Source organism: Gavia stellata, chromosome 12, assembly GCF_030936135.1.
Source record: "Gavia stellata isolate bGavSte3 chromosome 12, bGavSte3.hap2, whole genome shotgun sequence".
In the NCBI taxonomy this organism is placed as follows: domain Eukaryota; kingdom Metazoa; phylum Chordata; class Aves; order Gaviiformes; family Gaviidae; genus Gavia; species Gavia stellata.
The window spans coordinates 12857694-13000665 of record NC_082605.1 but is presented as its reverse complement, the minus strand read 5'-3'; the positions used below and the strand labels follow the sequence as shown (position 1 = coordinate 13000665).

At 54.4% G+C, this 142972-nt stretch overlaps 1 protein-coding gene across 1 annotated transcript; it reads right to left on the bottom strand.

The window, feature by feature from the left end:
* Positions 1–36677: 36677 nt before the first annotated feature.
* Positions 36678–142565, bottom strand: PLXNA1 (plexin A1). Its single transcript, XM_059823554.1, is given in 32 exon segments — positions 36678–37187; positions 40697–40847; positions 44434–44646; positions 46354–46523; positions 47442–47632; positions 48321–48417; positions 48892–48995; positions 49583–49742; positions 50576–50722; positions 55835–55901; positions 60249–60505; positions 63653–63795; positions 65138–65372; positions 66130–66273; positions 66453–66692; positions 67183–67276; positions 68154–68321; positions 68874–69010; positions 69331–69451; positions 69808–69959; positions 73575–73765; positions 73872–73968; positions 83261–83461; positions 89546–89611; positions 89613–89661; positions 98772–98871; positions 99485–99638; positions 101760–101883; positions 102354–102454; positions 104591–104731; positions 134667–134849; positions 141236–142565. Coding segments are annotated over 32 exon segments (5697 nt in total). The 5' UTR covers positions 142439–142565; the 3' UTR covers positions 36678–37091.
* Positions 142566–142972: the final 407 nt, after the last annotated feature.

Genomic DNA, 142972 nt, shown 5'->3' with positions numbered 1-142972 from the left:
AAATACCCTGCTGTTCATGCTAAGTGACAGACTCAGAAATATTAGCCTGTTTAATCAAAGCACTAACAACACCGAATAGACAAAAATATTTTGCCGTTCCCTAGCTGATCTCCCCCATTAAGATCCTCAAGCATTCTTCAGTCAAAGATATGCCAATTATTTTCCTTACAGTAAAAAAACGAAAACATAGTCACTACTGGGAAAGCATACAGCATCTGTTTAACAGTGAATAGCAACTTTACAGTGCATTTTAAGGTGTGAAATGCAAGAGACAGCTATGGCCAGGACCAATGTAATTAGTCAGAATGTACAACACCTTAAATTACCATCTCTGTACTTTCCAGAAGTGCCAGGCTTCAGAAGGAGAAGCAGGCAGGATCTCGGTGTTAACTCACCTGAAAAAAACTTCCCTAACACACTTTTTCCCTAGAAAGAGCATCACCAACTCACTAATCAATAACTTTGCTTGCAACATCCATTTCCCCACTCACATTCCTGTCCCAGCGTGGTACAGATGCAAACCAGCGCAGGCACAATGGATCTCACAAGATCATGGCGTGCTGTGGCACTGCCCAGCAGCTGCCAGAGGTTTGGTGTTAAATGCAAAAAATGGGGGAAAAAATTGAAGCTGAAACCTACCAAATTAAAATGTTTCAGCTATTTGTCAATACACCAAATTCACAGCATCGTATTCAAAGCACGTGCAGGAGAGATCAAGGCTAGGGTGCCCTCTGCCCTGGGTTGGTACTCAGCGGGATATACAAAATTTCTCAGGCAGCTGCGTGGCCTGTCCCATTCATGTACAATGCATTAAACACCTCGCAAGGTGTAAGGTCAGGAAGGGATTTTCTCTGAGTGAAGGGAATCACTGGAGTGGGCTTTTACACTCCTTGACAGTAAGGTGTGTTCTTCGGACTGTCGGATCATCTGCTTATTTCCACGTAGCACATCACTGCTATTTCAGAGATCAAAGATGCTGGCACTGCTCTTGATCTCTCGGTGTCTCCAAGGAGTACTTTAGCTGGTGGGGTTTAGTCTCTGGCATGGGGTGCAGGAGTGCTGCAGAGCCCTCCCCAGCAAACACCCCATGCAGTCCCTCCCACTCCTCTCCCCCTTGGACCAAAGCCTCCCTCGCCACACACAGCCTGAAGAGCTGCTTTCCAAAAAAAACCCCATCACTCCCAGCACACCCACGAGCCGCCAAGACGCAGCCAGGAGCAGTGCAGATCACCTCCAGGAGAGAGCATCAGGGAAGCTGGAAATGATGCCCAAAGAGACAAGCCACCTGCCCCTCCTGCCACAGTGCTGCGCGCTGCCTTCGCTAATCAGCTGATGAAGGCTTTGCCCCTGCTGCCAAAGAACATGTGTTTTAGCGTAGGATAAGTGAGGTGAGTAAGCTGTGAAACCCAAGTGGCATTGAGATACTTTGCTTTCTACCAATTACGAGCACAACTATAGGTAAAGAAGCCATAGCAACAAAAACTTGACCTGCTCCACTCCAGAGACGTAGCTGAAGCCTATTCTAGCTTTAATGTAGTCTCTTAACGCCTACTGCTGTTAATGGTTCCTGCATAATAAGGGGGACTACAGATCTATTACAGATCTGTCACCTCTTAAGGAATATACCATTAATCATGATCATTTATTTGCAAATTGGTTTATAATTTTGAAAATCTTTTGCAAATTGCTTTAAATGGAAGAGAGTGGGGGGCAAGGGACTTTCAAAGCAGACTTCCATGCTATTTTCTTCCTCGGCTAATGCCCCATTTTGAGCCAAATCACTGCTTGTGCATGTCTGCATACGTATATGGGTATTTATGTATGAGAATAAACTGGATGATCACGACCAGACATATGTAAGTGACAGCAGTTAGCAGAGAGCACATAGGAGGGTCCATCTGTCCCTGTACAGATGCACCAGACAGTCCATGTGGGCAAAGGTGCCTTTTTGCAGGCTGCTTTTCACCTGGGCAGCTTTTACAGCTGAAGAGCAACCAAGTATTTGCATGCATGCCTGCCCAGTGGTGATACACCTGCGGGTGGACACGCTTCAGTGTATATCCCCACGTGCATTTCTGTGGCCTTTCACCAAGATGGTTTGCACGAGATTTGGAGGTTGGGCCCAAGATTCGTGCCGTCCTCACCTCAGCCATGCAAAACCTTGGTGTTACACCTCACACCGGAGCCAGCAGCTAATTAGCTCTGAGCAGCTAACAGCTAAATGCCCCCCTAACCACTCGGAGAGCCCTGCAGGGCAGAGCACAAGACAAGAACAGATGCAGACCCTTCCCTCATCCCACAGCTCAACCCATGGTTGGGTCAGCACAGATGAATCCCTTACTCCCCCCCTCCCTGTCTCACCCCCAGCTCCCCCAAGGCTCTGCCCTTCTTTCTAGCTTTCCCTTAAACTCAACCCGAAATCCCCACCTACCAGAGACTCCCCTCCACTCTCCTTGTCTCCAGCCCTTTGCATCCACCCCTGCTCCCCACTCCTGCAGATTAAGTAGACTTTGTCTGGATTACAGCTGCCAATCAAGTTCAAGTGCATTTTTAATAGTTTAATTTGTGGCACAAGGTTTCAAATAAAATCATCAAGTGCAGTCGATTAAACTCATTAAGTCCTTACGGACTCGTCTGTGTACTGTGCCGTTATCAGATTCGGAGACATGAGAATTAATTAGGCCGCTGTTATCCTTTGTCTGGATTAGTGTGCCAGGCCCAGCGGCCGGGTGTTTTCCTGTGAAAACACGAGGTCCATAATCTCCTTACGAGCACAACCAGGGAGACAGAGGCCTAAGAGATTTCTTCAACGTTCCTCAAAGATCAAACAACAAGAAATGCACTGTTCTTTGATTCTTTTTTCCCCTCCCCTGGTTTTCTTTCTTTCTCTCTTTTTGTTTTTTTTTTCCTTTCTCCCCTAAGTGCGCAGTGCAGCTCATGACGAAAGGAAGTTCGTTGGGAAGAGGGCAGGCGGGTAGAAAGGGGTTGCTGGTACCAGGGCTGGAAAAGCTCCTCACATTAACCTCCCCTACCAGGGTACACCAGAAGTGTCCTGCAAGACTGCTTCTGCTGCAAAGGGACTTTTCTTCTCTTCAACTTTCCCATTAATGCCGAACAACCCTTATTCACATCCACTGGGGCTATTTCCCCACTGCTGCATCGCTTGGATCACTGCCCACATTTCGTTAGAGAGACTAAGGGTACCCAAAGAGACTAAGGGTACCCTCTCCACCCCTACAGATCCAGAGTAATGTGAAATCACAGCTGACACACAAGAGAACTCACCAGGACGCCCCAGATGCCATTGTTTCTGCAGCGAATGCGATGCCTCCAGTATGTGCGTTACCCACCCCCGGGAACTGTGACTCTTCCACAGAGCAACCATTGCAGATGGTGAGCTACTTGGAGAGGCTGATGTGCAGGTGGGAAGGACAGTGCAAGACTTGGCTGCCAGGACTGTATAGTCCTAAACATGAGGATGTACAGATATGGGTACTCCAATTTATACTGGAGGATATGGTGGGCAGATGGGCCAAGATGAAGATAAACAAGGATATACACAGACACCCTGAACCTGACTGTACTCCCAGTTGCAATATTCTGGCCCCTACCCATGGAGCAGGATTCCACTACACAAATAACCACCACTAAACAAGCTTCCTACATAACTTGCCACCTACTCTGCTCTACAGAGCAGAAATACATTATATACGTTCACCATCACAACAGGGCTTTTAACAAGCAACAGCTCACACTCGTAATACCAAGATATGAAACAAATACCTATACTATGCATTATGCAATACAATACTAATATATGTAGCTGAACAACTGGACTCGCGCAGCCCAGGGGAGATTTATGAATTCCCTTATAAGTCCAGTGAGGTCAACCCACGGAACTGAGTAAGTGAAGTTTATACATATATAGATCCCAGTGGAGAATTTTTTAAAGTACCATAGGCAGGTAAGCACCTCTGGCTTTCTAATGCCATGAGGAACTTCACTGAGATCAGGGATCTGAAAATCTCTCCCCTCATATTAGGGCTGCCCCTCATTCATCAAAGTCAGCTATTACAAAGGAGGGCAGGAGATGGGAGATCCGCAGCAAGTGATGACAGACAGATGCCCACATGCAACGGCCACAGGTTGCTGCCTCCATCAGACCTTGGATAGTGAAGTTGCTTGGTCCTTGACAAAGCTGTTATTTCACAGAGCAACATGGCTGTGGAAGGGCCTTAAAAAGGCATATTGCCAAAGAGAGCTTTATCCAAGAGGCTTTTCCGGTGGACACAAATCCTTTCCGATGGGCTAGCTGCCGGCAAACACGCTGCAACAAATTTATGAGAACATAACAATGCTGTAAAGAGATGAACTTAAGGGACAAAGAAAAGTAATCCATATTAAGGCTGGCAAGGGCTTTGCGCCTGCTAACAGTCCTGCTGAATTGCATTTGAGGGGAGCTGAACTACAGCAATTTCTAAACTAAATCACTTGGGCCTGCCAGTACTTTCACCAGTTTATTACAGAAATTTACTCACAAGGGTCAGTGACCCCTCAGTCAATGACTCCCCCAGGTGACTTCCCGAGCTGCGCTAAGCTACGAGCATTTGCTCTCATTCCCTCTGATCTTTTCTTTCTCTCCTCCTCCTCTTCCACTTCCCGTTTCATTTGCCTCTCCACTGAATCCCTTCTTTTTTTCTCTCTATTGTCAAATCACAGGAGTAGGGTATGATATGACAAGACAGTATTGGAGGAACAGTAAAAGATGTAGACGTGAAGGAGCAACAGAGAGGCGAAAGGGCTGAGAAAGGAAGCTGAGAAGCCTGAACATGATGGAAGGGAAAGGGAGGTGTGAAGAGCTGCAGACATGGCAGTAAGGCAGCGATGCTTTTGGGAAAGATGAGGATTTTCATACCTCCTTCCCTGTATGGATAATGTGAAGACAAGGATGAGGGTGAGAGCAAAGCTGCAGCCTCCAGGATGCAGAGGGCTTCCAGAATCATTTTAGCTACTAAGGTGGGGAGAAAACAGTGGGAGCTGCAGGGTGTAAGTGGAGGAAGAGGCAGCAGGATTTGGCACAAAGGGGGAAGACTGAGAGGCAGAGCAGCGGTATAGGCAAGAGGGACAAAGCAGGTCTGATGACATTGCATGAGAAAAAATGTGAGCTGTCTTGTTAATGGAGAGGAGTACACCCCCTCCGAAGGTGGGCATCCAAGTGTGTCAGGTGAATTCTACTCTCCTTTCCTAAAAGGAGGTGTAGATCAATTATGAATTTCCTGAGCCCAGAACATCTGCACTTAGACAACATGAATCCTACAGAAACCTTGTCTCACCATAGCCAAACTGATGCAATGTCGAGTCCTGCTCTGCTGCTGGGCAAGTTCTCCAGGCCTGGCATAAATCTAACCCTCACCATTTCCCCAACGCAAATGTAAGCAAAAGAAGTTCTTCAGGAAATACTTAACCCACGTACCCTGGAATATCAACTGCTTAAAGTTTAAAGGCGTCCCAGTCGACATGAGGCTTTCTGCCACTGCCCAACCCTGCCAACCTCCTCCTGCTTCTGCCCAGACACCTCTCTGAAGCAGCTTTCAGCATTTCTTGTGGCAAACAAAGTTTTCCACAAATTATTAATCACAAGTGAAAGCATACAGAGCAGGCAGGCATCCTTACTCCTTTCCTGGCTCCAAAAGGTTCTTCTTTCAGCATCTTCTTCTCACTCACTTTTTTCTTTCTTCTACCCCCACCACGCATAAGGAATTGATGAATGTCTCTTTAAGGCCCTGTGTCTGTCACCTTGCAGCACACCCTTGTAAATCAGATAAATATCTCAAGGATCCTTACCCTGGGAAAATTGAGATAATTGTGCTAAATTGAAGAGCCTCTTTTTTCTTTTTCCCTTCTCCCTCCCTTCGTCTTCTCTTTTCAGCTGTAGTCTCTTGTAGTAACAGGTGTGCTGACTGCTAATTCCTGCACAGGAATTACCCCCTCTCTCTGAAGGGATGGCTCTTGATAGCAGGTTCCAGGCTAGCTCCTGAAGTGAGTTTTAACCAAGATATGGTGTCAGTCAGGAACCTTCTCATAGCTCCGGCCAGGTCTCTCTTGGAGAAGTTCACCCATGCTGGTGCACCTCTGACACCCACCTGCTCAGGAGCTGTCGGCTGCGGTGTGAATGGTGGGTTGTGTCTGCAAGGGGTAACGCAGGGCCGGCTCCAGCGTCCCCCTTCCGCCATGGACCGGTGCTGTAGAAAGTCGGACAAAGGGAAAAGAGGAACAAAAAACTACAATGGAAGGATGGAAATTAATAGGATTCAGGTGAAAGATGATGGAGCAGAAACAGCAGGAAAACTAACACGGTAGTCAAGTGAAGTGAAGTGACGTGACGTGACGTGACGAGGTGACCTAATCTAAGCTGGCCTGCTCCAAGAAGGTCCTGAGGTCTCTTCCAACCCATACCTTTCTGCGGTCCCATGGCAGGATAGAGGAACACTAATGCTATATGAGAGGAGGCATGGACCCCAAACCCAGTCCCCATTCCTCAGTGTCATCACCATGTGCTTCTTCCCTCACCTACAGCAGTGAAAACACCTCCCACCAGCTAAGAACAGTGCCAGCTACATTGAGTTATTAACCCTCCCTTCCACCATAGTGGCAAAAGCCACCACAAGAGCAGGGGACAGGGCAGCAGGTGAGGAGATGGAGGAGCAAGCTGTGACCCTGCTGTTTTTCTCCTGGGTGAAGAAAACTCTACAAACCAGAAGCCTACAGTGTTTTGCTTTTGGTGGTCTACAGCCAAACACACAAGCAAATTGGGACTGTCAGAGGGACTGAAGGTGAGTGATGGTACAATCCAAAGGCGATGATTACTTCTCTAAGAGATTTCCAAGCAGCACCTGGGGTCTCCAGGGGAGCCAGCAAAGAGGATTTTCAGGTGACTTTGCGTGAGGCAGGGAGCATAAACACAGAAGGTGCTCAGAGAGCAAGGATGACTCTGCACTCAGAAAACTAGAGAGGTGGCAAGCAGCAGATGGTGACATGATGGTGCTGAGTATGGCCTTCATAATGACAGGCCTCCTCCAAGTGCGATTAGACCTTCAAGCCCAGCCAGCTCGTCTAAGGTATGCATTGGCTGGAAGGAAGCAGAGCAGACGGGCTCCAAGCCCCACAAGATAATCGCTGAGCTTGGGCAAGCAGTCTCGAGGCTGCAGGTGGGTTGAGAGAGAGGACAACAGCTGTTTCTATTTCACTCAGGTCTTGCATGCCAGGCCACCCTTCCCTCGTCCCCAGCAAAGCCACAGCTCTCTGCAGACTCATCAGAGCCCATTCTTCTGAAAATGCTCTCACACACACCAATAATAACCTGAGAGCCCAGGCAGGGCTGAAACAAGAGGAACGTGGAGGCTGAAAAAAGCGGTTCAGAGCTGTGGCTCCAGCCAGAGCTTTGCCAGCACGTCTCTACCCATTCCAGGTTTGGGGAGGAAAGAAATTTTGGGAAGGTGGGAAACAGCTTCTCTGAAGCTCCACTGATAAAGAAGGGATGGAAGGACTTCTCATGAGTCAACTCCCTCTTTTCAGTTGCAGCCCCATTTTTCTCACCCTCCCTTGCCAAATCACCACCAGAAACAGCCACCATGGGGTACTATGTCCTGTACCCAGGACACGTGCAGTAGAAGATGACTCCTCTGCTTGCTCCATGTCATCCATATAGACCCAACTTGAGCTTAAAAGTAGCATCACCAATGCAGAAAAGGGCGGTTTGTTCTCCATGGCTCCCCTCAACCCTTGCCGTAGCTCTGCAAAGAGGCTGAGGACAGCTTTCAGTGCTTATGGGATGGGATGAGCCCTGCCCAGCCTGAGAGCCGCCAAATTGCTCCTGGCATCAGCAGGCTCCACACAACATCTCCACTCCTCTCAGGAAGAATAGGCTTGACGGTGTTTTGACTCCCTTCTCAGAGACTCCCACACGGCACTTTACAATCCAACTTTGCTCTGAAATACTTATCCTGGGCTGCATCCCAAAGATGTGTGTCAGGCACGAAGCGCTGTCAGTCAGCCCCAGTCACAACACATCAGGGCTTAGAAGTCTGACTGATCGGTGGGAGGGGGGAGGGAGCGCAGGAATGAGAAGAAGAGGTTGAACAGCAAAAAAAATGAGAGGAGAAAGGCAAATCAAGTGGGGAAAATGGCAGGGACTATTTCATACAGTAAGGATGTTTTTCATCTGTGATACAGCAGCAGTGTCAGGCACCAAAAAGGACAAAGATGTTCAGATACAAAGTCACAGGGAGGACAGTGGAGGAAGCTCCTGGGAGGGCTCCTGGTCTGAAATCCAGCATCTCTCATCCACGTGGCTTCGGGCAGCAGGGACTGAAACTCACTGCCACATCAGCAGCATGACAATTAATGTAAAGTGGGCTGTAGGGATGAAGCTACCAGATAAAGTGTGCTCCTGGCTAAATGCCACTTCAGAGTTGGCTCCGATATTGGCAACCTCAGCCAAAAACGACCAAATGGCCATGGCACCGGGACTGTCTCTCCTGTGCCATGGAGGAGTTCACGGGGAACAGGAAAGGGCCACTGCAGGAATGACTTGGGGCAGTTCTCCTGCCACCACCAATCCTAACTGTCAAGAAAGGCAAAGCTGGGCAAAATACGAACAACTGAGGAAGCAACCAAAGATGTGCTCGTTTGAAGACAAAGGTGAATAAATTTAGGCACAGGTTCAGAGGAGAAGTCTGCCTATGAAAGGGCACTGAGGTGGAAAGGGAGGAGGTTCCTCCCCATTCTGGGAGATGAAGGACATCGAGAGAAGACCTCAAACACTGCATAAAAGTTTGAGATTAGTCAAGTATGCTCATATTATGAAATTCCAGTCTCTTCCACCATGCATGAAATGAGTAAACATTAATTGGGCTGAAGAGAAAGAGAGGAGGGGCGTGAGGAGAGATGACTGCATAGTATAATTCGTATAAGTATTCACTGGAGCTTGAACAGGAACCCACATGTCCCCCATTCCCAGGTGAGTGCCCAGGCAGCTAGGCTAGAAGTCCTGCTTCTTTTTACTCCCTCACTGCAAGCCAGGGTTTAAATAATATTTAATTATTCCTCACAAAGTGGAAAAATTCTAATGGTGGGACTGAGTGGACTCTTCTGCCACCTCAAAACCAGAATTCAATGATAATCAGGAGGGTCTTTGCGGGTGGGTTCAAGTCTCTTTCAAAGGGAGAAAAGATCAGAGTGGAGAGGGCTCTAGCTACTACACTATTTTTTAAGAGTGGCCAATGTTTCTTGGTCCATGAGACCCCTATCTCTGAGCCATACCCAGAAGATGCCTCACAGATTAGGCTTTGCCAGCAAGAGAGACATGCCCAGAGTGAGCTGGTGTTGCTTAGGCATAAGATAAGCACTGACCAGTTCAGCACGCTGAAAACGGAGGTGGGTCTGTCAAAGAGCAGAAGAAAATCCTCAGGAAGGATAGGAAACACGGAAATACAGCAGCTGTATGGAGAGGCAGCTGAACACGGGCTCTGAGGATCCAAACTTGACCTCTAAAATTGCTTTATGTTTGGGGTACAGCATACCTCTGTCAAAAAGGCTTGTTTCTCCACAAATCTATGAGGGGGGACAACAGACTTGTGCTTACTTACATCATGAAGATGCAAGGGAAGGAATAGTATGAGAAACCTGCTGCCCAGCCAGACCATTCCCATGTGAACCTCAGTGAGTTGTACCAGTCTCTTGTCTACAAGGAGGCACCATTGCCTCTCTAGCTCAGACAGGGCATGCAGGGACATAACCCATGAATAATTTTGAATACTTCATCGCTGAGGGACAGATCACCTTGCATGAGGACTGCCTGCAGCTCTGGCTTCACAGGCTGTGTTTAGCCAGCTCATGTAGTGTTGGATTGGATTTTTCTTTTAGCTGCATGACAGACAAGGGAAATGAAGTGGGTGGTGTATACTCTGACTTCAAGAGGCATTTGCTAATCTCTGAGGAGGAATCTTATTAGAGAACTGGAAGAGGTCATTAGGGGTAGGGATGGGAAGCTCTAGAAATTACACATTGCCTAGAAAATTGACTGGAAGAAATGGGAGTCTCTGCGCAAGCTGGCTCATGGGGAAAGGTGAGTCCATCCCTCCCACTTCCTCTTATTCACCATCTTCACAATCACTGGTGGTTTTCCTCTGATGCACCCAACCTCAGCTCCTCGTTTGAGTGCTACAGCTGGTCCCTTTGTGCCTGTGTCACATGGCAGATGGAAGAAGTAGCAATAAAACAAAGAACATGGAGGGAAATCCAGATGGGGAAGCAAAGAGAGTAGTGTGAGACCCACATCCTTTAAACTTTGGGATCCTGCACTCAGTCACCTACCTTCACAGGGGAAGAGAGCTCATGAGTCAGACCATTAGACCCCATAGCTGGGGTGAGGAGCCAGCAGTCTTGCAAGTCACTTTTCTGATCCAACAAAGGAAGAAGAAATGGCTATAGAAAGGAGGATACAGTGAGTCTTGCCTTTCACTGGCTCGTCTGCATCATAAATGACTTTTAGAAAGTGCTGCAAAACATCTCTGCAAACCCAAGAGGAGACCAAGGAGAGGGAAAGACCCCAGGCACCTCACCACTCCCCCCAGCCTGCCCTCAACCTGTTAAAGATATCAGTCCAACAGCACACGCTTGCAAACCCTGGCCCAGCTCTGGCTGGGTTAATGTGACAATCCATTTCTGACAGCGTGTCAATACAAAGCAATTTAGGAGTGCATGAAAAATCGACCCAAGGTAACAGGCAATTTCTCCGCTCTGCTGGTTAGACGGAAGTAGGGACCAATGAGGCCAGCATCCCTGAGCACGCTCACCTCCGCAGCACCCAGTCTGCTGGCACACGCTATCACCTTAACAGCTCTCACTGGAAAGGAGGATGGAGAAAGGCAGGAGCAAGACGCCTGCTATGGGGCACAGTCTCAGGATAGGGACAAAGCAGAGTTGAGGGTAGCATCCCATCCTTTCTTTCCATAAAGATTTTGTTAACTGGGAGGCATTTGAATATGTAAAGTAACAAACAGGTTGAAACAGAGTAGACAGACTTAAACATACACATGATTATAAGGCAGCACCCTGGCCTCAGGTCCATACAACCTGCCTTATGGGCAGGGAGCCACTGGCTGAACCACTCCAGACTGGAGAGGGACAAGCAGGTGGTCCAGACAACCCAAAAACCTGATGCCAAAATATCATCTCTTCTTTTAAGCCAAACCCAGAACATGCCTGGATGGGACCTGAGGCGCTACCCAACACCATGCTGCTGCCCATCTACCATGGACACAAGGAGTACATTCCACACTGGTGCATCTCCCCAGGCAGGGACTAAGAGAAGCCACATGAATTAACAGGGAGGGGCAGAGGATGTGGTGGGAGAGGAAGATGAAGGCACTGGCATCGCCAAAGGCTGGTCTGCCCTCCTTCCCTCTCTGTCAGCAGCACAGATTGCAGGGAGGGCAATCGCCTGCCTCTTGCCTACATGGTAGACACCAGCAGCCATCTCAGAGCACTGCCTCTGCCATGCTATGAAAGCACATTGATTCAAACACCGAGGCTGGCGTAGAAAAACAGAGGGTGAGCCCAACCCAAGCAAATCTGTTTGTAAATGCGGAGAGCAGCAGTGACATGCTGGCAGTGCTCATCCAGCATGATGGGCTAACGGACACTCCCACCACGCTAAAAGCATCACAGTCTGTCATTATTAAAAGCAGAAAACACTACAGACAGAGCCTATGCCACTGAGTCCAGGCTTTTACTCCCTCAGAACCCCAGGATGTTTCAGTCTGAAGAGTTGATTCAGATCCCTCACTCATCTAGAGAGGCCAGAAGTGCCACCTCCACTGAGAGAGTCAGGAGAGATTACACTCGCTGCCTATTTTTTAGATAGAACAACTTCAAACTGGGCTGAACTGCCCGCACATGCCATGCACCAAACACCATACACACAGCAACTCTAGAGGATGCTAAGCAAGCAAATGCAGAAGTCAAAAAAAAGGAAGAATGGGTAGAGAGAGGAAATATAATATCACTGTGACTCTACCAGAATAACATGCTGGATTAAACCTACCCTTGGACACATTTTTACCCAGGACATCATGGGATACAGACAGGGAGGCAGGGTTTGGTGTTGGGCCCTTTTTGTGCGGTTGCGCTAAGAGTAAGATTCCCATTTTATTTTTATTTAATAAGGGAGTTAATGCATGTTAGCAAAATTAAAAGTCATTATTAAAGGCAGATGTACTGATGTATGAATAGCTAAGCATCAGCTTTGCCTTTAGATCATCCGCAGTTTCAGCGTATGCTTCTAATAACCAGCTGTCACTTACCAGTGATGTGGTAACTCTCTTATTAAATCCTAAATGGGCATATGGAGGTTACATTTAAAGTAGGACTTTCCCCCTTCTATCTTTTCCCACACGCAACTGAGCCAACTCACGAATTTCCTGCAACATTTTTTCCCTTCGTTAAAGGGATGCATGTTGAGATCAGAAAGGCCAAATGATGACCTGTCTTTTTGTTTTTACATCCCTTTGGAAAAATCCATGTGACTCTCCATGTGTCAAAAGAGTCGTAATACATCCCAGATGCCTCAGTGCTAATTGTGCTTTTTCTACTAGAAGCTGCTAAGCTCCCCTGAGAAGTCCTTCAACCACAAGCCCTGTTTGTCCAGCACTGCCACGTTCCTGAACAGCTTTGCAGTAACAAGCTGGCGAGCTCGGCTCTTGGACGAGCCACCAACAACAACCCAGCACGAACACCTCCTTAGTCACAAACCGCATATTCAGAGGATGCCGGAAGCCAGGGCACCGTGGGGTTTGTGAGAAGCAAAATCTGTTTCTGTGATGGGAGCGGGGGCAAAGGGTTAAGCGAGAAAATCAATCTCGTTTGCAAGGTTCCAGTAGGGCTACAGTAAACATGCCACCAAATGCAAACGGTGCTTAAAATCAGGAAAACACTTACATCTTCCATTGTTTTTCACATCTTTTGCTTTTTTGCTGAGGTGAATGCAATTAACAATGCAGGAGGCAGTACCTGTACCTTCCAGCATTGTGGTCTCCAACCAGGAGCAGAGGGAACAGAGAGGACTTACCTCCCCTGCCAGCTCGCCCCCGACAGACAGTTGCATCGGCCAAGCAGTAATAGCAAGAAGGGCCAGCTCTACTCTGTCCTACGTGGGATCTGACATTAAGACTCAGCTCACGCAGACCCATCCTTCCTTGACGTGGATCTATATGTCCTTACTTAATAGCATCTGACTAGTTAGTGTGGTTGGCTGGGGGCAGGGGGAGGAAGGCAGGAAAGGAGGAGGCAGGGAAGGGAGAAGTACAGGCAGAGAACTGGAGAGCCCTGGTGCTGCAATGTATTAACATTGCATTAGTGTGGTTCATTGCCTGAAGACTTGGGGGCAATGATGCTAACGGGTCTGTTCCCTGCGCCCCTACCCTTCCAGCTCCCTGTGGTGATTTAGAACATAAAATATGGAGAATAGGAAACAGGGCCCCATGCTCCACAACCAGGTGCTCGTGGTGCAGAGACCCTCCTCACCTATCCCAGCATGGTGGGATTTCCATCACGCTCCTGAAAGCTGCTGTGCAAGGTGCCTCAGGTGTCCAGGACGCTCCTGTAACTCCAGGTCAGTGCTCTTTCAAGGCACATGCTGTGCCAGGCTCCCTCTCCCCATAAGAGGTCAGCTGGAGCAGCAGGAGGATCAGGGAGTTACCACCGCTCACAGATGTCCCCTTTGAAGGTTCCACTTCCCACCCATGCCGCTACAGGAGCTCCCCCTGTGCTTTCGCTGCCCAGGTATCTGCACAGGGCAGAAGCTAATGCCAGAGGCCACCCACCACACTGGAAAGCCCTGCCTTGATCCTTCCTCTGTGAGAAGGAGCTGGCACCCTCCTTTGACTCCATTTTTTCTATCATTAGCAGAGGGAGCCAGGATTTGTTACACACCAGGTAAGAGAATCTGTGGATACCTTGCTGTAAGGTCTGAAAGAAACAGAAACAGACCCTTCCTCGCACCCCATGGAGATGAACAGCTGGGCTGTCTGCCCCAGACTACGGTCACTGCTGCCCTAGGAGGTGGAGGAGAGCATCAGGGGACTTGCTCCTCCTGTGCTCTCCTCTAGGCACTGCTATCAGCCACAAACACAAGATATTTGTGGTCTAAACTTCCTCATCCTTATGTCTGAAGGTCCTGTACACTGTGCTATCAATCATCCGCAGAAATATTAAGCTGCTGGAAAGCTGACGCTGTCATGTGCTATATTCATTCACTTGTGGCTCAAGTGTCTCAGCAAAAGTAGGAGCAGAGTCCAAACGTGGAGCCTCCCCCATCCCTGATCTCATTACGGCCCTGCCGCATGCACAAACCCCTTATCCCTCCAGGTCTCTCTTCCCACAGCACTGACCACAGCTCATAAATTAGTAAGTGCATGTATTTTTAAAATCAGGTTTGTGGTAAGGGAGACGTTGAAGATGAAGTGGAGGGGAGGGGCAGGCAGAAAACAAAACCAACACATACAAACAGTTCAAACACTGCAAAATGTTTAACAACATGTAAGTCCTTCAAAGCCACAAACCCCTTGGTCCCTATCCGCTGGCTGGATTCACTAATAGGTTTACTGCCAATGCCAGTGTGAAAGGCGGAGGTGCACGAGGACCCAGAATCCTCTGTTCTGCCTCCAATTATGTGCCAAGTTAAAACTCAGGGAAGAAAAAAAATCCACAACCTAATCCACAGTCATTCTTTAATCTTGTGCAGCTTATTAAAACCAAGAGGACAAGATAATCCACCCAGGCTGGCAAGTTGGAGGCTGCTCATTCTCTCCCCAGAAGAAATCTGCCCATGTTTTCTCCTGAGGGTCCCAAGAGGCTCAGGGACCAGAAGACACTGACAATATGCTAACAGAAAGAAAAAGAAAAAAAAAAAAGGTAATTATAGAAAAGGTTCGGAGGAAAACATGTTTCTGCACAGCTGCTGAGGGTGAGCAGGAGCTGTACATGCAGCAGGAGCTGCTGGTCCCCACTCCTGGTCATCAGAGGACTGCACTGGGGAGACAGAATCAGTGCCAGGGCTGTTAGTGGAATGGGCAGCTCCAGTGATTCGGCCTCAACAGCCTGATCTACAAAAGGGCTGAAGAAGAGAGAAAGACTCTGTGTTGCAAGTTACACAGCGGAAGAGATCTGGGCTGGACAGGTCACACAGAGGGAAAGAGCTGGGCAGGGTGGACCGTTACGTAGGGCACTTGCTCAGCACTTCTGTTCACATCCCTCGCTCTGTCACAGACATCCTTAGGCAAAGGATGGAGGTGGTTCAGAAGGACTGACATACCCAGCGGGACAGTACGACGGTGCATGGCATGACCCCAGGTGCTGGAGAAACCAGGAGGAGCAACAAACCTGGTGGAGCAAAGGTGCCAATGGCTGTGCTTCCCTCAGGAAAGGTGGGAAAGAGGAGCTGGCAAGGCAGCAATGCCTTCACTAATGCAATGAATGAAGACATATGACAGGATGGAAGAAGATCATTTGGGGCCACCACCACTTGGACAAAAGAAATAAAAGTAGCTTTATTAGGAAAGTGCTGAAAGTCCTCCCTGGAGAAGCAGGGGTGGGTTTGGATGGACACTGAGATTTCTGTTACATTATTAACAAAGAGAGAAAAACTATGAAAAATGCTCATTCCAGGAGACTAACTTCCCAAACAAAAACGAAAAAACAAAAACTCCAACAGTAAAAGCCCACACATCCTAGCTGCAATGGTTAAATACTTAAACACCAACCTTAAGTGCATCACCAAGACATGACAGTGTTTTAGGCTCAATATTGGTGAGTGATAAGAACACTGTGGAAGAGCTGGAACTGGAAAATAACCTTGGACAGAGTGATTTATGTAAATCTTGTGCCTTATTTTGACTTATTTAAAACAGAACAGACAGATAAGCAACAGCAGAGTGCTGCCTAAAGGTTCCTGGTTTTAAAAGGGCAAACCCAGCCTTGGATACAAAAAGAAGGTTCAAAGGTCTTTGAACCAAAGGCAAAACTCCCTGGAGACTGCACCCCAAACATGGAAAAAACATGGAAGGAGCAGCTCCTGAGGAGCTCCTAACTTGCTGAAATGAGTAGAGTAATGGGGATAAAAGGAATAAGAAGAGAGCATAGAAAGGGAAATGATTAAGCAGCAAAGACAGCAGTTTTTTAGGGGCTGGGAAATAGAAAGGATGGAGTGAGAAATGCCAGAAGTCAAACTGAGTTAGACCTGGAGAAGCATATTAAAACAAATTGTGAAAGATTCTCTGGCCATACAAACACAAAGATAATAAAGACACAAGCAGTGTTGTGATGCTGGACAGGGGAAGAGAGTTCACAGAAAATCGAGGTGAGGTCCCAAAACTAAATGAATTCTTCTCAGCAGCTCTGGACAGGGACAATAATTATAAACATATGAACTTCACTGGGTGACCAATATGGAAAATGTACTTACCACAGATGAGATGGAAGTGAAGATCCAAGATCTTCCTGCGATTAAGTGATGGGGTCAGGTAGCTCCCAGCCCAAATTCCTACCCCATGAAATGACAGGACTGGGAGCAAGGGCTTGGCTAAATCCACCAGTAAGGAGGTGAAGAACATAAAATGCAGCACCTGTATTAAGAAGGATGAAAAAGCAGTCTGAGCAGCTGCCAACCCAGTGCGCAAGGGAAGCAGCGAAGACTGGGGAGGGCTGTGAAACATGGGGGATGCCAGACTATCCTGTTTGGGATTGTTTTCGTTTTTGTCTCACTTTCTGTGTTAATAACTAATCAACTAGATAAAGGAAAATAGGTATTTTAGTGAATCATTTAATGCAGTGCCATGATGGGAAGTGATTTGTTATGGTAAAGAGGATGAGGCTTAGCCGAGGCAATGTAGAAGCAGACTGGGATTTGATGGAGGGGCAGATGTGGACAGGGAGGGAAGGGGACTGTTCAGGTGCAGGGAGGTTGGCAGTGGAGTTCCCTGCAGAGTGGTCTTGGGACTTGCCCTAGTCAACAATTTCCTTAATGAGCTCGTCTTAATGAAACTAGCCCAAGAGAGGCGGGAGAAAACCAGGGAAGACAATGTGGATATCACACTGGAAGCACAGCTGGAGGATGGCTCAATCCCTGAAGCAAACCGTGGAGTTTTCAAGAATTTCTACTGCAAATGGGGAGTTCATAAGTTGAAAAGACTGAAGAGGAAAAGAGCCTGCTTGTAGGAGGCAATTACAGGCTGATTAGTGAGATAGAGCCACAAAGCAGGTAAATTTGATCCTAAGGTGTATTCAGGGGAGGGTTTCCAGCAGAGGAGGGCATCACCTAATTCATGAGATCAACTAGTCATCCACTCTCAAGAGCAGCAATAGATGCAAAGAAAGGCTGCCAGGATAATCAGTTGACGGGAGATGGCTCAAAAAGAGGGGGCACATGAATTTTTGGTTTATTTGGATGAAGGAGATGTGATTGCTCACTCCATCCCAACTGTAGTTGGTAAACAAGGGAAAAAGCAATGGAAGTGGAAGGATGACATGGGTACTACGAACGCATAAACTAGCTAGAAACATATCTAAGCTCAAAATTATGCCTCACCAGGGCAGGGAGGCAGCTAGGGCAAACAATGAAAAAAAAGGAGAAAAGATTTTTAAGATGGCGCCTGCTAAGACTATGAAAGGGATTTTATGAGGTGGTTCCCAGCTGGGAATTTGGCCAAGGTACTGGGGTTAACACACACACTACTCTGAAAAGTACCAAGGGATTTTCAGCAGTCAGAAATTGCCAAGACCTGGGTTTTAAATCTCCACTGCTGAAATGCAACTATTTATTCAGAGCAGTTCCACTTGAGCAACTATGTGAAATGCTGCTCTGAGACTCTCAAAAGTCTCCCGGGGAGCAGGCAAAAAAATACATATATTCTGTCTGGAGCTGATTCTCTTTCCACACTTCTCTCCCTCTCATCCCTCTTCACCACTAACAGGATTTGCATCAGAGCAGCCCAGCCCTCGGAGCCATGCAGCTCCTGGCCCCTCTTCCTGAGCTTATCACACTGTGGACATCACCTTCTGACACTCAAGCATGAGGAGTAGGGTCCCAGGCAGCCAGGGGGGACTTTGACCATACCACACACACCTCTGTGCCCCTCCCGGCAAGCAGGGAAAGAGTTCAGGCATCGTGGAGTATTGTACAGTTTAGACATGTCCAAGAAATACCAGCTAGGAGCAGATGCTTTCAGAGCTACTCAAGACTTTCTTAATAACATATGCTTACCTGGAATGAAAGAAAACTGAGCCATCTCCATCCTAAGCCAAATGAGAAGGTACCAGCACACTCAGTGGTTCCCAGGGAGCAAAGAGCTCATCTTAACATGCACCACGTCGTTATGCACATGCTATGGGGAGAAGCCACTGTTTGGTAGATCCAGGTATCCCAATGCCCGGGTGTAATCTTATGAACTGTTTTCTTGTGACAACCACCAGACCCTGCAAAAAGGGTCTGCTCAGCCAGGGCTCTCCATTTTGGGAAGGATTATTTTATTTTTTAATATCCTTGTCCCTTCTTTTACTCCATATTATTTGTGCCATCTGCTCAATGATACTGGTGAAAGCCTCTACACCAAAGCCTGGACATGAACCAAGGAGTATTGAAAGTCCTGCCCTGCCAGCAGCAAGCAGCATCCACAACACAGCACGCAAATGCCAAAGCACCACGAAAGAGCAAACCTGAGCAGACTTAATCCTCCTCCAGCTGCTCAGCTCCTTGTCGCTCATCTCTCCCTGCTCAGTTTGGCAGCAGGGCTGAACCACAAGGGAAGCCCAGGAGCTGGGAGTGGGGCAGGAGGCAGAAGGGTGCTCTGCAGTCGGCAATGTAGCTCTTCTGCCCACAAGCATTTATGTGCCATCAGGCAGAGAGGTGAACGGGAGCAGCCGGAGCAGCTGATACACAGAGGTTTAGGAATAAAACCTCCCCCTCCCCTGCTTGCTGCCTGCACACTTCAACTCTGAGCCCATAACTTGGCATGAGAGCAGGCAGGTCAGTCCCCAACGCTGTGACTCCTAAGGCTGCCAGCAAGGTGAGACAGAGTTGGCAATTATCCTCTCTGCCCTTTGTCCAAAGGAGACACCTTTCCACCTTCCTCAACTTTGGCAGGTGTCTCAGAAGCCTAAACCCCAACAGGGAAAGGTCAAGAAAACTGAATGGGATGCTGGTAGGAACATGCCCAGTGCTGCTACATCCCAACCCATATAGTCAGCCCTTCCTTGGCACTTGCACACCAACCTGCACGAATCAGGCTGCCATTGCTGTGCTACACGCCACACACACTGCCTGACATCCCTCACTGTCCCCAGCCTCCTGCAGCCCCTGTGGGAGAGGGGACAGGAGGGGGAGAGGCTGCCCAGTCCCAGCCCTCACCGGGCACCTGGCAGTCCCCACGGGGCTCTCACCCTCTTTGCTGCCCACCGCACACGCACCCCCTTCCCTTCCCCTGCCCTTCTCCGCTTGTTGCATGAAGGGCGCGTTTGACCTCAATCTGTCTGCTCGGATTAGAGTCCGGAGCCGTTCCCCTCTGCCGAGCACAGAGCCCCATCAGGGCTGCGAGGCCACATCTGCCATGGCGGGTTATTCAAGAGGCAGTTCAGGGAGGGCTGCCGCCTTCACAGGGCAGTGGGGGACACGGAGGTGAGAGGGGCAGTGCTGCCTACATTGTGCCAGAGCCACCACTCCTGGCTCTCTCGGGAAGAGGTGCCGTCCCGCAAATCCCAGCTTGCCTGAGAGGTGGGGCCAAACAGAAAGGGTTAAGATGTGCAGGAGGAGTGGCGACTTCTTATTATAACTGAGTGGAGATGGCTGCATGGACTGAGCCCCAGCTGCAGGAATATGGATCCTTCGGGTTTGCAGAAGTGTTTCTTCGTAGTACTCCAGAGACACCTACAAATAAAAGTAAATAAAAAGTTAAGTATGTAAAATGCAGCAGGGCCCAGTCTTTGGACCAAGGCAAGTGACACAGCATGGCTCAAAACAGCTGCACTCTACTCCCTGTTCCCAAAATCAGAGTGACCTCACTCAAACTGCTCTCTGGGAGACATTGTTGGCCCATGACATCCCCAAAAAGTGCCTGGACAGGAGATGAGCTCCTGCAGAAAGCTCCTTTGACTTCCACTGCACCCTGCCCCATGCCACCAGCACCTTCTGCTCAGGCTGGAGCCCATCATCACAGCAGAGATGAATCCAAAGGAAGGACCAGAGGGAGGGGTGAAGGTGCCCTTCATCCCCACGTGGGCAAAAAGGGCAGAGGCATTTGCACAAGGAGCTGACTGGCCGATCGGGGAAGAAGCAGAAGGATGACAGCTACCACGACGCCCCTCACATGCACGCAGCCCAGCAAATTGGTCAGGAAGGGAGGGCAGCAAGCCCTGGAGGCCTCCGTTGCGTTGGTTGAGGATGACAGGCCAAGTCTGACAGCTCTGCGTGCTGTCACCATCTATTGCATTGCATTTCCTGAAGGACAACGGGGCGAACACAACACCCAGAGCCCTGACAAGCAGGCTACCAGACAGCCTGGCACAGCCAAGAACTGTCCCCAGCTGCACACACCTCTCCAAGTCAAGCCTCTCTCCCCTCTTTCTTTTAGAAACACCAGCAGAGATAATTCCCACTGGTCAGAGGACAGGTCTGCTGGCAGCACCCAACCCATCACGGCCATTTCTGACTGCATTAAAACCTGAGCTTCAGGAGGGACCATCAGGTCTAGCATCACAGTGATCAACGCCCTGGGGACATGAAGCTTCACTGCAGGATGAAGGTTGCAGCCCATCGTACTGCATCAGCGTATCCTGCACCACAACAGCTTGTTAACACAGTGCTGGGCCCAGTGCTAGGGCTGAACAGCCGTATTCAATCCCTGACAAAGCCTATAACTGATGGTTATGGGGTTCATGGGGTGGGTGGGATTCCACTTACTTTGCGGGCCAGGGTGAGCTGAGAAATGTAGTTTTAGTTTCTGAAATGCCTCAAAATCTCAGGTGCTCAAGTCAGACATTTCCAGCCCAGTCCTCCCTGGTGAGAAGGAGAAGTATCAGTGCTGAGGGGAGAACCTCTGCTAAGTCCTAGCTGGTTTGTCCATGCCCAGAACCTCCAAGACTTTGCCCCATCCAGCAACAAGGACATGTTACAAATGTGTAAGCTGTGGCCAAGATGCACGTCTCTCACAGGAGGTGCATTTCATCACTTCTCCATCTTTTTTTCTCGCTCTGTGCCTCACCCAGTTTAGAGTCACTGCCCCTCAGACACATTGCTGATAGTCCCTGGGTGGAAATACAAAAGGAAACCTCGGCCAGGTTGGAGACGTTACGGGTCTGACCAGGTTAGGACGATCCACACCCCACCTACTCCCTGCTCACCTCCAAGGGGAGAAGCTACCACCTGCTCTGGAGTTACAGCTCTGCGGGCAGAAAACCCAGTGCAAAGACAGACGGACACGTGCCACCCCGAGACTGCGCAGCTCTGCTGCTGCCCAGCCTGTCCGCTCCGTCCCCATGGCCACTGAAGTTCAGCCAGCAGCTGAGGTGCATGGTGACATGATGGTGACTTGATGGAGGCCCAGCTGCAGCTCCATGCTGGAGGACAGCCTTGCCGCAACGTCCTGGGGCATCAGCAGTGAGGAAAGTGGCACGTCCCTCCAGCTGCCCTGTTGGCTGGCCTGGTTGTGCTCTCGTTCCTCTGCTCCTCTGACTCTGCCCAGCCCACGACACCACGACCCCAAAGCTTCCTCTTATTTCAGTCCAGTGACACAGAAAAATAGCCGTCAGGATGGGGGGAAGGGGTCAGATGCCAGCGTGGAGAAATCCTCCAAGCCAGACACACAAACAAACCCACATCACTGCATCTCATGGATGTCACAATAAGTAGCACAAACTGTAGCTGCAGGAAAAAAATCCAATAGACACCAATTAAATGCATGACTTGACTGCCTCTGCCACGGCAGCCAGTGGTGACTTGCTGGTGGCAGCGGAGTATCACTGGTCATTGCTGACACTGCTGAGCCTCTGCCCCTCCCAGGGGATGCCAAGGACGGTCAGTCTCACTGCCTCACACGCCTGTGTACCAGCTAGCTTATTGCCAAGTACGCCATAAAGTCACTCATGTCCTGCCTTCAAAACGGGATCATCACTTTGCTGTAAGCCCAAATCTCCCTGGAGCATTAACAGTGGATGGACCGAATGGGAAAAAAAATCTCGCTTAGGCTGCCCAAAATCTGGGCTAGCACAGGCTGGGGCATGTCTGCTATTGCTAAGCAGGATGCTACAGCCGTGGCCAGCCCAGCAAAGGTCCTGCCACATCCCTTGACGCGACAGAGAACAGGATCACCCCATGCCAGAGATATCCAGAGCAGCTGTTGGGTGGCAGCATGGGACAGCCAAGAGAAAACCCACAGCCCATCCGGGAGCTACAGTTTTTTGCTGCCTACCCACAGTGATGCTGCCATCTGCTTTAGACATCCGAAAGATGACTCCGAAGTGTCGCACTGGTGTGATAGCCACCGCAGCATGATGCTGTGCCAGGCAGCCTGGCCATAGCACCCCCAGCAGCAAGCACTTCCAAAAACAGCCCTCCTGGTGCTGGCAGTCAGGCACTGGGTATCACACCACGGTTACCCCGGGCACCTGCATCACGCTAGAGCAGGTGCTCTTCCTGGGGGGCTCTGGGCACTGGTATTCCCCATAGCACTGATGTCTGCTCCCCTATGGCCTCCTGGCTCGCCCTCTACACTGTAGCCAGCACCCCTGGACAGGAGCATTTAGCACATCGCAACCACGTCTGCAAGAAACACACTTCCCTCCTCTTATTTAAGCTGCAGCCACTAGAGGGTAATCCAGTCCTCCGAGTTAGAGCAGCTCCTTGCTTTGATACAGTGAGCAGCAGGTAAATGCCAGAACGCAGGCAACTAATTACCAAGTGCCTTTCAACAGCCCCTGCCTAAATCAGCATCCATGCCCACCACGGCTAGTCAGAGAGCCCTTCTGGCTACCACCGAGCTGCACAACCTGGAGAAGGCACCCTGATCCAATGCCACACGCTGGGGTGCAGTTGTGGCTCTGCTTCTTCCAGTCGGATGCTGCCGCTCCTCCAAGCTGATTAAGAATAGTACAAAATAATAACACTAATAATGAACTAACATTTCTAAAAACCACCATAACCCTGAAATCTTCATTAATTATGAATTTTGCATGGCAACTGTTACTAAGAGAGTCTCCTCTGAAACTGATGTTCAAAGAACTTTACATCAAATCTTCAAACAGCTGAGAAGGTTCAAGCTACAAAGTCGAAACATCTGTTGCTTTCCATGCATTTTTCAATGGGGAGATCAGAGAGGAGAAAAAAGTGTACAAAATAATCCTGGTTCTGCTTTATTATTTAAATACAATGACAGCCTATGATATACACTCTCTGAGCGGAGAGAGAGAAAGCAAAAATGAAGGCAGAGTGTTGTACAGTTCTACCTACTGGAGCCAAAAATATAATATGCTTCCATTTGCTTTAAATTTATCCCTTCTGGGAAATGCTGTATTAACCGCCTTGGGGGATGAAGTCTAAAAGAGGAAAAGAAGGGCAACTTCTCCAGCAGAAACAATGAGCTGACAGTCTCATTCCTCCTCCAACTGCCATGCAAAGCCCGGCTATGGTGGGAAGGTTAGGAGGCACGGCTACGGGGGTGCACCTCCCAGCTACATCTAACACCACCTCCCTTCATCGCAGCCAGCAGGGAACAAGCAGAAAGGGTTGTCCTCTGTGCCTGTGGGAAGGACCAAGCAGACAGGGCTGTCGCTTAAAAACTGCCTTCGAAACACACTTTCTGCACTCAGCTTTTTGCCCTAAGGGCAGCCAGAAATCTGGAGACCAGTGCCTCTTCACACAGACCAGTTCCATCTAATGAGGTCTTTACTAGACCTGGCTGTGACATTTTTCAAACTTTTCATTTGAAAAAAACTAGTGACTTTTTACCCAAAACCAAATCTTTCAAGAAATAAAACAATAACCAATATTCCCAACATTTTCCAAGGCTTTGCAAAATATTTGGTGTCACGTAGGATCAACATTGCTTTCAGTGTAACGTTGACATTTTTTTGTTGAACAGTGAGAGGAAATTTCTAACAACATTTGGATTAAAGACCTCAATTCAACACACAGCACAGCAACTTCTAGCCAAGGTACGCTGAGAGATGTGACCCAAAGGTTTGCAAGGTCCCTGCAATTTTGGTGTTTCAACTGCTTTCCCTGGAGCCTCAAGCATTGCTGCATCATAAGACCAATACCCGGTGAGAGTTTTGCCAGCAGACAAGCCCTTCTTTAAATGGGAAAACTGACTTCAGCTTTTGAGCCTTGTGCTTTGGGGGACTGCTGCTGCTCTGAGAGCTGTTGCCACTGCTGGGTTGGAAGAAACCTGTTCTGCCACAGGTAGATTCATCTAATGCCAGGAACCAATACCAATTAACAAACTTCAGATTTGAGGCAAGAGCTGGTCATCAAGGACATCTGTAACATGAGGCTGGGAATGGCTTCTTGGGTCACTGTACCAAGTCCCTGCTGTCACAGGCACCACGATATATTATCCCTTAATAAACATAAAGCTCAAAGCTTTGGTTCAAATCCCCCAAAAAGGAGAGTAGAGTAGGTCTGAGAGAGAATGACTGGCTCCCAAAAGCCTTGTGAACCTGAGATTCACAACCGGGCCCCCCTCCCTGCCTTGAACTCGTCCTCAAGTATCAAAACTTTCCTCAAGGCACAGTCTTCTGCTACCATGGCAAAAGTGAGAGTTCCCCCCACATGCCTCACCCCTTCCAGGAAGAAGGTGTCAGACTCCTTCAAAGAGGCTTTTTCTGGCCGGAGAGCCTGCTTTCAGCCCCAATTCATTTGGAAGCAGCTGAGAAATTCTGCTGCTGGTGGCTCAGCGCAGGCAGGGATGAATTACCAAATCTGCTCCTGAAGGCATGTGAAACGTCGTCCTCGTTGTGGTCAGGCTGAACTCCTGGCCATCCTCTTGCTTTCAGTGTAATTTGTAATTTCAATTTGGGCCCCAGCAGTTCAATGGCCCCTGGGGCTTTGTTGGGTCAGAAAGATCAGAACAAGAGGAGGAACAAGGAATTAAGCTTCCCAGCTCCCATCCCAGCCAGACCCACCTGGGCCCCCCGGCAGCTCCTACCCTGTAAATCCCATCAGATTTCACTGACTCCTGCCCTGCAACCAGACGGCAGCGGCCAGGAGCAAAGGGTGAAGCCAGCACAGAAATTCCGTCCTCCCCAGGCAGTGCATTTCAATTACCACGGCGCAGGCTTCCAAGTGGATTTATCAAACCGGGTCTGTAAAGCAAATTGAATAATCTCATGCTTCAGACCTATAAAATATAAGTACTATACTTGAAAGTACTTTGACAAAGTAATAAAGATGGCGAGTGAGGGAAAGGAGCGAGGAGAGCAACCAGCTCCTTGTTAAAGCATTGTAACCGAACCAAATCGACGCCCGGCTCCGAGGTACCTCGCCATGGTGGGAGCTGCCAGGGCGCATCCAGCTGTGAGACTGCAGAGTCTGGATGGAAAGCTGATAAACCTTGATATATAAGGCTGTTTGGTCACTCATTTTGCCCAAGACTGCTCCCCTCACTGCTGAACCTCCAGATCACTCCAAAAATAAGACCTGGGGGGAAAGTTGGAGGTAACTGAGGTTCCTGAGACCTTGGAGAGGACCTGATAGGAGTTAGACACCCTTCCAAAAATAGCATCTGTGAGCAATCTGGTCTTCATGTCTCTGCTGAGCCGGACCAGTAGAAAGGGGATTAAATTGCAACAAGGAACATTTAGGCTGGTCAGCGGTAAAAACACAGTGAGTATGAGCATGGGGAAGCCCTGTTGTATGTTGCTGGTGGAGACTGCAAACTTGCAGTTGTTTCACAGAAGCAGTCAAGGGAATATCTTGCCACAGTTTGGGACAGGGAGAACACTGATGCATTGGGTAGGTCCAACATGAGGTCTTTCATGATACTAAATAATTTGAAAATCAGGGTAGATTTTCAAATCTTCATGAGACACAACAACAATCCTGGCTCTTTGGGAGCTCTTCTGCTCCAACCAGTTCTGCAGACATCCTAAAGCTCCTTTTTTTAACCCTGTCCCTGACTGTAACACTGACCTTCATCTCAGGCACATTCTTCCCATAAATCCTGATATTAAAAATGAGCACAGGTTCCTCTCCACAATAACAGGTTCCTCTCCACAATAGCCTGTTGTCCTTCCCCCCTACCTCCACAGGATCCTACAGTCAGAGGGACCTCCAAAATCCTGGACTGTAATACCATAATACTTAGATTAGCTGGGAACATCTGCTCTCTCTAGCATAAAAAGACACCCTTACCCTGCCGGTACCGCATTTGGTATACAATGGTAAGAACAGCGCTCCAGGTTCTGCTTTCCTGAATCCCAGTTCACTCCCTGCCCTCCATCAGACCCTTGTGAACCACGCTAGCACTGAAGACAAACTACCTATGAAGGAGGCAGTGCCAAGAGCAACCATCAGCTGTGATAGACCAGACAGGATCTGTAACCCCAAATGAGCAGCAAACTACAGAAAGGGCTTAACTCCTTGGCCCTGCCTCTATCCTACCTCTACAACCCTTACGTGATCCAGGAGCATTAATCCAAGAAACGGAGCCACGAGACCTCCTTCTCTATCACTTCCCAAACACAAACAGATGGGAGCCCACATCTCCACATCACGGATTTCTATCTGGTAAGTCTGGAGCAGCATGCTCACGTACACATACCTGAACCGACAACACGTGTTGAGTCAGCCCACGGCACGTGCAGCCCTTTGGCTCTAGCAAGCCCTACCCCTTGGCAGGACACCAGCTGAGGACCACATTTCCACCTAGGTTGGACACGTGCCCAACCTTCCACATCACAGCACTTGGTCTTTCCCCTACAAAATCATCATGCAGAGCTGTGAGGCGTGGTGGAGTGGGGTGGTAAAATCATCCATCCAGCTCTTCAGAAAATTAAAAATCATTATCCAGCCTACAAATTTACCCCTGTGATTTCTCATCACAGTGAACCCCCTCTGGCCGTCTGCTTGCGCTTAAGTAGACATCAGACCCCACTCCCTTGCTTGTTATTTACTCTCCGCTCACTGCCTTTCTTCTGCCCCAGTGACCCCACTGTTCACACGTCCCTGCTCTGCCTTTAACCCGGTTTTGGTTTAGGGTCTGATTAACTCTTGATGCTGAAGGTTTTTGCCATCAAAAGGATTTGTTGCCATGGTAACTCTTGGGGGGATTATTCAAACCAACGTGTCCAGCTAGCGCGGGGTCAGCAGGATGGAGGACCCTCCAGGGATGCTCAAGTCCCACTCCCCTGCGATGCCCGTGCCTCTTCCCTGCCACCAATTACTGCAGATGAGTGCCGAAATCCCGCTGCCCTCTTTAACTCCCTCTCTGCATTAGCACCAGTTCACACACTTTTTTTTTTACTTTTTTTTTTTGCACCATGTGTCACTAATTTTACTCATTTTCTGAGTTTGTCTAGAATAGTAAAAGATTTGATTAGAGCGTTCCTGATTTTAATTGTAATTAGGACAGTCATTGTACAAGCTATAAAAGGAAATTGGGCTACTGCTGAGTGGAAGAGCCCCTGAGAGAATAGGAGCTGCAAAGGGAGAATTTCGTTCATAAAAAAGGAAAAAAAAAAAAAGATCAGTTTGGGGAAGAAATAAAACTCCAGCTCAGGATACTGTGACAGCCAAAGTGGCCCAGGCATCTGGGACCATAACAAAAGTGTGTTTCCTTGGGATTTCAGCATGGGTTGTGAGCGGTTTCTTCCCCGCTGCAACCTTCTGCATGACCTTGGGCAAAGCAGCTCTGCTCTTGTGCCTCAGTTTCCCCCACTGGGACCGATCTGGGTGGTCAGTGAGCTAATGATTTGTTTTACAATGTGCATTGTGAGCCCTTGTGATATGGGAGAGGCGAGCATTCAAATAACCCGCCCGGTCCCCATCGCTTACCAGGAGCCACCTTGCTGGTGGCACCACAGCTGCTGAGGGACACCGCCTGCAGCCGGGGGACAGCAAGATGCCCCTGGCCACCATCCAGGTCCCAAGGATGGACATTGGGCATTTCTGCTTTTTTCCAGCAGAGGGAGGGGAAGGCTGGTTCAAGCCCATTGCAACAGTATTAATGCTGTGAAGAACACCCAGAAAGAGCATGTGCAAAGTCACACTAGTCACCACCTTAAAAGCCCTGGTAGGAGTGGGGCTTCCCCAGCCATTGCAGCACCCCAGGGTTTGCCAGCCCAAGGTGATCCTGTTGGCCACCCATGCCAGGCACATGGTGGTGACTCCCCAAGTCATCGGGGACCAGAAGGATGGGCGAGACACTTACAGCAGTGTTTCTCAACCGACTTCACCACACGGAAAAATTGCTCTTGACAGCCATGGCCAAGATTCCCAGCCATGATCTCCAGCCCCACCACCACACCCCACCGCCAGCCCCTCCAAAGGGGGAGCATCTGAAAAGAGGCAGCTGGCAGTGCCCAGAATCATGTCACCCGCCCACCTCCCCACAGCTCTGCAGAGGGGTGGCTCGTGTCTTCAGAGCTGTCAATCTGATGCCATAAAATTCAAGATAAATCCATTTGGCCCCTGCTCTAATTCCACTAGGGGAGACAGTCATTTTCCTGAAGCAATCATTTGCCTCAGTTTAGAAAAAAACAACAGTGAAGCTGTGACTGCTCATGGCACATTAATGTGTATCAGCCGTTGCCTGCCACCCCTAATGAGCCCACCTCCGATCCAAGCCCAAAACTGTGGGATTTTTACCACTACATTTAAAGTAAAGAACAAACATAAACCAGTGGCCTCCCAGCATGGCTGTGATTTTCATTAGTCCAGGCAGGGAGAGGAAGGGGGTGTTACTCTGCTCGGCCCTTACTGCCTTCACAATTTATGGATTTTTTTTTTTCCTCTTCCCAGCAGCTCAGAAGAAACTTAATCATCACCTCTGAGTGGGAAGAAACCCCCCGTTGTATCGTGCAGGGGCATGTGCAGGGGCACACGATGCTGCTCTGGCCTTTCCCATGCGATGCCTGAACCCAGCACATGGCCTGGCACTTGCAGCCCGTGTTAATACTCTAGCTGGGTTTTAATTCATATTATATTATATACATAGGTATAGCTTTTATATGTGTATTTTATATATATATTTTTTTTTTATATATATATATCTCATGGGTGTGTATATATATATGCTGATACGCATATGGTCAAGGAACATTGTGGACACGGGAAGATGAAGCCAAAAGCCTCTCTCCTGCAGGAAGTGGCTGCTCAAGGGCCCCCTGCATTCCCCAAGGATGTGGCAGTCCCTTTCCTGCAGGATTATGGAGCTTGAGGGGCAGTGATGCACCTGGGACAGCCTGGCAGCATCATGGGAAGGACCAGGGCTGCCCAGGGCAATGCTGCAGGAGGGGAAGGGAAGCAGCAGTCTGGTGCTCTCTGTGCATAAGTGGCCAGATCTGGCTGTTAATGAATTACAGACTCGTTATCAGCTGGAAGAGCAGCCCCACTCCCAGCCCAGCTGCTCCGTCCCAGGGCAGGAGCTTGGGGCCGGTGGGTGAGGGAGATGTTCCTACCGACCTTTCAGCTAAGCCTGAAGAAGAGGATGAGTGTAACAGCGTCTTTAATGGCTCAGCTGCCCAGGGCTCAGCCTCTCGGGCTCCAAGAACATTAGTGGTGACACCAGAAGAAAACAAGCACTGGGGGGACATCAGTGGCAGGTAAAGGAGGTGTTAAACCTCCAAGTGAAACCCTCTTGTCTTTCTGGAGACAAGCTTACCAAAGGCAGGAGGAGCTTTACTGGCAATTGATGCTCACACCATGGGCACATGGCTGTCCACAAGTGTGTGCCCAGGGACACGAGCATGACGCATACCTGTGCTGCAGACTGTGGGTCCCCGTGTCCTGCAGCCACTTTACCCCGAAGCAACAGATGGTACTGTGCTTTCTGCAGGAGCAGCGCTACCATGCGCATGTCCTGACCTTCGCTGTACATGTAAGAGAAACAAAGGAAGGATTATATAGGGAGACCCAAAGGCAGGAAAGCATCTCCATGGGGCTGGAGAGGACAAGGAGGTGCACAGGGAAAGTGCAAGACCACAGCGATGCTGCAGGGATAGAGGTCTTGTGCAAAAAGCCCTGGATGAGACCCTCAGACCCCACATGGGTGCCCTGGAATGTGCCACTCACCTGGAGCCGAGCTTGGGTGAGATGATGGCATGGGGGCCTCCAAGACCCCCAGGGTCATCCAGGGTGGCCGCGGGCAGAGGGAGGCGTGCTGCCGCTGGGAGCGGGCTGCCTTCACTGCCAAGCCCCGGGCGGCTCCGGGCACGCTGCGGCTGCTGCAGATTTGCTGGATTACCGCCGTCTCAGGCGGCAGTGGTATATGTTATTGCGGGAAGGTTCACATTTTATCATTTAATCAAATAAAGTGCATTTGTGGATTACACAATCATTTGCAGACCTTGATAATCTTTTTCTGCTTAGCTCCGCACTAGAACTGAGGAGGCAAACAAAGACATTTGTAGCTGTCGTTGGAGGCCCTGGCTTCATGCCAGCAGCTCTTACTCCTTGGGAAAAGTGGTGCAATTTGTATTGAAGAACATCCTGGTGATCGTGAAATACTAGATATTTATTTATTTGGCCAACCAGGAGGTTTTTAAGCTTTTGTTCCCCAGTAAAACAATAGAGCAAATATTAAGAAGGAGGAAAAAAACATAAAAATCCTGCCTGCAAAGGGCTCAGAGTAAAGCAACAAGGTCCAGCAAGAGGGTTTATGGGGACAACAGCATGTCCCAGATGGGTGCCAAGGTCACCCCTTCCCCTCTCTGCGCCCCGCTGCAGCACGCAGATGTCCTCCAGCAAGAAATTTCAACCCAAAGCAGGAGAGGATCCATGGCTGTGGTCCCCATGGAAGGCAGGGAACCCCAAAAGCACCAAGCCCCTGAGGAGGGGAGCCATTGAGGGGACAAGAGGGGTTGGCTTCGCTTTTTGCACTGGCGGGGGGCTGCTGCAGGCTGGAGCATGGGGTCCCCTCCAATACATCTGACGAGGACATGCCACCACAGAAACCCAACCCATCTCTTCAGGGAGAGACCCTCACCCCCATGCCTCGAAAAGACACCCCAAAAGCAACGAAAGCCCCACTACATGTTGGACTAAAAACTTTAGAAGTGTTATTTTTGAATAAGTTTCCGACCCAGCAGAGCCCTCACCTGCCTGACGCTCAGCTGCCACCAGCTCCCGCGTGGCTGCCAGCACAGTGTTTGCAGCCACAAAATTTGGAGAGATGAGGGTCTTTTTCTCATTGCCCTCAGTTAAATCCTTCCAGAAACCTGAACAAAATTCAGTTCCAATGTGATTTTCTTAAACATTTGATAGGTTGGTGACAGAAAACGTTGGGTTTTTTAAGGTGGAAAAAAAAGATCAAATCAATCTTTGTTTTAATGGCACTATGGCTAAGATAGTGGAGTTTAGTACTTGCTGCTGATGGTCTCCTTGCTGGAGAGTAGGAAAACTGTGGGAGAAAACAGAAAAAACATCCAGTTTATACATATACTAAATGCAGAGACAAGATGCATTTACAATCCACAGCACACAACCAGTCCTGCCAGCCCCAAACCCTCAGGAAATTGTCCCCAGAAAGGGAAGACGCTAAGAAAAGATTTTAAAAAATGCAGCTTAGTTTGGGTGATTTTCATCTGTATGCTGGGAAGACCCTCGGCCCCGACCCCACACCTCAAACTCACCTCCTTCTGCCTGAGAATGTCCCCCACTGTCACTGGGGAAGGTGACAAGGAGGGTGCTGCAGTGGCCGGCTGCTGGCCTGGGCTGCTTCTCCCGCTGCTTTGCTTTAGGATCCTGCACACCCTATAATGTAGTTTGCAGGTACCCAGAGTTACGGGGTGACACAACGGCTTTGCAAATCTTAAAGACCAGGAGGTGGAAAAGAGGATGCCCTACAGCTTGCGGAGCCATGACCGCAGCATCACCCCACCACTGTGTACCTCTTCCCCCCCATCCCCTTGCACTTGTGTTGTCACCCCGTTATGTCCCCACGGGAGGAAGGACCAGGGTGGCCAAGAGGCAGACCCGAAGCTGTCCCAGTCCTGGTCAGTGCCTTTTGACCCCGGCGAGCGGCGCTGCAGCCAGGCAGGTATTTACCTCTTCCCAGCTCACCTCTGCTCGCAGCGTAATGGATTCAGCTTCTCTGCATCTCATCAACAGCTCCGAGTGCTTTGAAAGGCAACGAGTGAAATCCAACTCTTTAAAACAATTCAATATAAGCTGCCCAGGAAAGTGGCTGATAGAGAAGTCCCCTCCCACCCTGCATATGTCCTCCATCCGAATCCCCCTGCAACCACCCAGAGCAGCCCCCAGGGCCGCTTTGGGGCTGAGAACAGCCACAGCTTGGGGCCCCTGTCCCCACATATGCACCAAGTAACCCCGGTGATGCTGGCCCATCCCAATGCCATTTTGCATCGTGCCACCCTGGTGCTGCAACAGACACTGCTGCTGCTCCCAGGAACAGCCCTTCCCCAAAGCCACCCGCCTCTCCTGCCTGCATCACCCCCAAAAACGCAGGCGAGACACTGGCTTTAGCAAAAATGTTTAATCTCTCCTTGATGCGTGTGTTTATTTACAAGTACTAAATCTGAAGAACATTAAAATAGGAAATAGCAGGATATTTACACGATCAAAGGGCGTTCGACCAGCCACGCTGGCCTGTTGCTTCAAGTCTGAAACAATCACAGAAAGGTAATCAGGACTCCGGATTTTTTTTTTTCCCCATTTAATTTTTTAAAACTATTAAAGTTCTCTGCCTTTCGCCGGGTCCGTGTCAGGTTTCCCCCTGATTTCTTAAAGGACAGCTCATTGTGCGCTTTGGTTGGGAGTGGGTGAGCCTGGGGGGTCCCTGCTACCCACCCCCCTACTCCCCGTCCCGAGGCTGGGGCCAGCCCCGGGGGTGGCACGGGGCTCCATCCAGAGGGGGCCACCGGGGCCAGGCACGGGGGACACTTCCAGGCTGGACTGCACTTTTTTTTTGAAGCCCAAACTGAAGAGAAAAGGCAATGTGAGCTGAGGGGGAGCAGGGAGAGACCCTGCTTGCTGCAGCCACCATGGAGCAGCCCGCGGGGTCCAGCTGCCTCTGACGGCGGGGGGCAGAGCAGGAGCTCCCCAAAACACAGGCTCAGAGTAGGGGATGCTTCTGAATCTCACCCCATTTTGGGGCAGAGGCGATACCATCAGTAAGAGGAGTCCTACGAATGCTTCCCAGCCTCTCCCCGCCTTTCCTCACTCCTAGGCAGGGCTAGACAGGGACTGCCAGCTCGGCTCTGCCCCCCGCCAGGCTGGGGCGAGGGAGGAAGGACGGGCTGCCTGGCACGATTAAGGACGCTGGGCATCATGCAAAAGGCAAAGGTAGCACCAAGAAGTGCCGGAGGCTGTGGGCAGCATTGCAATGCCCACCCCGCCGACCGCCACCCTCCCCGTTAGAGGCAGCAAGGGAACCCCGGAGGAGTGGGGAGGTGCTGGGGGGATCTTTTGGTGGAGCAAACCACATACACCCCACAGCTCCCCAGGAGGAAGCCAATCCCCAGGACCACACCACAGGCTCTCAGCATGGGGTGGGAAGAGCCAGGCCGCAGCACGAGGGGGACTCAGCAAGGGGAGCCCAAAGAGCACAGCCACGCCATGGCACTGCCAGCCTGCCTGGCATGACCACCCCTGGAACCCCTCTGCTGCCCAAATCCAACCCAGGCCCACTACGGCAAAGAAACTCGCCTGCCCCTCCAGCCCAGCCAAGGGAGCACCCACAGCATCGCCGTCAGGAAAGCAACAGGCTAATAAACCCTCTGCTCTTAACCCTCTTCCAGGTCTCGTTCACCAACAAGGAAATTTTCAGGGAGATGCTCTTAGCAACACATCTCCATCAAGCAACGGGGAGGGTCCCACCATCCCCTCTCAATCACCACAAAAGCTATGTGCTTGGCTCCCTCAACGGCAACAGAAGCTCCCCAAAACACTCTTACCACTGCAACAGGTAGGACCCACGCTACTTTTGGGTAGAGACTTCAAAGCCACCGCTCCCCTTCCACTGAATTGCAATGAGCACCAATGCATGGCCACCATCCTCCAGGCGATTTCCAGGACCTCCGACAATGCCACCCAGCTGGCAGCGGTGCGAGGAAGAAGCTTTGGGCCAACCTTGCACCAAAGGGAACCGTGGGCACCCCTCCGCCCCATCACAGCAGCAGCGAGTTCTGCAAAGGACCCCCCAAGGACCCCCCCTGCCCCCGGGAGGATTTTGTCCCACCGGAGTGCCCAGGGAGATTCCGGCAGTGGCCCCAGCACAGGGCAGGTGGGCACACAGCTGTCCTTTAAGGCTCTCCGAGTACCACATTTGAGATGTGAACCTCTGAAGTCTTTCTTTTTGCTTTGTTTTTGTTTTTTCTTTTGGACAAGAAAGTGACAAATTAATTTCAAATTAAAAAAAATAGATAACAGGTCTAAACAAACCTCTAATATTCAACACTTGCAGTTTTTTTGTTTTATGATTTTTTTTTTCTTCTGTTTCTTAAAAAGATCAACTCAGACTAAAATCTAGCACAGTCATGCAACAGCCCACAGCTCTCAGAAATCCAGTGACAGCTTGGGGTTTGTAGGTTTGGGAAACAATTATTACTTTTTTTTCAAACATAGTTTTGCTGTTGTGGTTGGGTTTTTTGTTGTTGGTTTTTTGTTTTTTTTTTTTTATCAGCATCTTCTCCTTTCCCTCCTTATTAAAACAAAACAAAACCAAACAAAATTACAACATAATGAGAGATGTGCAGGCTTCAAACGATTGTTCTGCATGGTGAGAAAGGCTTGGAAATTTCTTCCAGGCCATTTGGTATCCTTTTCTTTTTTTTTGTAGTTGTTGTTTGTTTTGTTTTAACTGGCTGTGTAAATTCATTTCATATTTATATTGGTTCGATTCTCCTTCAGTTAACTATACAGCACCCCACTGGGGCACGAGAATTAGATTGTAACCACATATATATATATACACACTTTTATTTTTTTTTTTAATTAAAAACTTCATTATTTCTCCCTCTCCCCGCCTTAACTTGCGATTTAAGGGAATGGACAGAAATCAGCTGGGCTTCTTTCCACTTGGATTTTGACAGCCACCCGCTCCCGGCAGAGTTTGGCCCCATCTGCTGTGGCCTGGGCAGCGACGGGAGCTCTTGGTACAGAAAAGGAAAGGGTTTTGCTCATTTTTTTTGGAAGTTTTTGGTCATCTGCTGCCATTTGGGGCAGCATTCGGCACCTTTTCATCTCTGGAAAGCACAAACCCATGAGGATCTAACATTTCGAAGGGGGCAGCCAAGAGAGAGACCTTGGGTTTCCAGCGAACTCCCCGGCAGGACGGAGGAAGCGGAGGGGAGACGGGGTGACAGCAAGGAGAGAAAGGGGGAGAAAGAAGGAAAAGACAGAGAAAGAAAGGTCAATCTTGGGCAGAAAGTCCTGCACACGTTGGGGCTTCCTGGGTGGAGGAGTGGACGACAGCCCCGTGGCAGCCAAGCAACCCAGTCCTTCCGTGGGCTGGTCACCCAGCGGGGTTTGCCAGGGGCGATCCCGGTCAGGAGACGTGGAGGAGCTGCCTCCCCTTTCCCTGGGGATCTGGTCCCTTCCCCTGCATCAGCACAAAATGATGATGGGTGGAAAAAAAAATAAAGGGGCTTCGTTAAGGCTGCTCCAGTGCCAGGGGATCTGTCAAGAAAAGCCAGGCTGGGTCTCCATGAACCCTCCCGACAGCCTCCAAACCCCCGCAGCCATCCGCCGCCCTGCATCGTGCCAGGACAGGGAGGGGCAGGCAGTGCTGCCCAGACCTCCCTGCAGCCACCGGACCAGGAAAACGAGTACAAGCTCAACAAAACACTGACCATCCCTCAGCGATCCCCCGGGAAAAGAAAAACCAACCTCGGGATCTCCCTTCCTCTCTGATCATGACCTCCAGAACCACTCCAGCAGCATTTAAATAAGAGCACCTACCCAGCTAATAAAATTCCCACCTTTTTTTTTTTTTCAATTTTTTTTGTTTTTCCTCACGAAACAACATTCAAATAAAACATGGCACAGGACGTATTTTAAGAAATATCAAAGCTCAGGGATTTCTCCCTTTCCTGCCCAACCCTACTTGCCCCCACCCCCAAATCTCCCCAGCATCAGTCCTTTAGCTTATTTTTTAAAACTGTTCTTGTTAATTTCTTGCAAAAATTTAGTAACTTTTTTTTTCCCCTCCCATTTTTTGTTATAATTTTTTTTCTTTAAATTAAAAATTTCGTTTGTCTCGTGTAAATTGTGCAAATATAGCAGTTAACACTAGTGGCAGAAGGCCAGAGAGAGAGATAGAAAGGGGAAGAGACAGAGAAAGAGAGAGGAGGAGGAGGAGAGGGGGCAGCCAGCTGGGGGAAAGGAGGGGAGAGCAAGTCAAGTACAGTGAAAATAGGAACCCACCCACCCTCCCTCCACCAAAGTAACAACAACATCCAAACGCCGTCCTAGAAAGCCCTGCGGTCCCGACCCTCCTTCCTTGCGGGCTCAGGGGCTCTGCACGGGCAAGGGATGCCCAGCGGGTCCATGGGGCAGGCGACCCCCTTCTCCTCCGCCCGGCATCGCCTCTTTGCAAGGTCCCTGCTGCATCCCGGTTGGACTGGGGGGTTTGTGTGTGTGTCAGGGGGTTTTATCGATGTTGCTGCTGTCATCGGGATTTGTTTTTTTTTTTTCCACTAAAGCACGAGGTTTCCTTGTTCATTCATGGGAAGCGTGCAGAGGCGCGGCGGCTCCCACGGGTCCGGCCGGCCCCAGCCCCAAAGTCTTCTTCTGCCCGCGGCTGCCGCTGGCCGGTCCTCCCTCCTGCCGCCTCCGCTGTCCGGGATGCTGGCACCGCGCCGCCGCCTTCTCAGCTGCTTAAGGCCATTGTGTCGATCGCCTGCTCCAGCTTACTCCTCAGCCGCTGCCTCCGGGCCTGCTCGTCCTTCTCCAACGCAGCTAAAATCTGGGGAAGAGAGGGGAAAAGAGAGGCTGAGGAGGTGCCCTCCTACCCAAAGCGGCTCCTTGTTGCCCATGGCCGCGCTGGCTCATCGATGGCATCAGGGCATGGGGATGTGGCCCCATGGGAAGCGGTCTGCGTTTGTTCCCATCCCTAACAGGGCCAGGAAAGGGCCAAAGGAGGCGCGAGGTGGAGGACACTGCCCTGAGTGCTGCCACCCCACAGACAGAGCCTCCCGGGACCCCCAAGGGGCTGCAGTAACACCAGGGACCTGCTTGACACTGACAAGAAGCCAACTTGCACATGGGGAAACGAAGAAAACGAACATCCACCATCAAATGGAGGGTGAACCCCAAAACCACGACGACGACACCTTCCCACCATGTCCGTGACTCCAACAAACCTGTAACATCCTAGGGAGGCAGGGGCTGCATTCCAGAGACCATAAACTGGTTCCACGAGCACAAAAAGACCAAACCTACGAGGCTTCAGCTGCTGCCAGTGGTAAAAGCCCGCTCATCTCTCCCCAAGGTGGACAACAGGGGAACACTGGGGTGATGGAGGGGAACACCAGATGGATGCACCAGCAGAGCCTGTCTTGCTGGGAGCCCTCAGTCCTGTGCAAGGGGTGCACCCACAGACATCCAAAGATGGCTTTCCTCCCTTGAAATCCCCTTTCTCTAAACAAGCTCCTGGCTTTGACAGATGGAAGGGTGGAGGAATGGTCCCCTGCCCTGGGCTGGATGCAGCCATGCCCCCAGGGCTGGGGAAGGACTGGCAGCAGCGGGAGGGTGGAGGACGAGGCTCAGAGTGGGGAGAAGGGCGTAATGAAGCGTAAAATGAAGGGGCAGTTGCCCTCCCAGCAGTCAGGAGTCTCGTCTCACTAACATCATGCCAGCAGAGCAGAAAAGCTGATTTAAAAAACAAACCTGACAGAAATCTCATCTCCTCGGGTGAGCTAGTTGAGAGAGCAAATTTTTTGCAATTAAATATCAAGGCATCCGTCAAAGGGGACTTGATTAACCATTTCATTGGCCGCATAATTGGAAACAAACTGTTGTATAATTAATAGACTTACTAGGAGGCAGGCAAAGTCCATCAGGAGCCCTACAGGTAACTTCTTAATGGGGAATCAGCTCCCTTTGATTAAGAGCTGCTGCAGCACTGGTGGGTTGAGGAGCAGTGCACAGGGCGTGCTATGCAGCATCCACCACACTGCCGTACAGCAGCCTCCGGCCACAGACAGGCTCTGGCTCTCTGCCAGGCTTTTAGGGACAGGACCAAGCTGGTCCCTGTCTGCTGAGGCAGTAAGAGATGCCCGATGGGGAACCTCTTCCCAAAGGAAAGGGGAAAGCTGCATCTCAACACTGGCGTCAGCTCCCGAGGAGGGGAAAATTTGCCAGCGCGAGCCAGGCACATCTGATTTACCTCCCCTGGCAGCAATGACCCTGGGCTGCAGCTGGACTCGCGAGAGCTCATAGATTCTGCCACAAACCTGCCGCCAGGGACACTCCCCCGTCATCCATCTCCACAGCCGCTGTCGGCCGTCACACTACACGCAGAATAAAATAACTATAATAACACCCATGCAGAAATCAAAACGCCACGTGCCTGAAAGGTGGATGAGCTGGAACCAAATGAGATTTGTCCGAGAAGTGGAAGAAGAGCCTATTCCCCCCGCCCTCCTCCTCCACTTCTCCTGATAAGACAGCTGTGTATCCTGGGATGCTGAGGTGTCGAAAGATTCACAACCTGCCCCTGCATTTATTTGCTCCTCTTTTATCTCAGCCTTATGGAAACAATGCAGTCAAAGGAAACCTATGCCGAGCGTAGAGAGAGACCCAGGTTTGTCACCTGCTGTAAGGAGCCAGGACGACTGATTACCAAGATGCAAGTACCCAAATGAAAATTAATTATGATTTTCATTCACAGCCAATGACAGCATATTATTGCACTGAACATCAGGAAAAATTATTCTCTCCCATTTTGCATCAAAGAGGGTGCAATCGGGCTGCATATAATTGTGCTTAATGAATGAAAACAAACAAAAGGAACAGCTGCGATTTATTAATCCCATTACAAATAATAAAAGAAGTTCCTGAGAACTGTGAACACACTTGTGATGCTCGGAGAGCGGGCGACAGCAAGACACTCAACAGATGTCAGGCTGCCATTAGTGGGCAAGAAGAGGACCTGTGCTCCTAAAGGGCAGCTCATTAATGCCACATGGTCCCCTTCCTACCCTTGCCCAGGGCTTAGAGGATTTATTTAAGGCTTGGGGGACTTTTAGCCTGGAGGAAGTGAGCACCTGATGATGGCTGAGGGATAATGGCTGCCCTACAGCAGATCTAGATCCTCCAAACTGCTCCTTTTCCACCCTCACTGGTACCCACAGAGCTGTTGTACACACTGTAAAACCCCTGAAAACCCTCCACAGCCAACTCATCATGTAGACTGGGGACTCCTGGATGTGCCATCCCAAGTTGTCTGGGGAGCAGCAGCGTCGCCAAAGCATGGTCACCAGATGCAGTGACCACCATGCAGCACCTTCCCAAGCACCAGGGTTTCCTCCCATTCCTGTAGGCAAGCCAGGCCCTTCTACTCCTCCTCACTCCTGCAAAGCACCCAGCTCCACGAGGATTTTGGCCGCCACGGTCCCAGCGCTGACCTTAGACGCAGGGGCCAGGTCTGCTATGACCTGCCCGTGGACTCCCTAAATTCACATCTTAAAAAGGCGCTGGGAGATGCCTGTCAGGATTTTTGCAGGGTACAACGGGAACCCCGTTTCCTCTCCCTGTGGGGCGAGAGGCCGGCTCTCCCGGCTCTCTCCAAGCGAGATGATGTTCTGGCACTCTGTCAACTAAATAAGCCACCGTTTAAACACAGTCGTCAGTCCGCTTTATTGGGACAATAAAACCTATACTATCATGTTACATGTATAGATCTGTATTTTACTGTAGTTACATATTTTATTGCTTTAATAAAAAGATGCAGGGTGTGGATTTGAGCAGTGCTTTACGAAATTAATTTGTATAAATTATAACAGAGGGGTTTTTAACCATTCTTACTGATGTTCACAAAGCAAGCACTGAAGAGGCCACCACATCCTCTAGCATCCCCGGGGAGCAGAGCCAGACGCCGCCTGTATAATAATCACACGGCACTGGTACCGCTGCGGCGCCGGGTCGGTGGCAGCGGATAGGGGAGGCGCACTGAGATAACGCTGCAAACTCTGCAGCCCCATGGCGCTCATGTGCCAAATGTATAGAAAAATAGGTGTTTCCCACATTACTCACTGCAGAAAATATGGGGAACAAAGTGCTGCCTACACCAGCGCCTGGCTCCACACCTCCCAAACCTTTCCTTCCCTGCCAGCCCAAGCACAGACACGGGCTGTGTTGTTCTCCCACATTTCACGGGGTGTTTTTCTATAGGAAAAAGCGGGGGACTGCAGATACGCAGGCAAAGGGACATGGCTCGCAGCCCAGGCCTGACTCCCCATCGCCACATCTTACCTCATCCTTGTACTTGGTGATGTAGGAGTAGATCTCATGCAGCGCGCTCATACTGTTGAACTGGCTGAGGTGTAACCGTGACTGCTCCGCCAAGTACGCGCTCATGTCCTGGTCACTGATAGCTGGCATTTTAGCAATATCTGCATAATATCTGCAAGGGACAAACAGAAGAGTGGGTCGGAAATAGGGACAGACAGAAGGGGACGAGCCCCCACCACGACGCTCACTGAGAACGGCCTCTGGAGAGCCAAGGTGAGGAACAGCTTGCCTCCAAGTGGTGATGTACCACGATCACCCATTATAACACCGCAGCTCATCGAGAGGTCTCTGAGCGCTCTGCGGAGCGGTCAGCATCATTTGCAACATGCTGCTGAAGGAGCTGCACCGAGCCCAGCCCAGCTGACCCAGCTGGGGAGCCAGGAGCCACTGCTCTGAGGGATTTCCCACCCTCTCCTAAACCACACATTCTTCCTCCTTCCCATCCCATCGCCATGTTTTGCCATGAAACTGCAACCACCAGAACTCTCCATGCCTGCAGCGATCCATAAGGCTTTGCTATCATTCTCCTAAGGTTGTGGTGTCGCTAACGCCAATGATGCCCCTTTGCATTCGATTAAATACTTGATGCGTGAACACAAGACAAGTTCACATCCAGCCCTTGCAGTGATACACGCCCATGTGGTTACATCGTCCTCAGCAACAGGCATTCAACACAGCCTACGACTGCCACTGGCCATGCTCAGAAGTTACTGCTCACCAGAAAGCTACGAGGAGCTTTCATTTTCAGTGAAAACCGAGGTTCTGCAGACATGTCTGTGAAATCAAAGGATCCTGGGCAGCAGAGGAGGTAGCTGGTGTCTTAGGGCATGCCTGGGCCAAATGACTCGGTGCCTTCTTGCCTTCTTGTGCTTCTCTGATGGTTGCTACCAGCAAGATAATGCCTTACATTTCCTAGGACACCTTAAGATTCGCAGTCGCATCCCATAGCTGCCTCACTGATATGCTCAGCAAATACAGCGAAACCCAGATACAGCTTATACAGAATCGTAGTGGAAAAACAGAATATCCAACAGGATATTCATCAAAACCCAGGGAGATCAAAGCCGCAGCATCCCATCGCAGCAGGAGGGTTACACCAAGCAGACTGGCTGCTGAAGTCCTTTTGGAAACCAGAGTTGTGTCCACAGGCCTCTATTAAAAGAGAACCTACCCACAGCAAATGAGCCCTGGCTGCTCCCACCACGTGGAAATACAGAGTGCCAGTCTCTCCCAGGTTCGCTTTACTCCTAATGACTCCTCACTCAGTGAAGTTTCTGGTACAGTGATTAGCATCATTAGCATCATCAGCCAAATGCACTTGGATAGGATCAGATGACAGCAAGACCATTTGAGGAGATGAATACGAGGATACACTCCATCCCACGGCGCTGAACTCAGCTAGTGATAAAATACTTGGGCAGTTTTTACAAGGAGGCTCATTCACACCCAGAAAGTGATGCGAGAGATTTCCTGGATGCTGCCGAGAGAGCAGTGGTCTGAGGTGAGGACCTCTGACTAAAGCAGGCATCAAGAGGTCTGCTACACCGCTAGAGAGATCACCTCCGGAGTGGCATCTCCTAAAGCTGACGTTACTTCTACCTGTGCTGAAGAATATCAGGGACAATATGCCCAACCTTCTCAGTTCCAGCCAGCTTTGATTAGCAAAGAAAACCCATAGAGATCCTCCTGGTCACTGTTTAACCCCGTAGGTGAAGGCCCCTGTAGGGAGGGACTCGTGGGAGATGAACGTACAAGAGAGACCTGCTGAAGAAGAAAACTTTTGGCTGCCGCAAGATGATGTCCATGTAACAAGCAGCAGTTTTACGTTCTGGGTTTTATCATGACACAAAGGATGGCAGGAAACCATAATTTTTCAATACAAGTGCGCATGTGGACCAAGATCCCAGTCACACCTACCAATTCCAGAGGACACCTACCACAGCCATGACCCCGGCAGCAGTCCCCTCGGGTTTTCCCAAGCTCCTCACCTCCCAAGCCCTTTACCGTGCTATTCCTCAGACTGGCACGATGCCCTTTCTTCAGCTGGTGCCTGAACCACGGCGGCAGACAGACCTGCTGTTGGGCCTAGCAGTCCCACTCAGCCACCCTCACATCACTCCCATCCTGCTTCTGCAAAGCTTTGCGGCAATAACTGCGCCAAAAGCCAGAAATGCCGATTATGCTGTAAATCCCCGCAGCAGAGGACTGGTAGGAGACGCAGTCGCATCCTGCACGGGGCAGCTCGGCCCCCGGCTCGGCTGCCTCTGGGACTGTACCGGTGGTAAGCGATGGCAGGAACATCTGTCACCAGTGAGATCTGTCACCTCCTCCCCAGGGACACAGCATGTCTAGACCAATATTTACCTCTGGAATGGTTTTATACCTTTTTTTCTCCGGGAACAGGCAGAGCTGAATATTTCTGTTGTAAAGATGGCAAGGTCAGAGAAAGTCACCTTATGAAGTTTATGATGTTCCTACGGGACCTCACTCCAAAGTCCCCTCCAGCCCCCCGCAAAGAACTTTCTCCTATTACAATGCAGCTCATCTTTCATCTCAGCCATCATATTTCAGGGGCACCTTTTCTTCTGATTCAAGCCCTATCTTCCTCAAGGGAAGAAGCTTGTCTTTGCGCCTGCCTGCAAAGCACCAGGCATGCCAATGGTGCAACAAAAATAACTGTACAAGCGAGTATCCAAACAATGATTTAGGCTACAAAGTCCCATGCTTGCAAACTAGAGAGTATGATGCTTATTGTCGCCTGGACATCTTTCATTTGGTTCCTTCTGTATCTGGCCTAGATGCTGAAAAAGGGAACGGTCCTTAGTTAAAAAAAAGAAAAGAGCATGATCTATATAGCACAGCATATCAACACAAGGGGAAGTTGCATCAGCAACCTGAAATCTGCCATTTTTAAAGCCTGATGAAGTCCCACTTCACAAGACAGCAACATTTTAACAGTAGCTCTATTTGGAGGGCTTTGGAGGACATCTCCTAGGTTCCTCTCCCAAAAGGATAACGGGAAACACAGCATTATGCCTAAGCGCATCAATTTGCAATCAGTAGCATTCAAACCCTGAACCTTTAACACTGCATTAATTCAGTGGGACAGAAGGATGTCTCTCATCAGCTAACAGTGAAGGTGGAGGGTGTTGGAAGGAGTCAGGGGACCTGCTCCTCAGCACAGCGACAGCAGCCTGAGCACTGCCTCAGAGCATGTGCTCTCATCAGGATCCCAGGTGAGATGTACTGATGGATGAAAGATGGGAAATGGTAATTTTCAACTGTTTCAGCAAAACCTGCATGTATTGTTGTGGTACAAAAAAGGCACTTCTCTAGTCCAAGGCTGACTTCTCACTCCTCTTCGAAAGCAGTCAAGGGAGGTGTTAGCAATTCCCTAGTACAGACCAAGTTTTTACAACAGAAAACATCAGACAACTTAAAAGTGGAGGTTGCTTCTAGTTCCCCTTAAGCAAGTCATAAATGGCTCTGTCAAACAGTCATTGCAAACTCATTCCAGGAGACAATCACAAGAAAGCATCATCTCCCAAATGAGAGGATCACCTTCCGCAAGCATTAATACAGTCCCTCTTCAGACAGCTGCCAAGAGGAGTCCTCCCAACGACCCACGTCCCCACACCCACGTATGTCCATTGTAAGTCCTCCAGGTGAAGCAAGGAGCTATTGCCAAGTCCACTCACCTTTCTACCCAGCTCTTGTAGTTGGGGATGTCCTTGGCGTACAGTAGTTTGTTGGAGGGAGAGTCTTTTCCTAGCTTGTGCTCAGAAGTTGAGCAGGAGTCCATGAATGTCTGAGCCACCACGGATAGGCAGGCATCAGTAATACTGTTCTTGTGAATGTCGAACACAAACTGGGGGTTCTTAATCACATTCACCCAAAAACGTAGAGGTAGACTGAGGGATGAAGGAAACAGGAGTCAGCACCTGAACCAAGCCCTACAGGGCAGCTGGCATACACACGTACTTCCAGTTGTAGAGAAGCTCCCCATGACCCAGAATTGGGGAGGCTGCTTTCCCAGCACCCCGGGGATGCAAACATCTTGGGGTAAATGGCCGTTCCCCTTTGCCCACCCCCACATGGCCACAGCAATCCGTGGAGAAATTCCTCAGCACTGCCAACATCTCCAAAGCCAAACCAGGGCAGCGCAGATCTGCGGTTTCTCCAAGGATCCACTCATACTGAAGAGCCCTTGCTGAGCCCATGGGTCAAACCAGGCATGGTCCCCTTCTCTCGCATCAATAATCCCTTCGAAGATGCCGTGAGGCATTTCACACATCTCCTGTGTCAGAGGAGGGAGTTAACTGGACTCCTCAAGGGACTCATTAGCACATTTAACACAAGAGGAGAATTTAGGCAGCCTCAGATGCTGGAAATAAAGTTCTCAGCTGTAGAGGCAGCAGGTCTCCTGGCCAGCCACCAACTGGATGTTTGCTGCATACTGACACACATGCCACCCTCCATGGCTCCATTTCCCAGTCCTGCTGTCCCTCTCCTCTCCCAGGAGCATCTCAGAGCCTCCCCCCATAAGAAAGCCTCTCTGCTCTGTCATCCCTCAGCACCAACACCCAGCGAATGCTTTTATCTTAGACAAAACACACTTCATTCCCCAGGACTTTCCTAATGAGGGTACCGGGTGCATGTACATATTTCATTTGTGAAGGGAATGGCCTCTAGAAATTAGCTCCATGCATCGAATTAGCGCCCAGAGATAAGCACAGCCATTAGTATGCAGGAGCCAGCATGCCCAGCCCCTGCGGAGCAGGGCTTTTTTTTCCTCCCTTGCCTTTCGCTCCTTCTTTTAATATAGAAAGCTGAGTTATAAATCAGTTCCAAGCACTTCCGCGCTCTCACATCTCCGTTTAAAAATGTTTCTCTTCCTGCCCTGCTAATTGCCAACAGTTACTGAACTATACAAAAGCAATTTGGCTGCCATTTAACAAATGCCAGACACGGGAACGTACGTACCCGTCTCCAGTAACGGCAAGATCAGAGAGATGAAATCAGTGAGGCAGCAGAAAAGAAAAATGCCGAGGGGGGGCTGCGAAGCAGGAGCCAAAGCCTGCTCGAGCCCTGGCCCCAGCACGGCACTTACTGAGGTCTCATCAGCCGCTCCGCCCTGCTTTTCAGAGAGCGATTAGCAGAGCCGATGCGCTGGCTCTGCGGGCGAGGTTAGGGATGCATACACAGCTTTACGCTGACTTTGTTAGGGCACGCTCGACTGAGTGATGGGAGGGAGCATGGAAACACCTTTAGGACAGTCGAGATGCGAATCGGGGCTGGCATCTCCGGAGGAGCCCGGAGAAGCCCAAGCAGCGTTTGCTCAAGGTGAGAAGGGAGCAGAGCCGCTGATCCTTGCTGAGGTCCTCAGCCGACTCCAGCCGTCAGGGGGAGCGTGGTGCCCAGGATCTGGGGATGGAAGGGCTGAGGGAGCATCGCATTCCTGGGATTTTTTCTGCTGCAGGAAGGCATGCAAGGGATTTACCCACACCCGAAATACAGAGATCATTTCCAGGGACATATTTCTGCTCCCTGTGGGAGGGGCAGGAAGTATCGTTAGCTAGGATATCGTTAGCCCCCGTCCCACTGCCCCTCTCCATTACCAGTTACTCTTCCAGGTGTGCCTGACATCGTAATCATTGATCTGATGCTTATCAGCTTGTTCATCCAGGAAATCAAACATGTATTTGATGGCGAGGGGCAGCGCGCTCCCACGATGTGCTGTGCTGAAGATGGTCTCAAACAGGTCATCCACGAATTTCTGCAGGGTGCCCTGAGGAGGAGAAAAAGAGAAAGGTGGCTCAGCAATGCTCAGCACCAGCAGAGAGATGAGCCTTTAACTAAAGGTTGGCCTTTAAACCAACAAATTTCACTTGTATTCCTACCATTTGGAAGAGAAGCACAGTACAGTCTGTGTAACTCTACTGGTTCTCAGTGGTTTATACTGGGAAACAGACACTGCAGTGATGAGATATCTCCTTCACTGCATGATCTGGCATGCTAAATGCATACAAATAAAAACAATATAGAGAAAAAAACAAGCCAATGTACATCATATCATGGTCTTTATTTGGGTCCCATTAAGGTACCCAAGACCTGGTGACAAACATTGCTGAGTAAGTCCTCGTCCCACGAGGCAGGGAGCCAAGTCACAGGGGAGATGGCTGAGCCCAGTCTCTGCAACCCTGAGCCAGTACCTTCAGCACAGCCCTCCACTCCTCTCTAGGGACACCTCAGACACATAGCACCCACTCAGCACTAGAGAAGGTTTTGTATGTGCTGAGGGAAGGCGAACCTGCTGTGATGCCAAATGCCCCGGGTAATTACCCTTCCCACAGCACTGATTTTGCAGCTTTACCCCAAACACCAAAGGGGATGAGGCACCTCCCCCCGGGCATCTCTGCTTCGCAGTCCAGCAGCTGCTCAAGGATACAGGGAACAGCAAAAATGCCGAAGGGTGCAAAAAGCAAATAGGAAAACCCACTCAAGGGATATTCACTGAGGGTTTTGACACATAAAAACATCACCTCCAGCTCAGGAAAGCCCGAAGACAAAGAGAGTAGCTCCTCCTGTGCTGAAGCAGAAGGCTATTAAAAAAGCAGTGCTTACCACTTTTGGACAGCCCGAATCACTACCCCTCCCCATCCAGATCTGAAAAGCCAGGCGGCAGCTCTGTGTCTCCATGCCATACCTTGGTGGCTAACAGGCGGGTCAGGTAGATTTCGGAGACCATCTTGCTGCCCCGGTCACCTTCCCGCTGGTCCATGTGGTCGTGGTTTTTCACCAGGTGCCAGAGCTTGGTGCCGCTCTCCAGGTCAGGGGTGATCATGGGGGTCCGTGAGCGCAGGCTGTCGGGGCTGCTGGCTGTCCGCAGCATGCTCTCTGCAGGCACCGAGCACAGGGGGATGCTTGCACCCTGCCCACCTCCACGTCACCACCAGCCCCATCATCCCCCTTCCCTCTGCACATCACGTGAAACAGGAGCTTTGGGATCCATCCTCTGCAGCCACCATGGATTGGGAACTCTGCTGGGACAGTCCTCACAGCGTGCCGAGCTACACGCAAGCCCGCCTGATGTAGAGGGGCCAGGACCATTGTGGAAGGGATTCTGCAGAGGCTGTCCTGCTGCCAGCATGCAGGTGCCAGGATCATAGATGCCTCCTGTGTCAGTCTCAGCTGACCACACTATTCCCTTCCAAACCAAGGCGGAAGCACACTTGCCAGCATGTTCGCTGGAGTCCTCAACTCTGCTCATTTAAGTGCAAAGTGCCTCTGTGCCTATTTTAATTAGATTTCAGGGGAATAAACGGGAGGGGATCCCTTAGCAGCAGCCATTTGACACATGTCTTTCTCCCCCGTGTCTGACATGTTGCAAAGAGAGATGGCTCTGAGGGCATCTGCTCCCTCTCTGACACCAGAACGAATAGCATGGTGCAGGAGAGCCAGGGGTTTGGAGGACTTTGTTCACATGAGACACAGTTACAGTCACCTGCCCCGTGCCCTGGTCTGCAAGCCCAGCCCGGTGCTGCCTCCCCTGCCAGCACAGTGGGGGACGCCCCTGTGCACTCACCGTATCTGCTGAGGGACTTGGTGAAGGTGGAGGAGTTGGAGATGTTGTACGCCGAGTTCTGCTTGGGCACCAGGGCTACCGAGGAGCCATCCGTCACCTGAGGGCAGAGAAGGCGTGAGCAGGCTGTGACACCAGAGAGGCACAGGAGGAACGGCCCCGCAGCAGGCAGAAACCAGCCCAGGAGGAATGAAGCTACACTGCACCCCACCCCAGGGACATCCATCTCCTGCAGAGGAGACCCACGTATCTACCCCTGCGACAGACTGGGGGCAGGGGTCAGAACAGGAACACACCAGAAACCTTGACATGAAAATGTCAAAGTAAAGTCAGAGCAGGAAACAGCCTCTATGAGCCCTGAAGATGCCCCACTTAGTGCTTCCTTGAACAGAAGGACCATAAGCATGGGAACCACACAAGAAAGTGACTGCAGACCTCCTCGCCATGCACCTGCACAAGCAGCATGGTCTGGAGAGCTGAGCCCAGCCCATGACTAAGCTGAGCAGGGAGAAGAAATACTCCAGCTCAAATCAGCTGGTCACTGCTCAGTGCTCTCCACCACGGCCAGCCTTACCTGGTAGTGGGCCAGGGTGTTTAGCCTCTTCCAGTCATTGTCAATCTTTGTGGTGACATCTTCGTCCTGCAGTATGATCCGGGCCATCCTGCCCTGCCGCCACTCTGTCCCCATGAAGGAGAAGGGCTCGTGGTTAGTGGGGGGCTTGGAGCACAAAGCCAAGGCAAGGGTAGGAGCACAGTCTGGGCATCAACAGAAGAACCCTCCCACGACCTTTTGAACTCCAGGACTAATGACTGTCAATACAGTGCTGGGCAAAACCTGTTTCTAAGTAGTCAAGGAAAGACAGCATCTATTTGACCCTGGCGACCATTTCCTTCCCTCCTATCCTCTTCATTCTCCTGCCCCTCCTTTAAGAACAGGACAGCTGAGAACACTGGTCTCAACTATTGCTGGCCTCCTTGGACCTCAGCCACCTCAAGCCTGCAATCCAGACCACAGCCAGAGCTGAGGAGGCTCTCTCCCCACCCTCTCTACTGGCAGGACCCACACTCTCATGCCAGGGGTCCCCACACACAGTCAGTGCCACCAGCACAGCAAAAGCAGACTGGACAAGCACAAATGCTCTGGTCCTACCAGGTCCCCTCTCCTCCAGGACATACGGATTTTCCTGCCTTGAACACTTTTTTTGGCACTTCTGCTCCAGTGACATCCCTGCTTCCCACAGGGAAGTGCTTGGCCTCTCTCTTACCCAGGTCCATGTCTCCAGCTTTGGGTCGCTGGGAATAGGGCACCCCCTTGTAGACAGCATCCAGCAGCTTCTCCTTCACCTGCGTGATCGTGTCGCAGTTCAGCACCTTGACAGGGATCTCCGGGGCATTCTCGTTCTCGGGGTTCACACAGTTGAGGGTCTGTGCCGCACAGGGGGCAGAAAGACTCGAGTGAGAGGATGTGACACACTGGCTGCAAAGGCAGGTCCAAGGACAGACGGCTACAGCTGTCTACAGGCCACATCTTCTCACCCCTTGGGCCGCTGCAGAGGTGCAGCCACGTGGCATATTCCTGCTCCCCCTTTCTCCCCACCTCTTTCCCCCAATCCCCAAACCTTCAACTACTCCCAGAAAGGCAGCACGATGTCAGTGAAGGAATCCTGGGCTAGCAAACCATGCCCAACTCACAAAAACCTGTCTAGCCTGAGTGATGCCTGTGCACACCCCCGTCCCAACCCCACCCCAGTGGAGATGGAGGTGGTGAAGAACCAGCTGCAGGCTAAGCCAGGGGAAGGGCCTGCCTTATCATTCAGCTGGATGGAGAAGATGGCTCATATGGAGGAAGAAAAGTATCTCTCCATCTCCTGCAATAATCTCAAGGCTCTAACTTCGATCCCCACCCAACATGAGCCACTGGCTGCTCCAGGTAGCACGTACTCAAGAGCATCTCTGTCCCCATGTCTGTCAGGGCCATGGGGTTTGTTGGGAGAGGTACAGAGGGGGATTCAGTTCATGCCTGGATTTCTCAGCTCCATGGCAAGAGCAAACCTTGCCATGCAAAGGCCCTGAATCTGACCCTAGCTGAGATGGGTACCACACAGACAGAGTAAGAGGCACCCCAGGGACAGTGGAGAGAAGAACAAGAGACATACCACTCTCTGCACAGTACTTTGGGTGCCTCCAAGACTTTGTTAAATAACGACCTAACAGTCCTGGCAAGCACCAGTACTGGCGAGGCTTCCACTTGCACTAACCAGCATTTTGTAGTCGATCTGCTGTCGGATAAGCTTGTCTTCGCTGAGGGAGTAGCGAGCCTCTCCTGTGATGGCATCAATGGGTCCCTTCTCCATCTGCTGCTTGATGGCGCAGTAGAGCATGAAGAGCGGTTCCCCGGCACACTCCTGCAGAACAGGGGATGGAGGAGGGGAAGAGAGAGGGGTGAGAAGGTGCCGGGCACCACCTTTGCTTTTCAAGAACTGCCACTGTGTCAGGAGCCTGCTGTGTACCTGCAGCATCGACCCCCATACGTGGCTTTATAAAGAGTCTCCAGTCCTTGCTCAAGACAACAAGGAAGGGGGCATGTGGTAAAATTAATCCCACAGAGGAACTCATTCTCTCCGTTCAAGCCTGCTGGAGGTTGTTCCCTCGTTTATCAACCCCTAGGCTCAGCTTCCCAGAGTTTCCAGACACTCCCCCGGTGAATTCTGTTCTTTCTACAGGCCAAAAATGAGCTAAAAAGATTAAATTCAGGGCTAGTGAAGAGCAGGTTGGGTCTGGGGACTTTGTGTATGGGATATAACCTATCTTTTGAGCTGGCCCAGCCAAAAGAAGCACCTGAGGACTGGAAAGGGCATTGCTGCAACAGGACAGCCTGGTGACTCTTGCCCAGGGATCACAATGCAGTTCTGGCATCTGCCAGGAGCCCAGTCTCTCAAGAGAGAAGGTCAAAGGAAGTTTCTCCATATGACAGCTGGGCACAGCCAGCCAGATCCACTGGGAAGGAAAAGCAAGAGAGGAGCTCACTGACAACCCTACCCTGAGTCTCCAGCTGATGGAGGGGACCAGGCAATGAGGTTTCCTACAGTTAAACCATTTGCCACCTACGTCTCTCCACTGTCAAACCCCCGTAGTCAGAGGCCAGCTGTAGCCATGGGCCAGAGCCACATCAGCATCTATCTCCCAGGTGGGAGGAAGGGAGAGGGAAACTGGACCAGACACTTCCCCAAAGATGCTGAAACTGCAGTGACCCAGGAACAGCAAAGGACCCACCAAGGTTGGAGGCACCAACCAGCCTAGAGCCATGAGCTACCATAGGAGAGCTGGAAGTGGACACCCCTTTATCAGCCAGGGCCCAAATCTCTCCCCTAAGCTGCATCCCAATGAGCCCTTCCAGATACAAGCATTAGTCCTAAGGGTGGAAAAGGGTACAATGGGAGCAGAGAGGACGGGGAGAAGTCCCAGCAGATTTTGCCCCACCAGCCCTTGCCCCTCCCTCCTGGCCGCCTTACAAATAAATTGTACTTTGGTGCAAAGTGCGGCTGCTCTCCCTGTCACCATATGCTGTTAGCATCTCGTTAGCATCTGCGGTAATTAAAGAGACAGCTGCTAACGAGCAGGAATAGGCATACATCATCCCCAGACCTTCCGACAACATGCCTGTCTTTGAAATTATGTTTCATTTGCAAACTTGGCTTCATTAAGTCAGCTTGGAAAAGTGAGAGACCCAAGGTGGGTGCTATGCTGTGCATTACTGGCTGCCCAGCAAGGGGGGAGCACCAGGCTGACTGCAGAGCAGTGAGCCCCCGGGGACTCCCATGGCACCCCAAACCCACCCCTCCAGCTGTGGCAGAAAGACTGGGAGTTGATTCTTTCAGTCACTTGTAAGACCTCCTTGTAAAACTTCCAAGTCTGCGCAAGCGGTGTGGATGGAGGATAGCTTGGAGCGGGACTCCTGCTCACAACTGGCATGGCCTGTCTCAGAGCACAGATTTCCCTTCTCTGGGTGAGGCACAGTTGCTGCCCCTAACATCTGCAGCTCTGCACCCACCTCTGGGGATCCCCACTGAGAAAGGTGGGTTCAGCTTTTCCCACATCAGTGGCCCGGTTGCACTCCAGGCATCGCAGCATCACCTCTTCCGCTGCTCAGACACTGGCCAGGCTGATGGGGAATAAATCTCATTTTGGATGCATGGATTAGAGCTGGCCCTATGGCCTCCCTGGAGGGATGGAGGCATCAGTGGTCCTGGTGATGGGTACGTTACTCCTCCAGCACCACGCAGGCTTTCAGGGGATCCTGCATGCCCAGGGATCGCTTTGTGGATCCTGGTCTTCTGACCTGTCAGGCACCCTAATGTCAACCGAAACAGCCCCTCTGCCCTGTCCCCCTGACTCTGTGCATCCTCCATGTTTCAGCTTGGACTGCCCACCTGTCCTAAATGCGAGTCCTACCCTTAAAATCCAAAACCTCACTCCCAATCTCAGTGTCCCCATCGGCTCTTGAGGACCTGGGCCAAGATGCTGCTGTGGGTCACAGCTCACTGCGCCACTACAGATGAGGATGGCTTATGGCTTGTCCCTGACAGACACCAGCAAAACGAACAGGGCCCGCAGAAATTGGCACCGGGCAGTTGCCCTGAGATGATCTCCATTGGGTGAGATACAAGAGGGGACCGCTGAGATGGGGCCGGGTGGCCCTGCAGGTTGCTGGAGGGCAGCCTGCCCCCCAAACACGCCCATGCCCACGCTGCCAGCCCTGATGCAGTTTGCTCACTGCTGGGGTCCTGAGCAGGGGGGGTTTGGGGGGGCTCCCCGTGCAAGCCAAGCTGGAGGAGGGTCACTGCAAACACCCCCAACGCATAGCACATCCATGCCTGCATCGGTATGTGGGGAGCAGGCTGAGGCGAGCCAGCTAATGCACAAACTGTCTTATTGACTAGATCTAGCTCATCAGGCACCTAATATCATGCATTTTTCAGTGCTTGTCTCGATTTATACCTCTCCCTTTCCCTGGGGTGTCTCATTAAGAGTCTGATAAATGCTACTACAGGGTCCCTGTGAAAGTGCCAGGCCTCGCTGGCTCCCCACGCTACTGGCCCTGGGCAGGGGCTGCTGTCCTGTCCCTGTCCCCATCCCTCGCCCCAGCGCATGACGGCTGCACGATGCCGAGCACCCAGCCCTGCTCCAAGCAGGTTTGCAGAGAGCAGATCTGGCAGCTGGGCACACATCCGCCTGCCTCATTTACATGCACGATTACCGCAGCTTGGTGCAAGGCATATGTTTCCCTGCTGGCAAACTGTCTGCTGTGATACCTCTCCATTTACTCCATGGGTTTCTCCTGCTTTTGATGCCACCTGTGATCCTCACTGCCAGGAGACAGGCGGAAACAGTCCTGTGAGCTCCTCTGGTGGGGCTGACCCAGGAGAGGCCGTGAGCGCATCCCTCAAGCCTCTTCCAGTCTAACTCAAGTGACCCAAGTGATGGAGTTTCAACCCCTTCCCAGGGGAGATGATCCCCAGTGTAACAATCTCACAGCCAGTGGGTTTATCCAAGACCTCCACATATGTATCTCCTGTAATGGTGCATCTAGATCAGACTTCTCTCTCCTGCTACTACCACCCAGAGATTGGAGGCAATTTCCCCTGCAAAAGCCATGGCTTAGCCAAGGACTTCATAAAAAGGCATTGCCCTGGTCCCATCCACACACGTCTTTCTCTTGCTACTCCTTATCCTCAGGCCTGCCCCGCACTGGCGATGCACCCAGCAGCCTCTCCAAAGGGGGACAGGGCTGTACAAGGACAGAGGCAAGACAGCGGTGGCACATGAGCTGATCCAAAGCAGTTTCTGAACAAGGTGAATGTGTCCCCGTGACCTGTCCACAGGGCTCAGCCCAGCCAGGGTCAGGCCAAGGGCATCAGGTCCCGCACATGAATATAACATCCCCAAATGCCACTGTGAGCGTTAGAAGACTTTGTACTGCGCTTTGCTCAGCCAAAGCACAACCTTGTCCACTTCAAGGAGCCCTGAGGGAATTTACCCACAGCGAAAGTTACTCCTGCTTGTCCCATCGACCCTGCAGAGCCCAAAGAGCTGTCTGCCGGTGTCCTACCTGATCCCGCCAGGCACGTCCTACCTGATCCTGCCAGGCACTGCCACTGCAGGGGTAGAGAGTGGCCCCGCTGAGCAAAGCCCTGGTGCGAAGAAGTGTCGGGAGGTTTGACATCTCCCCACAAACAGCACAGCTTTCGTCCTCTCCCAGCCCTGGAAAGCAATCCACCACACTCTACAGCTAGATTTTTATAGATACAGGCTATCCCTCGACAGAGGCAAAAAGCCAAGTGCATGTAAGTGATATTATAAATCACCTCTCGTTGACGATCACTTGAGTTCTGCACAGACTCCTGCTCGCTCTCATCTCTTGGCTGGAAATGGTTCAAACCCTCTTTATCTTAATGAGGGATGAAATCCCACAAAAACGGCTGCATGCCACCCAGCCTTGCTGCGCTGACACCAGGCAGGATCCCAAGAAACTGGCTGACAAACCAGCGGCAGGACTTCAGGCACCGTTCACCCGCTGGTGTCATCTCGAAGCAGCAGCAGGACCAAGACAGTGGTCCATGGGCTGGAGCTGCAGCTGTATAACCCACGCAGCTGCTGGCGTGGCTCTAGCACATGGAAGCACTGGTGCTGATGGGATAAATGTTCTCGATATGGGTTGGGTGAACCAGTGGTAAAAGCAACCCTTGCGCTTTGGCATCGTCTTCTGCTACCCCTGATGAAATTGGGAAAAAGGTTAATTTAAGCTAACGGGCTCGCCAGTGCAGGCATGGGCACGAGGAGGTCCAACATCATCTGCATCCTCGTGCATGCGCAGGGGAGAGAGCTGCATCCCTGGCTGCCAGCAGGCCCCATGGGTCATCCATTCCCACCAGGGCACCTTTTGGAGGGGAAACAGCAGCAGAAGTGGAGATGCCTGGGGGGAAACTATTCCCCTACCATGGAGCCTCAGTGTCAAAGAGATTAAGAAAATGCAGCGGCATTATGTGAAGTGTGCAGCACATCAAACTACAGCTCAAACAGGCAGAAATATCCTCCAATCACAGTCATGTCTACAGAAGGACCAGTTCCCGGGTCTTTTTCCTCCTGAGTTACACAAGCAAAGGAGAGAGGAATGGGGACCACTCTGAAGGGATTCAAGACTCAGCTGAGTTGTTTCAGATTTATCCTTTCTCCAGGCACCATTTTTAAGATCTCAAACCCACTACGCATTAAGCAATCCCAGTCTGGATTTCATTTCTCAATCTCAGCTATTTCCCCAAAAGGAGACCCAGCATCCCTAATCACACCTCAGAAACACAGGAGGGGAACGGAGGCCTGGGAAGCAATCTCTGCTCCAGGAGGGAGTGGCAGCGCTCAGAAGCACATCAGCCCAGGCTCTGGGTACAACGCTGCCCTTCCCAGTGAGGCAGGAACCACCTCTCTGCCCACACGGGGTTGCCATCCCTTCCCAAACTCACCTTCAGAAACTTGTACAGCAGAAACGTGAACCAATTCGTCAGCATCTTCTCTGCCACCGACTCCGTTCTGTAAGGAAGGCAGAGAGCAAAGCTGTCAGGAGAGGATATTAAAGGTGTCTGATCTCACCCGTTGTCTCCTCAGCCTTAGACCGTTGCTAAATTATTTTTGGCTTTAAAAGGTCACATCTGGAAAGGCAGGAGCCTCAGAGCAAAGGGACACAAGCAGACAGCAAAAGCTCTAGTGAAAAGCCTGCCCATCAGCAAGGCTGAGCCACAGCAGCCCCCCAGGAGGGAGAAGCAAATTGGTCTCCGGCGTATTTGGAGAAGCGGAGGGAGCCGAGCATGACCTTGTCCCATGGGGAGTCTCACCCAGGGGATGACCAGCTTTCTGCTTCTCCCTGGTACCTTCTACTTAAATGAAGTTTGTTTCTTCCATCACGTCCCATTGAAACCAGGCACCGCCCTCCACAGAGGATTGTATGAGATGCCTAAGCCAGGTAAAATGTCACCAAACCTACCTCAAGCTCCCCCGTTAAAGCACAACCTGAAGGGAAGGGCTGAGGTTGCAAGGCAAAGTCAGATCCTGACCCACATTCCCACGACAGCAGCACCTCCTCCCACATCACCAAGCGCCTGATCTTGCTGGAAGCCCCTCTCCCCACCTGGGAGCTGCTGCTCTGACTTCTGCTCCTGCAATGCACTCAACACCACTATTGCCCTGACACAGACCCACCACTGCTGGGTGACATGGGACTTCCCAGCAACACCCACAGTAGCCCTTGATACCTACAGCCTCAAAGCCCAGGAACCGCAGTAGAGCAAGAGCACAATCACCACCAATACGGGAGGGATAAAAAGAGTTTTCCCCAGCAGCCTGTGCAAGGCCTGTTCAGCAGAACTGCCGGAGGAGAGGACACCTGGTTCTTGGCACTCAGTGGTGATGATGGTGAAGCTTCAGGAGGCCACGCTCTGCACCCTCGCTTCTCTCTGTGCCCCTGCCCTTGGGCCTGGATCTGGGTGGCTCTCGGGCAGGGATGCAGAGCCCTGCAACGCAGAGAGGGCACCGGTCCACTGGCACATGGCCTTGGTTAAAGCCACCGCTGGATTTAGGTCTGGAGACTTTGATCCCAATACGGTTTTGGTCAAACTTATCCCCAGTACGAATACAGCTGAAAATAAGGGGATTAAAGGAGGAAGTAGTAAGAGCAGTGGTTGGAAGCTCAAGCTGTTTCCCGTGTACCTTTGGAGCACTGAGCAAAGACACTTTGCCAGGCTTGGGATTTAACCCTTCCCTGGCTGCATGGCGGAAATCTCAAGTCTTGGTGTGTCTCCTGGGAGTTGGGTGGTGATGCAGGAGTTTGCAGTGAACAATGCTGCAACCACCTGCTCAAAAAGGAGCTTAAAAATGGAGCCATGCCTCAACTTTTGGAGATGCAGTTGAAGGAAGCAGCCAAAACTGCCTTGAGAAAACTATAAATTGCCCTTAGTTTCCTAAAGCATGGTTCAAATCCAGATGGCAACATGCTCCAAAGGTCCGGGGGAGTTGCCTGAGTCTGTTTGAGATCATCACCGCGCATCATGTGCACAAGAGGGAGAGCAGGATCCCGCAGGCTGGGTGTGAGACGTGGTGGTTCCGAACAGGACGTGGGGACCTCGGGGTGGTGGTACTGCAGGCAGGATGTGTCGCACCAGCAGAGGAGAGGGACAGCCTGGCATGGAGGGAGCTGAGGGTGACACAGGACCCAGGTGAACAGCACAGCCCTACAAGGGCAACCTAACATGCCTATCTCTGCACCACAGCCTGGTCTCACTGCCGTAACATTAAAATTCCTCTTAACACATCCATTACTTTTAAAGTGGCTTTCACGCCCTTTAAAGTAAAAAGGCCAGCCAGCCCCCCGACCCTCTCTGGGTTAGGCTTCTTCAGCTTATCCACCCATTAATCATCAGATCAGCCACCTGCAAACACAAATGCTCCTGAAAGCACAAGCAATACTAATAACCTCAAGGACACAGCTGCATTGCTGTTGCACCAGGGGAATGGACACAAACAGGTTGACTCAAGAGACAAAACCCAGAAGGAACCAAAACCTCAGAGCCACCATGAAGAGTTCCACTGTCCAATGCTATGCACTGCCCAATGGCAATGCCATGCCCGGCAGATGGGACAGGAGCAGTTCCCAATGGCCAGATGGTTGGGGTAGGAAATCCACTTTCCCAGAGTTTATTCAAGCTGACTCGGGGTCATATGGTCCCATCCAAGGCTTTCTCTTGTGCTAATGGGGCTTAGCCCTTTTTGCCCTCCCTGGAATAGCACAGCTCTCCTTAAACCATTAGGGGACAGTAATACCTGAGCCTCCAGAGGAGGGAAGCCTTCCTGCACCTCGCCGGGAAAGATTAATCCATCAAGGGGAAGAAAAAAGAGAGAAGGAAAGGGACATGGGGAGAAAGCCAAGGGAAGGGGTGGACTGAAGCTATTCAGCAGACATTGTCCCTAGCCCCAGACCAGGTCCTTCGCTGACAAGCCTGTAACACTCATCCGAAGTGCCACCACCTGGTCTCTGGCAGATGTTTGTCTTTATCTGCGATAGAGCCAGATGCCACAGCAACGGGGGGATTATCCAATAACAAAATAAATAAATAACAGCTCTCCCCAATTAGATCAATGTTAATCCAGTTGCCCTGGGCGGTAAGCACACTCTTGCGCCCAACAGCAGGGCTAATCAAAAGGACGGAGGAAGCACAGCCCTCAACACTTCTCACTCCACGCCACAGCTGCAGGAAGAACAAAGTCTCCTTAAATGTCACTCAGGGAGTCACGAGCAAGCTGCCGGCCAGGGGACCTCATCCCCATCCTAAGCCTCCTGCAGCTCCACCTGTGACGGACCCCCAAGCTCCATGGCTGGGGACCGATAGTCCTCGGGCTGCTGACTCTCACCGCGCTGACGCAGGATGGGCTCTGCCCCCGTGTCACTCCCACAGCTCAGCCACTGCAGCTGCTGGCCTCCCCACACTGTCTTTTATTTATATTTTATTGATTTACTTCATTCCGGAGTTTTGCTCCGATGGGAGCGGCTTCGTGATGCTCTGAGAGACCCAGGAGCTAGAAATGCAGTTTAAATATTTCAGTGAAGCCTGGTGTGGTGGAGGGACAGCAAGAAGGGAAAAGCCTAAGGATGTGCTTGCGGAACAGGGATGGGGGATGGGGTCGGCACCTCCAACACCCACCTCTCTCCAGGCCAGCCATGGGTCTGCACCACACCCGCTCTCTGGCACGTTGCTAATGAGGTGCTTCAAGAAATTAAGGGCTCCCTTGCAATGTGATAAATGAAGCAGAGAGAGTAAGAAAGCAATGTGCCTAAAGAGACGGGCCAAGGGAAGGTAGCAGGGATGTAACTGGGATCAGCTCACATCCATGTCCACTCCAGGCATCTTCCCAGGGCCAAGCACACAAAACCCAACAGGCTTTGTCCAGTCTGGCCATGCCATGAACACCGGTTGACGTTTGAAAGGTGCTCTGGTTTTCTCCAGCCTTTCTGGTGACATGCCAACACTGTGGCCCTCAGCCATGCCTGCATCTCCACTGGAGGCTGGTGGCACCAGGCTGGTGGAGCCAGAAATGAGGAGGCATGGCATGGTGTGCAAAAGGAGAGGATGGCATAGAGGGCCTTGAGCTGGGCTGGTGGAGCTTATTAATCGTTTTTGTTCGGCACTTGGTGTATCTTTCAATATTCATCAGCCCACGATGAAGGAGAGCTCAGAGCTATCGTTAAATATTGATGGGCCAGGAAGACTCACGGCAGAACTTGGCAGGTTGCCTCCTGCTCGCGCTCCCCCCCGCCCCGGTGAGACTCCCAGCTTGCGAAGATCCACTTGGCTTTCCCAGGAAAACCCCCACGTGCCCAGCGAGGTGGGCAAGCCCCAAGGAGGCAGACGGGAAAGGAGGACTCCCGCCTGTTGCGAACCCAGAGGAGTGCCAGCAGCAAGGCAGCCACCAGGCAAGGTGAGAGCCACCCCCAGTGCTGGGAGGTTTGGGGGACTGCCTGGTCACCTGGAGAAGGGAAGGCAGGTGGGAGCATCGCTGCAGCGACACGTGACAGTGTCCGACATCGGCGCGTATCCTCCCTGCACCAGCCTAGCATCTTGAACCTCCACAGGCCAAACCAGAGTGAGAACATCCCATTGGATGAAATGAGACTCCTGAGCTGGCCGGGTCCAGGTGGTCCCACATCCCTCTCATACTTGCACGCAGACAGGCAAGGAAATGCTTGACCATAGACCCAGTGCCAACGTTGCCACAGCCAACACCAAAGCCATCACTGATGGCATCCCTAAGGGACACCAGCTTGTGTCCACACACTCAGAAGAGCCTGGGCACTGTCCCACAACTCCAGTCTCTCGGATGGTCACTCACCTCCGCAAGAGCAGCTTGGGGTGGTTCTTACTCTCCAGGTTCTTCTCAATGAGGTCGGAGAGGAGCTGCTTCAGGACGCCCGTGGCGTACTCCATCTCACCCTGCAGCGCCGTCATGATGAGGGAGGCCACGTTGCCACGGTCCCGCATGGAGAAGCTCCGCTGAGCCTCCAGAGTGCGGATGAAGGTCAGCAAGAAGTGCTTCTTGTTCAGGAGCTGCCCGAAGAGGGTCAAGGACTTTTCCACATTCGCCTGGACCTGCAAGGATAGAGCAAAGCTGGGAGATGGGCACGAGGGGGAGGGCGATGACAAGAAGGTCACTGGGCTGCACAAGACCCTGGATTCACCCTCACCCCCAAAGAGGAAAGGATGAAAAAGGATCAAAAAGCAGATGTATTTGCTCTCTCCATACTACCAAGCCTCCTCTTTGGTGATCAGCTTTAGTTCCCCCCAGAAGTATTATCTAGCTTGCAATATCTCTGCATCAGGTTAACACAGTCTCAGGGCATCAATGTATATATATGTGTATACACACACACATACTTCCATACAAAGACTCTCTCCCATGCATGTGCAGGCACATACACACACTTCCCTCCCATCAACAAACACTCTTTCTCTCCCAAACACACACACAAATTACAATTTTCAATTTTGGCTAACAAACAGCTCAATTCCCACCCAAGTCACTTCAACACGCGCTTCGGGTATTGCACAGAAAGCAAATAAAGCCACAACCCTGAGCTCTGCCAGCCACAAACCCTCCTGGTTTTGGGGGGCAGGATTTCAGACAGGGAAGCAAATAGCAGAAACCTGGCTCTGCCCCGCTCCAGACAGAGCCTGAAATATTCCCTTTCCTCTTGAGACGTTTGAAGGTGTATTTCTGGCCATACTTGGCCACATAGAACCCAGAAGGGATTGGGCTGGGATACTTTCATCCCCGCACTGCCATCGTCAGCCCAGCTCTGGTCAGCCCTGACCACATTTCTTATCAGAAATGAACATTTTTACAACACAACATTTTCCCATTAGAAAAGATGGTTTCCTCTGAATAAAAGCCTTGCTGTGGCAAAATGTCAATTTTAATTTTTTTTTCCCCCCCCTGTCATCCTGATTGGGAGAATAAGTGAAAAATTTCATTTCATGTCGATATTTGGAGACAAAACAACACTTTTCATTTCAAAACACCAACTCAAAATGAAGAACAGGGTTTTGACACATCAAATCATTTCACTTCAATCAAAACTTTGGATCAGCGCTCTTCAGCGAAATTCCTCTCAGTTGTAACTTCCCCTTCTAAAATACTCTTTCCCACTGGACAAAAACCCTGTTTCCCACCCGGTCCTTGTCAATTCTGAGATACAAGCCCCCAGGTGCCACTGTCACCCTCACCACCCAGGCAAGCGGGGACGCCTGCCACAGAGCATCCCAGAAGGGCAATGGGGGAGTGACAAAACCCCTCTGCCCCCATCCTCGGGGTTCCTCTTGTGAGCACTACGCAAGCAAGCACGTAACTCAATTTCCCTTAATGCGGGTCAGAGAATAATGTCCTGCTAGGAACAGAAATGCTTTAAATTATGTTTTCCCGGAGTCCTTCCCTCCATACTACGTGGGGACCTTAATGCAATGATGCTGGTAACTTAGGCAGATGCCTGAGGCTCAGCAGCCAGTTGATTCCTCAGCACGGGAAGACCCGAGAGCCGGCTGGAGCGTAGCAGCTGCTCTGGAGACATACCAGACCCACCAGTAAAACTGGGGCATTGCTGGTGCTTTTGCAGCCAAGACCAGGCAAAGGAGACCACGGGACGAGAGGTTTCCACCCTTCAGCGGAGCAGCAAGATCTCAGTAAGATGGGAAATGGGTCCTGCCCAACAGAGACCATCCCATTGGAGCCTTGGCAGGGAGCACAAGAGGACGTGAAACCCCCGTCACAAGCAGCATGGCAATGCCTGAGCCCCCCACATGCCTGTCGCCTCCCTGGGCCCCTGTGTTTACCTTGCTGATCATTAGAAGAAATAAATTAACAATACTGAATTAAATATTTAATCAAGCTTAAATTTGCACAAAGCAACAAACCTTCCCCACAAAACCTAAAGAGAAAGGGGGCTGGTACTGACAGCCCGATGCTCACTGCGGATTAGCGTGTGCGTGAGCAAGTGCTGTTTCCTTCCCGTCACTTGCAATGGCTAATGTTACACTCTGAGTAAAGAGACAAACAAAAGCAAACCTGATTAAATTATATGAAGCTTACACAACTGTAGTTGCTTTATTTAATCTCTTTTGGGGATTTTTTTTTTTTTTTTTGCTCCTTTGCAACTTTAACCCTTGTTTCCCAGCCCAGGCTGAGCCAGCATGCTCTCTCGAGTGGGATGTTTTGAATTAGGAGCTGGAAGTGGACGAAATCCCACCCTGCCTGCCACAGCCAATGTAAAATTCCTCCTCTGATACCCTTTTTGATACCCTTTCCACCCCTCTCTCTTTAAGGAAAATCCTTAAAAGCAAGAGCAGAGGTGAGAGGAGAGCCAGGTGTTTGCACAGACAGGAAGGGCTGTGCCCCAGGGAGGGCTTCAGCTCTGAGCATAGCAGGCTCTAAGCATCCGGAAACCGGAGCTGCAAGGGGAAATCCATGGAAACGGGGTCCCCAACGCCCTCCAGAGCTGGGATTAGGGACCAGGCAAAGAGAGCAGGCAGAGGGCCAGGGCCCCTCGCTGTAGCCATGCTGGCGTACAACACCAGCACGTGCACTTGCAGTTGGTAAGAGCTTGTTGTGTTGTAATTAGTGACCGTGCATCTTGCACCAGGGCCGATTACTTCTTCTAAATACATTGTGAAGCCCACGTCGACATTAATTACTGTGCCGGGTCAGCAGCAAGGGGAAGCTAAGGTCACCCCCTCCTTTCTCTAATCAAGAGTGGCTTCGGCAGCCCAGCAAACGAGAAGCCAATTGCTGTGCAATTGCATGCACTAAATTAAACAGAGGTGGGGAGGCCGGGAGAGGAGAGGGAGCTGGTTTGGGGAGCAGGGGAAGGATGCCAAGGATGGGTTCTGCATGGGGAAAGGGAGCCAAGCAAGCAGGCGATGTTGGATGAGCCTGCTAGAAACGAGTGGCCGGTCAGGCATCAAACAAACCCAATTGAATAAAGCAAGTGCTGTAGAAAATGACAGCAGCAATGATATTAATATAAATATTGATATTAATGTCAGAGAGTGCAGTAACCATTCGGCAGCCGGTCCGTGCTTGCGTTGGCTGCCACGTGGCGACATGCTCTTTGCTGCACCAGGCCTGGCCAGCATCCGACCAAAGCAAGTCTCCAGCCCTACACTTGGGGCACGGGGACTCATGCAGGTGACTACGCAGGGGCATGTCCCCAGCGTGAAACACTACAGAGACAGACAGAACCACACCTCCATCTCCTTCAGCACAGGGTGGTCTTCTATCCCTGGGAAGAGAACCCGCATGGCGTAGGTGCGGTAGTCCAGAAAGGGGATGCCAGCCCCGTCCAGGTCGTTGGTCAGCTCATTAATGTCAGTCTGCAGCTCAGCGAAGGCTGGGGTGGGAAAAGCAAAATTAAGCAACACATCCCAGAGTCCCAGCACACAGTACCAGTGCCCAGCCCCCGCCGCACCCCCGGGTGGGACCCCTCAGGCATGAATCAGCTCCGCATCCCTCCCCTCAGCAGGCTGTGATCACTGTCCCCCTCTCACAGATGGAGAAACTGAGCTGCAGAGGTGGGGAAGACTTCCCTAGAATAAATGAAGTGGCAGATTTGGGAACAGGACCACCGGGTCCCAGGGGGTTCAAATCCCCCTTGCTCAGCACTCACAGCCTCCCAGGGATGCTGGGGGCAGCGGGGATCAGCCAGGCTTTAACAAAGCCAGAGCTTCTGGGGGAAAACGTTAGCCTAAACCACAAGAATGTCCTCATTTCTTTTTGACCTAAATACTACTCGAGAGAAGAGCTTGAACACACCCACCCCGGCACCTCCGGATCCAAGCAGAGGCAGCCGTGACTCCCAGGGGAACGCAATGCGGGGGGGTCCTGAACCTTTAATTGTACCTACAGGGAAAAGCTGACGAGAGAGGAGTCCTGAAGATGCACCACGGAAAGGGGTTGGGGGGGGGGGGGGGGGGGGGGAGAAAACCCTCAGAAAAATCAAATTAATGGCACTTTAAAGGGAGCTGAAAGCCAGGCAGAGGACTGCAGGCTCATCAGCCTGATGAGAAAAAACAAACCGTCAGCTTGAAAGGCGTGCTATCTTATCTGTAACTAGTGGGACTAGAAAAGAGAAAAGGCAGGGAAGAGATTGTGCCTTTTAATTAAAAGCAGATCCTTTTATCTGCCAGCTGTGGAAGACAAGACACCATCCCCTCCACCAGCTCCCTCCCCTCTCCCTGTCACCAGTGCCATCCACAGGCATGTGTAGGGATGGGGATTTCGGGGAGCAAAGGGTTTTTCTTTCTTTCCCTTTTTATTATCTTGTTTTTGGTGCCTGCTCCATCCACAGCGCCCAAGCTGGTTGTGGCTGTGGCTGGCGGGGTCGGGGGAATAATGGGCAATTAGGTTTTATCAGCAGGATCATACAAGGAATTCTGTCCAATTTCACAGCATCCGTCTGTCACATAATGAGAGACCGACTGACTGCTCACAGGCAGCCCTCACTACCCTCCTCGCTCTCTTTTCTCCCGTTTGGAGAAGCAGAGGAGAATTTCTTAACTGGAAAAATCCCCAAATCCCACCCAAAATGAGTTTGCTTCCTCTGACAAAGCAGCTTTGCCCATTCCCATTCCCTCTCTGGAAGGTAGCAGGGAAAGGGTGGGAGCACGCCAAGCCTCAGGATGGTATGAGACTCTCCAAGACCCCCACACGTTAACAGCACAGGGATCCCTCACCCTCTTTGCACTCCAGGGCCACCCGGGACTCCAGGTTGTCCATCTGCAGCTGGAGGCGTTTCAGGGTCCGGTCGGCATCCCGAGACTTGCGCTTGTAGGCGATGAGGACGATGATGATGATGAGGAGGAGCAGACCGCCCCCGCCGCCGATCCCGATGATGGCGGGCAGGGTGAGCAAGCTGTCTGAGTAGATCTGCAGCGTTCCCGGGGAGAACTCAAACCCTCCAGCCTTGATCTACACCATGTTGGGAGAAAAAATGGACCTGGTGTCAGCGGGCATGCACCCAGGGCAGCCCTCCCCACCATGCCTACTGTGCTGGGAACCGGCCGATGACTCCCAGCCCAGGGGAAGAAGGATGCGGAAAAACACTAGGGTGGCAGGAGCTGGTCTGGAGCAGCACGGCACGCTGTAATGGGATGCAGGACACATGCTGCCAGTGCACGCGGAGCAGGCAGAGAGTTTGATGTCGCATTCAGACAACATTACAGTAACAGATGGGATGTGAAACAAGTTCCCCTACGGGTGGGGAGCCTGGGGGGGGACCACGCCGGGTCCCTTTCAACCTGGCAGGGTCCTGGAGCGCAAGCACCACTGCGCTACAACCCCACAAACAAAGAAGCCTTCCTTACAGTGTGAGCCAGCACTGGGGGGAAGGGATGGGAACCCCTCCCCGCCTTGGCACAGGCTGTGCCTTGGCACCCAGCGGGGAAGGGAGGTTGTTGGCAGGGCCAGCCAGGGCCACCCAGGGTGCAGGAATGCCCAGCTGAGCGTGCCACGGAGGAGACAAAGTATTTGGTCCTACCAAACATGTAATTAGGGAGAGTGATGCCCAGGGAGCGGGAAGTCGGCTCCTGAGGATGCTCCCGCACATGCACTGACTATCCAGTCCTCATCCAATGACAAGCACACAGCGGGGCTGGTGCCAGGATAAAGACTGAAACTGTGTGACACACGGGACATGAGAAGCAAAGGCACTGGTGTCAGCCCTTACCGTGACTTTGTGCTGGCCAGTGAGGTTGGGGGACTCGCAGAGGAGCTGGGTCTCAGAGACGGTCAGCGTGCAGGGAGTATCTCCGATCAGCACCGTGTAGTTCAGGCGGGAGTTACCCGCAGCAGGCGGGAGCAGGTTCCTGCCCTTTGAGGGAACAGGGAACATGATTGTCAGTTGTCATGCAATGAGGAATGCTTAAAAAACCCAACATAAATCAAATTCACGCTCTCACAGTGCAGGACTTTGCCCCAGGAAAGACAAAAAGCCACCTCCATGGAGGGACACATCCCTACCCCTCTGCCCCTGGGTGCACGCTGCCTTACCTTGAGGATGAGGGGAGAGCTGGGCTTCAGCTCCAGCATCCCCGTGGGGCTGAGCGGCTCGAAGACAGGGTCCGGGTAGTAGACAAAGTTGGTGGTGTTGATGATCAGCAGGGCCTGGACGTTATCCATGACGAAGCCAATCTCATCCGGGCGGTCGCCGACCTCTGGAGGGCTCCTCACCGGGTTGTCAATGGAGGGTGCATAGCACACCATGGTGGTGTCGTTGTAGACAGTGCAGTTCTGCAGGAGGTGTGGACCGAGGTCAGACCCGGCTCCCAATAGGGAGATCAGGATCGGACCCCACAAGGACCTCCTGCAAGCAGCAGCTCTGGACACAGGGTTTAGACTTGGGATCTCCTGTCCTGTGCTGTTACAGCAACAGGTGCCACATCCCACCCCAGGGCAGAGAGAGACTCCTGTCTGCAATGGATGTGCAAGCGGTGGCAGGTGGGAGCTTGCTGGGGATGGGCTCTTTCTGTCACTATCCTGCAGACATCCCACAAACCTCCCATCAGTTTTGCACACTCAGATCTCAACCCTCTCCCAGCAGCACCTGGCCGGAGGCTCTGCAGGGAGATCGGTGCCTCTCTTTGGGTGGCAGCCCCTGGACCACAGCCCTTCTACGCCATCACACCTGATGGGCAAGGGATGCACCTTCTGTCCTGCGTTGCAGAGGGACAGCATCCCTCTTCCTTGTGCTCTGCCCCCAGCCCCAGCCAGCACCACTTACATTCTCCCTTTCAGAGCTGCAGTACTTGGCCCGGATCCTGGGCTCTTTGATGGTGGCCAGGTTGGTGCCGGTCACAGTCAGCAGCGTCCCACCACTAAAGACATGGAGACGATGGGTTAGGAAAGGCAGCTTGGCACTGGGTCCCCAATTCTGGGAGGGAAGCACCCATCCTCACCAGCCAGACACCTATCTGCCCCAGCCCGTGTGAACCACAATGCCCCGGAGACCTCTTATCCCACCTAGGTGTCACCAGAGCCAGCAGGATCTGGCATTCACCACCACCAAATCATCTCAGCTGACCCAAGGGCCAGCTAGAGATATAAAACCTGCTAATTAACAACCCACCCTGCGTCCAGGTTTGGGGTCTGAAGGCAGCTCCCAAGCTAAACGAGACCAAGTGTCCATGATGGGAAAGCATCCTGAGAAGGAGGAGGTCCTCTCTGCCACCCCCTTCTCCACCACGCAGGCAGCAGGTGGCAGGGCAGGCTGAGCCCTGCCGGGTTTTCTCCACGGCTTGGTGTTAAAAGCCCCGTGGTCCTGGAGAGCTCGGCCATGCCCCTGGGGACCTCACTCCTCATCAATACGCTGGGGAAGGTTTCCCTTGGCACTAGCGCTTAATGGATTCCTTTGCCTCCTCTCCAGCCAATTCAAACCTTTTAGAAAAATACGTAAACATTTCAAAAAATCCCCCGATGGGAAATATTTTAATTTTATTCACTGCTGCCAAATGTCAAGCTGAAATTAAGCAGATCCAAAGCACTCTCTGCTCTTGCCCCCTGCCAGGCTGAGCACTGCAGGCCAGGAGTTATCAGGGCCCTGGTGCCAAGGCATTGCTCACGCTCCTCTCGCCACATCTCTGGAGCACAGCCCGGAGGCTATTGCAGCAGTACTGGGATGTACCCATTAGGAGGGGTGGGAAAACAGCCCCCCCTTACATCCCACAAGCTCCCTGCGGGCACCCCTCAAATCACCTGTTGATGCTCCACTCAGGATCAATCTTCTGGATGGTGGGGTCCTCCGTGTAGTTATACTTCACCTCCGGGTTGCTCAGCTCTGCCCGGTTGATGTTGATGAGGATGGGGGAACCGCCGGGGGTGTGCCCTGGGGGGGTCCTGCACCGGATCTCACGGGCGCTTCTCCTGGGGCAGAAACGCACAACCCATCAGAGCCCGGGCAGGAGGGAGGTGAGGGCGGCCGGCAGCGGCCAATGCTGCCCGTGAGCTCCCTGCCCCTCGCCCCTTCTGAAACTGCCAGGGAGGGGAAGAGAGAAAGGAGGAAAAAAAGAAAAAAACCCCAAGAAATGAAACAAAAGAGCCGGGAAAGGCTGAGCCGCTCCTGAGCGTTCCCATCGCGCGGCTGCTGCAAACAGCAGCGATTAGGGCTGATAACCAGTAATTACCGCAGGAAAATATTTAAAGAGCCGCTCCATTATCATCCCTAATCTAAAAATTATCCACTTCATGCCTCAGGGCTTTGTGCTTTTAGAGAAAAATCCCCGTTCTTCGGGCTCTTCCTGCAGCCTCTGACACACAGAGGTTTCAGGGGGAGATGCCTCCGGCCACCGCAGGGTTTGGTTCTTGGGGTCCCTCCTGGCTCCCTAGCACAGGCTCCCAGCCGCTGCTCTATCTGGAGGTCCCGCCACCTCTGGAGGTGCCCGTTACCCATCCTCCGCCACCCTCTGTGCCCCTCACCATGAAAAAGTGCAGGGCCGTCCCCCAATGGTCACAGAGACGTTGCTGCCGGCGTTGAGGTGGCTGCCTTCGATGGCGATCCAGGTGCCGCCAGAGAGAGGGCCCCGGGCTGGGACCACGCGGGAGAAAGTGGGTGTCTGCCAAAGGAAAAGAGCATCCCTGGTGTTGGACAGGCTGGGGACCGAAACCTACGTCCCCAAGCAGCCCCGAGCAGGACCGCAGAGGAGAGGGACCCATGGGACAGCGGTGGGACGCGGCGCTGAGGGCTGGCAGTGCCAGCAGGACCACAGGGAGGCAGAGCAGTGGCAGCCTTGGAGAAATTCAACCAGCACGACCCAACGCTTGCCCAGAGCATCCCCGCCTCTCCCGGGGAGTAACGACAGCCAGCTTTCTAACTCACCTGGAAACCCACCCCAAACCACCCAGGACCAGCCCTGTAACCCGGCACGGGGCTTACCACAAAGGTGAAGCTCTTGGGGGATGTGGCCCGGTAACTGGGCGAGCAGTCGCGGATGCACACTTCTACCCGCGCCTCGTGGACCTTGCTCGGGCTGGCATCTCCAATTTCACACACGATCCTAAGGGATATGGGGAAGGAGCCCTCAGTGCCCTGGCACCGAGATGCAACCCGAGTCATGGTGAGGATGGACCAGTTTCAGAAAGGGGCAGATCTGGCACCAAGGAAAGGTCCCAGGTGCCAGCAGGGTTCATGAGAAACCAAGGCGGTGGCTGTTGGCACTGCCAGCCCTGCGGGGAGCTCCCCAAAGCCTCTGAGCTCCTTCCAGAGTGATTACAACCAGCAGGTACTTCTCTCCCAGTCCGGCCCAGTCAGCCCCATGTCTTCTGCAGCCATGGGCAGCATCTGAGCATAAGCACCCTGACCCCCATGTACCGAAGTGACTTGGAGCCTGCCCACCACTCGCCAGGCACTTACTGCTCAGCGCTGATGTACTCGCTCTCAATGGGGATGCACATCACTTTGCCGACTCGAACGCCCCAGCGAACATCTTCAAACTTCAGGCCCAGGTTCTCGCCGGTGATGGTCAGACGGGTCCCTCCTTGCCTGGGGCCGGTCTCGGGTGACAGCTAGGAGAAAGCATGGCCCCGTCAGCTGAGGGAGCAGAGCCGCAGGGACACCTTGCTCAGGCTGCAGCCCAGGCAGCCACAAGATGTGTGTTACTCCCCCACGAGCAGTGAGGAGCAAATGGGTTCTGATAAATGCCAACGCATCTGCAAGGAGCACGCAGAGTGGGAAAGACCTCCTGAATGACAGCCATGTCCACAAATCCTCCCAGGAACAAGCCAGGAGATACCAGATGTGTCCGAGCAGGGTTGGGATTTGGACACCCCGCTGCAGACGGAACCACCTCACAGGTGACAAGGACACAGGTGGGAAGGAGACAGGGCGGTGTCAGCCACGGCTCCAGCCGAGACAGCGAGGAAGCACATGGATCTGCCTGGCTTTTGACCAGGGCCCACGTCCCCAGAGATGAGGTCCCCACATCCAAGATGTCCTCAAAGGAGAAAGCATCTCCACCAGGTCCTTGTGCACAGCAGGCAGGGGAGAGAAGGGTTTCTCTCTGCCGGCAAACCCTGCGCTGAGGCCAGCTGGGAAGGCAGGGGACCTCACCCCAGCGCCATGCCTCATTTACCAGGATGATGCCCAATAAAGCAGGCAGGTGTGGCCTGACAGACGGCAGCGGGATGAGGGATGAACGGAGGCGCGGGCCCACTGCTGCCTCCAGCCAGGCAATTACAGTTTTGTATCAGCACTCGCCGGCCCCGGGGGCCCAGCGCCCTCCTGTAGCGCTAACTGGGATGAATGGCAGGGCTGCACGCACTGGCGGGGACTGGGGACGGGGCTGGGTCCCCGGTGACACCAAGACAGAGCAGGGGAAAAGGCAGCCGCAAGCAGCAGGCGAGGGAGAAGTCATACCGGCTGGGTTGGTCTAGGAGGAACGTGCGTTCTGATCGAGGAAAAGGGACCATTTTATTGCAGGTGATGCCTTCCTGTGCTCGTGCTCCTGCAGCACTGGCAGAGATCCCCTCTAGCACCGGGAGGCATCTCTGCCAGCGCTAAGCCCAGTGCCTAGACAGGCTCACGCTACAGCCATGCTCACGCTGTGACCAAACACGTGCGAGGTCTTTGCATTCCTGGCAAATCTGGGCGGCTGCAATCCGGGGCCCTGAGCCAGCTGGAGCCGCATCCTCCTCCTTTTCCTCCTCCTCCTCACACAGGGCTCACTCCTGGACATCAGCCCCGCAGCGAGGAAAGGTGGACGAGCAGAGGATGGGGCACATGCAGCAGTGGACACTGTCCACATCCCCAGCCCTGATGGACCACGTAGAGCTGGGGACCGTTTCTGCAGGGCCCCACCTGCAGCCGTCTCCTTTCTGGTGTTAACCACCATCCTCCAGATTCGCACCAGGCTCATCACCTTCAGCACGCTCAAACAGGGGCAGCCGGTCCCCGCCATGCACAGGCAGCGTGCAGGATGAGTCCCAGGCCAGCGGCAGAGCTGGGACCAGCACCCGGGGCTCCAGCTCCCGCCGAGGCAGCCACAGCTCACAATTTACACAGCAACAAACCCCTCTGGGGCTGCGGGGGAACCACCGTTTTCCTAAACCCAGCTCAGCCTCTGCCCAAGTCCGGGATCCGAGCTCATTACAGCAGCTGCAGCCAGCATCAGGTTGGGTCTTCCCCCTAAATCGAGCTCCGCTGGGGCGGCTGGCAAGAAGCGGCTGCTTGTTTGATGTTTCTAAATGAGTGTTAAAAGCTGCTCTGGTGCGTTACATTCCTCCTCCTCCGCGGCAAAGCTGACAAGGGCCAGGCATTCGGGGAGAAATGAGCCCGGGAATGAAATTGTATCACTGGCTGCCCAGCACGGAGAGGTCACTGCTAAACACGGCGCATGGGAGGAGGGAGCTGGCCAGGAGAGTGGGGGCTGCCCCGAGCCTCCCGCTCACCCCCTCCACCTCTGAACCCCCGGCCCCAACAAACATGGATGCTCTTTTGCTAATTGGTTTCACAGGGTCCTTTTACATCAACAAACGGCTCTGGTGGGTGCAAGCAGCGGGCTCACTCCCAGCTCCGGTGGCCACAGTAGGGCCAGAAGGTGCTGAGGGCAAGGGGTTCCCAGCGGAAGGGATATTGCTCTGAGGGTCACAGCCAGCACCGGGCAGAACCCCACAGAGGTTTGGAGGGGGCTTGTCCCTACCACTGAGTGATAGGTGAGTGATTCTTCACCCATGGTCATCTCCCAGCCAAGCCCCACCAACTGTGAAGATGGCTGCACCTGGCCGGCTGGGTTGGAAGAAGGCTCCAGGTCCCCCCAAAATCACTGTAGGAGACTCCTCTTTTCCCCCACCACTCCACACTGCTCCCTCCACACCAGGCTGCTCTCTGGACGATTTCCAAGCCTGCGCACAGCCCAAGGTGCAGGAGAGGGGTTGTGGGAAGCAGCAGGCAACAGGCAGGCTACCAGACGAGCATCATACCAACAGCTACGCACATCCACACCGACCACCAGCTCCCGGGGCACTAACGCAGAGTGGCACCAAGGTCAAGCCCACCTGCTAACACACCTGTTTCTGCTGCACCTGCAACTGCTGCAAAACTTCATAACGATTCAGGGCAGAAGAGCTGCTACCGAGGCTGGACACCATCAGCAGCTGGGAAGCTGCTGTGAGCAGTGTGCATGTGGATGCCTGCAGCCCCGGCCACACGAGCACAGGAGGACAGGGCAGAGCCTTCAGCAAGGCCACTCCGGGCATGACCCGGCCACCAGTCTCCACTCCCACCATTCCCAGGGGTCCAGCTTTGGGAAGTTCAACCTGAGCATGGTGGAAAACCATCAGGGACGGGGAGCCCTGCAGCCCCACACACAACAGTGGACCTCCTCATAGGGATGCATGCTCTGGGGTTTGACCCTGCTCCCTCAGGGAATGGACCCCGTCCTCCTGCCAGCACTCCGCCAGCCCCAGGCAACTCTCTGCAGCCAGGGCTCTTTGCAAGCAGGGACGTTCCAGGGGGAGAGGACACCCCCCTCTCCCCGTGCGGCTGCCACCCTGCACACCGCAGCACCGGTACCCTGCGAGAGGCAGGCGGTGCTGGGGAAGGCGCGACTCTCATTTCCAGCTTCCATCAGATAAGACACTGAAACCCAAACAGATCAGATCCTGTGCTAAGACTCCGGTAATTAACACCAGCGAGGCCTGGCCAGCAGCGGGTAAACAGAAGGTATCCAGCAGAAACACCCACCAGTCAGTCCCTCCTTGTGCACTTGGAGCCTGGCCCGACAGGCATGTGAACATTAATATACACAATCTTATTCAACGAAGGTCATAAAAGCTGTCAGGGAAGGGGAATGATGAACTACCGGCATGCATGGTGACAAGAGGAGGAGCAACGCAGAGCTGCAGCATTCCCAGGATCCTCCAGCCATGCACAGGAGGAGCAGTGGGAATCTCAGAGACAGGCCAGAAAGCCCAGTGCACAGGGGTGGTAGAGAGAGAATTTTGGCCTTGGAAATGAAAGTGGCGACAAGAGATGCTCAGTCCTAAACACCGAGTAGATTTGGCTGCTGTGAGGTGCCACCGGAGACCCCCATCCTCATCACCGTCCCCATCTCCATCCCCATCTTTCATCTCCCATCCCAGTCCCCCGGCACGGGACATCACCGCCCATCCATCCCCACGTACCTTGGTGATCTTGGGGTCGGTGCAGCGGCTGTTGCCGCTGCTGGCATGCATCCAGCTGCTCTCGTAGGCCAGGCAGTGCTGCCGCAGCGAGCAGCGCCTCTCTGACACGCACCAGCCACACTCGAAGCGCGGGTCGGCCTTGAGGCACAGACCGCAGCTCTCCCGCAGGGCCGAGCACTTGTACAGGTGGGCTGCAATGGCAGGAGGAGTGCAGGGGTCAGCATGGTCCCCCAGCCTGCAGGCACAGGATTTGGGGCATCAGGATGCTTTCCCATCCCCGTCCCATCCCTCACTCACCCTGGATGTTCTGGGGGTTATCGATGACGAAGTTCCCATTCCAGACCACGGACAAGTTGACCGGCAGGTCGCTGATGTCGTTCCCTTCATAGAAATACTGCAGGAGGGGACAGAAGGAGGCAGATCCCATTAATCGATGAAGCCCCGACGAGGGGCACAGAGAGGCGTACAACCCCCTTATGTGGATGTCTCCCATCAACCCAGAGGAGAGGGACGGGGGCCTGCTTCGGACTCACTGGCTGGGAACACGCAGGTCTATCAGCCACTGATCAAAGCATTGGACACAGCACATGCAAACCAGTAGGCTGGACTGGCAAAAAAAAGATAAATAAGCAAAATAGAGGGTTTCTAAATAGACCCAAAACCCATTAACACAAAGGTCTGAAGCTGCTGCTGCTGGGAGAGGAGGAAACAGATGGTGTTTCTGCAGCACACACGTACCGCTCCCCGCCAAGCACCCGAGCCCTCCCCCATGTCCTCCCCACTCCAGAGATGCTCAGTCAGATATTTGGGATCACGCTTGTCACTAGTGAAGCTCAGGGAGGACAGGCTGGGCACATGGCAGGAGCGGATACTGTAGAGCCGCTCCCGACACCCGGCAGGAGGATGTCACCACAGTCCCCTCCAGTCCCATCACGCATAACACAATGACACGAAGCTGTGGCCATGCGGCCATGGATGGGACAGAGCCAGGCGCCAGCCTGATGCCATGCCAACCCTCAGAAAGCTCTTGGGAGAGCATCCCTCCCCTCCACACGCCACCTCTACACTGCACCCCCAGCCCCATGCTGTGCTTGGCCATTGGCTGTACCCCGGCCCCAGGACCAGCATCACCACCCCGATCCCCGGAGCTCCCATGCAGGGATGTGACACTGGGAGATCCTGGCCCCCAGTTCCAGGGGACCTGCTGCATGCCTAGACTCAGGCCCCAGCACCCACTGCTGTCCAGATGTACCCACCTCCTTTGCTCCTTCCAGCCTGGCCAGTGCTTCCTCCCCACCCAAAGCCCTCTCCCCTGCCTCAAAACCCAAACCCCAGTCCCAGCAGCCCCATCAATATTCCCCTCACAGCCCCTGCACGCAGACGGAGAGGTTTAATCGATACAGAGGCAGGAAGGCAGTCGGAACCGTCCCTGACAGCTAATGACCTCCTTCGGCAAGAGATTCCCCGCTCCTCGCCCGAGAAAATGACAGGCGTGTCAGGAGAGATTAAATGAATGATTCATGGGTTGCTGGAGTTTGTTAGGGAGTGGAGGACGCGCCAGCAGCGGCTCACCCGGCCACGGGCTTGCCATAGCCCTGCCACCACCTCCAGCCAGCCCGAGCATCAACTTTCACAGCCCTGGTGCCATACCTGGAGGAGTTGGCCTCAGCATCTCCTCCAGCACTGCCCCAGCTGCTGCCCCACAGAGCACATTTGTCCCTGCCAGCGCCAGGGACCACTCCAGTGGGTCTGCTCTGCTCGACCCCCTGCACAGGAGGCAGGGACATGGCCCATGACAGAAGCCAGCATGCCCAGGCGGCTGCAGGAAGCAAGAGATGTTGGGTCCTTCTAACCTCACCGTCAAAGCTGGTCCCTCCCGTGCCGAGTCCCTCCCAACCAGGCAGCATCACCAGTCACAGTCCAGCATCAGACACGGCACCAAAATGGGGCACATGGCTGATGTGAGACATGGCTACAGCAATGCACCCCTCCCTTGACCCTATAAGGTGCAAATGAGAGACCAAGCCTGGTCCTCGGTTACGCGTCCACAGCTTTTGGCTAGTGGTCCTATGTCCAGGGGCCACCCCACCCATACATAGGCTGGAAGACCCCAAAACGCAGCCCTCCCTGGGGACTAAGGCTGATGATGATCAACCGTATGCAGCAGTTGTAAGGCATGAGGCACCCAACTGCAAACTCAACCCCTTCTTGAGCACCCAACAGTTCCACCACCACCACCCCTTTACAGGACGAGCCCCATCACCCCCCACCACGCAGCCTCTCAGACACGGCACCTCTCACAGTCTTTGCTCAGAGGGCCTTCAGCCACATCTCCACCACACACCATCTACAATCAGAGCCTCTCAGCAACATCCCTATCACCAGGCCTGGGAAGATGGAGCCGGAACCGGGCTGGGAGTCCAGATCTGTTCACCTTCCCACCCAAGGACATCCCCAACAGGACCATGATGAGGAGCTGGGCAGACCCGCAGCAGCGAGCAGAGACCATCCCCTGGCAGCAGGAGGGAGCACGTGCTGGGGAGGGCGGCGGCGCGCTGGAGCAGAATTTAGCTGTGACGAGCCACGTGGCAGAGTAAGTGAAATTGGCATTTTCAATTTGTACTCTGACATGTCTCATTTGGGGCCCTGGCATCTCGGGAAGGCATCCAGCCTGCAGCTGTCCAAAACACTTATTTGCATCTCTCTGCCCCGGCTGCTTTTGGAAATTAGTTCTTCTGGGAGGTGGGTTGGAGGAAGAAGAATAGGGGGAGAGGGAGGGAGAGTATTAACTCTTCATGCACCAGCCCCAAGACAGCACACGCACAATGACGGCATCCCTCTGGGAAAGGACAGGGCTCCCCCTCCAAGCCACCGTGCTGATGACGCTGAATTTGTCACGGCGTGGAGCTGGATCGGATGGTGGGTCGCTGCTTCAGCAGCCGGGAGCACAGGGCTGTGCGGAGGGAAGTGGCAGGCAGGAGCAGGAGTTGCGGTCCTGGCTGGCGTTCGCGGTGTGGGATCACTAAGGCAACGCAGATAACAATGAAAAACGCGCCCTCGGCATCTGCGTGCCGATCGGCAGGGTCTCACCTGCCCTGCAGAGACGGGCAGCGGGCCGGCGGCTTGGATGCCATTACTGGTCTCTGTAGGAAGCCGGAGCTGGAGCAGCGGCTCAGCTGTGTGCGGGCAGGAGCTGCGGCTGCGGAGGCTCAGGGCTCAGCCTCCTGGGACACCAAGATCCACCAGATCCCTCTCTAATTTCCAACGCATGTCTTCTTTTGAAGGATATTTTCAAAAGACCTCCCTCCAGCTGCTCTTGCCATAACACAGGCAGGAAGGTGCCCTCTCCATCCATGGGCAGAGCCCGGCCACAGCAGCTGAGCAAAGCGGCAGCCACTTTCCGGCCCTGAAGGCCCCACAACTGGTGCGGATCAGGCCGGGGGGTGCTTACAAGTCTGTACGTCCCACGGGATCCAGACAAGAGCTCAAGGGCAGCCAGCACGTCCCATCACACTGGCTCCTCCCTGCTTCTGGCTAACACAGTGCTAAACATCCATTAAATGCTTAACTGTTATTAACTTCCCGGTTAATCAATTGCTGCAGCTGGCAGTGATCTGGGATGAGCCGCGGGATAAGAGAAGGAGGCCAGGGTGGGTGTGAGCGGGGCGATGCACCTACCCAGGCAGCTCTGCTAGGAGACCACCTTTCACTCTACAAGTGGGACCCCCCAGCTGTGCCAAAGGATGATGCGGCACGGCAGCTGCTGCAAGGACAAGTTATGGGAAAGGAATGTTTGCTCTGGGACCAAAAAATGACAGGCACAGCCCCGAGAACAAACCAATGGCCCCCAGAGGAGAGAAGCGTGCTCTCGCAGTACGGCCCGCAGACGGGGATGGGAGAAAACATGTCATCGAGTGAGTCAGCAACGGAGACGTGAGCGTCTTGGCTCCTTACCTAACCCAGCCAGCCTCTCCGTCTGGAAGAGCCTACAAGGTGAGCATAGAAGGGCTGACAGCGGACGTGCCAGCCCCACCAACCTGGATACAGCTATTCCCAGCAAGGTCTCCTTCTGCAGGGATGCGGTTCAGGTAAGAGGACTCCTTGCCAAGCCTTTCTCAAGGCTCTTCACGCAAAACTGATCCCAGGCATCTACCCAAGTAACAGCTGACAACCTCCGGTGCTTCTCACAGCTCTGATTTTCACACCCGCCCCATCCCACCGTGGGCGATGCCCACCGGCCCGGCATGCTGCAAGGGCTGCAGGCGCCCCTCCCCTGAAGGTCTTACATTTGGTTCTAGCAAGCCCTCTGCTCGCCTGCCCACCCACAGCGATGGGCACCGAGAGCCGCCCAGCTCCCCTTGGGGTGAGGGATTCAGCACTCCGGAGGAAGTGCCTCCAGGGAGCTGCACTCCCAGGGAACAGAGCCGCAGCCAGTGAGGGGGCACCCCAAATCTGGGGGTGGACCTCACTGAGATGCACTTCTGGATACTCCTGCAAGTGCCACAGCAACCAGCCAAAGGCACCAGTCCTTCCCAGCCCAGACGAGGCAGGGCGGCCCCACAGCCATCTCACCCCTTGCCACAACCATCCCACTCCAGCCACAACCCACACAACCCAGCCTGGGAAGGAAGGCAGGGACCCCGCTCTCCAAGGAAGGCAGCGGAAGGGCTGCTCCTCTGCCCACTGTGAGCAAATCCACACATCCAAATTTCCCTTGCAAGCCCCCTCCCTCTCACATGCACCATCCCCCTGGGCTGCATTTCTGGAGGAGCGCTTGGGCTGCAGCTGTGTCCTATTTTTCTGTAGTTGATGACCTCAACTCCTTCCCCGCACTACGGGGACAGCAGTAATGTACATCGCGTCTCGCCAGGGCTCAACTGCAATTCATCATTATTTTATCTGCTAGAATTTAATTGGATCCTATCAAACTCTCCTGATACTCCCTTTTCACTTTAAACACTGCTGCAGGAAAGATAAATGTAGGCACCGCTAGGACAGAGAGCACGGCTTTGTTGGCGAACGGTGCTGGGGTTGTGGGCTTCAATCCTGTTTCCCTCTCCATGGCTGGTTAATTAGAGACACATATACTGGAGGTGTGCAGCGCTCAGAACAGGGCATGTGTGTATGATTTATGTTCCTCTATAAATACACCCTAGGCCTAGTAAAATACCATCATCCACACAACAGCACAACTTGACAGTAACGCTTGGCCTCTGATTCTGGATCTCCTTTTGCTCTTTTCACATAAATCTCCTTTCCCCTCCATCACATGCAAGCTGCTTCACCTGGATTCCTCCTGCACGAAAATCAGCAGGTTGTAAGCACGAACCCAAGACCCTGGGAACACATCAGAGCAACACCCAGGCTCCACCATGGTACAAAAATACACAGAAAGAGTAAATCTAATAGGTTTTGCCTGCCTTCCCAGCATCCATGGCTGGGGCTGGGCATCCTGGTCTCAGCATCCGCAGCTCTGCAGCGCTGGGTACCACTCACACGCCGACCCCATAAGCCCAGCTTGCTCTGCATCCGTATCATTTTCTGACAGGGATAAGCTGCTCCATACGGCTCCTAGGCAAAAATTCCGACCCAAGCCTGGCGGGAGGGGAGTGACCTCCAGAGCCACAGCTGAAACGCATGGGCAAGGTGGGCTGCCCATGCCAGAGGGATCGGCGAGGAAGGAGCCAAAAGGGAGCCAGGGAGGTGACACAGCTGCTCCTCCCCGCATGAGGCTTTGGTTAAAAGGAAAGGGAAATAATTGAGGCGTGAGGCTTAATTTAAAGTGCTGAGACAACAAACTCAAATGCTCATGGAAAGGAGATCAGGGGTTCTTCCTATTTTTACATTTAAAGGGAAAGAGCAGCTCTGGGGCTATTTCAGTCTTAAGAGGAACATTCTGGAGAGAAAAAACCAAACACTTGGTGGTGAGAAACACCTGTAGCCACTGTGCCAAGGACAGAACTAAATCGGGTGAAGTCTAGTGTTACAAGCAGTAGTGCGGATTCGGGACTGTGGTACTTTCCAACAGCAAAACTGTTTATTTTTTGCAGCAATCAGAAGGATGAACCCCGTTGAGGGATGGCAGATGGGAAAGAATGGGCAAAGGCAGGGATGCCTGGAAAATGAAATTCAGGCATTACCTGCACACATTAAGACAGGTGACCACTTCTCCATCCACTGCAAGAAGCAAGCCTGGAAGTGTCTGCCTCCAGAAGATTTGAAGTAACCAATTAACAAAAAAATAGTTTATTGGCAAAGAATTTATTTTAATTAGGCTTTTCTTTTCGCTTCTTTACAAAGCATGCAGAAAACCTTTAGGGTTGCTTTCCTTTTCAACAGCACAAAGAGACCAAAGTGACGAGGCAGAAAAGGGGTTTTTCTGCTTCTTTTTTGCCCTGGGATGCATGGGGAACACCAAGCCTGGTCTCCCTTCAGTTTGCTGAAGATCTATTGGGTGTCTCAAATGATGTTTATAGTCGACACTCAAACCTTAATGAATGGACTGCTGAATATTTAACCAAGACGTCCTTTCTTCAAAGTGCTAACAAGTCATTGGAGTTTGACAAGCACTAAAACTAAACAAAAGACAAAGAGTTTTAAGCAGGCTTGAGTTATTATCCCTTCCATTCACCCGTGATTCAGGAAAGCATCCCTAATTCCGCAGAGTAATTAACCTCTTGTTTAGATCCCATTGAACTCCTGGAAACAAAGTGCACTTAAATGCCTTCCCAAGGCTAGGACATCCATTCCTCAGTTGCTGGCTGGGAGGATGCCATCCTTTCCCTGTTTCCCCACTCACCACAGTGTCCTCCACACCAGGCAAGACCTGAACTCCTAACCCAAAAAATAAATCGCGATAGAAGAGACGGGTGGGTCATGGGTGGGTGACTGCGCGGGAGCCTGAAGCGCTATCAACCAGCCAGATGGACTGCAAAAAAAGACAGGGAGGAGACAAGCATCACAGAAGTGTGAATCTGAATCCCCCACACCATAAAGCAGCCTGGCTAAATGCCCTCAAACGTTAAAGCAGGCAAGCAGACCCTGAAAGCAAGACAGCTTCTTTCAAGCCAAAACTCTCTTCTTCCTTCTGTGAAGCCACCCTGCTCCTGAAAGCCAAGTCTCCTGCCTGAGACCGCAGCCCCATGGAGCTGCTGCCGCCTGCGCAGCCTGCAATGCCTCCCATGCTTTCTCCGGACGATTTACTTTGTTTTCAGAGCATCCCTGCCAATTTTCAGGTCAAACATCCACCACTGTCAGCCCAGGAGAAGGTGTCGGTCACCTCAAGCTGTTCCATTCCTTTGGACAAGAGCTGCAGAGGCCATGCAGCTCGTGACACTGGTGCTGGCAGCCATAGCCCCCCTCAAAAAACACAGGCAGTGTTTTTTGCTTCCGCCTCTCTCTCCTGCCTTGCAAATGGGAGCTTACTGGGGAGAAATGAGTCCAAATGATTCAGAACCCCTCTGAGCCCCACCTCCATGAAGTAAAAGCTCCACACTGGTGCAAGCACCTCTCCCTCGACACCCCACCAGGAGCCACCAGGCTGCTGCTCCTGACACTGTGCAGCCGTGGCACTTCTCGGTAGGCAGCATCCTGCAGCACACACCATCCCAACTGCTTTTAAATGAACTAAGCCAAACTGCACGCTAAAGAATTGTGTCAGAGCAAGCTGCCGGCTCTGTCAGCTGCAGGTAGAGGAGACCTGGCAGGAGGGTGGGCTGGGCTGGGCAAGGGGCTCCAGCCAGGCAAGGGCAGGAGCTTACAAGACATCCCTGCAAAGCTGGGACCACAAGGGATGAAGGACCACAAGCTGACATCTGCTTCCCCAAGGATTTCCCATGCCCCGGGCAGATGCAGTTTCAGCTCCCAGGGTGCTCACACAGCTCTGCACCTGGCTGGGGAACCCCCAGCCTCGGCTCTCTCTTCGGGACAAAGAAACCCCATTTATTCCACCCTTTGCAACAGGGCAGTGGCTCCTCCAGCCCGTTTCCAGCCGCAGGCGCTCCGGCAGTGAGGTCGTGCATGGGTGCACTGCAGAACAGCCCTTGGATGACCAAGCAGGTACCTGGTGTAACCGGCCTCCTGTCAGGACAAGGGCAGCTCGGCTGACTCCCAAGAAACGTCCCACGTGGCTGCGATGGAGACAGAGCAGCCAAGCTTGGCTACCAGCAGCAACAAGACCCCAGCGACGGGACCCCCACCATGGTGATGCCTCTTCGCACACTCATCCATCACATTCCCCTCATAGCACTAACACTGAGCTGTGCAGGTAACGGGTGAGACCGGGTCCAGGGGCAGCTCCACATAGCAAGACAAACCTTTGCTTAAGCCGCCTCGCTAATGGCTTCTTGCAGCAGAGCCCTGCAGGCACCGCTCTGGTCCTGTGCCTCCCTGGAGCCTGCACTTTGTGCTGCTGCGGGCATTTGCCCCCAGACCAAGCACAGACCCACCGACAACGTTTCCAGCCGGCAGCTCAGGACTCGGGACCGGGAGCATTTCTGCTCCTCGCAAACTGCATGTCACGGAGAAAGAGCCCCGGCAGCACGGCATCCCCCCGGCACTGCTGCCCAGGGCAGGGGGCAGCAACTCGGGATGTTCCTCCTGCCCAAAGGCTCCACAGCCCCGGGAGTGCAGGAGGAGGACAGGAGCCAGGGCTCATCTTCAATGGACTCTAAAAGTCACTCATGCCACTAGAGGATGGGGGAGCAGGGATCTGCGCTGGTGTTAGGCTGCAAATGAGCTTTCACAGTGTAAGTGATGGAAAATAAATTTTAAAAGGATTAAATGGGAGGGAGAAGGGAGGAGCCGGCTCCACGCAGTTGAGGGCAGGTTGGTGCAGAGCCCAATGAGACAGCCGAGGAGCTGAGCAATGCCAGCTCCCGGGAGGGGCTATTAACACCCTGGGTGGGTTTGCTTGTGGGCTTGGTGCTCCCTGCACGGGATTGCCACGCAGCGTGGGGCACACACACAGTTTACCAAGGGGCTGTGAAACACCCTCTCACTTAGGGACAAGGCAACTGGAGAGGGCAGGACAGGCAGAGCTGCCTGCAGCAGACAGCTTAAGCAGCAAGGCTGTGGGGAGCAAGGCCAGAGAGGCAGGGAGCGATGCACCAGTAGGGCCGGGATGGAGGGCAGGCAGGCAGGCAGGGGATGAGGTAGCTGCTGGTTGGAGCCGGGGACGGACAGGGGCTGCAGGGGAGGAGGGGAAGCGCTCGTGGGGCTGGCAGGCACAGCTGCTAACGGGGGAGAGTGTGCGCAGCAGGACATGGAGAAGGTGTTAGCTTGATCCTGCCTGTAAAGTGGGATGGCTTGGTAGCAGAGGGAAGCAAGAGGACGCAGAAAGAAGGGGGAGGCAAGGCTCTGGCATGTCTGAGCCAGCTGGCTCCAGCCCAGGCAACTTTCTTCATCTTTCCAAAGCCAATTTCCTTGGAAGTGCTCCTAAAGCCTGGCGGCTTCCCCAGGACAACTCTGGTGCTGATCCTATCCAGAACGACCCCATGCAGCAGCCTCCCCGTGCACCTGGGGGAAGCCAGGGGGAGCACACTCCGCACCCCACAAGCACAGAAGCTCCCAGAACCTGCCTGTGGGAAAGCAAACCTGGCCGTGCAATGAGCTGGTAAGGTCCCAGGGCAGGGCAGGAATAAACAGCTCACAAACAAAGCCCGCGTCGAGGCGAGCCGCACACTCACCGAGGTGTTCTGGCACTGGATGCTGGTGCTGTTGAAGCGCAGGGCGGTGACACGGGTGGTGCTGCCAGGGATGTGGAAGATGCACTCGTAGTTGCGCTGGCCGGACTGCGGCTGGGGCAGGTTCTTGGCCGTCAGGGTGATGGGTTTCACCACACCCACGGGGATGTAGATCTGGGTGGAGGGCAGGATCTGGGGGCAATCCTGCAAGGGAAACAAGGGGCAGCCACTGAGAGGGGAACACCACACAGCCTCCCCCAGCACCCCCATGACCCCCGCCTTGGCTGGCAGGCTGGGTAACGTGCTGTGAAAATACCACCCTGAGCACACGCTTGAGTAAATCCTTATGTGCAGCCAGTCCCAAACCAGCATCTCATGGCTGCTCTGACCAAAGACCTGAAGACAGAAAAGGACAGCACAGAGGAATCTGGTGGCAGGGCAGTGGGGAGTTTTCCACAGCTCAGGTTGATCCAGGCGGGAGAGGTGGGGCGAGGATTCAGCTATGGGACCTGCAACCTGGCCCTGGGACAGCAGCATACATTTGGGCAAAATGACTGGTAACGAGATGGGCTTTAATGCCATCATTGCAGTCAACAGGTTTCAGAGTTAACGCCCACTGGGCTGTGCATTGTCAGGCAACCCCCTCAGCCCTCCTGTCTCCCTTACAGCCTCCATCCCTCTCCCTTCACAAGTGGACAGAAAAGCCTTTTCCCCGATTTGACACTGAAATGTGCTTCTGCAGTGTTGCAGAGAACCTGCTCTGCAGCAAATTTTGCTTTTGCTGCTTCTATCCCCAGGCAGCTCGAAGCAGCATCACCCCAAACAGCCTGGCTGCAGGCTGCCCAGAAGACAGTGGCTCTGGCAAGGGGATGCCGGTGAGTCCAAGTCGGGGAGGAAGGCAAGGGCAGAGCGCTCGGCACCACCCTGCCAGCCCCCCACACTCCCCGGGGACGGAGCCATCGGGAGGGCAAAGCACTCGGCTTTTAATAGCTGCTCCCAGCTGCTCCAGGGAAGCCGGTGAGCCTTGTGTGCAAAGCACAGGGGAGCAGGAGGGAGTGAAAATAAATGAGCTCAGGCAGCAAAACAGCTCCGTGGCCCTGGCGGGTGCCACTTCGGCAACAACAGCCTGATGCAATCCCACGCCATCCTTGCTGAGCCTGGCGGAGGTCTCGCACCTACGGCAGCGACTCCTGGAAGCGTCAGCTTTAAATAACAGCAAAGGAGGAATAATGTGCGCTGAAACGAGCTGCTCCGAAAACGGAAACAGCAGCAGCAGTGCCAGGGGTGGACGCAGCTGCCCCGCTGCTCTCGCAAGGCTGCCGATGGCCACGGGCGGCTGTGGGGGCAGCTCTTGCCCCAAGGCCACTGGCAGCCACACGTGGCCAACGCTGCCCAGCTGCCTCCTGCAGCCCCACAGCGAGCTGGGCTGGACCCTGTGCAGCACCGGGCTTTATCTCAGCCGGTAGTATTAATTGAACTTTCAAAGGATGTAGAGAAATGAAAAAGAAATTGTTTCATTTAGCAAATATTGACAGAAAACCCCAACGCGTTTTACTCCAAGTTTCCTGTTCTTTGCAAGCCTGTATTCACCAAAAGTGCAATTTTTAAGGGAAGAAACTATTTACCCCCAAAACATGCTAAACAAAATGAAAGCAGAGAGGAACAGCGGTGCCAGCCCCAAACCAGAGATGGTGTTGGGGCTGGTACAGTCTGGGGACCCTCAGCACTGCTCTGCTACCTCCCTGCTCTGTATCCCAGCTGCCCCTCTGCAAAGCTGGGCTGCGTTGGGTTGCCCTCCCTTTCAGAATCAGCTCAGGGCTCACAGCAGGGAGACCCTGCATGCCCATTGCCATTTATAATGAGTGGTCCCCACCTCTGCAAGGCGGTGGCTCCCCGCTGGCTCCCGGCACAGAAGTGCTGATGGAGGGAAACGTCCCCGCCTGCTTGATCCCCCTCCGCATTGCAGGGGGACCCCATGGGTGGCACACACCTTTCCCGCAGGGCGCACACACACTTGGCGAGGATTAGATCGCGGCTCACTCTCCAACACCTCCACCTCCTCATTTTTTCCATAATTATTGCTGCCAGCTCGGCTGGGCTGGTGGGTAAGTCCATGCCACCCCCGGTGGGCTCACCATGGATGCTGGCAAGGCCAGTGCCCGGGGAGCACGGCGGGCCCATGTGTCCCTCTCCCCGCGCAGGCAGGCAGGCAGGCGGGCTCGTTTTGCTGACTCGTGGTTTGAGCTCAGTCCCCCCCGTGACGTCACATGCTCCGCATCTGCCTGCAGAAGTGTCTCATCCAGCAAAAATGTCAGCCTGCGCCCAAACAGGAAGCACCTGGTGCTGGTGGGCGCCCGGGGTGCCCGGAGGGGTGGGGGCACTGGGACAACTCATTTCCCCTACAAGCAATTCCAACTGCTGACAAAACTCACCCTGGCACTGCCTGGCACTTGGGAATGCTCTGCACGGCCCACAAAGCTCCCCCTCCTGCTAAAAACAGCCCTCCCGGCAGAGCCCTGGCTCCCAGGAGCAGGGGGCTAAGAAGGGATAGGACAAGCAGAAAAGCAAGACCCCGACATACACATTGCCAACATTGCACAACTTGGATTTTCTCCATTAAAACCATTTTTCTAGCTGGATGAGAACACGACATGGGTGTCCAGGTTTGCTTGGGGAGTTAAGAGCTTCAGAGTAACACTGCAACTGCTGCGGTTTGGGTTTCTCTGTCAGCTCCCAGCTCCAGTTGCAAGGCTGTGCCATCAGCAGAGATGGGGATGAAGGCAGTCTGGAGCTGGGCTTGACCCTGGCTTTTAGGGGTCCCTCACAAAGTCCTCAGCCATCCCCACTGGTGGGGGAATGAAGAACAAACACAAGTGGAACCTGCCTAGACTGAACCAACACACTTGGTCCCTGCAGGCCAGGAGCCTTTCACGCTCTGCAGCAGCTCTGCATCAGGATGCAGCAGGGACGGTCACAGGAGAGCAGCTTTTTGGAATGGGAGACTCCAGCGTCCATCACTGATCACCCCGTGGCCACCGCTGGGCACCACGAGTGAGGAAAAGCGAACAGCAGCCTGTGCTGCTTCATCACCTCTTCCCCAGCCCTGCACTCCGGAGCAAGCGATGGAGGAGGGCGATCTCCAGAGCCCAGGGTTCAAAGCCACCACAGCCAGCAGGCAGGGACATCCCTCCTGCTGCCGCCATTCCCAGGCATTTACGTGAGTGGTGGTTCCTACCCACGCCCCGTTCCTGCCCTGCCACCCCCAGAAATCCAGGTGAACATCCCCAGCACGCCCGAGACAAAAGTGCCATGAGTCGCTCTTTGCGTTTTCGTATAAAACAGCCACTTTCCCACCCGGGAAACCATGGTGAACCATCAGAAACATATTTAAGCGCTGCTATTATCCCCCGTCCCTGCCTCTCCTGACCAGTGCCCACCACACTGCAATGCAGACAGACCAAACCCTGCTTAAAATAATCCTCCCCATTAGATATCCTCCCACAGAGGGGATGGGGCTGGACATCCACCGATAACTTGCCCAGCAGTGCCATGGGCTGGCACTGAGTCCCCTCACCCACCGCACTGCCCTGCCGGGGACTGGGACCAGCCAGGGATGGGGAGGGGACGTCTCATCCCAGCCCGGACACACAGCCCACAACAGCAGCTTGTCTGAGGCTGTCTCACCATCCCTGCCAGGAATTGCTGAGGCCACACCAACGTGCAAACAGGCTGAGCCAGGCGCTCCAAACCTCAAGCCAGGCACCGCTCCAGGTCCCAGTGTGGCCAAAAGGTCTGCCGAGGGACAGCCTGCCCCTGCTCAGGAGTGACACGAGTTCCCAAGCAGCTTGTGCATGGGAGAGCTGCACGCGTCCCAAAGACAACACCCCTGGGGATACAGCCAGACGCTTTTGGGTTCGCCTGGCAGGGAAGGGGGAAGAGCCCAGCAGCCTCCCCATGCCCTTGGTGAGGGGAACAGGCAGACAAGAGCCACCAGGCTCCAGTGGTCTGGACACCATGTGTCATGTTTGCAGAAGCAATGTCAGGGCTGGTTGGAAGCGTGACCTCAAGATCAGGCTTCTGGGATGCCTGGGACAGGCCAATCCCTCGCCAGATTTTTTCAGGGCACAAGCTGGGAGAAAACAGCTTTTTCTCATCTTTTCACATTACTGAATTCCTCCTCATGTGGGGCTGCCGGGCTGGACTTGTTCTGGCCTGTGCATCACACACTCCAGCACCCATGAGCACAGTGCAACCCCCTTGCACTCGTATGATATCTCCAGGGAGGTGAGGGATGGTGCCGGAGCCTGGAGTTTGGCCATTTGGTGAAAGGGGTGGTAGAAAGCCATCGCTGTGCCATCCAAGAGGCACGGAGCGCTGGCGGCAGGGCCATGGCACAGGCCAGACAGCCTCATGCTCACTGGTGTGTTTTGACAAGCGGAGTCTCGTTCCCGACGCTCGCCTGTTGCCGTGCAGAAATGGCAAGCGCCAACCCCGCCTGCCCATGCGCGGGAGTGATGGTTGGGCTCTTCCAGCTCTCCCAATGCACTTGGCTGAGAGACAGCTTCACTCAGCCCAGAATAAGGATCATGACAAGAGCCCAGCACAGCCCTGTGCAGGGACACCACCATCTTCTGCAAGTCCATCTGCTCCTGAAGACCACAGAGGCTCCAAACTGCACACAAGTATGAGACTCGAGCAGCTCTCTTTGCAGGCTGCAAAGCCCAAATGTTCCCCCATAGACACAGCAGCTCTCCTGGGAGAAGGCAGCAGGACCAGGTCCTCCGGTCTTCCACAGGGATGTGGTGGGTTGACCTTGGTCAACCAAGGTTGACCCACCCCAAGGGAGCAGAGAAGCCATGCAGGGCTCAGCCCCAGTATGCAGGACGATGTTCCTCCATCCATCCCATCCGTGGCACAAGAGCAATGGTGCTGCTGGTGCCTGGGCAATGGTTGAGTAATGGTCCAGCTCTCCCGTCCTCTTCTGGAGGGCTTTCGCTCCTCGAGCAATGACAGAGTCAGAGGGGAGGAAGGGGAAAAAAATTAATTGGGGAGTCTTGGACACAGATGGATCTGTCGAACTCCATGTGTGCTCCCAGCCCAGCATGGAAGCAGGGGGACATGGGGAGGACAACAGCCCTAATCTAGAAGGATGCCCAGGAGCCCACAGGTGCTCACCAAGGGTGAGGGCAGACTTCAGAAGACACAAATTACAGGGGATGGAGATTCACTCTCCTCCCGAGCAGAGAGATGCAGAGGCAGGCTTCCTCTTGGTGCCAGCCAGGACGGCAAAGACCTTGAGGGATATCTCGGCCGCTTGCCTTCACACATGGTCTGTGAAGCGGAGACAAGCCTTTTTTGTTCACCTCTGCTCCTGGGGACCAGTCCTCGCCTGGGAAGCTGATGGGATCTGAGCTCTGCCGGAGCTCAGAGACCAAACTTTATCCGAGATGATTTGGGCAAACACCTTCTCCAGGACAACATCCATTTTACCCACTCCCGTGAGGACAGCACGTGGCCTTACTCCCAGCTGCAACCATCAGGCAGCAGGACCCTTCCTGCTGGGCCCTGCACAGGCAACTGGAAACCCAGCTAAGTCCAAACAGAGCCCCCTTCCAGGATGGGGACAGGGGAGAAACTCTCCTCCCCAAAACTCTCTCTTCCGGACCCAAATCAGCATTTACTGTAGAGCCAGCGGATGCTGGCCAGACCTCCAGACACAAGCAGCCAGCGATGCCACCACAGGCTGGGGACACCAGGATCTCCTGCGAGCGCCCTGCCAGCGACAGGTTTTCCCCGGTGGGTGGCATGGAGGCTGCACAGGATGAACCCCAGCAAAAGAACATGTTTCTTAGCAAAGATGAGATGAAGGCGTGAGGTGCAGTGAAATGGTTTGTTTTACGGATTTCAACCTTCCCCTCTCTGAAAACAAGTTGTTCTGCAATGACAGTTCAAGCTTGCTCCCTTCAAAAACATCAAAGGAAAATGCTTTAGCATCTCTGCCTTTGTTTTTCCCTTCATTCAGCCTAAAGTGCTCTCGGCTGCACCCAGCTTCCAAGCAGCCTCTCCAGAGCAGCACTCCTCAGCCAACACAGCCTCTCCCCACTGGCACGCAGTCCCGGCAGCGCTTCCCACTCCTCCCTCACTGCTTCCCAGGCAGCCCCAGCACCCCAGGCAATGTGGCGGGAAAGGTTTCTAAAGCGGTTTGCCCTCTTCTAAACCCTTCCCTGTAGGGCGAGGGGTCGTGACAGGACTGGGACAGGTGAGAGGAACAGGCTCGCGTCGCCTTACCTCGGAGAGCTTGACGCGTCCCTCCAGGAAGGAGCAGTCGGCAGCATTGTGGGTGCAGATGTGGCGGGTACTTGCACCAGTGGCAGGGGAAGGAGCCGTTCACGCAGGACAGGCAGCTGCAGAGAGAGAGAAGCAGGCACCTTTAGTGCAACAGCAAGGCAGGGTCCATCGGAGCACTTCTTGGGATGCTTCTGTGGGAGGGGCATCCATAGGTGATCCTGTCTCTCTGATCCCTCATGCGTGGGGGCGAGGGCCGTGCACCGGCCGGCTGGGAGGGGAGTTGCTTGCACACCCGGACCCCCAGGCTTTGCCCACGGCAAAGGGGAAACGGCCTTTCTGGCACCACAGGATTTGTACCCCAGCCAGGCCAGCCACGCTCCCTCCTCCGCTTGGCAAGCTGACCCTGCCGGCCCCGCTCCTGGGAGCGGGGGCAAGATCCAGACTTTGGGAGCTTTATTTGGGTTTGCTGAAAGGCGATTTTAGCAAGAGGCAGGAGAACAAGGGCTCTGCACCGTGGGGAAACAGGGGAGAAAGGGCAAGATTAATGCATGCTTATTGAGAGGAAAATTATAACTGGCGAAAGGTTGGGTCAGATTAACATTTCGGGACTGTAGCGCCTTTCAGCCGCTCACAATAGGTTGTGTGTGACCCCCTCCCTCGGCCCCCTCGTTCTCAGACCTCCACAGCCGCGCGTGCGTGTGTGTGTCTGTCTGTGCTTCCACCCCCTCCCTCCAGCCCATGACGTTTCTTTCTCCCTCCCCAGCCTCCTCTCCGGGCTCTTTGTGCGGTGGGATCGTGCGCGCCCCCCTCTACCCGCCTCTCCTGGGGGATGCACTTGGACACCCAGGGATGCCAGGAGCCCCGTGCTCTGCTCTGCACTCCTTTTACCAAAGAAACCAGCCCCAGGGACCTGATGCCTCTCCGCCACGCAGGAGGGGACACAGAGAGTCCCCTGCTTGTGCAACCATCCACACTAGCAGCACCCCAACAGCTTGTCCCCTTGCTACCCACCCTGCCTGCCCCCCCCCCGCAAAAGCACGCCCTCCCAGCACCATGAGGCATCCCTGTTTGCAAGCACAGGGGATCCCGTGGAGCCCCCCAGCCAGAGGGCAGCTTTCGGCACCCTCACCCTCTGGGTACAGAAGGGGCTGAGCCCTCCCTGTCCCGGGGCAGCAGCGAGGTCCCACATTAATGCAGTGAGCCTTCATGGGGCAGGTCTGCACCAGGCATGTCCCATGCAGCCCAAGCTGCGCTCCCGAAGAGGAGACAGGAGAGTTGCTGAACCATAAGCTCAAAGGCAAGAAAAAGAATCAGCCTGGTTAAAAAAAAAAAAAAAACCACACAAAAAGGAAAAAAAAAAAGGAGCAGCACCGTTTTTCTCCCTAGAAGGCTCCTATCTGCTCTCACTGATGCAAGCATGAACAGGATCAGGCCCAAAGCAATTATATTTAAACAAAGGCAGGATCTTCCCCTGAACACAGCTCTGGCAGGAGGCAGGCAGCCCTGCCCAGCCTGATCCCGCTAAATCACACACTACCTCTCTGCTTCTATCCCCCGGGAAACAACAGCGAAAACACAGCATCATCATGCGAGGTGGCAGAAAGAAAACCCTCCTGGAGAGAGGGATCCTCGGGTGGCAGGGCCTGGCACGCAGAATCCCTCGCCCTCCAGCTGACTTGTCACTTTGGAGGTGTGGGGTCTGCGCAGGAGGGAGCCACAGCAGCGGGCAGCGCAGGGTGCGGGCAGCGAAGGGTGCAAATGACACCTAGGGCTTTGCAGGGCCACTGCTGCCTGCCCGCCCTGGGGTTTCACACACCATTACATATACACCAAGAGCTCCCCAAATCCATGCGCATACTCTAAGGAAATATTTAATTAAGCTGCTTGCAAAGGGGGCTGGAAGTCATTTCCATGTTTCGCTCACATTTTCACTTCCAAATGAACAGCCCTTTTAGCTTTACCCACAAATATGCTAATTGAGATGCTCCTTATGCAAATATATGCAATTTTATTTCAGCTGCAGAGATTCAACTTAAAAGCAGAGCCATAGCCTCCTATCTCTGGTTGCTTTGATGGAGGGAGGTGCAGAGGGTGGGGGTAGCGGGGGGGGGGACACACAAACAAAGTGAAAGGATGGCTCCTGCCATCCCAATAAGGGCTCAAGCAGCGACCGATGGGCATGCAAATCCAAGATGTGGAGGCAGAGGGGCAGGGAAAGCACGGGTTAATCCTCATGGAAGTAGAGCAACCACAGACAGATCATGTAAGAGAAGAGCATGGTCCGAGCAGTCGCAAGCCACACGCTGGGGCATAACCATCAACCCTCCCATGAAATCGGCCCTCCACAAAGGAGAGGTTTTCCAGCCACCAGGTCTTTCAGGGTCTGAAAAAAGATGCCCCAGTCCCCTCCCCACCACTTCACAAGGCACCTCAAAGCAGTCGGGTGAAGCACCCAGTGCAGCCCTGCCCTGTGCCCCCAGAGCTGCAGCTCTGCTCCGCAAGTTCTTCAGGGTCAAAGCATTGGCTATTTCGGGACCTTCCTCACCTGAGGGTCTCCTTTGCCATTTAACTACTGCAGGTCCCAGATAGTCTCCTGGTCTCCACTTGCCAAAGGACCTAAAGCATCTCAGGCACCTCCACATACGCCCCGAGGTGCATGGTTCCCCCCCTCCTACTTCGGCCCCCACGGCTGTTTCTAACTTAACCAAGCCATTTCTAAAGCCCCATCCTCGGAGATGGTTTTCACACTCTCCCTTCTGCCGAGGTTCTCCATCTGCCATAAGGACATCAAACACCGCCGCCGCAAGAGCACTCACCGCCACACATCTCGCTCCGCAGCATCTCTGCTGCATTTAGAGCCTGTCTGCGTCAGCACCCCCGCAGCTGGCCAAAGACTCTGTAAGGTGGTGAGCAAGTCAGCACCTGGGTGCCAGTAACACGGTGAAATCCCACTTCCAGGCTGCCTCAGTCCTGCCGGCCTCGACGTGTCTGTTTGACCCCCCCCAGCTGCCTGCAAGGCTGCCCAAAGGCTGGGGCAGGAGCCGAGGCAGGGCTCCCTGACCACAGGTCAGGCTGAGCGGCGTGGCCGTGGCTGTATCCCCGGCATGTCCGTGCATCGCTGCTGTCTGTTCCCGGCACAGGAGCAGGTTGCTCGGCAGCATGATGCCATCTGTGCCGTCTCTCTCCTTCCCACGGTCAGGCACTCTTCCCTCATCACTTCTTGCCTAAGAGGCTTTCATCACTCCTGATAATTAGAGGGAGGCTTTCCTTCATGTGTTGAAGTCCCCCCCCCTCCCCGAAGCGTGTCAGGACTGCGAGAAGCCCAGCCAGGCAGAAAACCGAGGCTGGGGGTGCAGCGCAGACACGGACCACGGCTTGCTCCCCATCCGCCGCCTCCCCAGCCCTGCCAGGGGCCAGGCAGAGACAAAGCCCAGGCTGGGCAGGGGGAAGAGGGTCAGTCCCGCCGGTGGTGCCCTCCTTGCCTCCTAATGTCCTCATGCAAGTGGAGTGGCACCAACCTCAGACACACATTTCAGGATCGCTCTGTGCAAAGTGCACCATCCCAAAACAAGTCCAGGCTCACCGCCGGCCTGCAACCTCCCCCAGAAAGAGCAGGCAGCGCTGCAGGCAGCAGGACAGCTCTGCCCACCTCTGAGTGACCCAGCGGCAAAGCCGGAGCCTCCCCACAGCCTCCACACTTGGCTCCGACTCACTACACAGCTGAGTCAAGACCTTCCGACGCTGCTCACCTCCACTTTCCAAACCAATCCCAAACTTGCTGAGGCCGCGCTAGAGAAACACCTGATATGGCTGCAGAAAAGCAGAGGTGCAGAGAGGGCAGCAGGACAGCGAAGGAGCATCTCAGAGCTGGGCGTATCTCCAGGGTGGGTGCAGGGCCACAAGCATCGCTGCAGGACGAGCCCAGACCCAGGGGTGGCTTTGGGGACTGGCTCCTCACCATGCGCACGGGCAGCTCTGAAGGCACCTCCGGCCACTACGGCGAGGTTGCAGCTGCCTCCACACCTGATCTGAAGTGATTCTGCAGCTGATGGGAAGCATGGGAAGCCAGCGGCGCCGGACCCAGGCTCCTCGCTCACTCTCCGCCCTGCACTCCCAGCCCCAGGCATGCTGCACCAGGGGACAAGCCCGCTCCCCTCCCTGATCTCCAGCCCAAAGGAGCCCAGAGCTCTTCAGTGCGCCGAGTGGGGAAGGCAGAAAACAAAACCAGTGTCCACAGGGGTGAGAGAAGCCTGAGCAGCAAACACGAGAGGGACAGAGAGTGCAAGCGTTGCACACGCATGTGCACACACACACAGGCTATTTCCATAGAGCAGCGCGTTCCTGGAGGAAGGACACAGAGCAAAGGGCAGGGAGGAGGGATGGAGGCAAGTTCAATGGCACCAAGAGCAGAGCAGGGGAGGTCCATTGAGAAGGGAAATTATAAACATGGTGCTGATGGAAACGGCATATATGCACGCACATCACAGCCCGCCCGCAAGCCCCCCGACTGCTCCTCAGACCTCCTCTTGGCAAGGAGGATGCATCCTCAGCAAATACTCAGCTCTGGCATAGCCTACATCTGGAGCAGCAGCTGTCACAGGCGAGGGGCTGAACTGCGGTGCTTTTGGGTTTATATCCGTCTCTCTGCCCCAGGGAGGAGGGGAAACCCTGAAGAGCAGCAGGAACAGGCAGTCAGTGCCACCGAAGCCCCTACACGGACCTATGGGCAGCCCTGCCCTTCCCGACCAGCACCTAGACCCAAAGCCAGGAGAGGCGCGGGGTGGGAGATCAGCTCTCGCCTCCCTCCATCCCTGCCCATCTCAATCCGTTTCTGCCCTTCCTTTTGTGCCAGCCTGATGCCTTTCCATCCCTGCTGGGTTTTGCCAAGGGACTTACTCACAAGGTAGGGGCTGGGTGCACAGACCCGCTGCAGGGTGGTGCAGGGCATCCACCATCATGCTGGCTGAAGGATGCAGAATCAGGCCCTGGTTTTTAAGGTAATTCACTTGAAACACCTTCAGCTGCTTCCCCTCACTGAAACACAACACCAGGCTGTACCAGCCCTCCTCATTCACAACGAACGTGACGTAAACCAGGTTATCCCAAGCAGTCTCTGTGGCCATCCTATGGGATTTTCCACCTGTCCCAGCCCAGGAGTACACAGGGATCTGTTACTGCCTTGCAGCTCAGCTGTGCTAACACAGATACACTCACTCAACTGCTTGCAGCCATCTGTCCGTGCCTTAGAAAAGAAAACATCTGTAAGCATCTGGAAACAAGCAGCCCTGAGCCAGTGGAGAAGCAGGCGCGCTGTGTGCGGGCAGCCCAGAGGAGCGGGCAGCATGGGACATGGCCAGCAAGAAGGGCTGCAGTGAGGAGCCCAGGGGCACGAGGAGTGGCGTTGTCCCACAGGTGCCACTGGGTGCCTCAGCCACCAGAGCAGCCCATCCCTGCTCCCAGCCCCTGGGGCCATGCATTAAAATCCCATTTTCTTAATGGAGGCTTATAGGGAAAGCCTGACCTGTGGAACAGGGTGATGGCAGTCACATCTATCTGGCCAGGAGCTAGAGCCACTTGGCATATCTGCGCCTCCCTTCAGCCTCAGAGAAATTCAACACCCGGCCGCTGATGGGACCTGGGTGTCACAACCAGCACTGCAGCCAGGCACAACCACGAGGCTGGTACCATCATGACCACCTCCCGGATAGGGCAGACAGCGTGGGCATGCGCCAGCACACGTTTCCAGGCTGCTCGGATCCCCTCTTGGTATCAGACCTGCTGACCTGTGATATTCCCCCTCTCCAAAAAGCCAAACCACAACAGGAGTTACGGACCACTTTCCACAGGAGGAAGCCAGAAAGCAAACGTGAATATAGTGGGAAGAAATACATCTTGGTATTCCCTGGAATTACTTGCTGGCTTTCCGGGAGGATTCCCCGCTCGCCCACCTCGCCTGCAAGCACGGGCTGTACCGGAGGCAGGCAGGGAGCCTGGTGTTACATCTTTATCTTGAAAGGGGACTCATTTCCCCATGAATGCTTTGAAAAGGGAGTTTAACGCTGACAAAGACAACCTCAACATCTGCCCTCGCACGTGCTGGACACAGGCTGATTCATTAGACGATCAAAGGCACCGAGCGGTCTTTGAATGCCTGCACTCGATCAGTGTCCCATAGGAAACCCTCAAGGGCACCCACCCTGGTCCCTGCCACGGGGTTTTCCATCCCGTCCTCCACCACAGGAACCACAGCCTGTCCCCAGGACCTAAGCCTGTCTGGGCACCCCTGCTCCCTTGCCGTTGGCTGAGAGCAAGGCTCAGCCACCCACGTTCCCCTTTGCAAGGGACCCATTTTTCTGCATCGACCTCCAGGTTTCCACTCCCTCGTTCAATGCACCTCTCAGCTCAGCCAGAAGCATCTCCTGCCTGATGCACAAGCCTTCAGGAGCAAGATGCCCAAAAGATGCCGCCGCCTGGAAACGCTTGCCTGAGCCCCACAGGAGCCCTGAGGCTGCCAGGGTGCGGTACACCAAGCTGGGACCCCCAGAAGCTTGCCAGGTGACCCCGCTGGAGCCAGGAATGGAGCCCTGGGGAGGCTGCGAGTCTCAGACCAGGGCTCCCAGGGACCCTGCACAGATAAGTACCCCAGGAGCCGGCAATGCTGGTCTGCGATGGGGACAGTCCCGTCACACAAGGTGACTCTATAAAGCCCTGCAATAACAGACAGGACAGCAACAGGGCTCTACCTGGAAAGCATGCCCTCGGCTTTGACCATCACAAGCCAAACATACAGGCAGCACAACCCCCTCTATACCGCTCCTTCCCAGTAGGAGAAGGGATTAGACATATCTTCCCTTCTGCAACCCCTCCCTGGACCAGGCCGGTTCCAGCAGTCCTTGAGAACACACAGGAAGAAGAGTTTTGCGAGGCAGTGAGTAACAAGAGAGCTGGGATGCTCACCCAGCAGCAGGATCAACCCCACAGCCTGCAAAAGGGCTTCAGCAGCGCAATTTGCTGATGCCTTTCCAGGCATCTGCTGAAAATAAGAAGGGTCAGACTCTCCTCTGCGTACACGGTGGAGCTGCGTTGGCTTCCCTGGAGCTACCCCAGCTGACACCAAAGAGCTGCCTTACAATCCTTCCATCTCTCCATTGCCATCTAAAAAAATCTCACCTAAACTTTTCGTCCTCAGCTGAGAAATGATTCAACACGCAGGCCTCTGGCTCCCAACCTAAGCAAAGGCACCCAAATATAAAAGGTAATGCACAGTGATCAGAGAACTCCACAGGAAAAACATTAGCCTCGTGGAAAAGCATATTGTTCCTAATACAGAATTTGTCAGGCTAACGTATAGATTTTCCTCCACAAAATATGAAACCTGGATCTGAAAGGCTATTAGCGCCGAAGAGATCCATTAAAGATGCCTGTCTGCAAATGGTATTTAAAAGTATTGCATCATCCTAGGTATTGTCATGCTCTTTGGCTATGACTCGACTTCAGGTCACATAGTTAAAACTGCCTCCAAACCCTAAAATTCTTAACGTAAAGAAAATAATAATGTTCACCAGCCTAGAACATGGACTTTTCTATCAGCTCCAACCGGAGCCCATAAATATTAATGCATCCATAATTAGCCTTTTTAAATAATGCATCCAAAATTAAACATCAACGCAGTAATAAATCAGTCAGGGCTCTTTGTTGTAGGTTTGTTTGGGGGGGTTGGGGTTTTTTTTTCCCTCCTGTGTCAGGCACATAAAATAAAACACCAATTCCCTCACTACCTCTTCCCGCTGGACCAAAATGCTAGAGCCCCGATTGGACGGAATCCGATGCCATTTGTACTTAAAAGTCTTCTTTCTTTCATTTAGAAAAATAAAAGTCACATCTGCTTTTTGATTTGCAGAATAATGACATGCAGCCAGCCCGAGCCAAAGCTGAGCTAATGTTATTGAAACTACACGACGTGAAGGGAGACAAAGCTCATCTCGGGAGTCAAGGTGAGGGAGAAAGTCAAGTTTGCAAACTCTCTCCTCCCTCGCCAGCACAGAGCTCCCAGGAGGCGAGACCCGCTCCCTGTGCAAAGAGTGGGCAGGGCAGAAATGCAGAAATCCCAGGGCTGCGATGCACAAGGTTTGCAGGGGCCGTTCCTCCCGAGCATCGCTGCATCCCTTTTGGAGGCAGACGAGGCCTTGGGGCTCTCCTCTGATGCATCCCCCTTGCAGCTCACTGCAGGTACCCAGCCGGGGCACCCACATCTCACCTGTTTTTTCCTGATCAAAGTGGAAAATCTGAACAGGCTTTGGAGGAGCCACCTGCAGCAGAGCCCCCCCAAGCCAGGCTAGACACTTTGCAAAAAGCCATCCAAAAGAGATCACTCTGCATTTGCTTATCTATAATTACTGATCAGCCGGAGCGCCACCATCCATGGGAGGTTTCCGGCAGGGTAATGAAATCGCTCACATTCTTGAGCTCCAAATTCTTTGCCCAAACACACCCCAGCATCTCCTCCACGTTCCCACAGCAGAGCCATCTCCCCGCCTCTCAAGCACACCATCCGCGGCTCCTCATCAGGAGCTCGCTGTTAGAGGCTTTAGACACCCTGCTTAGACAGTACATCAATAATCAACACCTCCTCTATTTTATCACGTGCATATCTCAAACTGCCTAAAAACCCATACATGCAGTAGATTTCAGGGCAGCCTGACAAGAAAGCAAATTCACAATTACTTCCAGTTAGGAAATTCTTGGGTAAACGCCCCAGGACATGTTGCTGTAACTTTCCAGCTCGCTCTCCAGCAAGCCTGGGAAGCAGGTACCGTCACAGGAAAACACAGGCTTCTCCTTTTGCATCGCCAAGTCACTCCTATTAACTGTTTCCAGGAATAACACTATGCTTGGCATTTTTGGTCACATGGATTGCTACAGTCTGCAATGCAGTAAACTCGCTTTTTCTTCCAAAGCTTTGCCAAACCCAAAGCCCTGTTTTTAAGTGAGGTTCTGCACTGATACTACACATTCCCACATGCCCAAACCAACTGTGCATGCTCTGGTCACCATCCCACTTTACAAGGGCAAAAGGAGGAGGTTTCTCACTGCAAACACCACTAGACTCAATTACCCTTTCCTCTTGCAACATCAGCACCCACAAAGCTGAGATCTCTCTCTCCCAGTCTCACATTGCCCCACCAATCTGTTCCCGGAGCACTCTCTCGAAGCCCAGGCCACTTACGACTGATGGACGCTGCAGTTGTAGAAAACAAAATCCACGGAGGCGAACTTCTTCCCCGTCTCCTTAGATTTCAGGTAGAGCTTCACCACTCGCTTGTCCCCTGGGAGAGACCCAGGCAGAAAAAGGCATCAGAAAGGACACAGTGAACAGCCCAGCATTCAGCCCAAGGCTTGTGGTGGGGTGGAGGGAGCTGGGCATCACCACTCAGCCCAGTTAACTAACAAAATCCCCCAAATCTGGCAATAAAAAGAGAGTGTTCACCCAGACCCACCCAGCCACCAAACGGGCCAGCAGAGCCCAAGCGCAGCTCGGAGCCCCTACAGCTAACTGCAACCTACTGGCCTGGAGGCAAGTGCCTTGGGTTGTACTGGTGGTACTGGGGTCAGCAGAATGTCCTAGAGCCCACGGCCGCCCACAGCGCATCTGCCCAAGAACAGGCCGCAGGTGGAGAACAAAGCCAGGCTGCCCCAGGACTGGTGCACAGACTGTGTCAGCAAGTAGCTGTGCCCATGGCTTGGAGAAGAGCAAGGACCAGTCCCCCATGAGCAGCAATGTCCTTCTCCTTCCACCCCCCAAGAACCCAACTAGGCTTCTGCTCAGGGGCCGGTGATCGATGTCACAGGAGGATTGTCCTCCTCCACATCTGGCAGTGGGGCAACAAGGGGGACAAGGTTTGTCTTGGGCTTTCTTCCCACCCCAGGGCACAAGCTCACCGCGGCCCCTGGTGATGGGGATGACGTCCTTGGCAGAGGGAGAGCTGCAATAGATCTTCCCATCTTCGATGCGGCTCTCAGACTCGGTGAAGTCTTCGAAGGAGCAGTTGACCCCTGCCGAGAGATCTGGGACGTTCCAGGCCTGCAGGACCAGCTGGAGAGGAGAGGCAAGAGCATCAACATGGAAAACTACCAAAAAAAGACTCCTCTATGTCTGCTATGTCTATGTCCAACCAACAGAAAAGACCAGGGATGCAATCCCTCCTCCACCACCCACATGTGGTAGGGAGACCTGCTCTGGACTTTTGCAAGTGAGCCCCATCCACGGACCTCCCCACTCAAGCAAGAAGAGAGGATGTACATGGGTTAAAAGACGGAATGACTCACAGCCTCCTGTCCTCTGCCCTTGCTGTACCACAAGCCATTACGCCTCACCTCTACAGAGACCAAGCACAGCGTTGGGCTAAAGAGTGTTTCGCAGAAAGGCATCCGCTCCGGCAGAGCCGAGGAGGGGAGGAATCCACCTCTTCCCTCGCAAAGTCATTCCCGGGGTCAGCAGTTCTCACTTTACAAAACGCTTGCCTTATTTCTAATTTGAATTTTTCACAGCTTCCAGCCATTAGTTCTTGTTATGCCTTTACTTGATAGATTAAAAAGCCCTTTAGTCCCTGATATTTGCTCCTTGTAAAGGCACTTATACTCTGTAATCAAGTCACCTCTTAATCTTCTTTTTGATAAGCTAAGCAGATTGAGCTCTGGAAGTCTCTCACTGCAAGGCATTTTCTCCAGCCCTCAACTCATTTACATGACGTTTACGGGAGGTTTTCAGCCTCTCCCTTCAAAAGCTGGACTCCAGACCAAGCGCAGCATCCCCACGCCAACCACACCAGACCTCCGCACAGCACCCTGCCATCGGTCAGGGAGATAACCACCCAAGAAAACACTGCCCAGCTCCCGGCTTCACCCAAGGAGCATCGAGAGCCCCACAGCAAAGGCTCAGCCCCGGCACCACTCTCCAGGACGCCGGGCAAATGCCTGCCTTCTCCCTCCATGTCTAACTTTAGACTTGGCAATATCAAACCCCAATTTCTCTGCTAAACCAGCCCCAATCAGACCGACCTGCTCTGCAGGGGGATCTCACCCCGTACCACTCTGCCAGTCTCAGCATCCCAGCAGGTCCCATCCGCAGCTCTCTCGCATTTATTTCCACGTTACCAACCAACGTTAGCCTCTGCAGAAGCACTTTCCAAACTGTTTCCATCCGGTGACAATTTCCCCTCTGATGAGGACTTTTTAAGATCTGTCACGGAGCCAGTTCTTAATCCACTTAACACATGCTTTATCAATATTGTATAATGCTAATTTTTAATCAGAACGTTGTGTTGTACCAAGTCAAATGCCTTGTAGAAGCCTAAAGACATCACATCCCCGCAGTTCCTCTTCTAATTCAAGTCATAATTTCATCAAAGAACAAAATGTGGTTTGTTTGACATAAAACCACGTTGACTGGCACTAATTATATTCCCATCCTTAATTCTTTATCAGTTGTATCCTGCACCAGTATTTTTCCATTAGTTTTTCTAAACCTGATGTCAAACTAAGCGGTCTCTGACCATTTGGTCCTTCCTGCATTTGGGAAAAAAAGTGAGCACCTTTTCTGTTTCCTGGGCTTTTCTCAACATTCACTGATTTATTACAAAGTCATATTATTACAAATATCCGCAGGCCACGGGAACTCCTCAGCCAACTCTTTTAGGACTCCTGAATGCCAGATATCCAGACCTGGCAGTTTTCAAAACTTTATTGCTAGTATATGCTGTTTCCTATTCTCTTCACGGCGCTAATGGCTTGGAAAATACTTCAGGTAAGTCCATCATCCTTTTTGTCTGCACAGAGAGCGCAGCTAGTTGTACATCGAAGTCTCATCCCAAAATATCTACTGCAGGCCAGGGTCAGAGACAGGCTATCGAGCTAGACAGATCGCTGGCCTACGAATGGCATCTCTGATGTTGGTGTTTGTACTACGGAGAAATATTTATTGCTCGGTTATGTCTTTTCTAAAAAATCATCAACTGGTTTATTATCTCCATCAATAGGCCAGCCCTCATCAATGCCCTGCACTTTGCTATGTTTTATTTGTCTTGGACCTCTCTTCCCCTTTCTCCCTATCTGTCGTATACTCATTACTTATTTTTAATTGCCGCCTTCCCAGCTGTGGCCTCCAGAAGGTCAGGAGGTGGCTGGGGGTGGTTGGCGGGCAGCAGAGGTGGCTTACCGGGACTTCCGACATGGTGACCGAGATGTTCTTCGGCTGGACGGTGAGCTGGACACACTGCCGCAGGTCGGAGGCGAAGCGCTGGGGCTCGTCCGCCCGCTCGCACCGGTCCTTGCGTGAGCATCTGGAGGGGGATGAAACCACCACGGTGAGGAGGAGAATCCCCCGGGTTCCAGCGTGGCTCTGGGCTGACACCACAGCAGACAGACCCTTTGGCACAGAGGCGATGCCCAGCTAGGGACCTCGGATGCCTGAGGCCTGTATGGGAGCTCTGCTTTCCCCTGGTGCCAGCACTGGGGACTTCTGCGGCCTTTTATCTTTAGGTTTTCTTATTGGCACAAAGATGCCAAACCTGGGAGCCCGTGGGCAGGATCAAAGGGGCCCTGCCAGCAGCTGCACCACGCATGGGTGCTCGTGAGCGCTGCCTGGGTGCCGTGGGAAGGGATGACAGACCTCTTGGACCACTCCATCCCCACACGGTTCAGAGCCAAAGTCCAGGAGGGGTCTCCCCAAGGAGACCAGCGGTGGGGACGGACATGTTTTGCCAACTGTGGTTTGCTGATGTGGCCTCAAGGACAATCCCGCGGTACTCACATGTTGTGGAGGACGCACCAGCCGCAGTGGGGGTCCCGGGAGCCCAGGCACAGCTCGCAGCTCTCGTACTGCTCACAGCTCTCCACCGGCACCCGCGTCACCTGCGGGGAACAGGCAGGGAGTGAAGGGAGATGGGCTGCATGTTTCCCTGCTGTGCCCCCATCTAGACCCCGCAGAGACAGACCCAGCACAGACTCACTCTGGCCCGTTAGAGAGGAGGCAGCAGCAGGGAGCAGGCTGAGCCCCCGCCATCGCCCGCTCCTCTCCCGGGCCCGGGCAGCACGTTTGCAGGCAACACCTCCACCCCAGGGAGGCTTTTACCCCAACCAAGCTCCTTCTGCCGTTGCATCTTTGCAGGGTTGTGGGAGTGGGCTGTGCTGGCTCAGCCCCCACGTCGGCTCCCGGCGCCGGCCAGGCACCCCGCAGCTGCCGCAGCCCTGCTCCGAAACGGTTACTGGTCCTTTATTAATTGCTCCTCCAGATTTGATTAAAATCCCCTCATTCTCTGAGCCCTTCGAGCTCTGTTACAACTGTTCATTTAATTACTTTCCACCAGCACTCTGATAACACCAAGCCATAGTAGGGAAGAGAGCGGGTTTTATTAAGGAGAGGGGAGGAGAAGAGGGGGGACGGGGAGGGGGTGCATGGAGCTGCCTACTCACCCACCACGAGGAGCTGGCAGCACTGAGCAGCTACCTGCGCCTGCTGTGTTTGTGCCTCAGTTTCCCCACTGCTCCCACAGAGCAGGACTCACTCATTAATTCAAATTTGCAAACTTCTCTACTGAAGGCTAAACCTGGGGTTGCTGTCCCTCCTCCCAGCCCAGCAGGGAACAGGCTCAGCGATGCCTACAGGGCTGGGGTAAGGCTGGCCAACCAGTACCCTCCGGTTTACATAGCAATGAGGATACCCGTAGCATTCCCATTTGTTTGTCCCCAACATCACTTCAGGCAGGTGGTGGTGAGGGGGTCAGCAGCGGGTCCCCCCCAGGCAGACCCCGCACAGGCAAGTGCCAGCTCCCAGCACCCACAGTGGCCCTTAGGGGAGATCCCCAGTCCAGCTCGGCATAACCCTCCCCCCCCCCCAACCACGTCTCCAACATGTCCCCCACGGAGGGAAGGCTTAGCTGAGCCACGTCTGGGACAGAAACACACAGGAGTCCAAACCCAGTTTCTGCCTCGCCTGGGAAGCCATGCGTTTCCTGCAGCAGAGCAGAAACCAGAGACGGGCGCTGGGAGGAGGAGGGAAAGAGCTCTGCTGTCCCCATGGGGCTGTCTAGACAAACCCACGGCCCTACTCCAGCATCCTTCCCCCTCCCAAGCCCCCAGGCCGGTGGCCAGGAGACCTGTTACACTCTGAGCTCCTCTGCGGTCCAACTCGCGCACACCTCTCCTGGGCAGAGGAGCGGAAACGCTGTGAGACACAGGCACACCGCGTCCCAGCACGGCTGCCGTGCCTCACCTCACTGCGCATGGCGTCTGTCCCCGCTGACACTGGATCCAAAAAGTGCCACCACCATGGCATGCACCTGCTTCACCCACTCCAACACAGCCCATGGATGGATGAACTCACACCAGCAGGCTCTCCGGCAGGTCAGCGATCATGCGAATGCTCACAAAGCCAACCAAAACTTCTTATTGTGAGCCCCGACCGCGCTGCCAGGACAGCAGTGCCAGATCCGATCGGTTCTGTACTCCAGTTGGCTCAGCAGGAGCAGAGGCAGGGACCGAGGTCTGCCCGCTGGCATCTGGGGGCACACCATCCCCTCCGCCCCAAGGTACAAAAGCAGCCACCCAGGAGGAGAAAAAGCCATTCAGAGCAAGGAGATTCTGCTAACCTGCAAAAACCCTGCTGGGGAGGGGATGGCCAGAATAGGGAGGAGGTTTATGGCCAGCCCCCTGCAGCAAGGAGGGGTCAGGCAGCCCTCAGTCCCCGGGGACCACAGGGATTTCAAGCAGCTGCTGCTAACAACTAATACCTGGGGCACAGCCCCACCGAGGAGAAGAGCAGCAAGGCCACAGAGTCAGTGCCTCGGTGCAGTGTTTTTGCAGAGAGGAGGAAGGAGGAGCTGCCACCATGCCCTGGGACAGGAGTCCCCAGGCAGCCCCGACCCCAGGAAGCAAAGGCCAGATCCCCGCCGGGGAGCTGCCTGAAAGGCTTCCCAGCGCACGGGACTGCGGCTGCAATGTGGGCTGCCAAGTCAGGAGAGCAGAGGGGCTGCCATTCCCTCCCTTTACCTGTTTCTCGGTCATGGCATAGATATGCTGGCGGTCGGGACTCAGCACCAGGTCTCGCAGGATGGAGCTGCCCTCGTGGGCCACGACGTTCTCGTACTGCAGCACTTGGTGCTTCCTCTCGGCCGGCAAGTCCACCAGGATCTGCGGGGAGAGCAAGCAGGGGTTGAGCACGGTCCCACACGCACCTCAGCCCCCACTCAGGGACTGGGATGGGAAACATGCCCCATTAGGGATGCCACCCCTCCGTCCCACGCCAGTGTGGCCTTGCCACGGCCACCGCAGCATGGCAAAGCAGCAGCCACTCTGCAAACATGCCAGCCCTTTCCAGAAGACCAAACTGCAATGTTTTCTTCCCTTTTTTTGCATTCGTCCCATGTTTATGCTGATGGCATTCACATGTCTCCAAGGAGGGAAGCCACATCCATGGTTCTCACGCTGCACCCCCGGAACGTGCTGCCCTGCTTCCCCCACTGCCGCTCAGCCCCAAAGCCCCTCCGACTTGCAGCATGGCACAGACAAGCCCCCAGCTTGCAGCAAACCCCATCTTGCCACAGCGGTACTGAAACTGGCTCACACGCCGCATCACACCCAAGCCCGGGCCAGGCAGGACGCTGCTGCGCAGGCAGGCAGGGCTCCCGTCTCCCAGTCCATCAGAGGAAACACTTGGGCTCGTGACCGGGGAAGTCAAGAGGGTCTCGAGGAAGCTGAGGGTCAACAGAGGTTCAGAAAGCGCCTTTGTTCCCTGAGCAAGAACGTGGCAAAGGCTTTAATCCCCTTACAGCTCACAATTACGTTAAAGCTCTTCCTAAGTACACTGGTTTCTGGCTGTACCGGCAATAACCGCATCACGAGGCACCATGGGGCTGGAGGCACCCACCGAGCAGGAGCTAAACTCGGCTGTGCTACTTGCTGTAACCCGACTGCCACCTCCGTGAGCAAGAGACACTTCCTGCTAATGCCATCCCTCACAATCCCCCCAGATTCGGGCTGTCCGGTGCCAGGGAAGTGGCTCAGTGGGTCTCGTCTGCTCCCATGGGATGGGTCGGGGGGCATGGGACCAAGCTCCAGACCTGTCTGCCCCATAGCCCCAGCCACACCATGGGCATGCTCTGCAAAAAACCCAGCAGAAGGTGGAGAAGCAGCGTGCCCAGCGAGATGGAGCCAACGCTGCCCAGGATCAGCTCCATGCTGCTGCTGGCACACATGGAGAGCCGGTCCAGCACCCCCAGCCGCAGGACTCGGGATCCCCCCACAGCACAGGGGCAAATCCATTGCTTTGAAACACACCCTGAAACGCATCCCCCAGCCCTGCCCTCATCATCACGCCCACTCCCACGGCACAGCACAGCCATGCCCAAGCCCTTGTGTCCCCCATGGCAGCCACCCCAGCACCCTGGCTGCCTCGTCCCTCTCCTGCAAAAAATCGCCACCAGCATTTGCATAGTTCCCAATCAGGAGGATACGGACCCGGGAAAGCAGGATCCCGGTGTGCAGCTGATTAGCATGGAAATGTATGCAGCTCACAAACAAACCGGGGCCCGTTTAATTAGAGCGGCGCCTTTGATTCACTGCCAGGCTCCTGCATGCACCAGCCCAGGATTATTTTTAGGCAGTTTTACAAAACAAATGTATTTAATTAAGAAAGAGACCCCTGAGCAACCACAGAGTGACGAGTCCTGCACAGCAGTGAGCAAAGGTGCCGCCCTCTCCCTGGGGGACATGGCAACTGGGCTTGCAGGGCAAGGCTAACTCTTGGGAACCCATGGCACAGCCAAAAACCCCCTGTACATCCTGCTGCAGGACTGAATAGCCTTCACCATAACCCAAACTGGTCCTGGTACCTACCTGCCTTCTCAGCATCCTTTACCAGACCCCTACACAGACTCTGGTCCTCATCACCCCCACCCCGGGTACCACTGTGTGCTGGGGAACCCAGAGATGCCGAAAGCCCATCCTAAAGCTTCTGCCTGTCCTTTTGGTGGGGGTCTTTCTGCCCAGGTCCAGGACCACATTTGCTTCTACTCCAAACATCAGACAAGGTCAAGTCCCAGACACCTGTGGTGCATGGCCACGTGGCACCCCCCACCCTGCGATACCCCTTGCCCAGCGGTACCCAGCATCACACCCAGGACCCAACCCTGCCTCCCTGCATCCCCTCGCAGGACGCTCCCCTCCTGGCTCTCAGCTTCTCCCCTACGGAGTCCTGTCCAGGCCAGCTCTCCAGAGGAGGGTAACAGGGAGCATCCCCCCTCCCCAGCGAGGCACTGTCTCCCCTCCTTGCTACGGTAACGTGACAAACACACCTTTCCAACCCTTTTATGGGCCGCAGTTGCGGCACAGAAGAATCGATATAGTTCTACCCTGGTTCTAAAATAGATCTATGGCTGGATGTCGCGCTGGCAGTAATTTTTAACTAGCGGGGTAATTTCCCCATTACATTATTGCACTGCGCAGTGCTGGGAAAGAGAAAGAGATGTATTAAAAAAAAAAACAACAGACATGAAGCACTTCCAGTTAATTTGAGGCTCCAGGAAGAACCTAAAAATACTCTTGGTAGTCAAACGGGGCTGAAGCCCAGCCTGCTACACGACAGGGTGCTCTGGTGGGGGGCATGGGGCCACCCCAGGCATGCACATGCATGAACCCTTCTCTCCGGCACCTCTCCTCCTGCTAAGGATGCTCTATAGGCGGGTTTGGAATTCAGGAAAATTAAATGTGGAAGACCTGGCAATCAAGCTGTTTTCTGGTTGGCCAAAAGGCAGGGCACGAGGGAGTTTTTGAGTTAGCTTGTGTAGGGAAACCCATCCTGCCGCTCCTCCCCAGCACCAGATGACAAGTGGCAGACAGACCCCAACATCATCCCATGCCAGGAGAACCTGACTGCCCACAGCGCCCACTGCCATGCGGGCAGAGGTGGGAACCCAGCATCAGGGCCTTTCCAGTGGGATTAGCCCAGTGGAAACCTGCTCATCCCGGCTGGCAGGAAGGGGAAGGGCTGTTTGGACCATAACGTGGCGGAGTGGTGCATGGGATGCAAAAGGTGCTTCCCATCTGATCTCTTACAGATGCTGGGAGGGACCGCTTCCCCCCCTCTCCCTGCAACCACGGGGTAGCTGGGGGCAGGGGAAGGGGGAGAGGATGCGGTTTAATCAGAGCAGACCCCCTCAGAAACACGCTCCTTCCTGCCCACCCTGCCTGCCTTCCCACCTGGGGGAAAAGACATTTACCAAAAATAAATAAATAAACCAACCTATTAACCTTTCTCCTCATCCTGACGCTGATATAATTACCCAATACTAATAATTACTCACACTAATTTCTCACTCAGGATTCCTGCCCTCACTCTTGCCTGCCTCGGGCTGGCTTTAGGCAGCGGCTCGGCAGTGCTGCCTCCTGCGAGGGGCTGGCAGGAGCCCGGGGGAGAGCGGCTGGACCCCGCGGCTGTGCCGAGGTGGAGGACCAGGAGCGAGGGTCGGCTTGTTGGGCTGCTGCCTTGTTGAAAAAACAGAGGAGACCAGAGGCAAGAAATTACAAGCTCCCTTCTGCGAGAAACCCACGTGCGCACCCTCCCCACCCAAGTGAGGAGCCCACCCCACAGGGTCAGCACCCAGCACAACCTCACTCTGAGAAGCGAGCGGTTTAAGACCTGGTCCCCCAGAAGCCGAGCAGGCTGGTGGAGGCAGCACAAGGTCAGGAGATGCAAAGGTGTCTCACCTTCCCAAGAGGTCCCTCACCTCCCAGGCCAGCCGCAGAGAACCCCAGCAAAGGAACGATGAGGGAAAGGACGGCATGCAATGCTTTGACCCCCCGGGCACGCCGGCGTAATGAGTGACAGTGCACAGCACACCCAGGCTGGGCAGAGGCAAATTCCTCCCCCAGGAGGCCCAGAGAAGGTTCTGTCTTGGCTGGAGAAGGGAGTTTCCATCCCATACAGGTTTTGGGGAAGGAGGAGAGCACACCGCCTCGCTAAGAAGCACACAGTGGTGCAGGGTCACAGCCAGACAACAGCACCAGCCAGTCCTGCTGCTGCCTCGAGCCGGACGCTCCCTCCAAAGCTCGGCTCTCCCTTACAGCGCATGATGCCGGAGCATCCAGAAGTTTCTGCAGGGCCCAGGCCCCACCACAGCTAGTGAAGAGCTGCTGCCCCAAGGAGTTGTACCTGAACGCTGGGACCTGAAACCCACATGAAAGGCAAGGGGAAGCGAAAGTACCGGGGAGGGCAGAGACAACACAGAGTAGAGATGGTTCCTTCCATTGCAGCACGTTTGCTCCCCTGGGAAAGACACCCTCCAGTCTTGTCCAGGTGAGGAGGTACCTCCCCACTGCATAACTGCTGCCTGACAGCCGCTGACCAAACCGCAAAGGGGAAAACCTCTCCACGTCCTTACAGCCACCAGCAACAGGCACAATGCGGCGAAGAGCATCTCCCCAGGCCCGCCTTTTGGAAAGCCGGGGCGATGAGATAAACAAAGGGCAGCAGTCGTGACCTGGCGGCCACCCAGAGCTGGCAGTGGGTCTGGAGGAGGACCGCGGCAGAGGACAGGGCTTTACAGCTCAGCCCAGGCCAGGGACGCCAGGCGGGGAGGGAGGAAGCACAGCCAGAGAGGGACGGCAGCTGCAGACATGCCAAGGCTGATTTTGGATTTAAGGTGCGCTGGCAGGGCTCTGGCTGGAGCCCAGGGGGTGCTGGGGCGGGCTCCCTGCGGGACCGAAAACACATGCCTGGGGGCACATGTGGAGGGTCACCAAGAGACCAGGTCTCACTGCAGGGGACACACCCCAAGCCCACCGCCGGGAAGAGGCATCTCTTCACCGCCCCACAGCTGCTCCCCCCGCGGGCGTCTCCCACCCCAGCCCTCCATCTCCCACCCTCCAGGCTCTCAAGCCCGCATCCCGGGTCCCAAGCAGTCCCCCCCGCAGAACCCTCCTCCGGGCAGGAGAAGTGCTCAGCCAGGCTTTGTACTCTTATCTGTACAGGGCTGTGATTAATTCGCAGCGGCTGGCAGCAGCTACAAGAGGAGGGCGCTTTTGCCTGCCTGCCACACTTCAAAGGCAGGGACTTATCTGCCTGAAACACACTCCGCAGCCTTTTCACGGGGACCCTTTCCAGTTCCACGGGGCTCGCACGGCGCTGATGGGCAACGCAAAAGAAGGACTTATTTACGGGAGTGCATTTCAAAGCCTCCCCCGTTCCCTCCCAACACTCGCTGGGGGAAGCAGAGAGTCCCCCAGCCCTGGGGATGTCCACTGGGGACAGAGACTGAGAATGGGGGATGAGACAGGGCTGTGAGGAGAGGATGTTGGATCAAGGTCCCTGTCCCACCTTCACCCACGCCCTGGTCCCCTCTTGCCCAACCCTCTTGCCGGTGAGCAGTTCCGTAGTACGTCCCTGAGTTGCGAGGAGGAAAAAGCTTTGACATGTGCGGTGGGCAGAGCCCAGCCCCAGGACCGAAACCTTCCCCTCCCCATGCCACTGGTGCTCACAGCTCAGGCACCACTGAACCCCTGGGCTTCCGCACCCAAACCAGTGGGTGCATGTCCCCCCTCCGTGGGAGCAGAGCCGTGCTAGCACCCCCAGCATTCTGCTTTGATTTTGGCACCATCCACCCAAAGGGCACAGGACAGAGCCAAAAAAGCCAGGAGAGGTGCAGGTCCCGGAAGACCTAATCCCCAAACCATGGGGCCACCTCCCGGAGGCAACACAGGACCCACACAGCCTGGCCACCCTGGGGTGGAGGTGACAATTGCCCTGTAGTGTCACACAACACTGCGCCAATGAGCCTACAGCTGGAAGGGGAGTATCCTGTGTCCAGCCACGGCGGGTTGGCGGGGAAGAGGGACTGCCCAGGGGTGCCAGCCTGCACAGCCCCTCCTGGCACATGGCCTGGGCTCACCCCGAGGCAGCAGACAGCGTGGGGACAGGGGTACAGGGACACCAGCTGCCCCTCCACATGCCTCCCCGCTGCCAGCTGTCCCCCAGGGACCAGCAGCACCGGCAGCTGCCGCCCGCACGCCCCTCTCCGGTTTCCAAAGGGGGGCAAGGGGTTTAAAATGAAGTTCCTAGATCAGCTGCTCCAGGGGGGATGCACTCCTCTCCCCCACCCCAAGCTGGGAGAAGGTGCAGGGGCTGCCCAGTGAAGTGCGGGTCGGGAGCAGCTGCAGGGCTGTGGCACCAGTTGTTTCTATGGGGCACAGCTGATGGGGATGGGTGCTGCTGGAGACGGGGGCACCAGCGTGCAAGAGCGAGGAGGAGGAGGGTGGAGGAGGTGATGGCTCCTGCTCCCTCCTGCTGTATTGCAGGTTATCAAAGTTTGGTGTCCAGGGGGACGAGGATACGTCTCCGGTTTTGCTCAGGCATCAAGAATATCCCCACCAGGAGAGCCCCGGCCATGCTTCACCAGGGCTCGCCCAGGATGAACCAAAAGGGTACAAGTGGCTGGCGGCGGGGGCACAGGCAGGGCTTTGAGGATGCACCTCCCAAGGGCTCGCACCCGGGCCTGGGGACAGGACGGCCCTGCAGAAACATCCCAGCTATGCAGGGCGGGCTGGCAGCCGGCACCCCGGCTACCTCTGCTCCCCCCGGCCAGCCACCCTCCCCGCCGCCCCGCCAGCCAGCTGCCTGCGCAGGAATGCGCCAGCCGGGCGCGGATCAGACACATGCCTCCTCCCAGACCAGACGGGCAGGCAGCTGCCTGCTGCAGGCTGCTTGAACCTGGCAGGACCGGGCCCCGCAGAGGCGGGTACTGTGCTCCCGGCCTCCTCTGGCAGAGCGGAGGTTTTGCCAGCCCCTCAACACGGGGCTGGGATGCTCCTGCCTCATCACAACGCACCAAGGGAAAGGGGTGAGATGAGCTGCCTACTTCCATTCAGGGAAACACATTCACTTTATAAAGATGAATACAAGCAAGGCTTTCATCCCAGGCCCAGCATCGCCCTGAGCCAGAGAATATTGGGACTTTAATTATATCAGTATAATAAAGCAAAAAACAAGGAGATACTTAATCTAAATCAATGCTCATAACAGCAACAAATGCCAGCGACTTGCCGACACTGACAGATATGACACCGGTTAATCTAACCGGTTTCGAAGCACACGTTATTACCAGTGCATCATCCCCGGGCGGCATCCTGAGCTCGGCCACGCGGGCTGAGGACAGATGTGCTCGCTGCACCTCTGTGGGGAGGTGGGGTGGGAATTGTGTGAAGGCACTGGGGTTTGCCATAGAGAGGGGGAGGCAGGGGGGCGACCCTGCCCAGCAGGACCCCGAAGCACAGCACCACCTTCCCCAAAACTCCTCAACCTCCTTTTTCTTTCACTCAAACTCATTTCCACCTTTTCCTCTCGTTCAGCCACCCACACGAGCGGTGCTCCCCTGCGCCGAGCGGGCTCAGCAGAGCCGGCCAGACCAGCACCAGCCCAACAGCATGGCACGGCACTGACCGGCCCCTCACCTACCATCTGCAAACCTTTCCAAAACCACTCCTGACCAGATCTGCCCACATTGCTCCATCAGCAGGATGGGGAACCGTTCCAGCAAATTTGACAGAACTAAAACACTGTCAGAAAAATCTTTTCAATCTTTCTGTACCAAAACCAAACTGCTGGAAAGCGGGAGCAAGTGCCAGGGCACCGCGCAGGAGCAGTGCCTTGGCTGGAGTCAAACCCAGGCGCAGGAGGGACTGATGGAGGCAACGAAGTGGGGGGAGGAATTAGAAGCAGCCCCCCCACTGGGAGCCACACGGCTTGGGACAGATTAAGGCATTTGCCCTGCTCCCCTCCCAGCAGAGCCCCAAGTCCCATCACTGTCCCCCCACCAGCCCCTGGCCCCACGGCTGCTCTGGCGGTCTCAAGCCATTGATTTCCCAGCTTTGCCCTTCAAAACTCTCCTGGCTCAGCGCCCAGTTCGTATCGTCTAGTCACTCAGGAGCAAAATATCTCTATTATTATTGCAATTATTTCCCAATCAGCATCGCTCAGGGCTGAGGCGGTCAGAGGGGGGGCCCAGACAAGCGAATCGATGGGCAGCCGCTGCCCTGGGGGCTGCCAGGGACCATGCAGGAGGCACTGGCAGCTGCCAAGCAGCACAGGGAAGGACGGGTGGAGGACGGGGGAACCCGGGGACCCCTCCGTGCAATGCCGTGGCCCGGCAGGGTGGCAGTCCTCGGTTTCTGCCATCCCTCGGCCAAGCAACAGCGATGCAAAATAACCGTGCACGGAGCGTGCACACAACCACCGAACCCGCGCACTCTGGATGCGATGCAAGGGCTTTACCTCCCAGGCGCTTCACGGCTAAAGAGAACCGACGGGAGCTCCAGGGCCTCCCCGGGGGCAGCGCAGCAGCTGCTGGGGCATCAATTCCCCAGGGAGGGTGCAACGGAGCATCCCAAAACTACCCCTCCAGCAGCACGGTGCCTGCACCCAGCTGCTCCCTCTCCAGTGTAAATGCAGAGCGAAACCCCAGCACCAGAACCTCACCACAGACATGTCCCTCTTAAGGGAGGGGAGCGCAGGCAGGTAAGCAGGTTCCCGGTGTTTCTCAAGCTGCTGAGGTAGGAGACCCCGGTGATGGATGGGGAAGGATTTTTAGCCCTGCAAAATGGAAGGTAAGGGCAGAAAAAGCACACAGCAAAATAGGATGGGGACCTTCTCGCTGCTGTTCCCCTTCATGTAGGAAAAAGCCCTGGGTGACAGCAGTGAAGGGCAGAGCACATCACAGAAATACAGGATTATTTTTTTTCCCCATTTATTAGTTACTGTAGGCATCCCAAGCGTCCCAGAGGCCCCGGGCACACTGAAGCCATGGCAATGTGTCACCCTCCCGGCTCTCACGGGACTCAAACTACACGTGACCAGCCTAGGGAGAGTTAATACCTAAACATCCCAGAGAAGTCCCTGGGAAGAAAGCTCTTGCCTGAAGGACTCAGTACGCAGTTTTCCAAACAAAAGCCATCCCTTCACTGCCAAGGTACTGGCTCCTCCAAGGAGACCACAACCTTCTGACCCGTGGGGACCAGCCCGGACCCTTGGCTACCAGTCTCCAGCAATGCACAGCCCATCGCCCAGGCTGGCAAGCAGAACAGACCCAGACCCACCATCCCCAGCCTCTCCACAGCTTACAAGTTGCTGTTTCTCCTGTAAATCCGAAGCACCGCTTATTTTCCTCCTAACAATGCTGCTTAGCTCAACAGGGTGGCACAAGTCCCCCTTTCCGAGCCTCGCCGCACTTCTGACTATGGAACCAGACCAAGATAATCCCAACACAAACGCCAAGGGTTGGTCCCACCACCCTCGCCCTCATGGCCGCTTGGGACATGCTTACGGCTCAAACCTCCGCTGCCTGCCAGCAGTGATGGGGACTCTCCCTTTTCCAGATCCCCATGAGGGGATCCCAAAAGGCAGGGAGGAGGCAGCGGAGCTTCGCCAGGGATGCAACAGGGAGGAAGGACAGGCTCCCAGGGCTGCAGCACAGCTGGAGATCAGCTGGATCCTTCCTCCCCCCTGGGCTCCAGGAAAATAGCTGTTTCCTTCCTGGTTCCTAAAACAACACAGCAGGAAGAGAGGAGCTGCCTGAGGACAAGGCACAGGCCGTCAGTCTTTCAAACAGAGGAGCCGGGGGCAGGAAAAGCCCACGCAGGGGAGGCTGCAGAGGGACGGACCCTGAGGGGAAGGTCTGCTTCAGGGTAACCCCCACAGTCGGGTCCCCTCCCACACCAGCACCCACACCAGCACCCCCAGGCATAGATTCAGCACCACCCGAGCCCCCATTTTGGTGGGGCAGCCTGTGCAGCCCTCCCAGGCTGCTGTGCAGGGCACTATGGCTCGCATCTGGATTTATCCCTCCATCAGCCTTCCCCCTGGAGCCCTACATTCCACAGCACAACCCCACAAACTCCAAAGCCTTCTGCAATCCCATCTCAGCAGTTCCCAATCCATTCAGCTGCAGACGCATAAGTGCACCAGCCGTCACTTCCACAGCATACAAGCTGAAAGCCATTTGCTGCAGCAAGACATTGCAGCAAGGGGGATATCATAGGAACTAAATCCACTGTCCGTTCACCTCCACCCAGGGAGTAGAACAACACTGACTGCACGGGGGGGTTCGGCTTCACCCATTTGACACCGGCTTTGATCCCTTCCTACCGATCAGGCCTCTTGTTACTGCAGCTCTGGGCTGTCCTGGTGTTTTATCTCCATGGACAAATCACACCAGAGTGCCCTGGAAAACCTGATAAGCAATAAACGATCAGGGTCTAAATAATGCAGGGCACAGTGACAACATTAAATATTAACACCCAGCACAGGCAGCAGGACTGGACACACAGAATCTCTTACAAATTCAACAACAAAATCATACATCGCATGATGTACTTCATGGGAACGTAACCCATGGCATTAGGAGGAGGCGGAAAGTTACAGCCACGCTTTTTTTTTTTCTTTTTTTTCTTATTAGATCAACATCTCTGCTATTGACACGCTGCGATCAGAACTCCAGGCTCTGCCTTTCCTCCTGAAACAGTCCCTCCTCCAAACATAAGCACCTCCAAGATTAGAGAAATCTTCCACCTCTCCACGCTCAGTGTTCCCGTTGATAACAGCCAGCTAAGCCTGGCTTTGGGCTCAGCGCAATGGAGAGCGCCTGCAAATATTTTGTTTCAAATACACTCAGACCCTCTCGCTTGCTCCACCTTGAGCTCTTGATGTGTTTGCTAAAATTCCCTGCTCTCACCTTTTGTTTGCATTTTAAGCCTTCATTCCCACACCCTAAAACTCTGGCCTTCCTACAGCATCTCTAACCCTGAGAGCCGCATCCCTGGCTACATTATGCCCTTCTCGGCGGCTCCGTAAGGCCAGGGGAAAGCTATGGGGCCACGGTGCCACGCAGAACTTGGAGTGATGAAAACCACTTCTCCGCAGTGGGCTCTCCGTTCAAAACCAGGATGAAAATTAGGCTCTCCAGTCTGTGGATAGGAGCAATTTCGAAGGAGAGATTGAGAAGATTTAAATATAGAGATTGCTTTCCCCAAGGATGCTGCTCGAGATATTTAAGAGCTCAGGTTTTACACAGCATGGATTTCCTTTGGCAGCGATGCAGCACTCCCCGCCCCGCTGCTCCAGGCAGCAATCCCTTCCGCAGGCTGTCAGCGAGAGCCGGGTCCCGTCAGCTAACGCAGAGCACGACGGCGACTGCAGGGCTCACGCAGGAGGTAAACTGGGGTGCAGGGGGGCTGCAGCCTAGCCGGAGCTCTCCAGGTGCGACAGCACCCGGCCGCAAGTTGTTGTCACCTCAGCTCTTGCAGGTCCGTGTGATGGGAAGCAAAGAGCCCAGCTAATTCTAAATAAAGGACCCCAGGGCACGGGGGGCTGCTCCCTGAAAGCCCAGCTCTTTCTAAGACCAGACCAGAGCACATGCCGCATTCAAAGCCAAGTTCTCAGATCTTTGAGGAACACCTGCCACCCTCCCCACCATCCCCACCGCTGCCAGGGGATCTGAAGCAGAGCTGCCACTTGCCGCCGCTTGCCAGCACCGAGGCCAAGGAGCTGCTCCCAGCTGGGGACACAGGTTGGCACCCAGCAGCCCGGTGAGAAACGGGCGAGCCGCAAGCACGGTCAGACCTCACCAGCCCAATGCTGGAGGGAGCGGAGATGGGGACAGGCAGACAGCCCCCAGATAAACAGCTCTATCCTGAGATGCAACCCTGGCAAGCACCCATCACACGCCTGAATATCTGTAGAGGGAGGCCAAGGGGTGGGAAATGATGTTAATTAAAGTTTTAATTACTGTAACCAAACGAGTAGTATAATTACTTTATTCTCACAGAGACTTCAAACTGATTAAGGACCACGTGCACAATCTTCGGGTTGCTGTGGTTTTTAATTAAACATGCCGTCAAAGATGGTGAGAGGGGCGGGCAGGACAATGGCTCAGCCCTGCCTGCTCCTGCCTGGACCCCTTGGAGACCTCGTGCAAGGAGGGAGCCCAGGCTGGAAGAGACACGAAGGTCAGGAGCAGCAACTAGTGCAAAAGGCCAAAGACAACTGCTTTGGGAGGACCGAAGTCAGGGGGATGCACACAGGTGTCTCGAAGGAGAAGCTCCTCTCCTATACATCAGCCCTCAGCTTCACATTCCCCCAAAACATCTACCTTTACAAACATCTCCAGAACAACCCCGCACGGGCCCCGAAAATATTAATGAGCTGGTGCTGCCAACTGGAGGGAATGATTAAAAAACAATTTTGCAAAGGTATCCTTTTCAAATAATAATAATACTAAAAGACAAAGCAGTAGAAATTAAATTCCCAGTCCCCTACCTCAAATAAATAGTATCAGAATCTGAAATGAGACATAATTACCCCGGCAAGGTTAAAGCTGCTAATGCACGTGGAATACAGAATCACCATCCATCATAATCATACCTCGTATCGCAGCCATTATTTATAATTAGGAGGCACGGTTTAAAAAACACATAAAGACGCCCATGCAATGCAGTAATTCTTCTGTTATTGCTCCTGGAGGGCCAATCCTGCTCTGACTTGTGTAGTCCAGGATCAGGCAAAAGTAATTCCCCAAAAACCCCCAAAAGTCATTCCCAAAATCTCCTTGCCAGGAATGGAAAACCGCCTCAGCCCACCTGCGAGCCCTGCCTAAGCATCGGGCTGGCAGCAGCAGGACACAGCCAGGCTGCGCTGGATCTCTCCCAGCCGTTTCAAACCCAAGCAGGCTCAGAAGGCATCCACATAGCCCTTCTCCCTTAACTATAGTGAAGTTATTTTTCTTTTCCCCAAATGCCAGAGCAGGAGAGCAGAGCTGAGCACATACCAGAGCCACAACCTGGCTCAGCGAGGCCATGGCCAGCCCGTGGGCTTTGCCTGGGCTTTCTCGTCTGCTGGGTGCTTTGTTACCTATTTTTAAAACCACAGAACAAGTTATAGCAAAAGCTGGGGAAACCCAAAAGCTAACCCCAAAGCTGCTGAAAGCTGCCCTCCTTTGAAGCGCAGGCTTTGCAGGCTGCCTCCGTGTCCCAGTGAAATATTAACAAGCTCCCAGCAAAGCAGGAGGAAATTACCCTTCTTATATTCTGGGGAAGTCCGCAGATGGTGGTGCCTATGCGGCAAAGTCCAGCTCTTGAGTGACCTACCTCCAAACCCCTTCTTCCCCCAGCAAGGGGAGCAGTGAGTCTGCAGCCCCACAGGGACGTGCAGTAGTCCCATCACACACTCAAGCACTGAAGCCAGAGCAAAGCCCTGGCACAGAAAAGCACAAACACCAGGACGTGGTTTTGCACCCTTCAGTGGTGAATTAGAAAGCAACAGCAGTTCGAGAGGGTGTTCTGGGGGTGCCGAGCCGTGATGGCTGAGGCTATGGTGAAAGCCCAAGGATGACACCACGGAAAGGACAGGCACGTGCATGCACACGTATGTGTAAATCTAAGCTGCGGTGGTTTTGGAGATGGAAAAGCAGGCTGGGATAAGGACAGGGGAGAGCTGAGGCACAGCCAGAGAGGCCCAAGTCCCCAGCAGAAGCAGCCCCAAAAAGGAGCTCAGCCCCACCACTGACTGCGAGCGGCCCAAGGGAAACAGCCAAAGCCGGCTCGCCCTGCCAGTCTCATGACTCTTACTCACAAGCAGAGCTGCACTTTCTCATAAGTTTCATTAAGCTATAAAACAAGAAAAAAATAACAAGAAAGAAAAAAAAACAAGAAAAAGCCAGCTCGTAGATGCACGTACAAACACACGCTCTCCAGAACCCAAGAAACATGTTTCTAACGAAGGTTGCCACAAACTCCAGCCGGAGTTTCCAGCCAGGGTCCCATTACCGGAGGTGCTGTGCTCCCCTAGCAGGAGAGGACAACGGGCGCAGGGAGTATCTGGCAGAGGGGCACATCCAGAGACAGGGGCTCTGTGCAGAGCAGCACCATGCTGCTGCCACCACGGAAGGGGGGGATGAGCCTTTTTGGGGTTCAGCCGGCATGCCCACCTGGCTGTCAGCTCTCCGTGGCAGGCTGCCATCTCGCATGGAGGGTACCAGCCTATGTGCCCCATCACGAATGATCACTCTGACCTCCAGGACTGCAGGCAGGGGATGTGGGGCATCTCTTGGGCTCGCCCTGAGCATTTTCCAGCTCCTCCTCTACTTCAGACGGCCAGGGCGCTGCCCAGCATGCCAAGGATGAGGCCAGTCTTGCAGGATCGGATAAGTTTGGGGAAGACCACCTTGGAATGCCAGAGAGGGGATGCTCCCCGTGGGGCTGTGGAGGAGAAGTACTGCAAAGCTAAAGGGGACTGGGTCATCCCCCTGCAGCCAATGCCTCCCCAGGCTCTGAAATGGCCATCAGCGTCTCGCCGGGCTCTCTCGTCACTCAGCCATCTCAGCCCCGGTGGCACAGGCAAGGAGGACTTTTAACATCAGTGGTGGCATGTTTACCTCAACCAAAAGGAGCAGAGATGAGGAGGTGCTTTGCAGGATCGGGCAAAGGATCACTATTTGCCCTTCCAAGTGCTGAAAACTAATCCCCCCTTCCCCCTTTTTATCCCACTGAAAACTTGACAGAACCTCCTAGTGCTTTGCAGTTGAAATTGGCAGGTCTTAAATTAATTGACTGCAATTTTACACAACAACATGTTTAGCTGCGAGCTGGCCCGCGGCCTGCTTGGCTCACCACCGCTCCCCAGACACTTTTCAAGCAACCTCCAAAACTTCATAACACATCTAAGGCAAGGCGAGCAGGCTGCCAACGTGACCCGCTCCCTGCCAAAAACCAGCCCTGCCTCCCCGCGCCCCCGCCCCGACCCTGCTCCAGCTCCTCCGGTGTTTTCCCCCGCTCTCATTAATGGCTTGTTAAATTATTCTCATCGTCTCCGAGGATTTTTGCTCCTCCAAACGGCGAGGAGCACAGGGCGGGCTGGGTTACGAGCCCGCTGCTTTGCCATGGAAACAGCAGCAATGGGACCAATGTGCGCAACAGGGGCGACAAAAGTCAGGGGTTTTTTCTTATTTCGATCCATCCTGACGCATTCCTGCTCTCTTTCCACTTACTACCCTGAAGAACGAAGTTCGACACAAAAGATGACGATGCAGTGGCAGGTCTGCAACGTCCCCATCTGGGGCTGGGTGCTTGGGGTACTGCAAAAAACACACAACTCCAGCGCCTAGGAAAAAGACGGTGCCTGCAACCCACCTCCAACCCACCCAAAAAACAATCACGCTCTTCTTAGGAGAGGGTCTGAGCTGGCATCACTGCTCGTATGGAGCCTTCCTGCAACCCAACCCCCAAAACATGGGGCTGGTCCCGGCTCAAGGTCTCGGAGCCTCCCCGCGAGCTCCTGCGAGATGCTGCTGCTGCCTCGGCCAAGCACGAGCCCCAGCGATGAGTCAGCCCCGGCTCCCAGCCCTAATCTAATCCCGTCCCCGGTGCCGGGCGGTTTTCCAGAGCATGTCCGCAACATGAAAGGCGCGCTCTCGCCGCGCTGCCGGGTCGAGAGCCGGAGGAGGAGAGGGGAGGATTGCTCCGGCTCTGCCTAGGACTTGGGTCGAGCAGCTGATGCTCTGCAAAAGCCAAACTGGGGGTGGGTTGTTTGTGTGATTTCATTGCTTGAACAAACAGAAACATCCTGTATGTGATTAAGAGCCTTTATGAAAAACACACCAGCGCTGAGCCCCACAGCTGGGGCCAAAGGTACGGCTGCGGCTGGAAGGCAGCGCGCAGCAGGGCTTGGCCACGCTGGGCTGAGCGGGGCTCCGAGGCAGACTCATGCAGCCACAGCATCCCAGGGATGTTTCAGGCCACGCACAGAGACAGTCCCCCTAGGAAATCATCTGCCCCATAAAATGTCGGGGGTTTTTTCACGCCAAGCTTCCCAAACCCTCACTTGGTCTCGGGAGCAAGAGGCACAGCAGGGTTACCAACAGCCCACGAGCCACAGACGATGGCTGCATGGGGAGAGGCAGCCAAGGCGCTAACATCACCCTGAAGCATTAATTCTTTCCTTTATCACCTTCTGCCCCAGGATATCAAAGTACTCCGCGCATGCCTACAGTTTGCTCCTCCTTTTGGCTGTGGACATCGCCATCCACAGATAGCACGGAGGAGAAATGGGCGGCACAGGCAGGAGAAGCGAACTGACCACAGTCCCCCCCCACCGAAAAAGGGAGGACTCCAGTTCCTGCCAAAAACCAGGATTTGCCCGGACTTGTGCAGCCGTCACCTCCGCAGCCCCTGCTCTCCACTCCGGCTGAGCTGCCTCTGGGGAACAGCGCCAAGAAAACACATGCTTTTGTTTAACGAGTGCAGGCTGAGGGGAGAAAAAAAGCACTTAAACATGACACACACACACACATCCCCCCCTCAAAAAAAAAAAAAAAGGAAAATTGAAGTTTTGAAGTTGTTTCTCTTTGGCAAGGTTCAAAATAAGGCAAGGTTTTTGTTTTCGCTGGGAGGCTTTGAAAAAATGTATTTCATCCAAACCATCCTTGAAACATTCTTGACATTTATTACCATAAACTTTTCCTCCAATTAATTGCTTCTATACAACTATCATTTTCCTGATGAAAAACATCACCAGAAACTCACAAGCCGTTAAAAAAACTGCACGCGCTCGCGCTCTCTCTCTCTGTTTCTCCCTACTCACGAGCATAAACAGAATTAGGGAGGTTAGGGGGGTCAGAAACAACAGTTTTAACTCAACTCTCGCCTTGGCTGGCGAGAGCTGCCACCCACAGCAGGAACACTGAGGGCAAGACCCAGAGCTCACCAGATGCCTGCAAAAATACCCCCGCTCCACAGGTACGTGGTACCACCTCTGGTGCTGATTCAGAAATGCTCGCTGGGCCAAGTCTCAGCCGAAAAATAACGTTCTCTGGGAACATTATACTAAGGCTTTCACAGCACGGCGGTGAGGATGCTCACGCAAGCACAGCAGCACATGGGAGGGATGAACGAAGCTGAGCAGAGGTGAGCAGAGATGCTCCCATCGCAGGAGGGAGGCACCGAAAGCCACCTGGGCAGATACGGTGTCGGGGAGGACCAGAGCTGTTTGCGTGCTCTTTAATTGTTTCCATCTTCAAAACGAAGCCCAGGTCTTGTTTCAGCAGCCTGGGCGAGCAGGCGTCGGGCGGGAAAGGCATCCCCGACTGCGGTCTGAAAGGACGAGGCAAGGCGAGCCGTGATGCTGGACTCCGTGAAGGGGCACAGAGGAAGCCCCTCCACCTCTCCTTAAGCCAGTGGGACGCAGTTGCTCTCCACCTGTGGGATCAGTGGCTAAAGCGGGGACAAAGCGCAGGGGGACACGCTCGAGGCACCCCAAGCAGCACACCCCACAGGGACCATGGCAGTAGGTGCCACCCCAGGCTGTGCCAGCCCCCCACAGCCCCCAGCCAGAAACGCTGACGCTGCCATACGACTGGGTTACTGCAATTTAACAAGCCCTCCGGCAGATGAGTGGCGGTACCGCATCGTCACACGGTGTGCCCTTAGTCACCAAGATGAACCACACTTTGAAGCTCGAGCAAGCACAAAGCACATTCCCCCCCGCAATTCCCTCCTCCTCCGTCCCCATGCCAAAGGTAGCAATTTTCATCCTCTTTTAAAACAAGAAGCCACTGGAGCACACATCCCGCACTGAAGCGGATTCGTCCCCCTGGGAGGAGAGCCCAGGCATCTCATTCCCAGGTTATTTGCTCCAGCCGCAGGCTCGCACTTTCCCACCGGCAGATGCAGTGGGGGGAAGGAGAGGCAGGAAGGAAACCCCCAGCTGAGACGGGGAGTGTTTATCTCACCTGCTAGCAGAGAAACACATCTTTAATTTTAAACGTTGAGCGTAAAAACAGATCCCTCGAGACTCATAAACATACCAGAACGAGAGGGAGAGTAACATGGAGAAACCCTGGGGAAATAAATGGAGAATTCAATTTGGGAAGTTCCATCCCTCACGCAGGGTGCGAATCAGCTGGCACGGACCATGCAGGCAAGGTGCAGTTTTCAGGTTTTTGGATCTTTTTAAAGGACTTCACTCATTTCTCACAAAAACCATCACATGCATCACGCCCCCTCCCCAGGAAACCAACCGTGGCAGCAGTGAGCCCAACCCTATCCAGCACCCCCATCCAGGGGGGCAGAGGCTGCTCCCCTCCCTCTGCCACAAAAGCTGCCGGTACAGGGCACACCATGGGAACCCACTGCCTGCACCCCCCAGCCCTCCAGCCGTGCCAGCAGCCCCCGAGGTCCCGCATCCCGACCTCCTCGCCAGGGATGCTGAGCCTTTCTGCATGTCTGGGTACGTATCAGCCTCGCTAAGACATCCACTTTCCATAGCTAATTACAGACACAGTCACCCTGGCCATGACACAGGCCTATTTTTGGAAGCTTTTAAAGAAAAATAAATACATGTATCTATATAAGCACACACGCACATCAAAACTGCATCATATTTTTCCTCCGTGAATTTTTTCACTTGCATTTTGCTCAACAGCTGCCAGTTCATTTTTGACCACCGTCAATGGAAAGCAAAAAGCCAGGGAAGAGCCAGGCGCTGGCCCAGCCTCCAAGACCAGCAGACCTTGACAGCTTCCAGGACTGCAAACTGCTCTACAGATCGCAAGCTTGCCCATGAGCACCCCTGCTGAGCCCAAAATACACCCTTGGAAGGATTTTGCTGCATCTTTCTGTGGAAATTCAGCTTTAAGTCCTCGTTGGGAAGAGCATCACCAGTGACACGACTCTGGTGGAGCTCAGGTTTTGGTAGGGCTTGCTGCTGGGAGGATTGGGAGGCTTCAAGACAGAGGGCTGGAGAGGATTTCTGCAGGTGAGAAAAGCCCTGCTGGAGACACATGGATGCCGTCTCCTTCGGCACGCATGGACCCCTGGTCCCATTTCCCAACCCGAAGGAGACGGCATCTATACGTCTCCAGCTCCATCCTCCCCAAGCTTCACTGGAGAACAGCCACAGTGAAATCATCCACACGTACGTTTAACATCGTCCCTTCACCTGCCATTGCCCCAGCTCCCACCCAAGCAGCTCCAGAAGTCCATCGCATCCAGCAAGGACGAGTTGTCCCCAGAAAGGCAAGCAAGCCCCTTACCTCAGCAGGCGCCTGGCCCAGCGAGCAGTGTTGCCAGCATTAAGCCCCCAGCTAAAGCAGCACCAGGTTCATTCTGCATATGCCAGCACATAATTAGGATCTATGCGGCTCTGTCAATCACCGAGGGGAAAGAAACAGCAGGGAAACCTCGCCTGGGACACGGCAGAAGCCTACATGTTACTGGTGCCACGGTGCCCGAGGGATGCCGACGGGGTGGCACAAATCCAATCCACCCCTGGAGCAAGCAGTGGGGCTCTCCGCCCTCCAAACTGCCTCTTCTCACCTGCTTTGCGAACCGTAACCCCCCCATAGACAAGCCTGTGCTGTCCCAGTGCAGCATCGCACCTAACTCTTACTGCAAAGGGAACAGCCTCAGTTAACAGCCCCTTGGATATTGCAACCCAGGGTGGCTCTGGAGGCAATCGCTGTTGGGAAAAGCCAGTGCTGCATGCATGGGAGATGGGGTGCTACAGCATTTGAGGCTTCAATCTGGCACCCCAAAGCAGGGGCTGGGGGAGGAGAGCATGTTTGCACAGGTCCCCTCATCCCCAAGAAGCAGCCCTCTGGGATGCAGATGCAGCACAAGGAAACGGCTCCTCTCCCCGCTCTGCCTGCCCTTGCCAAGCAGCACCCCTGGGAGCAGCAGGGACAAGAGGTCTCCAGGAGCAGCTGGAGATCAGCAGCAGGATGGCCAGGAGCAGCTTTGCCTGGACCTATCCGTTGCCAAATCCTCCCCTGGTGCCCAGCCCAGGGGGGCAATTCCCTGGCCCTGCCCTCAGCAAAAGGCCCCCCAGTGCTGGGGAGATGAAGGGACCTTCCCAGGGCTCCAAGCAAAGGGAGGTAAGGTGCAGGGAAGGCAGAACCTGCAGAGATCAAGCCCCCTCCTGCCCCAAAACACTCTCATTAACCCTTCCCCTCCCAGCCAAACCACAGAGCTTGGACCCACCGGCTCTCAGCCCGCACCGCAGCAGCATCGCGGAGCAGGACGGGAAAGCTGCACCCCAAGAGCACACACAGCCTGGGGAGCAGCAGCACAAGCCCCCCACCTTTCCCCCAGAGCATCAACCCTTCCCCGACTCGTCCCCAAAGAGAGTCGGCCCAGCAGGATGGAGCGGCATCCCCACTAACCCGGAGCTGCACACAGCCACACTAGCGCACAAATTGCTTCATTAAATTTTATCGCATTAAGCCAGTTTCATGAATTTAACATTGTCCCCGGACTATTGTTTGCCTGAAAATTAAATTACAACAACATTTGTTGTTTCAACGAGTCTGTCAGTTAGGGATGGGGCCAGAGGAGGGGATGCAGGCACAGGCGGGTGATGCCACTTTGGCAGCGGGACTCCTCCGGGCAGGCGGCTCCGGTGAAGGTGGGAAACGCAGCTGCGGCTTCCTTCACAGGCGAGGGAGAAGGGAAGAATTAAGCTAACACACTGTTTCAACCAAAGTCAACCATGCCAGATGCGGAGAAGCGAGCCAAGCTGCCTGGGAAGGGAAAGCATCGCTGTTTTGGAGGGACAAAGGTTCCGACCAGTCCCGGCAGGCACAGCAGAGCATCATCCCGTACCCTTCCGGGCAGCACGGACCCTGGCTACATCCACAGGACGAGCTCTGCGCGGCAGTCCGGGGCTTTTTGATCTTTCCAGATTACAAAGCTTTGCCACGTACAGGAACACTCTGAAAAATTTCTCATTTATTCTTCCTTTTCCCTTGAGCAGCTCCTCTCTGCAGTATCAGAAACAAAGGTGACAACCTTTCGCTTTGTAAAGAAAACCGTCAAGTGAAGCGGACTATAAATAGCACCCAAAACTGACCCGCATCCCCAGCCGAGAGGAATGAAATGAAGACGAGTGAACGAACAGCTTCAAGGTCAGGGAGACTTTTTTTTTTCCTCTTTGTTCAAGGTCTGGTAATTTTTATCCATGCAGGAGAGCAATCCAGAATACATCATTAGGGTTGTAAAACCACGCGGGCTTTTTTCAGCCTGGCATCATTTCCTTCGAACGGGGATTACGGCGCGAGGGAGATGCTTCCCCCAGCACCGGCTCTACCAGCACGGCCCCTCCTTGCACCCCCTGCATCCCCAGACATGCCAGATCTGTCCCGGCACAGAGTGACCGACCGATGCTGCCCTCAAGAGCACAAAGCATGGCAAAACTAAAGCACTATCAGATTATCCCGCATTTCTCTGCCAGATCCTAGGGATGCTCCCCACCACCTCAGCCCATCCTCCGTCTGCAGAAAGCCGGCTTGTCACACGGTGCTGGCTCTCTTCCTTCTCTCCAGCTGCTAAACGGCATTAAAAGAACTAAGCATCCATTAAATAAAACTTTCCCACTATTGCTTCCCGTGTAGACAATTGCTCTCGCTGCCACAGGGAGGTTTCGTGCTGGCAGCTGGTCCATGGGTGCACAAAGAGTGGGGAGGTGCCAGGATCAGCTCTGGTACAGCAAGGGCCACCCAAGGAAAGTGCCTGGGGGCCCCAAAATCCAGCACCAAACCCCAAACGATGACAGTCCCCCTGCCCGTCACGTCCCCCGCTGTGTCGCCCTGCAGCCCTACTCTCCCCGTCCAGACTCAACCCAACTGCAATGCTAAGAAAGGGAGAGGGGGGGTTATGGGAAAATTTCCCAGCTTGGAAGCAGCTGCGGGAGGTGCAGGGAGGTTTATTTAGTGCAAAGCCCTTTAACACAGTTCCTCCGAGGTGAGAGACGGGAACCTCAAGGACCCACCAAAGCGCAAGAGAGGAAGAACATGGGGCTGGCGTGCAGCAGCCAGAGCTATTTCAAGCAACGAAAAGTGGATGTGGTACCTGCGGTCCATCCCATGGACTTGGGGCTTTGACACCGCTCCTGCCCCTGCCTGAGATGCTCTGTCCCACTACACTGCCTCGGCTCTGTCCACCAGCCTGCTCCAATTCACCCTCAGCCACACAACTGCATCCAGTCAAGGGATTAAAGCGAGAACCCATCAAACTCATTTCATCGTGAAGCGCCATCAAGTAAAATGCTAAGCATTATCCTCATTGTGGTGGCCTAAGCCAGGATTAGCACCCACGTCCCCCAAGGCTGGGAGACCCCCTTCCTTAGCCGGGCAGCACGTCTAAAACCCAGTGCCGCAGCTCTGGCTCCGACGCCCTTTGATGATCAGAGCTCCTGGGTATTTGCTCATCCACAAGGCACAGCAGGATTACCAGTGCTGCCCTGATCCCCAGTTTGTTTGACTTGTATTGCACAGGCTAAGCATGACCCAGGCAAGATGCAAGCTGAACGCTCCGGTCCTGCCAGACATTAATCGCAGCACACCTCGTGCACTTTTTGGGTACCAGATGGGACGGGGTTGAACTCCTGTCCCCCACCCTGCTGCCCAACAAGCAGGAGAAACAGGGGCACAGTCCCAGGGGTCTGCACCCTTACGACCACCCAGTGCCAGCTCCAGCTCCTCCACCTCTGTATTTCACCCCATGATGCCGATCCTGCAGGGCACCTTCCTGCTGCCTTCCCCATCAGTACTAGCATCCGTTCTCCTGCTCCATTTCAGAAAAGCCCCTAATTAACAAGGGCAGGGGATAACAGAGGCCAAACAGCAGCTCTTCTGAGCGGCCTGGGGCTGAGCACCGTCGCTGTCTGGACCTGCAGCGGAGACAAATGACCCCCACATGTATCAAAGCCTCGGAGATGGATGACAGGCTCCAGCAGCCACCAAGGGGCAGCTAGAGTCCACATCCTGCCTCCCCAGGTGCCGTACCACACCTCCACCTCGCTTGTCATTTATGATGGATTTTCCTCCCAGTCTGGAGGGGAGGAGCGGGGAGGTCAGCCCACAGGGACTGGGGATGGCTGACCCTCCCCACTGTTATGTCTCTATCTGAGACAGTGCTGGGACATGCAGGGACCCAGACAACATCGAAACCAGATTGGCTCTGCTGAGCACGCATCGTCCCTACTCCAGCATCTTCCCTCCTCCAGCAGGCCATGGGCTCAGGGCAAATTCCTCAGGCACCATTAATCTGGGTTAACGGGGCTGCACAAAAGCGAGGCAGGACACCAGCACTGCCCCTTCCCACCCCGGTGTACCCGCAGCCCCTGCCTCCCAAACCGCTGCTGCCTTCCTGATGAGCCGCAGGGCTCCCTTGTCTTCCCTCTTCTCCACTGCCTTTGGTGGGAGGCCTGGGCTATTCTCCCACCTGAACAGCCAAAATTAGTCAGTGTTCAAGTCTGTGAATAGGCACAATGTCTCCAACAGGAGGGACCCAACAGAGCTGGGGCCTCCCAGCTTATTTCCATCTCAATGAGGTGGCTTTTCACCCTGCCCTGTCCCCATGGGGCCACCACAGAGGTCCCCAGCAAGAGGCAAGGTTCAAAGCAAGAGTCGTGCTCCTGTTCTTCCCAGCAGAATACGGGTCACAGGCAGGGGCCACAGCCCCACATTCAGAGCCAGAGAGATGCAGAAGAAAATGCTCAGCAGCTTCATGCTTCACCAACCAAACCAAGCCCACCAGCCATGAGGGAAAACCCAGTGCTTGCTGCCGGCACTGCACACCCCCAGCGATGGTCAAGTCCACACACCCCTTTTCCTAATATAGCCCCGTACTGACTCTTGCCCAGAGGTTTAGGGGGGATCAGTGTCCCACCAACAACCCCAAAGCATCGCTCTTCTGCCTTGCTCTCCCAGCACTGCTGAGCCACGGCCACCACTGCCCTACACAGCCCCACAACCACAGGGGCAGGACCAGTGATGGCATGCAGGCACAAGCCCGGCGGCTCTTACTTTTTCCTTTCCCAGCCCTATTTCCACCCTGTTCCCAGGGTGGCAGCCGCTGCTGGGGCACGGGATGGTCTGCAGGGACCGGCTGCAAAGGTGATGTGGCTGTGTTTGGCTGGTACAGACCTGCCAGCTCCTGAGCACACCCCACGGGGCAGCACGAGCCGGGTCAGGGGGCTGCCAAGAGGCGTTTTGCCCTCAAACCCCTTTTTCAGGGCGATTACAGAAGCCAGGTTCACACCCAGCAGCCCTTTTGAAGACGCGGGGACTTAGGGATCCACCTCCATCCCTGAGCCTCCTCCAGCTTCTGCAACCCACCACTCCCCCAAAGTCGCCTTGCCCCGACACCGGCAAAGCCCTGCGGCGACGCTGCCTTACCCATCGGCAGCTCCACGGCAGCCAGAGCAGGCTGATGGATTGGAGTTAGGCGGCTTGTTGCCTGCGGGCGCCCGGCACCGGAGCCAGGGAGAGGCGAGACATGCACCGTCAGCGCTTTCGGCAGGGAAGGTTGGAGCAGGGCTGGCTGCTGCTGCCTCCCCGCTGGCCGGGTGCCAGGCTCCCAGCCCTCACTCACCTGCCGGCTTTGTGTGGAGAGCAGAGCAGATGGGGGGGAAAAAAAAAGAGGGTTATGGCTTGTGAGTCAAAAAGCCTGGGGGTACGGGGGGTGGAGGGAGTGGGATTTGGAGGGAGGCAGCCCCCCCACACCTCCTCTCCCTCCCTGAGGCTGCACAAGCACGCCGGAGCATCCCTTGGAGAGGCAGGAGCATGGAAACGCTCAGCCCCATCCATCCCGCACAAGGCAGGAGCCCGAACCCCAGCGGCATCCCCCTCCAGGAGTCACTCGAGGACGGAGCTGGCAGATGCCTACAGCCCCAGCCTCACCACCCCGGCCGGTCCCCGAGGCCAACGGTTCACGATGAATTTCTAATTGTTTCCTCCAACAATGAGACATCCTGTTCAGAGCCGGGCGGCTCAACAAAGCCCGACGCCTCAAGCGGGGCCCCTTCCTGCTGAGCAGGAGCCGCGCGATGCCGAGCGCTCCCCACCACAAGCGAGGGGACGAGAAGGCTCCGCAGCCCCCTCCCCACCACCCCATCCACTTAACACGCCAGATCTCCAGCCACCACCTTGATTAAAACAGCTTAACGACTCTGGCGAGAGCTCTCGAGGGGGCGGGGAGCCGCCGAGAGGTATTTGATGGATTCACTTTGGCAACCGTCGGCTACCTTGTCATGCCAATAAAATTATTGCCATTGATTGGGGAGAGGCGCGGACGCATGCTCGGAGGAGGGGATCTCTGTCCTGGGGCTGGGCGCAGGCGCCCACAGGGGCTATGTGCATATGGGGAAGGGGTGAAGGGTCCCCTGGGGATGGGACAGGGATGGAGCGGGAGACGGAAGAGGCAGAAGGAACAAAAGGCCCTTGTGCCGGGCGGCCAGCTGGGGAGAGGCAGCAACACGGGCAGGAAAGGATTTCCAGGGGCTGCGCCGGGGTCGATGCTCGGGGAGTCCTCAAGGGTCACCAGCTGACACCGCCGGGGCCAGGGCAGGCTTCATGCCCCAAATCTGCCCCCCCCCCCCCCCCCCCCCAAAAAAAGCCCGCTGAGGCACAGGCAGTAAGTAGGGTAGCTGGCAGCAGGGTCACGAGGGGGGCCGAGCCCTCCCGCGCACTCTGGGAGCCGGATTTCACGCGCCGAGACACAAAGGGCCCCTTTTCAGCCGGAGCCACTTATCCTGAGCACTAAGCAGAGGGCGACACGAAAGGACCCGCGGGGACGGGGACCGGCAGAGCAGGCAGGGAGCCTGATGGCTTCTCCTTCCAGCTCACATGGACCACGATCAGGTCATGCATCATAACCAAGAGGCCAACACATGGGCTTTAGTGATGGTAACAGAGCCAGCAGGCAACAGGGAAATTCCCAAAAAGCCCCCGGTCAGCAGCTCCCCTGCCCCACAGCACCTGTTTTGGGGTCATACTGCCCAGACACACCAAGGGTTGTGAATACACTGAAGCACCCTTCCCCAAAGGGTTTAAGACAACCCCACACAAAGGGCGTGCTTCCACGGTCTGCCAAATCTGGCCCTCCGAGGCACACCCATCTCCCTGCCCTCGGCAGGGCAGGGGGATGCAGGGCAGCCCCTCAACACTCCCCAGGACAGGAGCACCGCATCCCATTGCGTAGGGATGGGGATGACCCACTTAGCGTGAAGAGTTTATTTTTTTTATTATTAGTAGCATTATTATTATTAAAGTAGAGAAGCCAAAGAAGCCGGACATGGGGCCAGTTCAGCTGTGCTTTCTGTTGAGAGAATAAACAAGCTGCAGCAAGCGTGAGCCCCGGCGGGGAGCAGATTCCTGACGGAGACAGGTCCTGATGCGCTGACGCTTGAGGCCAGCCAGTTTCAGGACAGGGCAGGGAGCTGCAGGGCTTACGGTGGTGACTGGGCAGCCAGGTAATCCTCCAAAAAAACGAAAGCTCAGCTGGCTGCGAGGGATGTGTAGTCCGATGCTATCCCAGCTGTGATGCACTGGCTGCACCGTCCCACGACCCGTGCCTGCCTTAGGGATCTCCAGTGCCTAGACCCTGGGTGGTGCTGGGTATCTCCTGCAGGGCTGTGGCAAGAGGGACAGCTCACAGCCTCCTTGCTCTGCAGCACCCAGGGGACTGGGGGGGGGGGGACACCCTCAGCTCACCCCCTCAAAAAATAACCAGGCAGCACCCAAAACTGGGTCAACCCACAAGGGCCACACCGGAGCGCAGCAGAGCCCTAAGGCAGTGCCTTGTTTGCATAACGAGGAGCAGATGGCAAGCTAACCAGGGCAGCCCAGTCTCTGCGCTGCACCTCCCGGGATGCCCCACTGCCCCAGCTCTGAGCCGCCAGCCCAGCACCCTGCAGTTACTGGGAGGGGGTTGCACCATCAGCACACCCCCTCCAGCACCGACCTTCTTCCCTCTCTCCATACAACACTTCAAGCACACCCAAAATCAAGTCCTTGGCACACACAGGTTAAGAGGTGACTACGGGTGTAGTGTCAAACGTGCCTTCCCAGCACGTGACTAGCACCCCCATTGTAATTACACACACAGCTTTCTGTCCACCCAAAAAATGGGAAAGACAACCCTGGGAAAACAATGACCACCCAATAAAAAGACTGTCAAGCGAGGACAGGTGGTTTCCAGGAAAGAACCAAGCATTAGGAAGCAAGACTCACTTCCCTTGCGCAAATATCCCCTGGACATTCCCACTGCAGCGTGCTCACGGCTCATGACCCTGCGTCACTTCCCCATCCACAGCACCCTCAGACCAGAGGGTGCAAGGCTGGGTCCCTGACGCACCAGCTTGGGAGTGTGGAGGAAGTGGCGCACCGCCAGCCCCAGCGGCATGAGAAGTCATCCCCACATTCCTCACCCGGGCAGCAGCAGGAATTCCCCAAGCGCCCCAATCCCATGACTGCTGGCACAGAGGACAGCGAGCACGCGGGGCTGAGGGCTTTCCAAGCCTGGCCTCTCCGTGTAACCAGGGGCCAGCCAAAGACAACCGCCTGCCCGGTAACCCTGTGGGGACAAGCTGAGAGCGGGCTGCCATGGGCTTCACTGCTGTGACCCGCTCAGCATCCCGGGGATCCTGTATCTCCATCCCCCACAGTGCCTCCCCATCCCAGCCCGCAGCCCCCATTCCACAGCCAGTTTTGCAAATCTGACATTGCTTGCAATATCCTTCCACCCCCCCAAAATTAGGGTCTCCCTGCAGCTGCGGCAGGAGCAGGTGCTGCGCGGCACCCCAGCCTCGCGGCGGCAACTGTTGGCAGCAGGGCCGGGGAGAGGCTGCAGGGCAGCCAGAAGCTCGCGTGGCTTTTTGGGGGGGGACAAAGGCAGGCTCTGTCTGCACACAACTGCCTGGACAAATGCTGGGCATGGGAGCTGCCATCCAAGGAAAATCCAGACACGGCAGTGACTCTGCCCTAACCTTACCCCAGCCCAGATGGTGAGTTGGGTGACCCCTCAGCAGAGCAGCATCCATTACAGGGCTCCTAGGGACGAGCATCCAGCTGTCGGCACAGCCCTCCCTCCCCAAAGGAGATGCCAGGGGGGGCTGGTCAGTGCTGGGGGACGGGCAGGAGGGCAGAGAAGCCACCAGGCTACGCCAAGCCTAATGCACGTGCTTGCCAAGGGGATGGTGGGAAACGCCGACGGCTTAAAAGCAGAGGGATTGCGACCACTGCTGAGGGATGCGCCCCTCCTGCACCCTCTGCCTGGGGGAGCCACCTTGGCCACATTCTGCTGTACCCCTGCCAGGCGTCCCATCCCCTGGTTGGGCACACGTCGGCACCACTCGGGGACAGGTCAGCAGCCCCCCCTCTCGCACTAACCAGGCAGGGGCGAGCTCTCCCATCCCTCCAGCCCCGCCGGCAGCCAGGCAGCAGGATCAGGTAGCTGCTGAGGCAGCGCTTTGCCAGGCGGCCAGGCAGGGGCTGCCGCAGAAAGGCTGGGCTGCCCACCCCAAGGTCACAGCAGGGGATGAGGGGGGGACCTGGCAGCACAAGGCTCGGAGCCTGCAAAGTGCTCCCACGCTGCCATCGGAGAGCTCTGCAACCCCAGGGGTTTTGGGGGCTCCAGGCAGGATGAGCCTACAAAACCTGCCGGGCACCCCAGTGCTGGGACAGGACCAAGACCCACTCTTTGTTCCCCATGGAGCTCCTGCTCCACATCCTTGTGTCCTGCAGAGCCAGAGAGCCAGACCAGCTCTTTGCGACACTGAGTTTAGAAACCAGCAAAAAGAAAGCTGGGGAAAGCCCCATGGGAGAGGAGGATGCTCAAACCACACCTGGGCTCCAAGTCCTCGCCTCAGCCATGACTTTGTAGCATACAGCCTGCATCCCAGCAAGGCATCGACCCTAGATCCCTGCTTGCAAGTGGCTCTGAAGGTGCAAAAACCAGAGAAAAACCGAAAAAAGGAGGGAGAGGAAAAAACCAAATCTGCCATGTAAAAAGCAACTGCCAGCCCCTCTAGATAAATAAGGAACTAGAAGTGTAACATTGTCCCCGTGGCTTTGTGAACACTCCTCCCACACGCTCCTTCCTTCCCATCCCCATTTAAAACCTCCCATCTGGAGCCCAGCGGCAGGAGAAGCCGCCAGCAACGCGACACCAGTCCCTCCGGATCCCTCATCGATCCGGAAGGGAGGACGAGCTGCCTCCGTCAGCTCCCCACAGCCCTGGCGCCACCGTGCCCCTCCCCTGAGGACCGCAGAAAGCCAAGCAGAGGATGTGGGGCTGGAGAGGACCACCAGCATCCTGCCCCCCACCCCAACACATGCTGCCCCTGCCCCTAAACATGCTGCTAATAGGGAGGGCCGCAAGCAGGTCAGTGGTCCAGGGGGAACACGGGCAGGGCGAGTAGGACATATGGGGACTATCACCCACAATGGCACCCTGCTCCTGATTGCTCCCAGGGAAGCCACCCTGCCTCTTCCAGGGCACCCTGACCAGCACAGATCAGGAGAAGCAGCAAAAATGCAGGGTGCTGTGCCCAGGACGGGGTGCTGGAGCACCTCGCAAGCCACAAAGCAATAGACCGGACCCCCCGGCCAAGCCCTGGTCCTCCTGCCCCTGGCAGGGACCATACCAAGACCTTTGCGCTGCCTTTCCCTGGCTGAGGATGCAGTTAAGCAAGCTGTGTTTATACAGGGCATGTACAGCTGTAATTATAGGCACGATGTTATGATAACAGGAAATCCGTGCCCTGTGGAGATGCAGGCAGAGAAAGGCACGCACGGAGCTATTTGCTAATTGCCACCAACAAGCAGCCTTTTGTGCCGTTGCGGGGTACGGGAAGAGAAGTCTCCCTGCCCCGTTAGGCTGGAGCCATCAGTACCCACCTCCGCCCACCCTGCCCAGGTCAATGGCAAAGTCATACGGACCCAGACAGACAGAGCCCGCCCGGTGGCAGCTACAGGGCAAACCCACCTGCCCTGAGACACAATAGGGCAGGCTCTGATACACCAGTGGCCAGGACTCAACTTCCCTAAGTTGTAACCCTTCCAAAAGACAGAGGTTTTGTAAATTTGTTTGGCAGAGAGGAGCAAGGGAAAATTGCCCCTCACTGGCCCTTTGCACGTTACCCCCAATATATCAAGTCATGCTATGATTGAGGCACAGCCCTACCTGTACCCCCAAAGGGCTGGCGAGGCGAGCGGTCATCCCTCCCCATCAGCGTCACTGAGGGCTTTCCTACCTTTTTGATCTTCCCGCTCCGCGTGCCTGCAAAGACGACAGTTTGTCCTCTGTAGTCGTAGGCAGCCACCGAGGTCATCCCATCCTCCTTATCCACAAAGAGCGGAGTCCCTTCGATGGTAACGGTCCCGCCCAGCGGCTGGTTAAAATCCTGGCCGCAGAAATTGTCATCGATCTGCAGCGGCTGTCAGAAGAAAACAGAGGAGAGATGAGCTTTTTGCTAGCGCCTCACCATGCTGGACCTCTCAGACGACCATCAGCTACAGCAGCTTTGGCAGCCCCGTCCCTTGCCCCTCCTGTCCCAGGTATCCCACCTCACCAGCCAAGGAAAGGGGTGAGCTGATGCTTCCCTAAAATTCCCTATGTGCTGATGTAAGGCGTTTGGGACACATCCAAGGCATGCAGCCCCTCTCTGCACCTGAACAAGCTTTGCAGACCAAGACCAAGTCCTCCGCATCCTACAGAGCAGCACTTACAAATCCAGTGGGAGCCAGCGCAGCATCCCTGCTCCCCCTCCATCCCTGCCACTACCGTCTCGGACACGTGGGATGCCGGCACGAGCTCCCCAGCACACACACCCCTCTCCTCCTCACCCCGGCGCTAGCTTCAAAAAGAAAACCGCTTGGCAGTAAGGCAGGAGGGGCTGAATCCTGCGCCCCAGCCCTCCCCCGGAGTCAAAACACTTCCCGGCCAAGACCGTGCCAAGACAAACGGGTCAGGGCTCCTGAAAGAGCCTCACTTCACATAGCAGAGCCTCCAGCAAACACACTACCCACCTGCCAGCCCTGTTCCTCCTCCCACAGGAATGTCTTTGGGAAATCCCCACATTTTTTTCATGCTGCCTTGCTCCAGACAAGGTGCCTGGCTCAGCCAGTTGCCTCCTCGGTTCAGCGCTTGCCCGCGGGTCTGGAAGAAGCTTTTGCACGCTCTGCCTGGGGAGAGGCAGATGCAGGGCTGCACTGGCCCCTCTGCGCCCTCAGGGCTGCGATGGCAGGGACCTCCAGGGAGGACGGTCGTGCCAATGGGCAAGGCAAATCCAGAGGGATGACCCCTGTGAAAGCTGGGATGCAGGTGGGGGAGCGGGACCAGGACCAGCTCTGCAGCACTCGCCCCCTCCAAAGAGCATCCTCACCATGTCGCCCTGACCTGCTGAGCAGAACAACAGACCCTGGCCACGGGTATCTGGCCTGGGGGGCACATGGGCCTCCCAGAGGTCCCACGCTAGGCAATGGCCTCACGTGGTTGCACAGCACCAGCAAAATCCACCTCCAGCAGCCCCCGTCCCAGGCAGCGAGGGGCTCTAGCCAAATCCCCGAAGGTGGCAGCAAGCCTGGGTGCGGGAGCTTAGGGTGGCAAGGCAGGCACGGCCAACGGGGAGACAGCCTGCTCCAGCCACGGATTTTTTCGCTTCACGAGGTTCCTTATATAAGTTTGAATTTAAAGAGGAGAGAGGTTTTTTGGCAAGCAGCAGCCTCCAAATGCATGCCAGTCCCCAAGGGGTTTTAGATCCATGCAACATATGCACGGAGCATATGGGAAAACGCCGAGCTCCCGAGCTCCACGTACGCAAGGGCAGTACATAGCTCTGCAATTCCCACTCGCCACTGCCCGGGAAGCAAGGGTCAGCCTGGACCAGCTCCCACCAGCAACCTGCAACCACCCACAGGGAGGAGGGAAAACATGGCGCTTTTCTGCGCCCTGGTGCAATGCAATCACAGCCACAACAGCTTCAGCCTCCCACAACCACGGCGAGGCTGCTCACCCTCCTCGCTATGCCGCCACATCAGCCCCAAGGCCAGCGGTCCCACTCCCGGCGGCAGCGGGGACTCAGCACAGTGCCAGCCTTCCAGTGGGGGAGGACAGGGAATGACGCCAGCCGGTCACGTTCGGCCACCCCGGGCAGTCTGGGGATGCTGGGCTGCTTCCTCAGTTACTCTAACTTCTGTTTTTGTGGGGTGCCTGAGTTAGTACATGGCCAAAGATTGACTCCCTTCCCCACCTGACTTTTGCTCGTCCTCCCTAAACTGAGGGAACTCCTACAGCCAGGCGTGAGAGACGTGGGGATCCCCAAAACAGGAACATGGGGCACCACACACCTCTGCAACCACAGGAAAAAGAGGGGAATTAGGACATCTCCACCCATCCTCTGAATCCCAGCCTCGCAAACGCCCTCTCCTATCTCTCAGCCAGCACGTGCACTAAACATCCTCCTCTGCATCGCCAGGCTGGACACATCGTAAAACAGCAGATCCGAGAAAACTGTCTTTCCAACCACAGAGTGAGACGGGAGCAATGCTCCAGCCAACACCCACCTCCCATCCGGATACCAGGGATCCTTCAGGCACTTTGCTGGGAAAAAACACACTCTGGCCCTGACAGCCCCTCCGCCCCGGTAAAGCATCCCGGTACCTTCCTCTTGGCTGCCAGCGGTAGCAGAGGGGTTAAGGGCAATGCCGTGAAGGTATTTAAGCTGGGGGAGCCCCTGGTGCAGTTTCTGCTCTCTCGGTGCAGTTTCTGCTCTCTCGGCACTCAATCTGCAGCTTCAGTTGCTGAATATGCAAGAGAAGAGATGTTTACGGTGTTTACTCCTCTCTGCTTTGTCTCAACAAACTCTCTGGGAAACGACAAATACAGCTGTGCTTCGGGACCACGAGGAGCACCCGCCGCTGCCGCCACGATGCCACCTCGATAAATAATTACGCTGACAATTAGCTCATTAACAGCGAACTGCCTCGTTAGGGAAGCGCAGGCAGGCAGCACGGCGAGGTCAGGCCAAGGGCAGCAGTATGGGGGTTATGGCACCAACCGACATCCCTGGCGGATGCAGGCTGTGGGGAGAGGCAAGGCGGAGGGATGGAAGGACAGAGGGACAGCTGTCCCCTGGCTGGAGCCGGCAGGGACCGACACGCACCACGGCACACGAGGGCCAGTGACCTTGCAGCATTTTGGCTTGCGGATGCTGGGATCTGCAGGAGGTATTGAGCTCTGCCCACTCTCCCATTTGCTCGGGTGTTTGCAGGGACCGTGGCCTCAGCCCATTGCAAGGCGGGGGGGGCTGTTTGTTTTGGGCAGCTTTTGTGGGTTGTTATTACTATGTTTTTAATTTCAGTGCTTTCCTTTGGCACCCCTCTCAGCTGCCCCTGACCCCCAGACACCCCAGGCCCCCACCTCTGCAGTGCTGCAGCCTGCTCCTCTCTCCCAACACTACCCCGCCTCCCAAACGTAGGGTCAGGAAACTCGGATTTCCGAGGGGAAGCAGCCTGCCGGAGGGGGGAAAGCGGGTCCGCAGCACCGAGCGAGCAGGAGCAGGCTGTCTCCTTGACGTGCCTTGTCTCATTGCCTCCCTTCAAGCCCACTTACGAAAGCAATGAGGGAGCAGACAGCAGAGGCGAGACTCACGCCACTCAGCATTATTAATTAGCCAGTTAACACCATTACCGGCACACCCAATCAGCCTGTGCCCACCGAGGGGCTGCGATGGAGGACGCGGGGAACCGAAGAGCCAGGCAGGAGACGGCAGGAAGCAGGTACCAAGCGCCAGGCTGGGACGCCAGGCTTTTTGCACGTTAATCGCTGCCCAGGAATAATCCCAGCGTGGTACGGTTCGTTAACACCTGCATTTCTCTGGTTGCCCCCAGGAAGGATTTGGCTTATCCTGGCCCAGTTTGGGCCGGTTTGTCACCAGCCATAGCCCTGTGCCAGCATGTTGGGCAGCGAGCCCTGCCACCCCAGCTGCTGGGGACTCAAAACTCGTTTTCTCCCTTGGGCAGTGCTGCTGCCCACGTCCTGCCAGCTCCGGGCGCCGGCTCTGCCTGCCCTGCCAGCCCAGGGATCATGGACTCCGGGAACCCCAAATCGCTCCCTGCTGCAACGTCTCCCACTCCAGCTCCAACTCGCTGCCCTTTCCCAGCCCCGCTACATCAGATTCTTGTCCCCCATTTTGGGGACAGGCGTGCTGAGGAGATGCACTGAGCATGTCTGGCCACGGGCACACGGATCTCCAGTCCCTGCGATGCACAGGGGAAGCAAAGAGCTGGGCTGCACAACACCGAACCCCTCTTCAGTGAAACACCACGAGCAGCAACACCTCTGGACGGGCTCAGGAGCAATTTAGGCAGTGGGGCTGGTGCAGAGGAATGGACTGGACAGTTCCACAAGGTTCCTCTGCTGCTTGTGCAAGTCCATGCTTGGGTCTGAGCGCACCAGCATGAGGGGTCTCACTCCCAAGCCGGCTATGCTCCACTCCCCTTCCCACTGCCGGATCGCTGGATCCCAGAAGGGGAGAGAGAGAAACAGGAGACAGGAATTTGTACCGCTCGCCAGAACCAGGGAGGAACCACTAACATCTCCTGAGCTGGCTGCCAAGCCGGGCAGCCCCTCCTCCTGGCTCCGGCACTGGCTCCAGAGAATCGGAGCTGCCCTGCAGCTCTGGGGGATGAGCATCCCTTGGCCCCATGCTGCTCAAGGTCTGGGAGTGGGGCACCAGCAAAGCTCCTCCAGCATGGACCAGCCTCAGCCCCTTGCCACTGCAAAGGAGGAGAGCAAGAGCTCCTAGGACATTTTCCACGCAGAAGAGGTGTGAATTCCAAGCAACTACTGACTGGAGCAATTACATTCTGCCTCCTTAAAAATAAAAAAACAGCATGCCCTTTATTTTCTGGCCAGCCCTCACCACTGAGAGATCTATCACTGCCACGAGGCACCCCAGAGGTGCCTGCATTTTTTTAGGGCCACAGAGATTCCTGTCAGAAAGAGGTTACATGCTCCACGGGGTCTGGTTTGGCTTGTGCTCAGCACAGCAAGGGGCTGAGGGCTTGACTCATGATCCAGCCGTGCCTTTCAGGGCTCTGCTTGGCAGCTGGAGCAGGACAGGGACAGAAAACACCACCTGGCTTCCCTGGGAGAGAGTGGCACCCCCCAACACAACCCATTCAAAAGCAGGAGCCACCCCATCGTGGCACACATCCTCCCACCCAGAAGAGCCACGTCTGCAGGACCCAAAGAGCACCTCGAGATCCACCCGCTCATGCAGGCTGGCCACCAGGTACCGATCCCAGGACCCTCCTAGCATGAAATCCCCTGAAAGGGGTCAGAGCCCCCTCCCCAAACCCGGGGGGCAGAGTGCTGCTGCAGGGCACCGGGGGAGGCAAGCCGGGAGCGCGGGAGGAGGCGGTGAGCATCTCCTCTGCCGGAGCCAGCAGCTGCGCGACCCAACAGGCAGCAGTGTAACGATTTCATCATTTTGCAGCAAAATTGAATTAGTTCAAAGCCAAAATCTGATTTGCGAGCCCAGCGCTCTTGACAGCAAACCCTTTACTTTGTCAGGCAGCTGTTAGCTGTCTCCTCCAGCGCTGCAGGGAGGACGGTGGGAGGGAAGGCAGGGCTGCTCCACAGGGACCCCCTGCCCACCTGCCTGCACCACCAGGCACCCAAAACCCTGCTCAGGCGGCGCTGGGGGCTGACTGATGGGTGCTGAGCACCAGCAAGCGGGGCTGGGGGGAGGCGGGCGATAGCAGGTGTGTTGGGACCTCCACCAGACCCTTCTAAATGCACACACCGGGACCCCAAAACCCCTCTCTGCCAGGTATCTGACCCTGCCTGCAGACTACCCAGCCCAGCTTGGTGATGCCCAGTGTAAGGCCTCCCCATCACCCAGAGCCATAGCCTCCCTGCAACCGCTCGTTGCTTATAACATTGCCTGGAAAAAAATCCAGCAACAGTAATAGTTGGAAAACATCCCAGAGAGCCAAGTGCCAAGGTCCCCCATTCCCCACCACTCACAGGTCCCAAGCAGAGCAGCTGAGCCACAAGCAGGGGCCAGACATGCCCACATGAGCACCAGGCAGGAGGACACTTCTCTGGGGACAGAGGGAAGCGCGCCCTCAGTTGGGAATCACTGCTCTGGGATGCCAGCACCTGCCTCTGGCACCTCTGGGTGACAGTTTGCACCGGCCATGCTCAAAACCCACCTCCTTCACGGCGCCTTGTGCCCTCTGTCCTCTCCAGCACCCCATGGAGAGGACGTGGTCTCTCCACACTGAGCATGACCAACTTCTACCAGGACCACCAACCTACCTGCCTCTCTCCATCAGGTCTGCACTCTCTGTCCCCCACAACCTACTGCCCCCAACACTTTCTGCTCGGCCACCGCCAAGCCCCAGGTGACAAGACACTCACAAATTCATGCATGCCATCTGTGAGGGACTCCCCAGTGGAGCTGCAGCAGATGCCCTAAGGACTGAGCACCCTGCCTTCCCAGCCCAGCTCACCAACACCCCCCAAATCCACAGGGTAGGGGAACGAAAAACAGGCACCTGTGTCAGCACAGGGCCCCTTGCTTGGGGCTCTCCATGAGCACCGATGCAACCCAAACCCAGATGGCCGCCCCACACCAAAGCCGCAATCTCCACAAGGAATGCTACAGAGCAAGCCGAGCACCCAGCCCTAATGGCACCAGTCGTACCACTGGAAAAACACGGCTCAGGTCAAGCCACCAGGAAAGGTCCAGCCAAAGAGCACTGCCAGGAGCCAGAAACAGCCTGGCTAGGGTAGGGACAAGCGGGAACTTACCGAGTTGATGCAGCCCAGCTCCTTATTCAAGAGCCAGGGCAGTGAGAGCTTCCCTTCCCCTCTGTAGCATGACTGGATACGCTCCTTGATCTTATCCTTGATCTTCTTCAACGTGAAGAGGCAGAGCACAGACTCCTTGGGAGGCTTAACCCTGTTTTTCTGGCCCTGGGAGAAGATGGTGAAGAGGATATCCTCCCGCTCCGAGATGCCCAGGTATTTGGCCAAAGCCTTACCAGGCTTGGTCAGGTAGGCATCCTGGATCAGGCGGTACTCGATGCCGTCCTGCACACAGCCAATGGGGAACTCCACGTAGGAGTAGAACTTGGGGTCATCCACGCAGAGGCGGACGATCTTGGAGGTGAAAAACTGCTCCCCGGTGGAGTCGGGCGAGGTGAGCTGGGTGTCCAGCTGCAGGGTCAGGTAGTAAACAAACTGCTCGCTGCTGAAGCTGTAGATGTAGTAGATGTCAAAGGTGGGGAACTTGGAGAGCGTATCCGAGGGGATCTTGAGCTGGGAGGAGACAAACTCGTCTTGGTAGACAAAGCCAAACATCTCTGCGTTCTCCTCATTGGCCATCAGCTTGCGGCTGGAGAGGGTGGGGAAGTACTCTGACTTCCCATCAATGGGCGTCCCAATGAAGAGCTTGTTCTGCCCATTCAGCACCTCAATGATGACCCCAGACATGGTGCCCGACTCATTGACACTGGAGAGGTAGTGCTCCTTGCGGTGGTGGGGCTCACCCAACTTGAAGAGGTCGTCCAGCCGCAGGAACTGGCAAATACCCTGGGAGGCACTGCCGCAGGCGATCAGCCGGTTCCCCGAGTAGTCCACCAGCAGCAGTTTGTTCACGTTGTTGGTAGTGACCAGCCCATGCGGGCAGGACTGAACGCTGGGCGGAGGGTAACACTTCTCATTGTCCTCCACGGGCCCAGTCACGTGGGTCCGCAGGAGCGTGAGGTTATTGGAGAGCTTGTAGATCCGATTGACAGCCCCCACATAGACCTCCCCGGTTTTGTTGTGGACCACCAAGTGCGTCAAGCTCCAGTCTGTAACCGGGAAAGTCCTAAAGGGAGACTTGGGGCTGCCTTCCGCCAGCGGTAGCCAGGTGCTCCCCAAGAGCAGCAAGGTCCAAACGTTGATGGACAAGTGGTGCTTGAGCCAAAGGAGCCACATTGCAACAGCCTCACATCCAGCCGAGGCCATGCCCAAACCCAGCCACAAAATAAATAGAAACAAACCCAAACTAAAGGGATGAGGGAGGGAGGAGGAGCTAACGGGACACAGTCTCCTCTGCTTCCACTGCGCTCGGCATTCAGGGCATCATGGGCACAGCCAGTTCAGTCAGCCCTAGAGGGAGAAAGACAAGAAAAGCAGGGTTAGGAGGCTTTCCTGCACCGTGTCAAGCCTGTTCCACCCCACCCAACAAAGACTCTGCTGCTTCACACTTTTCTAGCAGGCAGCCTAACAAAATGTTCCCCACCACCTCCTGCCCCGGAGGAAGATGCGTCCCCAGTGCACGGACCAAGGGAGCCTGCAAGATGCGATGGACAACCCCGCCTGGTCGCACACCACTGCACACAGCATGTCCCAACCAAGGAGCTGCCATGCGCTTTGTCTCACCATCCCAGCCTCAGCCACCAGCCCCACCACCCGGAAGCCCCCTCCGAGGGGCACCATTCTGCCCTCACCCCCACCCAGGCCCCTTGAGCATGCCTGCAGCTGCTGACTGGACCAGAC